Below are 121,896 nucleotides of genomic sequence, written 5' to 3' on the forward strand. Positions count from 1 at the left end.
CCGATGTCTTCTAACACAGCTTATACTCACCAGCCACTTCATTAGGTTCAAATATTTTTCAATGCAAGTATCTAATAAGCCAATCACATTTCAGAAACTCTGTCTGTTATAAGTAGATACAGTATTATGCACAGACATAAATGTTGACTCAAATCGGCAAAGTGCTGCTTTAAACATATATGTTAAAGCTTAATGTGTGTAATATATTAGAATGCCATCCATTGCTCCAGTTTCTTCGTGCCCATGTGTGACCTTTTCTTGGGTGTAGTGGTGGGTGAGCTGATATACCAGCTAATAATTGAATACCATCTACAAAGAGAAGTGCAAGTGGAGCAGAGGGAAGAGAAAGAAAGTTCAAAGTTTCTAATAGCACAACCAATAAAGATGCCCGTGTGAATTTCGTTCTATAGTTATGTCGCTGTGGAAATTTTGCTCTGCCCTTGGCCTTTTATGTATCACCATAACTAACCCCATTTTTTTGTTGTTGTTAAAATCTAAGCCTTTGATCAGTGTTCATGACAGCATTTACCCCAGTGTCATCTTGTCACATATAGAAATCGTTTCTTGCAAAATTATAGCCATTGTTTTTCTTATTCATTTGACTGCACTTAGGTCTTTCATTTCTACTTGAAGCACAGAACTATTTCCTTCATGCTGTGTGTGACAAAACAAATGTATCAGCTCACTGGAAAAAAATAAAAAGCAAAAGCAAAAGGCAGTCTGACATGAAGCAATACTTGAAAAGTCCCTTGTTTATTTCCATCTAAGGTGGAAGAAACCTTCAAATCAAGCGTTAATACACACCCTTTTTTGCTGCAGTTTCTTTTCCCTGGAACTCTGTCACTTTTGTAGGGTTGCTGAGCTAGATGTAGCTTTTTTCCTTTACACACACAAATACACACACATAAGCACACTTACAGCATTGTAAAATTTATTATTTGTGTACATTGCGAAACTGTCACTACTTGCCTACACATGTTAGCAACTCGATACAAGTTGTTACCTAATTAATAAAAGATGTGTAAATAATTACAGAACACAAAGATTTGGTTTGATCCTGGAAGGAGACACAAATCCCTATGGGCTTGTATCAGGAATGGCATCAAGAGTTTAAAAATCTGGATGCCCTGAGCTCCCTGCTGTATGATCCCTTGTGTGAATAAGGGAAGCAGCAGAAAGTTCCTTTAAAAGACTATGTGGTAATATTAACTGTGGTATTCTGCTTTGACTCTTCCAGTATCCATGAGCATTCCTTTACTAAGTCTGCATGGGATTATGCTTCTATAGGTTCACTGATAGGTAGAACGTTTTGCAATTAGTAACCTAGAGATTAAATACAGGACAGGAACAATAAGACCAGCCATTTGTGCCCAATTAAATGACGCCTTATCAGTGTGACATGGAGTCCCAATAAAATTTGGCTTGTGGCTCAACTTGTATTTTGTCAGGGGTATATTGTTCCAGATTCCAGGGTAGGCTGAACAGTTACTAGCTATTGTACTAACTGAATTTAATACAAAAAAGTATAACTATATTAATACAATTAATACAAATACAATAATTATTTCAGAGCTTTGCATATGTTGTTGGTATTCATGAAATAGACATGCCATCTAAATTTACAATAAGTCTGAAACAAAGATGCTTTACCAAGTATCTGGAATTAAGAAACAGACATCATCCATCCATCTATTTATTTTCTTAAATGTGTATCCAGCCAGGGTAAAGCCTATTCCAGGTGACAGTGGGCAAGAGGCAGTAAAACTCTTGACCCATCTATCACAGGGCTAACACAGAGTACAGATATGATGGATAATCCAGGATTTGTGGGTTGGTGTTTGACTAAGGAGAAAGCATATACCCCAGTTGCAACAGAAGCATACAAAATCAAATGCTGATTACTGAAAAAGTTAGAGCATAGTTCACGTCAATGAGAAAGAAGCACAAAGAAAATATAGAAGATCAATGGTGCACTCATGAGAAGTATAGACATTGGCTACAGTAAACAGTTGTTAGCACTCCAGCAAGGTTCGTTGTATGTTATGACTTCTGTCTTCTCCATGGTAGGGGCTAAACTGAAGGACCAACAACAAAAGCAGAAACATAAAGAAGAGTGGTTCACAGCTGCCACCCTGGTGAAAGCACATAGCTACATCATGAAAGTATTGATCTGCAAAGCTTCGCTAGTACCTATGGACCACCATCAAACCATAGCATGCATTAACCATTCATGCTCAAACCCAGGGTTCAACAACTAAGACAATGCAGGGGTATAAAAATCCAGAAGACGGATGATGATTCATCTTATTAGAGTCTTTCTGATGTTAATAATAATCATATTAACATTATGATAATATATAACATTAATGTTCTTAAAACCTGGATTCAAAATAAGTGACATTTACCCTTTTCTCATCACACAGTGACCACATTATATAAAAACTCTAGAATCAATTGGGAATGCAAGTTCTCATTCACAGATTTTTTAAAATGCAGCTGTATTTTGTTTAAACTATTATTTTTAGATCTAAGAATGACTAACATCCAGACCTCTGTCATGTCGTTGCTGGGTACAGTCAAGGCTTTAATTAAATGAAACATTTTCTCCACTCTTAAGGAACATGAACACCCAGAGATTATTTTTCACTTTCAGTTTACACTCTTAGGCACAATAGCAAACCCTTTCGGTCCATATGCCAACATGTTACAAAATGGTTTGTATTTGTAAATTGTACACAGGTATCTCATTTAATAAAGTGTAGTGTGTTAAAGAGAGTGTCTGTTTTTTTTTTTTTTGTTGTAATTAGAAGCATAAACCTCATGCTACAGCTACAATATGGCATAATTCAGTAGTCATTTTTTAGGGTGTAAAGCATGTTTGTTTGTGGGTTTGATATATTTTTGCTTGATTTTAACATATCAAAAAGATCAGGCCAAATAATACTATTACTATGACAAGGCCAGATACGATCAGGATTTTACAGTTAAACTCAGTAATGTCCTGCCACAGTGCAGTAAAGCCAATACGTGTTCCTTTTAAGTAACAATAACGTGCACATATAGCCACATGGCACAACAGTTGTGACTTCATTATCACTGAAAGAAATAAATAAGCGCCCTGTGTTCTTCTTCTAACACGTCAGCTGTTACACACAGATTTCAGGTTTACAGACTGTTTGAAGTAACAGAACTCTGAATCCCATGGTCCATCAGATATATCAGTACTTTTTTGTTATTAAGATGCCAATTATTTGCACAGAAAAATTAAGTTTTAGTACTCTTGTACAGTGGAAGAGGATATTACAAAGATTTACTTTTTGGCAGGCTATACAAGCTCTCTTCCTCAATGGTGCATTTTAAAGGTTGGTACGTCCTCTTTTTTCTCCTCTTATAACTTTACTAGTCTGTCTCCAATAAGACAGAGAGGATTTTCTATCCAGTAAACGATGACTGTGAGTATCATGATGGACTGTTACCAGTCAGTCACACTACAGAAAACAGCTATTAAAGATCGCAGCAAAGTGATTTTGTCATGATCCTGGGCCATGTTGGCCCAGCATTCTTGGTTCTCGTGTATTTTTGTATTTCTTTATTTAGGCCATGGTTCCTGGGTTGCTCTGTTAAGTTGTTTCTTATTTGATTTCCCCTTGTGACTTTTACCCCCTGTGTGCCCCTCTGTGTATCTGTGAGCCCTCGTCTCCCCTCCTTGTGTTTTATTCCATGTTTTCCCCAGTCCGTTATGTCTGTGCTCTCTCTCCTCCTGTCTGAACCTCTGTACTTCCTGTTTTACTTTGACAGTCTCCCGTCAGTGTTGCGTTTTCTCCTGCCTTGTCTTGTTATGATTATCAGTGTCACCTGCGTTCTCCCTCATGACTGTGTGCTCCTCCGTGTTTCCTAGTAAGTCCGTTCCTTAGTACTTCCCAGTTTAGTTTCATGTTATTTTGTATCGCTGTTATCTTTTGTCATCTGTTGTCAGCAATAAAGCTGTATTTTGAGTTCAGTCCTGTTTTCCCGTGAGTTTTGCGTTTGGGTCCTTCTCCTGCCTGCCACACAGCCGGTCCATGACAGTTTTTCTACTTTCTTTTTTGAGAAATATCTCTGTCCACATGAAAAAACAATAAAACAAGGTCAAAGCTGTCAAAAGCAGGGCAAAGTATTAGGTAACGTTATAATTTTAACCATATAGAAAAAATGGCCTAACAGAAGCACACATACAGCTTAGAAACAGCTACACTTATCATAATACCCGTGTATAAAAGAACAAGGCCTGTGTGGCCTTTTTTTTTTTTTCTAACCGTCAGCCTGTGATTGATTATGGTGATATGCTGTATATGTACACCACCTCCTCAGTTTTATGGTGTCTTGATTCATAGAGATGTACCATGCATCCCTGTGTTTTATTACAAATGCAAAGCCTCTGACTCTCTGACTCACCATTGCATTCTTTATGACTTTGTGGGCTCGCCACGACTGACCACTTCCAGAACAGCACTGGTATATAATTCTTTATAAAGTGATAGCAGGTAAACTTCCAATTCACTTTAGTAACCTTTTCTGTTCCAGTACTAATGGTTACCAGATATGATCCTCTTGCCTTTTGATGTGTCTCGTGTTCTAACAGATCTGGGGAAAACTAGTTTTTATTACTATCCACTTTAAATATGTAAATTAAAACATGCTTTTATTTATTGCTGAAGTGAGCAGCACAGTAAAGTAGATGTTGTTGCTGTTTTTAAGAGATATCTTGAATTTGTATGGGTGCTACCTTGGTCAGGTCTCCCTTCTAAGAGAAATTTGATCTCAATGAGGCTTCCCGAATTCTTCTTCTTCTTGGTCCTTTTAGGGTTGCCACAGCAGATCGTCTGTCTCCATCTCACCCTATCCCTAGCATCCTTTTCTGTCACATCAAATCTCTGCATTGTGTCATGATATGCGTGAATAGTTGTTGTTTAAGGTGCAGTTCATGTGGAAGTCACAAGAGGGTGGTGTTGTGCGCATAATAAAAAGTGATGGAAAACCCTAAAAGACGGTGTCATGTCTGCTCCCTGAAGCGATATCATAACATGGTGTCAGAAGTGAACTAATAAGGCTATACAAGAGTGTCGCACACATGGAAGGGCTTAAGCCGCCAGCTGGACTTGATTTGCTGCAGGGGAACCTCTCGGAAAATTGGAGACGGTTTCGGCAAAGGTTTGAGCTGTATCTCGCGGCTACAGGAGGTGCTAGCAAGCCACCCAAGGTACAGTCTTCACGCTTTCTTCACGTTGCTGGAGAGGAGGCAGTTGAAGTGTACAATATCTTCACGTTTGCGGAAAATGGTGATGAGCATAAGCTGACGAAAATAATGGAGAAATTTGAGGAATACTGTAAACCAAAGAAGAACATAACCTATGAAAGATACAAGTTTTTCACGTGTGTGCAAGTGGATATGCCAATTAGCCAGCACATCACGGAGCTAAAGCTAAGGGCCAAGTCATGTGTCTGTCCCTCATCAGAGATCGAGTAGTGTGTGGAATTACATTGGATGCAATGAGAGAAAGGCTGTTAAGAGAAGATGATATTACGCTCGAAAAAGTAATTCAGCTTTGCATTGCAGCTGAAAGCACTAAAGCTCAAATCAAGCAAATGCATGAGGAGGATCCCAATGTTCAAGTCTCTGCACATGAAAGTAAACACGTAGATGCAGTGAAGCATAAGCAGACATGCAAAAAAGACCGACAAAGTAAGATGAAACCGAACGACAAAGACCAAGCAAGCATGTTTAATTGCAAACGATGTGGGACTAAGCATGCATCACGCCAATGCCCTGCTTATGGCAAACAGTTCAAGAACTGCGGGAAAATGAATCACTTCGCCAAAATGTGTAGATCAAGAAAAGTGCATACTGTCGCCGATGAAGCCACGGATCAGCAGGCAAGTCTGTTCATTGGGGCTGTAAATGTAAAAACACAGACACAGGCAGATGAATGGACTGTAGAAATAAAAGTGAACCACAAACCTGTCAAATTCAAACTTGATACTGGTGCACAAGCCAATGTGGTTACCCTACCTACAGTCTACTACGAAGAATAGGAAATAAGCAAATACTTGAACCCACAAATGTCAGGTTGTCAACATACACCGGAGACAAAATAGTAGTTAAAGGAAAGTGCACATGGGGAGTGAAATACAAAAAGAAAAGTTTTGTTTTGGAGGTCACTGTCGTAAAATCAGAAACCAAGCCAATTCTGGAAATTCAAACGTGAAGAAATGGGATTCATCAAGAGAGCGATGGCATTGAATAAAAGTGATGAAATGGACATCTTCAAAGAATTTGCTGATGTGTTTGAGGGCATAGGTTGCCTGGAGGGAGAACACACCATTCAAATTAATGATAGCGTGGCACCAAAAGTTCATCCACCGAGAAAAATCCCTGTCACTTTGATAGAAAAACTCAAAGTAGAACTAGACAGAATGGAAAAAATGGAGGTGATTGCAAAAATTGAAGAGCCTACCCAGTGGGTGAATCCAATTGTCATTGTGGAAAAGGCTACTGGACGACTGAGAGTCTGCCTAGATCCACGTGATCTCAATACAGCAGTCATGAGAGAGCACTACCAGTTGCCAACAGTTGAAGAGATAACGAGCCGACTGTCAAAGGCCAGATACTTCACTGTGCTGGACGCAAGCTCAGGATTTTGGCAACTTAAATTGGTTGAAGCCAGCTCTCATCTCTGAACATTCAACACACCTTTTGGTCGTTACAGATTCCTTCGCCTGCCTTGCAGGCCAAGGCAGGCGAAATGCAAGGTAGGCCTGGAGAAAATTAAATACTTTGGCCACATCTTCTCAGGAGATGGTTTGAAGCCAGATCAGAGCAAGATAGAAGCGGTAAAGAAAATGCCTACACCAGAGTGCAAAAAAGATGTGGAGCGATTTCTGGGTATGGTGACATACCTAGCAAAGTTCATTCCAAACATGTCACAACACACAGAGCCATTACGTGGCCTTACCAGAGATTATGTTGCATGGCAGTGGGAAGATGAGCATCAGCACGCGTTCAACAAATTGAAAACAATTCTTACTGAAGCTCCTGTGCTCAGATACTATGATGTACAGCTTCCAGTAACACTATCTGTCGATGCTTCTAACAGTGGACTCGGTGCTGTCTTACTACAAGAGGGAAGCCAGTTGCTTATGCATCACGCTCATTAACAGAGACTGAACAGCGTTATGCACAAATAGAAAAAGAAATGTTGGCAATTGTGTTTGGTGCAGAGCATTTCCATCAGTATGTATATGGAAGAGAAGTGAACGTGGAGTCAGATCACAAACCACTAGAAGTGATAATGAAAAAGCCATTGAGCAGTGCTCCAGCAAGAATACAGAGACTCCTAGTGAGACTGCAAAAATATCAGGTACAAGTACAGTACAAGCCAGGAACTGAAATGTACATCGTGGACACATTATCCAGAGCATATCTGCCAGTGACCAGCTCATCTGATAATGACATAGAAGACCAGGTGCACATGGTGATTTCCAACTTACCTGTGACAAGTGCAAAACTAGAAGAATTCAAAAAGGAAACAAGGAATGATATGACACTGACCAAACTTACAGAGACAGTTCTGGATGGATGGCCAGAAGCAAGAAACCAAGCTGCAACAGAAATCCAAGCGTATTGGAATTACAGGAAACAAATTTCAGTAGTGGATGGAGTTCTGTTCAAAGGAGAGCAGCTTATCGTTCCTGCAGCACCGAGAGCAGAAATGAAGCGCATTCACGGGGGTCACTTGGGTATTGAAAGCTGCAGACGCAGAGCGAGAGAAGTACTCTTTTGGCCTGGAATGTCACAGAGTATCACTGAGATGGTGACCTGCTGTGATGTGTGCAGTACTCACCAGAAATGACAGACCAAAGAGCCACTACATCCACATAGTGTTCCAGAAAGACCCTGGCAGAAGATAGGTGTGGACCTATTCACCTTTGACCAGCAGGAATACCTCCTCTTAGTGGATTACTATTCCAAGTTCATTGAGGTTGAATGGCTGAAGTCAGACACAAGAAGTGCAACAGTCATCACTCATCTTAAGTCACAATTTGCCAGACACGGAATTCCTGAAACAGTGATTTCAGAAACGGACCACAGTTCAGCTCCCGTGAATTCCAAGACTTTGCAAAAGAGTGGAAGTTTTGTCACAACACAACAAGCCCCCACCATGCACAGTCAAACATGATGGCAGAGAGAGGAGTACAAACAGTGAAACTCTTGTTAAAAAAGGCAAAAGCTGAGAGGAAAGACCCTTATCTGTCGTTAATGAATCCGAGTACACCATTGGAGGACATTGGAGCGTCACCAGCCCAGCTGCTAATGGGTCGACGCATAAGGACAAGACTTCCAACAACATCGCAAAGATTGAAACCCCAAATGGTCACTAAGACAGTGCAGCAGTTGTTGGAAACAAGACAACAGAAACAAAAAGAATACTTTAACCAAGGAACCAGAGTACTTCAGCAACTGCAGGTTGATGACACTGTCAGAATGTGGCAACAGGGTGTATGGAATCCAGCCCAGGTGACAGGTTTATCTGAACATCCAAGATCTTATGTCGTTCAGATGCCTAATGGACAGACGTATAGGAGGAACAGAAGGTTTCTAAGGCGGTCAAGAGACAATGAAAACGTGACACAGCAAAACACTGCTTGTTTTTTTATTGTCCCTGTGTGATAAAACACAGGGACAATGTGAGATGGACATGCAAAGTAAAAATGTCACTCCCACTGAGTTTCCAGGTTCCCCACCCAAAACAGTGAGTGGACGTATTGTTTCCAACCCCAGAAGGCTTATAGAGAAATAAAATGAACATTATGTTTGAACCTAAGAAAGAAAAAAAAACATGGGGAAGAAAATTGTGTTCACCAGAGATGGGCAGTAACGCGTTACTGTAATCCGATTACTTTTTTCAAGTAACAAGTAAAGTAAGGGATTACTATTGCAAAAAAGGTAATTAGATTACTGTTACTTTCCCGTAAGCACGCTGCGTTACTGCGTTACTAAAACCGTGATTTTTTTTGTGTCTCATGACAATGATGTAAGCGAGTGCGACGTTCGTGGCAACAGCTGTGTGCAGATCAACAATGGATAATATAACGAGTGCGGCAGAGAGTATGACCGTGCAGCGTTTAAAGCGTGGAAGTACTGACCTTACTTTGAGTTTGATTCCGTAAAAAGTGACAAAAACATTAGCGTCCACTGTTCACTGCGTGGGAAGAAAATTTCTTTTTACAGCGAAAAAACCCCTAAACTTCCGAGCAAGCACCGACAGTACGATGCCACGGTAACGTGAAACTCCAGGATCCTTCCACTGACCGCTACGACACACCTGCACCAGGGCAAACCTCCGCCTGCCCCACTCCTGGTATACAGGTGAAAATAGAGCAACAGGACCGCTGAGTCTTTGATTTTATTTATTTTCTGCTGTGTTTTACGTGCATCTATTTGAAAGAGTGAGTGTAAACACAAAAAACTATTTTATTTTATATGCTGGAATATGCAGAAAATAGGTTTAAATGTTAAACAAATTTCTTCCAGTCAGAGAATGTTGCATATAATTTAATGTTTGCTTCATGCGTAAAGTTAAAAGATTAAAACTAATAAAACAAGTTTCAAAAAGAGACTTTTTCATTTGATTACATTTTATATGATGGATTATGCAGAAAAAATAGAATTGGGCTATTGCTTTATTACCTATTCAGGTTGTAAATCATTTTTTAAAAAAGTAACTAAGTAACTCATTACTTTTGAAAATAAGTAATCAGTAAAGTAACGGGATTACTTTTTGGGGGAAGTAATCAGTAATTAGTTACTGATTACTTTTTTCAAGTAACTTGACCAACACTGGTGTTCACAAGAGAGAAATGTGAGTATGCCAAGAAGCATTTTTTTTTCTTTCTTTCCTTTTTTTCCCACTGGTCACGGGCCTTGGGTCGTGTTGTGAGTTACTTTGTTGTTTACACCTGTTGTTAACAAAAAAAAAAAAGGGGGGGGGGGGGGGGGGGTCATGATGTGCCTGAAGTTGTTGTTTAAAGTGTAGTTCATGTGGAAGCCACAGGAGGGTGGTGTTGTGCGCATAATAAAAAGTGATGGAAAAACCTAAAAGACGGTGTCATGTCTGCTCCCTGAAGCGATATCATAACACATTGCTTCCTTCACTACATCCATGAATCTTCTTTGTGGTTTTCTTCTGTTCCTCCTGCCTGGCAACTACATATTCAACATGCCTTGTCCAATAAATCTATCCCTATCCCTCCTCTACATATATTGTTTGTCTGCTTGCCTATTGATTCCTCTTATCAGTTCTCTTTGCACTTCCGCTACAATCAGCTAATTTCAGTTTGTGTGCTGGAGGAGAAAAATAGTGGCGCAGTCTGCAGCATGGGTATGTACATTACTTTAATTTTTTTATTGCACAAAAGGACAAGAGTGCGATGGTAAAATGCTAATTGCATGCACAATGGAAACAACAAAAACTAACACAACTTCAGCACTTCTGTCTGTAGCCGCCATTTCTACCTGTTCATGTGTCTCCAGTAGAATCACTGTGAAAATTGCTCTGAAGCCTCTTTGCACTGGTTTTCATCTTTGCTTTGTGCTCTCCGCTTTGTGTCCATGTCTAAATCCTAAGAGAAGGATCATATGTGTGTCCTCTTTATAATAGGAATTTGTATTGGTGTGTAGGACTGTATCCTATAGGTTTATATTATTAGCTGGTAATTATGAGACAATGTGTTTCAGGTCATTTTATGAAGAAATGTGAAAGTAATGTAAAGAGTAGCAGGCCTACAATAAATTACTTTCTCCTGGGAGTAATTGAGTAACATATTGCACTACTTTAGGAAAGTGCTCTGTGTAATATGTGTAATACATAAAATATTTTGAGTAATGACCCCAACACTGATCACAACAAAGAGGGGAAATAACTCCAACATGGCCAAACATTTGACCATGGTACTGATAAGGGGAACTGGTGAGGAATCGAATAGTGATGGGAATTCCGGCTCTTTCTAAAAAGAGTCGGCTCTTTCGGCTCCCAACTGGCTCTTCAGGTTGTTTTGTTGCTTTAATTTATTATTAACAACAATATAATATTATGCACAAAGGGAATTACTAATGTTAAAAAAAACGTGGTTTTATTTATATATGTTTATATATAAATATATACGGTGGCCCCTAGAGACAAAGCACGTACAAATTCCAAAGCACGTACAAACTCCAAAACATATTTCTAGCGTTAACTGAACTTCCAAAACAGAGCTACCTAGATCACTTAAATTACACAATTGAAAGCATATGTGTATTGTTTGTGTATTTATACACAAGCACTCATATATATTCAAATAATATTAAAAAATGTTCATTTACCTGTTACTACCACACACCAAATCCGGTCGTTGGTACTTCCTGGCTTGTGTAGCCACTAGGTAACAAAAGCTCAACACTGCCCCTAGCATCCTTGGAGCACTTCCGTTGTGTTTTGTACGTGTTTTGGAGTTTGTAGGCGCTTCGGAGTTTGTATGTGCTTCGGGGTTTGTACGTTGTTACGACCCGGCTCGAGGCCGCAACATAAAAAAGGAGACAAATACCTGAGTGAGTGTGAGAAGAGGTTTTATCTTAAAATGGCATGGCAGGTTGGCTAAAACGGCTGGTGCCACCAAGGCAAAGACAAGTGAGCTCCCCGGGAAGCTTGCCTCAGGTATGCTTTTATCCACACCTGACTAGGTGTGGCCAATTAGCACCAGCTGAAAACATTGAGGAGATTAGGGGATGCAGAGGGACGTAACACCTCCTCCCTCAAAAGGGTTCCTCTAGGACCCCTAAACAAATTAAAAGCCCCTCTGAAGCCTTGATCCCTCAAAAATAAGCCCTCAAAAAGCATACACTTGAGTACTTTAATACCAGGTCTCCTAACACAACTAAATACTGACATTTCGTTAGTTAGCATCTTTAAGCATGGATGCCCCGTCATGAGGATCTGAAGTTGCCACACTGAACACACAAAGTAACATGTGACCAACACAAAGGAGTACAACAGTCACAAACCCAAAATGATTACCTGACCTGCTACAACACAAAACCAAAAGTAGCAGCAAATAATCCCAACTAAGTGATCTGTTGTCTCCACCACACAAAGTCACATACAAGTGGCCCTATACCACAACAAGTTACTTTAATCCAAAAAGTTCAGTAAAGCAAGCACACTAGTGACCAACCACAAATGGAGAGCTATGGCCACACAATGATCACGTCAAGGGCGGCTCAGCACCCCTCAGTGTTATTGCCATCACCTGGCCAACAACACTCACAAGTGATCCAACAAACTAGCCATATTCCCCACAACACTAAAGGTCACAGCACAAAACACTCACCTCACAAGGATCTTATTAGCATCCATCAACACTGACATATGCACACACAGTGTACACACTATGCCAACTTAAAAACAACCTACCCGCCTCAGCTACAAGACCATGTCTTAACCTCCTGCCAAGTTTGGTGCCACTGATTCACTTTGAGCAACTCCCAGCCTAAAACGCTAAAAAAAAAAAAAAAACCAATAAAACTTTACCTGTCTAGTCTTCAGTGGTGTACCGGGCTCGAGGCACCTTTAAACGCAAACTCAAGGGTAGGCAGCAGACCAGGGGTACAGTCTCCCACCAAACCCTGAAGCGTACCCCCACCCAGGATAACCACCAAACACAAAAAACTAAAACAACAAAGCAAAACAACAAACAAGTGCTTCGATGGAAGGGCAGCACAGCCACCCAGCTGAAACACACTTACTAAAGGGAGTCTGCCCAATTACAGTGAACACCATCACTCACCCACTTAAAAGCAATACAAAAAACTGATATTCAGTCTCCACTAAAATGTCCAAACAATCCCGGACGAGCCCCCACTTATGTTACGACCCGGCTCGAGGCCGGTACACCACTGAAGACTAGACAGGTAAAGTTTTATTGGTTTTTTTTTTTTTTTTGACCAGAGCCACTTCAAAACTCTGACCAGCTGTACCTTACCGATATTTGTGACAGACACATACTTGGTAACTGCAGCTTTCTCAGATCTTCACAACAACCCCAAACGTCAGGAAAAAATGCTGAATAAAAATTACTGCTAAATTACACCCAAATGAGTAAAAGTACAGTCACAAATGTAACCTAAGGGATCAAAGTACTGTAGCAGTGCTGTAAATGTCCATGAAATACAGTGGAGTGAAATACTGAACAGTTTAAAAAACAACAAAAAACCAATAAAACTTTACCTGTCTAGTCTTCAGTGGTGTACCGGGCTCGAGGCACCTTTAAACGCAAACTCAAGGGTAGGCAGCAGACCAGGGGTACAGTCTCCCACCAAACCCTGAAGCGTACCCCCACCCAGGATAACCACCAAACACAAAAAACTAAAACAACAAAGCAAAACAACAAACAAGTGCTTCGATGGAAGGGCAGCACAGCCACCCAGCTGAAACACACTTACTAAAGGGAGTCTGCCCAATTACAGTGAACACCATCACTCACCCACTTAAAAGCAATACAAAAAACTGATATTCAGTCTCCACTAAAATGTCCAAACAATCCCGGATGAGCCCCCACTTATGTTACGACCCGGCTCGAGGCCGCAACATAAAAAAGGAGACAAATACCTGAGTGAGTGTGAGAAGAGGTTTTATCTTAAAATGGCATGGCAGGTTGGCTAAAACGGCTGGTGCCACCAAGGCAAAGACAAGTGAGCTCCCCGGGAAGCTTGCCTCAGGTATGCTTTTATCCACACCTGACTAGGTGTGGCCAATTAGCACCAGCTGAAAACATTGAGGAGATTAGGGGATGCAGAGGGACGTAACAACGTGCTTCGGAGTTTGTACGTGTTTTGGAGTTCGTACGTGTTTTGGAGTTTGTACGTGCTCTGTCTCTAGGGGCCACCGTAAATATACTTCTATTTATTCACTCCACATAAAATGTAATAAATAAATCATATAATACAAAAACCAAATATTCACATTTCAACTTTTAACTATTTAAACTTTCAGCTTTTTCCTTTTAAACTAATTTAAAGTGAAACAACACAAAACACTGCAAACCACAACACAATTAAATATACATTGAAATATGAAAACAAAAAGAAGATGCACATTCTCTGTCATATGGGCCTGCATGAATAAACTTTCTGAATCCTTTATCATCCCCCACTGAAAATAGTTGTGGATTCTCTCTCTTTCCCTCCGGCTCTGTTCCTGTGCTCCTGCGAGTGTAACTACCGCCCTTCCCCCATCTGCTCAGCGCAAGCACAAGGCTCGCGTGCGGAGTGAAGCGGAAAAAAAGTGCGAGAGAGAGGGTGAGAGAACGAAAAAAAAAAACAAAACACTTCTCCCAATAAGGATCCGGCTCACGTCGTTCACTTCAAAGAGTCGGCTCTAAGAGCCGTTTCGTTCATGACCGACACATCACTAGAATCGAATCAATAAGTGATATTGATAATGGAATTCACTAAATGCTTATCAACTCCCATCCCTACTCATTCGCCTTTAGTACCGCTGCTCCTTGTAGTCTGTCTTGCTTCTACTGACTGCCATTCCTCTTTTCTCCAGACCACACCTCCACCTCTTCAGGCTGTCTTCCAACTTCTCCCACCAATCACTGCAGAATTTTCTGGTTAACTAAAGGTAGTAATAATAACAAGGCGATTTAATCTAACTGATTTAGATTTGACAGCTTTGCTCCAAAGGCTTTCCTTATCCTGTTTTAGAGGCACCATCAAAAAGGGCACTGCAGAAAGCAGTAAAACACCTCTCCTGACTGCCTGCACCTCTCCCTCAGAGACACTAAGAAACCTGTACGGAAAAAAACATCAACAACAAAATGTTTAATTAAGGAAATGTCTTTAAAATGAACTCTATTTTTTCAGGTAAAACTTAGGGTAACAGGGTAACTTTAAATCTGATATTAATCTGATCGCAGACTACACAGAGTAGTTTAGCTAAACCTCTTGTCTGCTTTGGAACAACAGCACTTCCTTCTTCCACACCTATTTGCCTCTCTTGATCTCCAGCATCTTGATGTCCCTGTTCACTGTTGCTTCATTCTCTTCTGCAACCACCCAAAACTTCCCTGCTCTTTGTTGTCCTAATTTAAGATTTGCTCCATCTGGCCCCTAGCTAGAATGACATCATCATAACAGATGGTTTAAAAATGAGTTATGATGGTCAGCACCTTTTCATGTGTGTTTAGTCATCTGTTTCTCATGGATGCGACTGTATCATTACCCCAATTAGGCAAGCCCTTAGAGACAGATTACCAAAAATAGAAAAAGACTGATATCTGTTCAAATGAAAAGCTTTAAGAATTACTTTATTGGTGTGGTTGGTGGAAAGAACATTCCCATGAGATTCACTAACACACAGATAGTGGCATTGTTATATAAACCTTGTAATGTCTCAGGTGGTTACCATTGTGAGAATTTTTAGTTTGAAAGAACGCCAAGGACAATAAAGGTTAGAGCTATTTATTCAAAATAATACTCCTACAGCTGTTTCACAGATATGTGTATACACACATGCACATGCTCAGGTTAAGTTGTTGAACCAGTGATGTCTATCAGCACTCAATTACCATTGCTGAAAAAAAAAAAGCATATTCTGCATGAAAATATCAGTAATGACATTTTTGAAGCCCGGAGAAGAATATCAATGCATCAGATCTTACAAAGGCTTAAACTTCAGAGACGGGTGTTTGACATTTGGACTCCCACTTTGGCATGACCTTTGCAGCAGTTCACCAAACATATCTAGTGTCAATCTAACCGTTTGCCTCTGAAATTTGAATTCACATTCCTGCTGACTAGCGTGAATGGAAGAAAAGCAGCAGAGCAGACAGCAGTGTTTTATAAAGGATGTGACAGCAGAACAAACGCAAGGCTCATCAGTGTAAAAAGTGCAACTGTAGATATAGTAAGGTCTGATGTTATGAAATGGTACTCCAGAGGAAAATTGAATTTTTCCTTAACATTGGTGTCTGTCATGTGTTGATAATGAGGAAGAAACTACAGGCAGAAATGAAAGAAAAAAAAAATGTTAATTATGATATATAAGATCAGAAAAAGATAGATCCATCCATCTATTGGTGTATCTTAGATCTATCTATCTATGAGATCAGTAAAAGTAAGAACAAAATGTAACAACACTCTCCATGGCCACAACAACACAATACTAATAAAATGTTAAATATAACAAGCCCATAGAAAGCAGGTAGGACTTTTTTCCTGTAAGATTAAATGTATTAAATATTATATGCTATATTCCGCTGGTTACTTAATGTTGAATGACTGTTGTAGTGCAGGAAAAGTAACATGAAATGTTGAGCCACAGCTCCACTGTGTGGTGAAGTAATAAACCTCCTGCAGTTTTAACTATGTCTTGACAAGTCTCCTAAGGAGTAAGCAAAACCTCTGAGAGAGAAAAAGGTTGAGGTGGATAACAAGCTTCACTTTGCACTTCAGCTAAACTAAACTGTTTGTTAAAGAGGATCAGAAGAAAAGAGCATTTAGCCTGATGTTCACATCACTTTCAAATCAACTGCTATCCAAACAAACATCTTTCTTACAGAGCTATTTACCTTCAGATAAAATCATATTGCATTCTTGGGGAACAGGTTCGTTTGGGGTTATTCCAGCAGCCAAATGCGTTGGTGGATGCTCAGACAGGTTAAACACCCGTCTTCAAAAAATCTTACACAATGCCTCATTGTCTTCATATCACCATTCAATATGACTTTTAGTTGGCATATGTCACCTCAGCTGCCTGTGCAATGTGATAGTTCTGTTGCATCGTCAGAGGCTATTAGTAAACATGTTTTCATTCCTTAAGTGTACAACAAGTTCTTCAAATGGAATATTACTGCGCCAAAACCACTACATGGACTGAGTAACTATGTGTTGCGTGCGCCTGATTATAATCCTCTGTTTTATTGTCACACTCAATCATAACTCAGAAAATTCCATTTGTCACACCTCTTTCGGCCCAGAGTGGCAGTAAACAACAGCATGAACTTCTCGTTTTTTTTATTTCAATTTTAATGATCCATTTTAATATGTCAGATCTTCTTAAATCTAACTCATTTGAATAACTCATTTTGACAATAGGGACATGTGTTTTTAAGTCCTTTGCTGCACACCAACATTCCAGCTGTACTGTGCATAGTCGTTTTACGGTATTCCAGTTATCCGCAGGTCTTGCCAATATTCTGAAAATGCACCAGGAAGTAAGTCTCTCAGTAAATCAAAAATTTAAGCACATAGTTAAAAAGTCGTTAGAAAATTAATACCTTTCATAACTTTCTACTAAGTAACACCAAAATGAAAACAAAAACCTAAAGTGGTTTCATGTTACAACTGCTTCAATTTCCATGAGATTATACACAGATAAAAACAAGATTTGCACTCAGTGAGTTCAACTAGTTCAACTTCTCCCCTCACCCACAGCCAGTCACAGTTGATAGCTGCCCCTCAGTGAGCCTGGTTATGCCACATGTTTCTTCCACTTAAAAGGGAGATTTCTCTCTAACTGTTCCCAAGTTTTTGCTTATAGGGTGTCATCTGAATGTTGGCATTTTCTCTCTATTTTTGTAGGGCCTTCACCTTACAATATCAAGTGCCCTGAGGTGACTGCTGTTGAGATTTGGCAACATGTAAATACAGTTGAATTAATTTGAATTGAGATACCCACAACAGCAACACAAATCAAGTCCCAAAATGTTCATTCTGTTCATCTGGACGTAGCGTTTTCAGGAAACACTACGTCCAGATGAACAGAATCAACATTTTGGGATTTACTTACCTGGACGATTGAGCATGCATCAAGAAATTTAAAAATCATGCAGAAAATGCACAAGCCCAATTCTGAAAAAGCTGAAATGACATGTAAAATCTAAATAAAAAAAAACACAAAACAGATTGCAATGACTTGCAAATCTCTGGAGCCCATATTCTATTCACAAGAGAATACAGAAAAAACATATAAAATGTTTAAACTGAAAATGTTTTAATTTGATCACAGCAATACATTTCAAAAATGTTTTCCACTCTGTAGCATTCCCCCTTCTTTAGACAACAGTTCATAAACATCTGGTAACTGAGGAGGAAGTTGCTGGACTTTTGGCAGAGGAAAGTTGCCCCAGTCTCCCCATCCATTCCAATGTATAGAACTCTGGGTGTGCTTTGTCATATTATTTTCCTTGAGATTTGCCAAACTTGGTGAAAGGTCTAGAGCAGGGGTCGGCAACCCTAGGCACGCGTGCCACGGCTGGCACGCAAAGGGTTAACTGATGGCACGACCATAGCTGGACTGGCCATCGGGCATACCGGGCATTTGCTCAGTGGGCCGATGGTGATTTTCCGTTTTTATGGGCCGATGATTTTTTATTTTTTTTGTAACGGTATAAATAATGAAAGGTGGTGGATTGGCCAGATGCTGGCCGGTGTGTAAAAATAACTCAGTTGTTTGGTGGTGGCTATGGCGGAGCTTCCACAGATTCAGTAACATTAGCAAGTGGTGGAGGCCAGCAGGTGGATGAGGGAAAGGGGAGGCAAGAGGAGAGACCCGAGGCGGGGCCGGGGTCCGAGTGTCAGGTGAACTGAACTTCAGGTAAGAAGTTATGACCTGCAGTCTATCTGGGTCAGATATAAACCAAGTTTAGGTGTAGTTTATTTTCGTTGTGCTGAGTTTTTACAGTCAATTACAATTACTCATACTGCGTGCTAGCTAGCATGACGGAGTTTCTATACAGCTGGGTGGGTGCTATGATGTTACTGATAGTGAACTTTATTTTATTCATAAGGTTAGTTAGTAGAGTTGCCAACCGTCCCGTAAAAAGACGGAATCGTCCCGTATCCAGAGAAAATATTACGCGTTTCGTGTTGAGCTGAAAAGGAACGCAGTTTGTCCCGGACTTCAGCTAGAATGGAAAAAAAAGACACAAAGCTGGATTTATTCTGTCGTTACGCTGCACAGCTATTTCTTCTTCTATCATTCTCTCTCCCTCCCTCTCCTGTTGCTACTTCAATCATGAAACTGATCAATGATCAGCTGATTGGCTTTTCTCTCTTGTTTTTTTATCGCCCACTTTGCGCCAGAAAGAGGAAACCACCGGAGGTCGCGCTAAACAACAGCAGCACATTTCAGCTTGAACAGCTGTTGTTAGAATTTATTTAATATTAATTTCTAGTATCAGCTGATGTTTGCTGGAGCCACAACTGTAAAAGCTGCTGGTCATGATATCGGTTTGGATATGTGGTGAGAGGGAAACATGAAGATGAAACCAGGAGATGTCCTTACTGAATCATCAGAGCTGAACAGGTGATGGAGAAACAGGTTTACCTTTTAGGTGACATGAACGAGTTGAAGGGAAGTTATGAACTGTTTCTGAGAGACAAATAACACCAGGATCCTTTTCAAAGTAGCTGACAGCTGGTAACTGTGCAGGGGGGGATCTAGCAAAGTTTTGCCAGGGGCCAGGTAGGGCATTAACAGGGAAAGGGGGGCACAAAGAAATACTTTTCTTTCTTATTCTCATTTAAAATGTCTCACTTTTATTAAATAATTATCTGAAGCTTACAACCAAAGTTTTTATCTGACGTAAAATGTATAGAAATCATACACATACCAACAAGACAGTGCACATCACTGTCACAACAGCGTTTGTTTTCATTCAAAGGCTTTATGGCTTTTCCTACAATACCTGGTGGGCAGGTCTCTAGTCAAAATGCCCGGGCCGATTTTTTGTCCCAGTCCAGCCCTGGGCACGACCCGCAGTGAATTAATCTGAGAAGGTGCATTAAAAAATAAATGGCCGCGCCAGCGGTGCACATCGCAAATTAGCTCGCATAGACACATTAGTTGTGCTGTTTCTTAATGACGGTATCTTAGCTAACAACCCCAACTATCAGATTCAACTTGTAATTGGCTAAAAATAACTTAGCCTACTGGTGAGAGGGACGTTGTTAGCTTTCCACATTCCGACACTTCAAAAGCTTCAGGAGCTTTTCGCTCAGCACAGCATCAGCACCACGGAAATACACAGATACATCCGTAGACTCGAGACAGAATTCACAATGCGTTTTTGGGACTTTTAGGTGTATGCTTTCAAACCAGAAAGCTTTAATGAGCAGCTGGATTTGTCTCGCATTAACTGGCTGAGTTAATGCCAGTTAATGCAACATCGAAGCAGCTGGAATCCACAGCTGTGCGTGTTCATGGAGCTTGCATTTTCACCTGCTGGACATCACTACCTGACAAGTTTAACTGTCTTCAAAACATTGCAGAGGCCTTATTGACAGTATTTGGCTTTACATATCTGTGTGAGCAGATTTTCTCTCACATGAAGAGTGTCCTCAGGTAGCCGTCTGAATGCTGGACACTCGGAGACCTGTGTCTCTGAGTGGGAGACCAGAGATCAGATTAACATGTGTATTAACAAACATGCCATATTGGCCCAGTTTATTTTTCTTATCATTGTTGTGAGGAGACCATAAATAGCATTTGCATTTTCTGTTGTACAGTTCATTTGCTGTTATGGAGTTCTTGTTATGGATAAAAAGTGTCTTTTTATTTTTTTTGTTTCAAAATAGCTGATAACTATTTGCTGATAGCTGCCAACATCTGCGAACAAATATAATTCTATAAAGTTGTTCTATATAGTGTGTAACTGTTAATATAGAGCATTATTAAATTTATTGCTAATGCAATCATATGGCACACTGACTTCTGAGGAAATTTTAGATGACACTCATCATCAGAAAGGTTGCCTACCCCTGGTCTAGAGAGTATGCGGGCCAGTTGAGCAACCTCACAACAAATAAGCTGTGATGTTGTAATACACATTTCAGTTGTGCTTGTACTTCCCCACATGCACCTGTACACATTTAAAAATGACAGCTATGCACTGTGATAAGTGTCATCTTTATTACAGGTCAAAAGGTTCAGGACACAATGAAAAACTGATAAGAGCAGGTTAAGAGGACGAAAATGACGCAGTCATGACACAGCAATATTTGAACATTGCTTGCACTAATGTAGGCATCACCTTAAAGCATCATTGTTTATTTGAGAACTTTTGTTTGGGAAAAAAAAAAGATTCTCAGTAGAGGTGCAATTAGGTCAACAGGTTATCATTCCATTGGACACTGGGAAACTTTAGCTTTAGCAATCATCACACTGCTCAGGGGTATCGTATGAAGCAAGTTCTGCTTCAGCCAGAGACATTGTCAGAGGAACAGGTAATTAAGATATGGAAAGTACATAAAGACTGCATCAGCAAGATCTAATATCCCAAGTTACTACATTGTTTTGTTTCTTAGTTCATTCTTGAATCTGCGGTTCATTTCAATTGCATTAGAGCTCTGAAGCTTTAAACTGGAAGATCTAAGGGGTATATTATGAAGCATGATGATGAATGGATTAGTGAGAAATGCTGAGCTTTAAGTCAGATGTTTCCATTTTGCGAAGGGGCTCCCTTTTTACTCGGCTGAATCCAGTTCAATTCAGTTTTGCTTATGCTAAACCAATTCAGAATAGTCAAACTACAGGTCCCTCAATATTAGAGAGAAAACCCCAACAATCTATGAGGAAGCACTTGGTGTCAGTGGGAAGGAAAAACTTCCTGTTAACAGGAAGAAACCTCCAGCAGAACTAGGCTCAGGGAGAGGCAGCCATCTGGAACTGGTCGGAGGGAATGAGGGGAAAGAAAAAAAGAAAAACAGGAGCATAGGGAGACTGGGCAAAAAAAAGGAGATACAATTTAGAGATACAATGAGAGTGGATCATGGAAAGTTCTCCAGCAGCCTAGTCCTATTGCAGCATAACTAAGAGACAATTTAGGGTCACATGACCCAGCCCTAACTGCAAGCTTTATCACAAAGCAAGTTTTAAGCCTATAATCTTAAAAGTAGAGAGGGTGACTGCCTTCCGACTCAAAAGTAGTTTAACCGGAAATGGGCCAGATAGCTGAAAGCTCTCTTCCCTTTGTGCCAAGAGAAATTCCACAAGTAAGGCTGAACTGCGAAGCACTTTACCAGGATGATGCGGTCCTATGTGCTCTCAAAAATGTGATGGGGCATGATTATCCAAGATCTTGCATGGGAGGATAAGGAAGTTCAATTCAATCCTAAATTTGTCAGCAAGCCAAGAAGCTGATATGTGAGAATTACAGCCTCTCTTTCTAGTCCAGGGGTGGGCAATCTCAGTCCATGAGGGCCGGTGTCCCTGCAGGTTTTAGATGTGTCCTCGAACCAACACAGCTGATTTAAATGGCTAAATTGGCTCCTCAACATGTCCTGAAGTTCTCCAGAGGCCTGGTAACGAACTAATCATGTGATTCAAGTGTGTTGACCCAAGGTGAGATCTAAAACCTGCAGGGACACCGGCCCTCGTGGACTGAGATTGCCCACCCCTGTTCTAGTCTCAATACTCCTAGTGTTGTGTTTTGGATCAGGTAACTATTAGGGCATCCTGACAATATGACTAGGGATGGGTATTGATAAGATTTCCACGATTCCGATTCCATTTTCGATTCTGTTTAACGATTCGATTCTTTATCGATTCTCTTATCGATTCTTATTTTTAAAAAAGGAGAACACTAAGGTCGATTAGCTTAGAACTTTGTTTTATATCTTTTCTTTGAACAAGATAGAAATTTAGGAGTAACATGGCCTTACAAACTTAACAGTGAGATCTTAAGAGATCCACAGCCTACGGCTCTTCGATGGGGTGTCACAGGGTCCCCAGGAAAAAAAATTGTAAATGTAAAATAATAAAATAAATATTCTTCTGTAGCAATAACAAAGTATAACATAAATTATTCTTTAGCAATTACACAAGAATATCCAGTAATGTCCCTGCCTACAATTAAACACATTCACTTACCGAAAATTGGGGGCATCTGCTGTGGCAAATGGGTGCAAGCCTTTTAGCACAAACTTAGTCACTGCTCGGTGACATTCGTCTATCCTGGCCTGAAAGGAGACGCTACCGGTAGACTGCAGCGAGAACTGCCAGCCAGACTCTGTCTGTCGCTCTCATCATGGTCACCTAAATGCAGCGCACAGTAATGGTAGGTTTTGTAATAAGGCAGATCGCGCTAACATAATATGCACTGTTAGTTGATTATTTACCTGCCGCATTAACGGGAGAGGACGTGCAAACGTTACCACTGCTGCTGGGTTGAGATTCACGAGACTAGAGCGGAATTAAAAACACGACATTCATTTAAGGTCATCGCGTGTTTTGTGAGCAGATGCTTTTGCATATTCGTAGTGTTTCCTCCCTTAAATGAAATATCTACTTTGCAAGTATTGCAAGTTGCCCTGTTGTCATCCGTTCTCGTAAAGTATAACCAAACTTTTGAGCGTTTGAGCCGCCACGTTTCCTGCCAGGTAAATGACGCTCCGCAACATGGTGACGTCATTCGGGGCGACTGGAATCGATAAGGGAATCGTTTGCAAAAATGGCAAACAATTCCAAGGAACTGAAACAGTGGGAACTGGTTCTCAACAAGAACCGGGTTTCGATACCCATCCCTAAATATGACATTGCAAAAATCCACCCTAGAAGTAGTGATTGCACTTACTGCTCACCAAAACTATTCAAATAAACTATTCCTCTGTAAATAATTCAAACCACTCTTTTGGGAAAATAAAAGGAATATTGTAAATGAGTATAGAATCAGCTACAGCAGCTGGTTCAAGTAAAGACTATTTAGGTGATGGTTTAATTACAGAAACCTTAAAAGCCTCTTAACAAAGATAAAGTGATGATCATATTTAAAATCAATAGTTTAAAGGAAATAATTACTTTAACTTAGCCCATAGAGATCAAAATGAGAAAAGTCCAAATAAATATAGCATGCCTTATGATTGCTCTGTGTGATGGCAAACTCCAATGGTTACATTTTTTTATAACTACATTTGTTATGTCATTACTACTTTGAACTAAGGAGATACGAGTTTCAACAGAGCTGTGGTTCTTTGTCAGCTTGGTTGCGTTGCTGAAAGCAAGCCTAGGGTTATTCGTGTCCTTTTCTGTCTTTCATATTTGTGGAATGCTATTCACCTCCAGCCAATGTGCTCTTTGCTTTAAGGTATATTATATTAGTGGTTCAAACTTGTCAGATAAGTTGCTCTCTTTTTCAGAGGAGCCCGTTGTTCCTCTATGTTGTCATACGCAGTGAGCGCGCTGCACTATATGCTATATACTGGACCCTAACCAGATGTGATTACAACAGGTAGTGCCCTCATTTACATTTTAGGAGAAGCCTCATTAATCTAACAGTTAAATCAACGCACCTTTAAGGCTACGTCCACACATACACGGGTATTTTTGAAAACTGAGATTTTCCATTTTCATTTTAAAAAATAATCCCGTCCACACGTAAACGCAGAAATGAAGGAAAACGCTGCTAGGAACATGCCAAAGCAACAGGTGGCGATATATTCCTAACCGTGTAGAAATGTTGGCCAATCAGAAGTCTAGAAGCCTCGGGCGGAAATAGTAAACAAAGATGGGGCATAGAAGCAGAACCGAGTCCTATGTGTGGAGGGACAGTAACTGTGTGTGTATATGTAAGCATTTAAACACTGCAGAGAGTAAAATTAACAGTAACAGTATTGTAGAAATTCATTTCACCGAAACAATAACGTGGCGCACAGTGTGACGTCAAAAAAGGCGCACACCTTTGACGCTGCGTTTTCTCCGTTTTCCTCGTCCACACGTAAATGCAAAAACTGAGTTTTCGAAAATCTCCACCCTGGCAGGCGTTTTTAGAAATCTCCGTTTTCAGTGATTGAAGACGCCGTTTACGTGTGGACGAAAGGTGCAAACGCATAGAAAAATCTGCGTTTTCAAAAATACCCGGGTACGTGTGGACGTAGCCTAAGGCTATTGTTTTCAACACCTACATGAATGTTAAAGTTACTATAATTATTTTATCTGAATTGAGCACAAAATCATATAACCAGTCTAAGAAAAACATCATCATAACAAAATTAAAACAGTTTTTGTCTTTTTCCGAATAGGTTGCAAAAGGCTGCCAAAGTCTTCGGGTGACTATTAACTTAGACTAATCTAGAAAGACTGCTGCCACTTCTCCTCATCAGCCTGTGCTTTGAGGGCTTTCACAGTTAGTTGAACCCCTTTGACATAAACTAACTATTTAGGTTTCTGTAACCCAAAGTACTAAATCAATATGTGAATTAATTACAAAACCACTTACTAACATAGACGTAGAAACTAACAGACGTAGAAGCCTATGTAGAAGATCTCTGTGGTAACTTATGATGAACAAATAATGAGATGTGGAGCAGGTTTTGTTCAGAGTTTGAGTAAAAATCTATTAGAAATTCTTACAGTATACATACAAGATCTGGGCTATCAACACCTATGCCCTGCCCATGATCAGGTACCCTGATGGGATAATAAGCTGGCCAAAGGAGGAGATGGAAGCCACTGACATTAAGACAATGAAGCTCCTGACCATCCATGGAGGGTTTCACTCCAAATCCAGCACCCTGGGGCTGTACGCTAAGCGGAAGGAAGGAGGCCGGGGACTGGTGAGTGTTAGTACCACAGTCCAGAATGAGACAACAAACATCAACAAATATGTCAGGAAGATGGCCCCAACATGTGTTCAGTGAATACTTCACACAGCAGAAACCCAAGAAAGAGGAGGAAGAGGACGAACCATCATGGAAGAACAAGCCCCTGCACAGTATGTACCACCAGCAGATAAGAGGAGGTGGCTGATATCCAGAAATCCTACCAGTGGCTGGACAAAGCTGGACTGAATGACAGCACAGAGGCACTAATCATGGCAGCACAGGAACAAGCCCTGAGCAGAAGATCCATAGAGGCTGGGGTCTATCACACCAGGCAAGACCCCAGCTGCAGGGTGTGTAAAGATGCCCCTGAGACAATCCAGCACATAACAGCAGGGTGCAAGATGTTAGCAGGCAGAGCATACATGGAACGTCTTAACCAAGTGGCCGTCATAGTATACAGGAACATCTCTACCGAGTATGGCCTGGAAGTCTCGAGGTCAAAGATCGAGCTAAGATCCTGTAGGACTTCCAGATACAGACGGACAGAATGGTGGTGGCTAACCAACCGGACATAGTAGTGGTAGACAAGCAGAAGAAGACGGTCGTAGCGATAAACCATACCATAACCATAACCATACCGACTGAGAGCAACATCAGAAAGAAGGAACATGAGAAGCTGGAGAAGTACCAAGGGCTCAGAGAAGAGCTCGAGAAGATGTGTAGGGTTAAGGTAACAGTGGTCCCAGTGGTAATCAGAGCACTAGGTGCAGTGATTCCCAAGCTAGGCAAGTGGCTCCAGCAGATCCCAGGAAAGTGCACCACGCAGCAAAAACAAATATTTTAACTCAAGTTAGTCTGATTATTTTATTTGTTCTTGTGTTCTAAGCGATCGATTCATTCAGAATTCAAGGCAGCACTTTACCTCGGCTTCAAGATCCTTTTGCACCAGCATGTGATAATTTCAGAGTTGCAAGAGTTGTTTTTCTTGCAATACAATGACTCATCACTGGTTGACGCAGTCATTTCCCCTGAAAAAAATCCCCAAGCATTCCTTCTGCACTAGCCAGATCTGGATGAGATCAAGACCAGAGGCAATAAGATTGAATTGTTGTACTATGTAAAAGGTGATAGAGACACGTTCTTCACTGATGGAGTTTCATAAAGAAAACAAAAGAAAGAATGCGTGCTATGCTTACAGAAGGTAAATAGGTTGTCACAAAGACAACTGAAAGGAAAATCTATGATATGTCAGATTACATGGAAGCTACTTTAAGAAAACATGAACAGAGGTGTTTTATGCTGGCTTGCCTTTTTAATGTTCCTCAAGCACAAAGTTTAAAATCACAACTTGACTGAATTAAGATTCTGCAACTGTGGAGCGCATTTCGATAGCAATGGCATAGATTTTGTGTGTAAAATAGCAAAAAGCATAAAAGGTACCTGCACAAGGCCACCTGGCCTTTTAATTAAAAAAAAATAAAGCTATAGAGGTGAATAATTACCTGATTTCTTCTTTTCTTTTGGTGACAAATAAACTTTTCTGAAACACTGACTAGAGAACAAATTGTTTACAAACACATCTGCATCTGCAAACTTTGCTTAATCGGTCATCGAGTGTGTGGTAAGTGAAGCAGAAATACTCCACCCTAGCACAAATCTAAAATCTTCCTTATGTCAGTTTTGAACATCTCTGCAGTCCTCTGATTGTGCAATAAGAAACCTTATAAGGTTCAGTTCCCACAGAGGGAACAAACTCAGGTTCGACCTGCTTGTAAGTGGAGCCTCAATTTGTTCGTTTTGCTGGTTTCTGTTTTTCAGTCTGCGTTAACTGAAGAGTAACTCAGCTTTTTTCTGTAGTTTCTTATTACACAACCAAGGTAACTGGTAACTAGATCAATTATGTATCCTGTACTGCAAAGTAAATTCAGTATATTCAGGAAACCTATGGTTAGCTGGCTTCCCTTACCATGACTAATCAGAAAAAAAGTGCATGTAAACAAGCTAATAGAATCGCTTTTTTCACGCTAACAAAAATATCAAGAGATTAACCACGTAAAACAGGTCAGTAAGACTGGAAAAGCACCGCTTAGGTATAGTGCGCAAAATCTCAGTAGACTGGAGATTGCAGAGTGCATTACAATGTGGGCCTTAGCAAGGCCCCAGTACCCACATAGCAGACAGGTCTGGCCCGGATCTGGTGTCAAGCCGGCACTGCTGGCTGACTTCTGGCATAGTAAGTGGTATGTCATCCAGATATAAGCCAGGCCTGGCCTAGATGGCACTGTTTATGTGATGGCATGCCACATCTGGCCCAGGCTCATAGAAAACAAGTCTTCCCCTGTTCTGGCATCAAGCTGGCACTGCTGACTGACCGGTGTCATGGCAGGGTGTATGTCAAACAGATGTGGGCCAGGTCTGGCAATGATGGCACTATTTATGTTCCTATTTTCCTATTTTAGTTAGAAGACCCAAATGCCATGTTGCAATACTATACTGCTATTAGGGTTGCCAACCGTCCCTTAAAAAACGGAGTCGTCCCGTATTTAGAAACAAAAGTACAAGTCCCGTATTGAGCTAATAAGGGACGCACTTTGTCCCGTAAGACAGTGAGAATCAAAAGTCTGTAACTTTTAATGGAATTAACGCTTTGTTTGAAAACATAATTCCCAGCCCCTCTCCTGCTTTGTGACCAATGAGCTGACAGCACACTTATGACAATTCGAGTATGACAATTCAGATTACCGCTTATCTCATTGGTCGAGGAAAGGTCGCTTAAGGAGAAAATACCGGAAGACAACAGATGACCACAACAAGAAGCATGGCCAACAGGGAAACAAACGCCGACACTGCGGTGCAAGTTTCGGACGACAGTACACCTAAAGCTGGGCATACACTGTGCGATTTTTTCAGTCACGTTATTCAGCTCCTGCTCAAACTGCACGATTGACTCGCAGGGGTTATAAGTTCGTAGGTCACGATGCAGGTTCTCACACTATACCGCCCGATGCTCTGATGAGACCTGAGTGCTCACACTGTGCCTCCATAAAATGAAGGTTATAACAGAAAATCTGTCGCTCACTCTCCCTCTCTGTCTTTCACTCCCACAGACACGCACACCACCACCATCAACTTTGCTAAATTGCTTATGAAAAACATTGATCAGGCAGCTGTGATTGAGCAGCAATGTAAATCCAACTATTTTCACGGTTGTTGTGGTCGTGATAATTTTGTGAGGCCACATCAAAAAGGCTCGGATGAGCTTTCCAAAGTTCTACAAGTTGTGCCTCCATTGCTTGTGTTCAGATCACACGCTGCACAGCCGTGCTGCTCCGTCTTTTTCACCGACGTTTACGGGTTTGCGCGTGAGCAGTGTGAGCGGCTGCGGTGACACCCTCACGAGCGATTGATGATCGGGAGCTGGTCGAGGTGTTAATCGCTTCTCGTTACCCCACGTATACTACACGATGCAGGCCAAAATCGGTCGCATGACTCAAAAATCGGCTCAAAATGGGCCAAAAATCGCACAGTGTAAGCCCAGCATTAGACCAGCAATGTTTGTTCCCCTCAGAGAAAGAAAAAAAGGTTGCAAAAGTACAGGGAGGAATGGGAAAAGGAAAACACCTGGCTGGAAAAGTGCACGATAACACCTATAAAGCGCACTGCACTGTTTTTTTAAACCCTCTGGTTAAGGTTAATATGGGCACGTGCAGTGAATATCAGCGCTATGTGTCCAGAAGTGTGATAATATAATTTATTTTGTGTAATAAACAACTGCAAGGATAGATGATTACAACAAATAGATGACTAATACATAAAAGTAATACATAGATGAATAATAATGATGAGTTATGATGCGTAATCATGGGAACAAGCGGGTTTACAAACGGCAGCAGCTGATTAGCATTAGAAAAGCTGAAATAATACCTCAACTGAAGCCAATTGTACTAAATGCACTATATGTGCACTGTTACAAGAATGTTTTTCGTTCTATTGTTTTCTATTAATTTATATAATTTTAAGTTAAGCAGGACAGAGTTCTTTTAAAGAAAGATTTACTTATATTCTCAAAGGTTAAGCATGACAGGCTTCTGTTTAAGAAAGAGACCTGTTTTATTGTGTTAATGTTGTCATTTTGAGCTAAAAATAAATGGCTAAATGATCATTTGTTTCCCATATGGTCATATCACAAAGAATATGCATCTACTTAAATCAAATTCAAGTCAAATGGTTAAAAAAATAATTTCACACACAAAAAAAAGAGCTACAAAATTCACCACACTGGGAAGGGTGAAGACAACTGGGTTGCCCGGCCCTGGCCACGAGGTGTCCCTTATTTATTTTTCTGGGAGTTGGCAACCCTAACTGCTATGGTGGCCAACGTTTTAAATGCAGGTTTGACAGGTTTGTGAGTGTACACTTTATCCAAAACCTAGTGAGGGTTTACTCATGTTTACCACCGGGTAGCTGTAGGTCAGGAGGTAGAGCAGGTCACGTACTGATCGGAAGGTTAGCGGTTCAATTCCTGGCTCCTCCAGTCTGCTTGTCAAGAGTATGAATGTAGTTAGGAAGCACTCAGTTTAGAGCAGGGGTGTCGGAATCCAGGCCTCGAGGGCCGGTGTCCCTGCAGGTTTTAGATGTGTCCTTGAACCAACACAGCTGATTTAAATGTCTAAATTACCTCTTCAACATGTCTTGCAGTTCTCCAGAGGCCTGGTAATGAACTAATCATTTGATTCAGGTGTGTTGACACAGGGTGGGATCCAAAAGCTGCAGGACACCGGCCCTCGAGGCCTGGAGTTTGACACCCCTGGTTTAGAGAAAGTAAGTGATTGGGTAAATGTTGTATTGAGTAATCTGGGAGAGTAGGAAAGTGCTATATAAGAATCAGTCCATTCACTGTCTGAACAGAATTCTGTCATGCAGTGTTGGGTAAGTTACTTTATAAAAAGTAATTAATTAGTATTACTAATTACTTAGTCAATATTGTATTTAAAATACTTATCTAATTACTGTGTCAGAAAAGTAACTTAAGTACTACATAAGTATTTAACTAAATACTTCTTAAAATCCATATAAACCTTGAGTGGACAAACAATAGAAATTAAACTCTTTAAATAATAAATACACTTTTTTAAAGATGGACACTCTACAGTACGCAGCGGTAGCATCTGTTCCACAATGTAGCCTGCCAGGGCTGGACTGGGACAAAAAAATCGGCCCGGGCATTTTGACTAGAGACCGGCCCACCAGGTATTATAGGAAAAACCATAAAGCCTTTGAATGAAAACAAACGCTGTTGTCACAGTGATGTACACTGTCTTGTTGGTATAAATGTATCAATCTAATAAACTTAAACCTACACCATCCTCCCTATTCTGGTATTCTAAACAGTACCCGAAAGTAGACTGCTTGGTCGAGTTAACCTCCTGAACTATCTACAACACATGGTGAAAACCTGAAATTAAGACAGAGAAGACTAGAGGTGAGACATGATCATTACTGATTACTGATGACAGATTTAGATATATTTTTATAAACCATTCATTTACCACATCAATAAACAGCATGGCAGGGCAAAATATTTTTTCTAACATGGCAACCTTTAAAAAGTGAAAGGAGACAGAAAGACAGATGAGAAAGAAAAACTTAATTGACTTTTTGATGGCATTTCACACACAGTACTGGTACAGTATCTAGAAAATGTGGGAAAATGCTGGCATCATATACAGTACTTAGCTACTTCTGAAGAAATTATGATGGGACCCTAAAAAAAATACTATGTACAATAATGGATTTCTATACATTTTACATCAGATGAAAACGTTTGTTGTAAGATTCAGAGCATAAACAAACAAGAGAGAAAAGCCGATCAGCTGATCACTGATCAGTTTCATGATTGAAGTAGAAACAGGAGAGGGAGGGGGAGAGAATGAGAGGAGAAGAGGCAGCTGTGCAGCAAAGACACAGAATAACTCCAGCTTTGTGTCTTTTTCATTGTAGCTGAAATACGGGACAAACTGTGTTCCTTTTCACCTCAATACCAAACGCGCAATATTTTCTCTGTACACCAGACGATTCCGTTTTTTACAGGAAACTCTAATAACTAACCTTATAAATAAGATAAAACAAGTTTAACATCAATAATATCATATCATCCGCCCAGCAGTATAGAAACAAGTTATTGTAACTGACTGTAAAAAGTCAGCATAACGAAAATAAACTACACCTAAACTTGGTTTATATCTGACCCAGATAGACTGCAGGTCATAACTTCTTACCTGAAGTTCAGTTCACCGCCTCGGGTCTCTGCTTCTCCTGCCTTTCCGTCATCCACCTGCCAGCGTGTTGCATCTGCTGGCCTCCACCACTTGCTAATGTTGCTGAATCAGTGGAAGCTCCGCAATAGCCACCACCAAACAACTGAGTTATTTTTTACACATCTCCCTTCATCTGGCCAATCAACCACCTTTCAGTGTTGATTTTCAGTGGAAAAAAAGAAGAAGAAAAAAAAAACCATCGGCCCATAAAAACGAAAAATCACCGGCAAATGCCCGGTATGCCCGATGGCCAGTCCAGCTATGTAGCCTGCAGTCATTTTTTAAGCTCACCTTCAGACGCTTTCTGTGCTGCTGAAGTAAAATCAAGTTTTGCTGCTTAGCAGGAGTTGCCGCGGTGTTATCCATGGATGATGAACAACAATCAGTCAGAAGTGTTCGTCTATGCTCTCGTGTCAGGCGCTTCAGTAGATTACTCGCGCTATTAACAGCAGCCGATAGTTTTTTCTCCCCAGGACATAGCTTACATATTGCTGTAATGTTCTTGTCTGCTTGTTTCAGAAAAGTGAAGAGACGGGAATATGCCCATGTCATAAAACAGCCACTCGCTTCAGCCGAGTCCGACATCTTCCGGTGTAGAATACGACTATGCAGCAAACTGGCGCGAAATGACGTGCAGCTGCACTACAGTGATGTTAAAGCGGCAGAGTTTACTTTTACGTTTAGAAGATAAATTAATGAAATTAAATAATGATATTCAGCGAGTTTAATTATTTTACAATGTAACGCAAGTACATTGTAAGTAACTGTAATTAAAATACCTAAAAATGAACAGTAATTAGCTACTCTACTTTTTCAGTGGAAAAGTATTTTAATTACAGTAACGCGTTACTTAGTAACGCGTTACACCCAACACTGCTGTCATGTTACTTTTGCACTATTATGTTCCAGCCCCTTTTTTTATTACATGGCTTGATTGAGGTACACACTAGGCCAGTGGTTCTTAACCTTGTTGGAGACACCGAACCCCACCAGTTTCATATGCGCATTCACCGAACCCCTCTTTAGTGAAATTTTTTTTTTTCAAATTCAAGACATAGATATGTTTTTTTACTGGTGCACAAAATGATCCGTGCATGAACATCACCTTGTTCAAAGAACAAAACCAACACAATGCATGAACTTACAAGAAATTACATACCTGCAAATCAGTGTGACTTCTGCTGTTGCCTTTGAGAGACCAGTTCAGATATGCGTGGCTTCACCTTGGCAAGTGCCACTCTCATGTCATTTTCACAGAAAAGTCTGTTCCTTTTCTTCGTTTTTATGTCCAGCATCGTCGAAAAGGATTGCTCGCAAAGATATGTTGTAACAAATGGTATAAAAAAATCCAGGGCTTTCTTAGCTGAAATGCGCTGAAAATGCGGTGCCTCAGAGCACTATTTCGCACATAGTTCACACATTCCACCACAGTTTTTAATACTTCTGCCATTGTTGGAGGAAAGTTTTTTGTTGCCAATGCATGCCTGTGCAAAATACAATGAGTCACAATGATGTGTGGTGCATCGGCTTTTACTAGCGCACCAAAGCCAGAGTTTCTTCCTAGCATGACTGGAGCTCCGTCCGTACAAACTGCAGAAACCATGTCCCATGAAAGATTGCTGTCTCTGAAGACGTCATCCACAAGCTTCTTCACATCGGCTGCCTTAGTTGTTGTTGTAAGAGGCTTACAAAATAAAAAATCTTCTTTTATCATGTCATCCTTCACATAGTCCACAAAAACAGTAAGCTGGCTTAGATTAGCAACGTCTGTGCTCTCATCGAGCTGAAGGCTGAATTTTGCCGGGCTTGAAATCAGATCAGCGACTACTTGAGCCAAGATGTCTTTACTCATGTCTTCTATTCTGTCGCTGACGGTGTCATTTGAAAGAGGAATTTGGGATAATTTACCTTCGGCCGCTGTTCCGAGAATCAGATTTGCCATCTTTAACGCAGCTGGTTTCACGAGTGTTTCACCAATGGTGTGTGGCTTGCCCTGCTTTGCGATCAGGTAAGCAACTTCGTACGATGCTGTGAGGATCGGTTTGTTAACGGCTACAAATCCAAGAGCAGGCAGAGTGGGCCTTTCATCGAATCTGGCTCTCTTCACCTTGAACTCAGCAAGTGTTGTGTTCTTGTATTCCCCGTCTCCATGCAGCTTCAAGAAGTGTTCCTTTAGTTTTGCCGGTGCGAGACTACAGTTGCTCAACTTGGCGTTGCAAATCATGCAGATAGGACGCTCACTCCCATCACGTTCCGTGATACATGTGAATCCATACTGTACATATTCGTCCGACCACTTTCTTCTTTTGCCCGACATAGTTAGTATGGATTAAAATGTTAAAATAAATCACACGAAGTACTACCACTACATTCCCCGCAGCCCTGATTGGCCAAGCAGTGTAGCATGACAGTCTGCAGCCAGTGATGGCCAGAAGGGGGCGTGTCATCACAAATTTACACGATAATTCGGGTGTGTCTGGACCTCTGTGACCTCTGCGGTGGAGGCTCTGCCGAACCCCTGAGACCGGCTCACCGAACCCCTAGGGTTCGATCGAACCCAGGTTAAGAACCACTGCACTAGGCTGACATCTGGGGCCAGAGCTGAAACTGTTCTGGGCCAGCACAGGGCCAGCAGTGTGTCTGCAACTGGCCTTGTGCTGGCCTATGTGTGGGCCACCCCTGGCAAACCAGATCTGGGCCACCAAAGGGCCGTCATTCTTTGCGGTATGTGGGCCATGTGTAAGCACATTGTGTGGACCAGATCTGGGCCATACCAATTTTGCTATGTGGGTGTGGTTACTGATGCCTCACAGCAAGAAGACCCTGGGTTCAAATCTATGATATCACTGGGGCATTTCTGTGTGGAGTTTGCATGCTCTCCCCATGGTGCTTGCTCCCACACTCCAAAGATGTGCAGTTACTGGGGTTGGTGGTTCTAAACTGGCCATAATCAATGCATATTTTTTCTGTTAAATAACCTAATAAAATGGCTTAGTGTACCTTTAAAGTTTTGATGTGGGAAAACAAGAGGGAAAGCCGGGAAAAATGTAAGCGTATAAATTAACATAGGTCTCAGTAGTACTATTTCAAAACAAGAGAATGTTTAGATACGATAAACAGGCTGGGGAGAGGAAGGATGACCTGTCAGCTTATGTGTCATTTGTGAACTTTAAATTAAAGGTAACTTGTAAGCTTTACTGCATATGTGGCCAGTCTCTACTCACATACATAAAACATGATTAGGCAAAATGGCAACATCCATATTGGCCTCTGTTTTCAAGACAGCAAGGCAACATGGTGGCTTTCACAAACTGGTGCCCACTCCTGTGTATTTTGAATGTATTGTAAGTTAATGAGATCGTATTACTTTGTTGGCAAATGTAATTGTGTAGAATTCTTTTTCTTCTATCAAATAACCTTAAAAATACACAAATCAGTGCATATTTTTTCTCAAAAAACAACTCACTGTACATTTAAAATTTTGTCTGTGGGAAACCAGGAAGGAAAACTTGAAAAAATGCCAAGCGTATTACTTAAGAAAGGTCTCATTACTACTATTTCGAAACATTTGAAACAATCTTTAGATACAATAAGCAAGCTGTCAAAAACACATCTGAGAAAGGAAGTGATAACCTGTCTGCTTGTGTGTAATCACGTAAGCTTAGGTTATTTTGAATAGATATGAGGTGTGCCATGAAATTTTGGCCTCCTCTTTAGTGTGAACACACTTCTCAGTGTGACAGCTCTATTTTTAAGACACAGGAGAATTTTAACCTAAATCTTTTACACTACGTGAGCAAGTGAAGAACAAATAAAACTAGATATTAAACATCTACTTGCAAATGGCTTAGTCTACATGCAAACTTGAAATAAGGTCAACCAAGCTGTAAGGTACTCTGTTTTTAGGATCATATGTTAACAGACCAATAAAACTGCCTGTAGCCAACATGGGAGAAAAGCATAGAATAACAGATACAATGAGGTCTGAGGGATCTTGCAAGAATGGTGACATTAGAGAACTGATTGGTTAGTAGGCAGCTGGTTTGTATGTGATAACCTTTCATCGTGAGAATGATCTGCTCCAATGCAGGTTACTTCTGCAGCATAAGGTGCCATACAATGTATCCCGGTAAGACAATAATCACCTTCACAACACTGTAAAGGGAGGGTTAACTATGACGTTAGCTTGCTAAGCTGGAATTCTTGCTTCATACTACAGGCCTCTAGAGTCACCCTGTGAATTCAGGTGTAACTTCATTATTAACCAATGTAGTGTGAAAGGTGCATAAGTTTCATATGAGGCATGTTGTCACAGTCATTTACGTTGCAGTTTAACACTGCTAAACGTGTAAAAAAGCATTGTCTATTGACCAAACACTTCTCTTGGACAATAGCTTTGCCAATACTAGATGATCCCATTGAGCTCCATGACAGATCATTAGAGGGTTTTTAGTTTGTAGAGACTGTCTAAAGCTTTTGGCTTTCCCTAAAGACCATCACGAGAGAAACAGATTCTCAGAGCAGGACAATTTTATTCTTTGCTCAATCTTAACCATTTCATTATAGCAAAATAATTCTTAAAACCCTAAATTTCACTATTACACATTTTCCCCCCTAAATTAGTTTATTTTCTTATTCCCAAAATAGTATAACATTATCGGGGTTGGTGCCGTAAAAAATGAGGCCAAAACACCCAGAAAGTTGATTCTATTCATCTACTCAGCGTTTTCAGTGGGAGAAACGTTTCATCATTCATCCGAGTGACTTCTTCAGTCTCAAGCACCACTGAATGACAATGGGCCATGAGGTCAGTTTCATGATCATTAATATGCAAATTATCATGACCACTGATCAATGACCATGAGTACCAAAGCTGGTAGTTTAATAGTATTCCCATCTACTTCTGTCCTGCAAGAAGTTATTAACTTAAACCAGTAGTTCTCAAAGTGGGTGGCGCGGCCCACTGGTGGGGCACAGTTCTGACAGGTGGGGCGTAAGTTACCTGGCAGAAAGGTCATGCATAACTAATGTTTAAAATCGGAATTTGGTGGAGACTTTTATGGTGGAAAAAAGAAATTTGTGGCAGTTACGTTAATAATATGCGCATCCGCTGAAAAGCTGCAGCTTCGTGTGTAAGTCGACAGCCGTAATAAAGAAGAGTACTTAAAAGTGCGAACATGTTGTCGGGTCTGTCATGCATCGTTTACAGTGGCGCAGAAACCTAGGATTGGGGCACTAAAGACCCGGCCACATGTTCGCACTTTTCAGTACACTTCTTTATTGCAGCTGTCGACTTACACACACAGCTGCAGCTTTTTGGCTACAGCCTAAACACATCAGCAGCAGCAACAACAGGACCTAGTTCATTCGATTTTAAGCCGGCGAGGCATGATTGGGGATGCCGCTCACTTGTGTCCGCCTTCCCCACAGCCGCACTGAAGACCATCCTCCGCCACCGCTCTGCAGTCAAAAACAGGCTCACTGCAACCACTAAGAGTGAATAGTATTAAACTCACACTAAATTAAATTTTTTTTTTAAATCTCTGTTTACAAGTTTCTGGATTTCTTTTTTTTTATAAGACTAAAACTGACTTTATTTTTCCATGTCTGGCAATGTTCACATTCTGACATAAACAGTGTGTGTACTTTTTTCCAGAATTGGCTGCAGCAACTGTAGCAGTTTTAAATTGCTGATATTTATTGGCTCTTCTTGTGGAGAAATGCATGCTTAGATCTGTTCATTTTAATTTGTTATGTGTCGCCAACAATGCCTATTACTGGTGTGGTAGCATGTAGATTAGTGGTTATAGTTTTGTTTCATTATGCAAATGAGCTTTTCATGAGGTTGGGGAAACCTGCAGTGAGAAGAGTCTGAAAAAGTCACTTGGATGAGTGAAATGTGAAATGTTTCTTGCACTGAAAACACTACATCCGAGATGAAGAGAATCAGCTTTCCTTGCCTGGATGATTTAGCATGCATGATGAGACTAAAACAGTTTTACACATCATAAGGAAACATTTAAGCAACACTTTCATTTAATAGTATCTGATCTATTTCTATTCTAACAGGAGAACCTATTAACTTACACAGTGCACGTTCTTTTTTCTAGAATTGGCTATAGCAACTGTAGTACTTTTATATTGCTAATTTATTGGCTATTGTGGAGAAATGCATGCCTGGACCTGTACATGTTTGCAATTGGTCATGTGTCGCCAACAACTCCTATTACATACGTGTGCACACCTCCAACTTTATTAGAGCAAACCTAAATTTCAGTTGAGTTACCAGCTAACCAACATCTTACTCACTGTTGTGTCAGTATGCAGATTTGCAATCAGTTGAGGCAGGTGTGGCAGATTTGAGGCCTGAGACACTGGTTGCTTTCTTTCATTTGTATTTTCAAAGTATTGCAGGAGATGAGCCAACGGCAAAAATATGGAGGCTAAATATTCTAAGAGAAAGTGATCCTTTATTACCTGAAAAAAGTCCAACAAGGTAAATACGTAGAAATCCAACAGTTTGATGGTCCTGGACGCAACAGGAAGTTTAAAAAAAAAGAAAGAATAACTCATGCTAAACAAAACAGAAACAGATAGTAGGAGAAAGATAAGACATAAAGACTATAATAATAATGTCAATTACAATTATTTATACCAATAACAATAATATCACATGAAATCAAACTCAATGTGTACTAGAAAGACAAGTCTAAGACCTGCTAAATGAAAACTTGATGCACTGTATACAGTAACTGGGTTTAATGTAAAGAGAAGATGTAGTTTTCAGTAAACATATTCTTCTCTGCTAAAGTTGCTGGAGTCTTGTGCATGAAAAATAAGAATTACTATTTTTAAAACTTATTTTTGTTATTTTTTTGTTGTGTTCTCAGTTATTTTGCTTTGTTAAAATTTCTGCTTGACAAAAAAAATGAAATGAGTCATTGAGTATTTGCTGAGTAGGGATCATCTTATCCTCTTAAATATGTGCTTTACAAATTCGCACCCTTTCAGAAGGAGTTGTATTTTAGCTCTATATTGTGAAACCCCGAAAGGAGTAAAAATGTCAGGATTCATTTAAGTCTGTTCCCATGACCAGCCTACACATTATTCAATCTCTTGCAGGTTATTGTAATAAGATTACATTTTTTGGTAACACACCAATGCCACCCATATGGAAAAGAAATAGAAAAAACTTATAAAAGACTTGCATAAGACGTGGCCTACTTCATATAGTGAATCATATAAGGCTTATATGATTTACTCATGAAAGTTTTATTAGAGACACAGCTAAGCAATTTAGCATAATTTTAAAAACGTTTACGTTTCTTTGGTACTGAACAGCAGAAATGAGGCTTTCTTGTCAGAAGTCATTTTTTGAAAAAAAAAAACCAGTGCTATGCACAACAGTAGACTAGTGTGTAATAAGCAAGAGAATAATGCAGAAAACAGAGATTTGAGATGGGAAACTATTCTTGAAGTACACTGAGAGAGAGAAAGCTGTGCATGTGATTTTATTGTGGTGCAAGCAAAACAGAAAAATGTAAGAGGAAATTACTGACGATGTTTATCAAATGTGAAGCCTAGTTTTCATCTTTTTTTGCTGCTGGTTCAGTGAATTTTGGTCAGAGAGTGACAAAACTGCAGCATCAGAATCTGTGAGATGCTTTCAACACCGACGAACGTGCACGTACCATATACGTCCACACTTTGTGTTCACATCTTTGCGCAGAATCCATTTACCTGCTTTCATTTGCTGTTTTAGCTGTTTGGTGGTTGTTGAATTTTTTTATTTTATTTTTTTTTTTGGAGCTTTGACCTGAGATTCTGGCGTTTCTGGCAAAATACCTTTATATTTTAAAATCGATTCAGGATTCAACAAATTGATATCCCATTATTCAAGCTTAAATCAGAAAACCAAATTTTTAAACCCACCCCTAGTTCTGAGGAGTAGAAATTAAGCCAGTACTTTTATTTTTACTGCAAGAAAGGACAAGCGCTTGTTGGTGAAATGCAAACTCCACCCAGCACAGAAATAGTTACATTATGCTGCCAACACATTGTCTCTTTACCAATGTGTTAGCCAATGTGTTTGCCATTGGCTCAGAGCACATGCTAACACAAAGCTAGTGAAGAAATCAGAATGATGGTAAAGCCAGTGCATGCAGACCCCAGCCCAGCAAAGGCAGTGATGGGGAGTCAGGCTTGCAGCTATTTAGCTTTCATTTCTATCCTTATATGTTTCTACAACAGTTGAATCACTATGGCGATTCCATTAAAGTCTCTTTGGGCTGGTTTCATCGTTGCATTGTGTTGTTGGCTTTGTGTTCATACTTAAAAACTAAAAGAAAGATCATCTATTATCATTAGGATAGGGATTTGTGTTGGTATATAGACTGTAAGGTTTACATCGTTAATTGGCAGTAACATAGTAGGGTTTGTCCTCTGTGTATTTGTCCACATTTTTTACCAAGAAGACAGATTTGTTTGAAAGAGGGATAGGAGGCCATCTATGTCCACTGTGAACAGAGGTAGTGGTTTATGACATCAGTTATCAGCCACTTACAATGCAGTGTTGAAATTCTTTCGCAGGCACTTCATCCCCTGCTCACACCTTGCCTCACCTGAATTGGTCAGTGGGGTTGGGCAATGTCTCAGAGGTTTCATTCTGAAACGCCCAGCGATGGTGATGACCATCTGTTACACCCCTTTTTTTCACATTTTGACTTACATGAAATATTTAGTAACATATTGAACTGCTTTGAAAACACGTGTATGTATTACACGTAACAAGTAATGTGTAATACATACACATACAATAATTGTTATGTGTAACAGCCCCAGGTGGTAACCGACATTGGTTACCAGTTGTTAATTATAAACAGAACCCTTTTACGTTTTTTGACTATTACGTCTGTGACTATTCTGTCAATAGTTTAAAAAGCTTTGAATGAATTCTGATAAAACTTTGTAAGGGTGTAGACAGGGCTCATGTTAACAACCTTTTAAAATATGGCTTACATCCATGTGGGTCTTCAAGGTGAACTCAATGGTTTATTGTGCAACAACTAACAAAAAGCCTTATAACTTTGATTTTGAAACTATGATTCTTACAAATGTGTGTGTCTTGTCTACATATAAAAAGCACTGCATTTTAAAAATGATGTCACATCTGACGTCTGACCTCTCCTTTAACATCAATAGATTGATCTGAAGATGTAAGTGATAACAATGATATATAGAGCTATTTAAAACCATGTTTCTTGTTTGTATTGACAACATATGGGCATTTAGAGAATGATATATGGGGATTCTAAATATTACATTATAGTTTGCATCCAAATGCCATGCCACATCTAACCTGTGATCGTACTTTTACATCTGTCTTTCTTTTAAGTTGACCCAAAATGCTTTGTATCTACAACAAGAGTGTCAAGAGAAAGAGAACGAGCTGGTGAGAAGTTAGAAATATACCAATCAAAATATAGTGCTATATAATAACCTCAAGTTATTCATGTCCAGTTTTTACTCCTTCATAATGATGTAATCAAAGTAAACATCTGTCATGCTACCATCACCTGTTTTTTATTGCACTACAAACATCTTAAAATGCATTTACAAATAACAATTAAAACAAAGCAAATATATACAAAATACAATTCTATTCTATTATAAGTAAATATTAAGGTGTGAAGTACTTTGGCAGGAGCTTTGCACTGTTTGAGTGCTTCTTTTTATTATTATTATTGAGGAAAGAAGACAAAAACCCTAAAGTTGAGCCTTTAAAGTGTAAAGACACATCCAACCTTTATATACAAAATATAAAGTGAAATAAATCCTCATGCACATGAAATGCAGAGAGAAATGGATATTGGCCAACACCTTGAGATCTCGCTTAACTGCATTTACAGTTGAACGATTGTTCTGTGGAATCATTCTTTTAGATCTGCCAGATAATCATCTTTGGAGTATCTCCAACTGACCTTCTTTTTCTTTTACCTATCTTGACATGCCCTGGCAAAAAAAAACAAAAAAAAAAACAGATTAATTTACAGGTTGTGTTTTTAAGGGAAGCCACTGTTAATTAAATTAACGGTGTAATCATATCTACTGTTCTTGCTGGAACAAGACAATATGAATATGTCCTCAGAATCATGCAGCTGAAGCAATATCTCTTGAAAAAATGCCAGTTGTTGGCTTTAAAGATAAAGATCATCTTTTTTTCTTGAATTCTTGTCCAATTTGTCTTTTTATAAACAAGTTCTAATAGCTGTTAGACACCAAGGACCTTACACAACGGAGGAGATGTGAGACATCTAATATTTAAGGCTCTTTCAAGATAGAGTTGGACATTAATTGCTTGAAACTGAAATAAAAAGTAGCGGACAAAATAAACCACAGAAATTTATGTACACAAAAGGTTTATTAATCTCTTTGGGATGGGCATAATAAGGCTGCTGCAATTATAGCAAGGATTATGGCCCAGACTGGATTCACAGCAGCACCACCTACATGACTAAAAAGAAAAGCAAACCTTGCTATGTCATCACCATCTTGAAATACCTCCAGGCCCTCATTTACAAAGTTATTTTGAATGTGTTAGAATGTTAACTTTAATTTCAGTGGTCACTGAGGCATAAAAACAGCATGTATGGAGTCTATACATTTCAAATATTGTGGCGGGGCGTGGTTTACGGTGCTGCTGCAGGGGAGATGGACGCACCTGCACGGGTTCTGCAATCTCACCTCGCTGGCATAAAAGGCTGTGCTGTCTGTCTGTGGGTTGTTGTTGGTGATGTATGTGGCTGAGCTGGATAGCTGCAGCCGCGAATTGTATGTAAAGCAAGCGAGTGCAAAATAAAGATGCTGAAAAGCATGCAAACATTGTCAGGTCTGCTGTAGTATTATTACAAATATATATATATATATATATATATATATATATATATATATATATATATATATATATATATATATATATATATATATATATATATATATATATATATATATAGATAGATAAAGGACCTCAGATGTACACGAACTCCTACATACATGCATACACCTGCAATTTGCCTGTTTTGTGTTTCTGGAATGAGTACACTGTTGACAAATCCCTAGTCTGTGAAGCACAATTTCAACAAATAATATTCTGAAGAGGAACTCAAGAGGATTAAAACTTTCACCCATATTCCTTCTTCCAGTATTGCATCGTTATTTCATTTATGCTTTGTGAAAGTGCAGTGTTTTGATAAGGGCAGTTACCACACCCCAACACTGAACAACGCACAAAGACTGGGAGGCGTCATTGCAGACAGATGATATAATGCTGCATTCCTCTGCGCAAATTCTGAGAAGACATTCGTTATACCTTGTGGTATTCATGCTACATATTTGATTTTAAAGCTCCACCCTTGAGTCCAATGGTCAATATCCATTTTTTACATTCACCTACATTCACCTACATCTTTAGTTTCTTTAGGACTTTTTTTTAATCATTTGGTAAGTTTCAATACTTGTCACCTGTCAGCTTTGAACTGAGAATGAAAGAATTGTCCCTGAATTGAAACAAATGCACTCCTGAGCTCATCGTTTTCTATTCCAAATAAGATTCATAAAAAAAAAAACCTCTCGTAAATCCTTACTACTTTGAAAATATTTATGTTAAGCATATTCTGAATCATATCCAACACCTGCTATTGATCAATTTATCATGTTCATACTTACTTTAATACTCCCACAGAGTAAATAGAAGCCCGAGGGAATTTCTTTTTTTTTTTGGTCAACTCAACCGGTTTAGACTACTTTGCCAAATTTCACAACACCAAATATAAAATGATGTGTTGAAATAGTATTTGGAAACCCTCCAGAAGTCTCTGCTGTTCACTTATGTAGGGATACTGAAAGAAAATTAAAGGGACACTTTTTAATTTCAGGACAGCATTGAGTCTGTTCAACTTCTGGAACACTGATCTGGCCAGTTAAGTAATAGAGGGGGTTGTTAATCTGTTTCAGTTGCTTTGGTGTTAATAAAATTCACAACATGTGCGCTAGAGGGGCAACAATGAGACAGTTCCCAAAAGCTGGAATGGTTTTACAGATGGAGGTCACTGAAGTTTTTTTCCTCTTCATCTTTTCGGACTGTTTATTCAGTAGTTTTGCATTTGGCTAGGGTCAGTGTCACTACTAGTAGCATGAAGCGATGCCTGGACCCTACAGAGGTTGCACAGGTAGTCCAACTCCTCCAAAATGCCACATCAATATGTGGTATTACAGGGTTTGTAAGAGAGCAGGACAAGGACTGTAGAGGGTACTTAACCCATCTGCTCCTTTGTGCAAGAGGGTACAGGATGAGCTCTGTCAGAGCTAAAAAAAAAAAAAAGATCTGATGAGCAGAACAGTGGGTTGAATCTCTCTGACAAAACAATCAAAAACAGTCTTCATGAGGGTGGCCTGAGAGCCCACTTCTTCTGCTGGACCCTGTGCTCACTGCCGGGCGCCATGAAGTCTAACTGGCACTTACCACAGAATACCAGAATTGGCAGGTTCACCACTGGTGCCCTGTGCTTTTCACAGATGAGAGCAGGTTCTCCCTGAGCACATGTGACAGACCTGAAAGGGTCTGGTGAAGTCATGGAGAACGTTATGCTGTCTGTAACATTGTTCAGGATGACCGGGTTGGTGGTGTGATCTGTGATTGTCTAGAGATTGTCTGGCTTTGCAAGCATTTTTTATTTGGAGATTATGTCTCTATTATCCCAAAGAGATTATTATCTCTTTCGGATGGGCATGATGAGGATGCTGCAATCAGAGGCATATCCACGGAGCGACGCACAGAGCTGATTTCAAGTTGAAATCCTTGAAGCCATTGTCAGTCTTTTTGCTGGGGCAGTGGGTGCTGGTTTCCTCCTGGTGCAGGACAATGAGGATGAGGGAATTTACACCACTAATGAGCCCCCACACTCATCTGGCCTATATCCAACACATCTGGGACACTATGTTTCGGTCCATCTGACGCCGCCACGTTGCACCTCAGATTGTCCAGGACCTCAGTGATGTCTTGGACAGACCTGGGAGGAGATCCCATGGGACACCATCATCATCTCATTAGGAGCATGCACAAACACTATCAGACATGCATACAAGGCACGTGGGGGCTAGAAAAACTACTGAGTACTATTTTGAGTTGCTGCAGTGATATTTTTGCAAACGGACACTCCTGCTGCATCATTTTTTTTATAACCCCCCCCCCCACACACACACACACACACACCACCACCACCACCGTTTTTTGTCTTTGTTTTTTTTTTTTACTTTAAATTATTAATTTAGTTTCTTTAAATTTTTTGAGCAGCGTGTTATTGTTCAGGGACCTTTTTATAATTTCCAATAATTTCCACTGGTTTCCTCATTATTCTACCAATATGTGAGGCATTTGACAGGAGTACACGGTTTTCGGGCGCATGCTGAAGAGCAAGTTGAACTGGTTTGACGATAGAAATCTCAGCACAAAGACGTTAGAGTAAACACCCTCACTGCTAGTTTCTCACATTGTCACACAGACACTGGAGATAAGTTCATGACTGACACGACAACAGACTAGCAGCAGCGATCTTTGTTTGTTTCAAATCATCTGGAGAGAGTACAAACCACTATATTCGAATAGTAGTAGACAGCTTTTTCTCTGGTCTAATCGGGCAATGAAATAATCTTACCTATCCTTGTTCTCTCAATGAAAACACAGGTGAGTAACAGTATTTCTGATAGAATCCTAAAAATAGTCACCCTATAACTGCATTTACTTATGATCATTAAAAAATTGTTTTAAAAAGTATTCATCATTTAGTATTTCTCAGTCTCTAGTCACCTTTGTTGTAGAGCTGTTGTGTAGTTGTCAGTGCTCATTTTTGTTTAATCATGGAGAGAAAACAAGCAGTGCGACGATATAGTAGGAATTAGGGAATGGAAGAGAGCACTGGCAACCCTTTAGGTCGTATATCAATGGGACAAAAATAGCAAATCTGAGGGGACGAGTTTTATTTTACTGAGTTAAGTGCAAACATAATTAACCTCTGATATATAATCAGAAATCAGAATGTATTTGGGGATCATTAGTCATGAGGATGAGGCATTGTCACTCAGGAACCTCACATAGAGGTGTTTATCATATTTCACACAAATAACACACAAGTAACAAAAGTTCACAGCATAAAATATTTTCTCCTGTTAACTGCATTTCCAGATACAAGTGAACATGGCACACAATGAATTCAAAGAGGAGCGAACCAAAGAACTGGTGGAGGAGATCACAGAGGAACAATTTCTCAAAGATCTCTACCTTTTTATGAAGAAGAGAGATACACCAATAGAAAGGATCCCACATCTTGGCTTCAAACAAAGTAAATATTATCTATTACAGCACATTTGGATTCACAGCTTAAGAATGTGTTAATTCACTGTTGTTTAATGTGAGAAAAAAATGATGTATAAAAACTTTAGAAAGTATGTTATATTCTCATTAGAAATATTTTTAATATTTCAAAAATGAAATGTGTCTGTACAACATGTTTTGATAGAGAACCTACCAATAAATCAGTAGTAGCGACAAGAGTAAAGGAAACATCTGCAAAACTATGCTTGATTTGAAATTTGCTTCTCTTTGCTAATGTGTGTAGATCTAACTTTGGGTTAATCAAGATATAAATATTTGTTAAATTATTCATCAGGTCATTGAGCAAAGATGAATTATTACAATTATCGAATCCAGGTTCTTTAAAATTCATCCATCATGAATGCCTTTTCTTTAAATGCTATGAAGATGCCATGAAGAACATGTTCTTCTTGCTGCAGTTTCTTCATTCTGTTTCATGCTGTAAAAAACAAGTGTTAAAGCAAACCACTGTTATCAGCTTCAGCTCTGAGAAACTGTGATATTTTGTTCTCAGTTATTAAATTTTTTGTGAAAGTAATTTTTTTAAGGGTTTCTAGTGAAATTAATATTCCTAAATTTGCAACTTTGTCAATTTTACTTTAACATGTATGTCTCTCCTTTTTTTCAGTTGATTTATTTGTCATGTTCAAAACTGTCAATGACTTGGGTGGCTACCACCAGGTAATAATCTAATAATCTCGTTATTATGACAATAATTATGATGATCATGATGGCTATTATTATTATCATTAATAATAATAATAATAATAATAATAATGATGTCATTGTAATAGTAAGTTAGTATAAGATTATAGTATAGTAGTATTATATTAAAGGTATTTTCAGTTAAGCTTGCAGTAAAAATAATATTGCTAAGATGTTAAAACTCACAGTCACACTTTTGTATTACTCTAGGTGACTGCTCAGCAATTGTGGAAACAGGTTTACAATACACTTGGTGGAAACCCTCGAAGTACAAGCGCAGCCACCTGCACCCGCAGACACTATGAGAAGTAAGTTCAAATTATGCCCGTCCGTCCATCTGGCTGTGAATGGGTGTTATATTGTCTTTATCTGATCCTTTTTTTTGTTATTTGTGTAGGCTGCTGCTGCCCTATGAATGCCACGTGAAAGGCATTTCCATCAGGTCCATGCTGCCTCATCATCAGCCAAAGCCATTCCACTTTGTTGCCGGCTACAGTAAAGAAGAAGATGACGGTGTCCAGAGACCAGCGAAACGCAGGCTGGTATCCGTACCAGTGTATCAGGTTGGTATTGTTTTTTACTGACATACACACAAAAAAACTATAACAAAATTGATTAATTGCTTTGCATTGATTAAAATTATAGAAATATTATTTATTATATTAAGTGAAAAATTATTCCATATTGAACAATTTACTCTTGTGGCTACTTAGAAAACCTTTCACTGATAGTTAAATATTTTATCTTTAAAACAAAATAAATAAATCATTAGATTGAAGGAAATTCATGGTTTGTTTTTGTTTTGTTTTTTTGAAGAATGGGTTGCATAGGAAGTTAAGGACCTCATGGATTGTACTGAAAATATGTAACAGGTGCCAAAGCCTTGTTAAAGTGAAGGCATAAAGAAAATAATGAACAACTATCAGGCTAACAGCAACACTATGTAATTTTTATCAAGCAGGAATGAGAGTGGAATTACTTTCTTATGTAGCTCCATAACTACTCTTCAAACACCTGATGAACCGTTGTGTTTCTCCAGCAGAACCCTCATAACCTCCAGACAGACCAACACGGAAATCTCTTCCCTCTGTCTGTCCACTACCCTCCCTACTATCAGCCAAGCCCCACAGTTCTGCCTCCCTACATCCCTATGCCCCCCTCAATATTGGCCACACAACACCCCCCTGCTCCCAAGCCCCAATTCCCTTACAGTCAACCTTGTGTAAACTCAACAGAGAGGGTGAAGGAACCATTAGAGCACCTGCGTTACCTGGCTGAGCGGTACAAGACCTCATCCGGACTGGCTGAGCCCCTGAACCTCAGCGTTAAATCATCAGCCCGGGACATCAGCAACAACCCTGTTTCATCATTTGCTCCACCTTCAGCCAGCAAGAACCCAAAGTTTTTGAACAAACCATCCACACTATACGCCCATCATCATACTGGGGCCCTGACAAATGAAGGCTCTGAGACACAAGATGGCGAGTCAAGTGATGGAGTTGCACCCTCTCCTTATACCATGAAAGCACAGGAGGAACAAGTTATTGATGTCGATGTTACAGCACCCTCAAGCAGCCCCGTATATGACTCTGCTCTGCCACTGGGAACAGAGGCTGCTGCAGTGGCACAAAAACCCTGTTTTCCAAACACAGACCTTGCAGTCACGCCAAAAGAAGAGACAAAAGTTATTCCAGAAGTGATGGGGCTCAATCTTAGCCAAATACTGTCCAGTCTCCCTCAAAAGAAGGATGGCAAAATGGAAATTGAGTTACCCCTGTCAGTGTTTCACAAATTGCTCAAGATGTGCAAGTCCTCAGCAATGATGCATGAAAGTAAGGTTCCTCAGCCTACTCAGGAAGGACACCCTGCAGAAAGAAATTGGCCCAACGCAAACACTTTCCCTACAAACCTGACATTTCACACGAATCCCCAACGCCAGAGTTCTGCTGAAGATCTAACATTCAGAAATGTGCCAAACCTCAGTCACAACAATAAAAGCCAAAACCAATTCATGAGCTACAAGCCTTTGCCTTCAGGCGCCATTTTAAAAAATACAGTAAGCCAGGATGTCTTGTCAGTTGATCAGCAGGATATTAATAAGTCATACAACTCCAAGTCACCCAATTTCTGGGGTGCCCATAAGAGAGAGACCCAGTCATCCCCCATTGAAGTGGAAAGCAGCCCTAGTCCCCCCAGGACTCAGCAAGACTTTGCTTATAAATTCTACGCAGACGTCCAGGGAGGGAAGCAGCAGACGGAGACGGAGCCCTCAGCTATGCTCATGGTCAATTCCAGCTCTGCTCCTCTCTTTCAGCTCACCACTGAAGAAGTCATGAAGCTGAAAAAAATCATCTCAAGCTCATTGTAGAGACCAGTTAAGACAATACCACAAACACACCAACACCATGTTAAAGCTGGCTCATGCTCATGTGCATATTGTATCATATTACAGCTCTATATTTTGCATATACATCGGGTTCATTTCCAATCAATTTGTATCAGCTGAACACAAAAAAGGAATACAAGCATTCATTCAAATCTGCTTGATTTAAAGATAATCTGCGCTATTTTTGTGTGTTTTGCACTGAAATATTGATTGCATTTAACACTTCAGTCTCATTGTTGTGCAATCTTGTTTAAAGCACATGAAGTAGATTTTTCCTATTTGTTAATAGTGTTTGTTTGTTTTTTACACCAGTTATATTGTGAAATGAATCTGTTGAAACAATAAATTCTTTTTGTAAACCTTTCCCATCTGGAGACAGTTTTATTTTTGAAAGATGTGTAAGCCATAACTGCAATGCTCTACACATTTACATGTAGTGAACACTATTTTATCCTTCCATTTTGTGAATCATTTCTCTTAATCCTCTTTTTTCACTTGTTTTTAAAGCATGACGCTATATCTGAACTTTCCTATTCAAATGTTAGATTTACTTGTTCCTTTTTTCAACATTTTCGTAGTTGCAGTAGAATAACAGGCGTTTTCGCTTTAGTGAAAAGAAGATACGTCAGTCGTCCTTTAGTGAGCATTGTTTTTATTTGTCATGCCTGAATGTTACATAAGCAGCTTACTATCTATTTTTATTTTTATTTATGTAATTACTACTCTTTGATTGAAAACATGTGGAATTTTAAGGTGTGACAGCCACATTGAAAAAGAAGCAACACTCCCACTGCAGTGAACTTAGACGTTAATTTATTACGTGCAAATTGCTAATTAACATCACAAAAGTGCCACGAAATCTATTATGATTCTTTTTTTTATAGTGCTTTAAACCATTAACAGTGGGAACAATACTGAGTAGATCAAAGTTGATCCTTCTGTTTCCTAGGTTTGTTTTGTTTTGTTTTTTTCTTTTTATTTCCCCTAAATGCATTTTTGACATTTCAAAAAGCTTGAAAAAAACAAAACAAAAACAACAACAACAAACCAACGGTGCCTGAGAGACATGTGACATGTTCAGACAGGAATTTTACTGTCACTACACAGCATTGCTTAAGCCAGGCCTTTGTGTGGGTAAGCAAAGTTTTAAAATAATCATATACTATATATACTATCATATACTTTCCATTTATCCATTTTCTTCCAATTATCCAGGGTCAGAGACTAGCCCAGCTGTTATAGGGCAAGAGGCAGAGTACACCCTGGACAGGTTGATCAAAAATAGCTTTTTTCTTACATAAAATCTGTTGACAGGAGTACTAGCCCAGGAAACCCTCGGGCCAAACGTAATTTAGTGCTTCCGTGTTACACATATTCTATTTAAAGAGTGGAACGCAGTGTGCTTTACATCCTTAAACGTGCACACTGGCATCAAGGACAAACTACTACAAACCTAAGTTATCTGAAAAGTTCACTTTCAGATTCATAATTTATAAGGAAATTTGTATTAATTCAAATAAAGCACACAGTGTATTTTTAGCTTTACATTTACAAATTGTTTAAAAGTCCTTTATGATAACATACAGACCTCAACAAATTTATTAGACCACCATCCAGTGTAAGGTTCATGTCACAATTGCCATTAATAAACATTACCAAAATAATGTCTTATCTCTAATTGTTATCCACCAGTATGCTCAAGCTCTTTAATCAAAATTATATTTTTGAATAATGAAATGTAATTGTTGTTGTCATCCATGAATTTTCAAGTTTCTTTTTTCACAAAACAAGGCGAAAACAAAATACTAAAACACAATACTTAACATAAGATAAGATTTTAGCTATTCCTGATCATGACGTGAGGCCTCGAAGGATTCTGTGCATCCTTGGTATCTCCAGGTACCAGATTAGATTAGCGTTAATCGCTTATTGCATTCTCACACGTCCTCTTTAGCAGTAAGGCACACCCAGTGACAAACTTCTGAGAAACCCTTCTCTGATTCCTACCTGCTTTCTCCATGAATAGTAATAACCTTTTTCTCGTTCCACAGGATGTTGACTGGAAGTGTAGAGTTTTATATGCTTCCAAGAGGTGTGGCCAAAACCAGCATAACATCAATGAAAATATTTGTAGACAATGCAAGGTGTGCTCTTGATTTACAGTAAAAAGATTTTCTTCCTAGAATATTTGTCTTATGACTCAGTAGAAATTTGCCAGACTACTTCTGTTATTTTCTATAATAGCACGATGTGCAACCAAAATTTAAAGCATGTGTCCCTGTGTAACAATAAAACCAGGCAAAAATATAAATGCACGTTGCTGCACGTGACACTCAAATTAGCAAGACGTGATTTTATCCCAGTGGGTGACTAATAAATGGATGTTTTCATGTTTAGCATAGTAACTAAAGGTAAGGGGCCAAGGTAAATGGAATCAAAATTAGAGCTCAAACGGAATCTCATTATATCACCTCAACTCCAAAGATTGCTAGCTATTGTTGTTGGATAAACAGTTTGGATTCATTCAGGAGTAGCATGAAAAAGTAAGCACAGTTGAGTAATTCAAGTGACCTTCCAAATCATGAAAGACCACCAATTATCATGTCCTTCTCCAACTCCTTGACAGGGCAAGGTGACCAGAAATGGGGTGCTGAGGAGTGTGTTTTGCTCTTTCTCAGTGTCCTTGGCAGGGTGATCAATAACTGTAAAAAATGGGACAACACAAAAAAAAGAATCAATCAAAGAATCAAAGAAAACAAAACAGTGGCTTAAAATGTTATCAAATAAACCTCATCTCTGTTGGGAAATATAGATGTCCAGATAATACATTGACATGGAAAATCATCCACCCTCTCCCTCACCCATTAATATTCCCATTATGTACCAAAGCATCACACCCTCTTGGCAGCTGAAGTGATTTCAACAAATGGGCCTCGAAACCACAACTCCAACTGCAAGTTTCTTATCTGATGATCTCTTGGTATGAGGATATGGTTGCTTCACTTACAAGAATAAGCGCACGTTATTTGCTAGATTACTGTCACAAGGATGTCAGTTTGTCTAATGTTTTCCACGTAAGTCCAAGTGGGGGTTTTTTGGGTTTTTTTTGGGTTTTTGTTTGTTTGTCTGTTCCTCCGCCAAGACAGTGACATTTTTGGTATAGTTTGCGTTCATGTCATTCTGTTTGTAAGAACGTTAGCTTGAAAAGATTTGAACGAATTCTGATCAAACTGATCAAACTTTAAAGGGGTGCAGAGTGGGGTCCGGTTAACAAGCCATTAAAATTTCTATTACATCCACCGAGTTCTTTAAGGCTAACTTGTTGTGTATTGTCAACGAAATGCCCAATTTAACACACAAATCACTAAAGTTGAATATTTGTATTATTCTGATCGTGATGCAGTACAGTGCTCTAAAGTTGTACATTTTGATGAAAAATGACAATAACTTTTCATATTAAAAAGAAAATATTGCCATGGGGTACTTTTTGAGTATAGCTGAAAAATGTTGAATTTTATGTACATTGCAGTAACAGGTTATAACCGCTTAAAAACGTAGCAATTTGAGTATATCTGCAGTGTTCCTGAATATCTATTTTTCTGGAAAACAAAAATAAACTTGTGTTCAAATGTTTCTCATTTAATATGTATGACAAAAATCCAAATGAATTCTTTTAAACAATGACATGAATGTTGCATATGTACGATACGCCACAAAACAAATAAAAAAATAATAATAATTCTGCTCAAGTATATTAAAATGGGTTTCAGTGGTCCAAATAAAAAAAACTGCCTGCACTTTGCACATGTTTAAACTGCAAACTTCTTAAAGTATCTTTGAAAGAACAAAGAAGACATGTCTACCTTATACGTATATTACCTAACTGATAAAACTGTTGTATTATTTTTTTAGATGTGAGATTATTTCATATTCTCTCTGCCAAGCATCTTTCTCTTAATGCAAAGTTGGAAATCTGTCAGGTAGTTTTATATATAAAACTATTCTCTATCCCACAGCTATGCAAAGTATTTTTATGCATGCAGTGTAACAGTCTAATTCATTAGTGGAATTCTGTTAAAAGAAACACTGTTGAACCACAAACACAAAGTATCTGAAAACAAAGCCAGCGCTGTGAAAGCCTGTCTAGTCGTCTTCTCTGGTTGTTACCTCACATATATCAATTATCAAACTGTAAAACCTGTTCTCTGAGACAATTCTGACTGATCTCTGGCCTAGCTCTGTACACAAATCACCACACTCCTGAACACAGTATGCTGCTTTTGACAAGGTCTATTATGTGCATACTTGAACTTGTAACTTTTGTTTACTAAGAAGTTAAATTACCAGCTAGTGTTTGAAAAACACTGTCCAGATTACAAAAGAGAATGCTTGTATGACTTTAAGAAGTATTTATCTTGCTTAAGCGTGACCTGCATTTCTGTGTTAATTCCTGTCCCTGCTGACCTCGATGAGCGCATGAAAGACACAATTGTGACCTTCTGTATGCCACTGAATTTTTGCACGCTTTGTCTATGTGCATGTTTCCTGTAAGCTTCAGTACAGTATGAAAATCACACCTTTCATTTTAATTATTCTTACAGTAATATATTATTCCCAACTCGAAGAGTTCAAGAAATCCAAGACATTTGCCAATCTTCCCAGGAGCAGACATCCCAGCAAATTCACCACAAGGTCAGACTGTGCAATGCTCAGAACACAAGAGCTACATCTCAGGCTCTGCAGGCCTCAGTTATCATGTTAAATGTTTAAGTTAATGACAGTAGAGTGGGACAAAGACATGTTTGGAAACTTTCTTCTCGTACATTGCATTTAACCAAAGCGCAGTACAGCTGGAACAATGTCCTTTAGAAAGATGACAGAGAAAGACACAATTGTGACCTGCTATACACAACTTTGTGCATGCTTTTTATATGACAGAGAATAAACTTGACACTCAAATAGGTTTAATGTGCAACTTCTGACTGTAAGGTTCCGCTTACAGTCACAAGTTACACTATGAAAAACAAACAGTATTAAAAGCTAACCTTTCACAGTAATTATTCTTACAACTCAAAGAGTTTAAGACATTCAAGACAGCTCTACATTATACGGGCCAGATGTCAGGCATGTTAGGTATATTGTAGCCACATCTGGCCCACACAATATACCTAAGTCCTGGGCCTTGCCTACGGAAAACTTGCCAGGGTCATAACGAATATTAATTGCAAAGTGTAATGTTTCATTACTTGTAGTTACAAGGTAAGCTTTGCTGGAATGTCATAATACAACAAGTGATTATGCGTGTGGTGGTGAGCATTAGGAGTGGATTTACTATTTAATATGACTAAAGAGAAAGCAAATCCTGCTGGCAAATACATGCAGGTGTATTTGGCAGGCTTTTAAAAAAAACTGCACGCACAGAGGTGTAGAAAACCTACCTTTCCTTGTAGTATGTAGAGAGCAAAGAGCGGATATCAGTAGATAAATCTGGAACCTCAGTTTGCTTTCTGGGCGAGGAGGGTGTTGCTGAAAATATTGAGGAAAGAAAAAGAAAGAATAGAAGGAACAAAGGAAACAATCATTCGAAATTTTTCAGTTGTAAAACTCCAGATTGATTATCTTAACTCAATTTCTTACTGGAGACATTTCAAACTGAAGTAGTCAACTAGAAGGAACTAAAAGATTCTTTTCCTGAACAGCATTTTCTTTTTCCTTTTAGAGATATTTTCTTTCTGTGTGACTTACTTTAGTGATAGGGACGTAGTTTCGAAGAGAACATTTTGTTATTTAAAGACACCCGCATTTAAGGTTCTTCATTTATAACATGTTGTCATTTGGTCTGACTGACATGTTTGTCAGCAGGTATCTGAGATAATGCAGCTATTCATGTCAACAGTATCTGGTCTGTTCTTTTGTGTCATTGTTCCGTGGTATTATTTGTCTTTTAGATCCTGCCATTTACTCAAACTCGTTTGTCAAGGTGTTACTCCAGCTTTTTACAAATGAAGAATGTCTGAATTCCTGTTATGAAGAGACAGACAAAAAAACTGTTCCCTGGTGCGTACTCTACAGCACATCTCCCTTCTGATTAAGGAAAATAGTGTTTCCCTGATAATTCGACATGATCTGTAAATCGCTTAAAAAATTACTGGGTTTACACAGGTTGTGTAGTCTCATCTGTCATTATACCCTTTTAAATGGATCACACTTCTTCTATTTCAGGCAGCCATGTGATCCACCTAATTATGTGTCTGTATATAAAAGATAGAAGTAATCTCACAGTCTGTAAAATGAAGTCAAAGTCTCTTAAACGTGCATGCTTTCTAATTACCAGCACAGGGCGACTCCTCTGGTTGCAAAAAAGAGATGAATGCATAGATTTCTATGTGTAAATGATTCTCTTCTTACTTGATTTAAATCCATTAACACCTTTTATAGTCACAGTCTTATTCAATATAGTATGATCATTTTGTAAATCCCAAAAGGTTGATTCTGTTCATCTGGGGAAAGTGTTTTCAGTGGGAGAAACGTTTTGTCACTCATCCAAGTGACCAACCTTATAAAGAGTACATTGCACAATGGCTGAAACTAGCACCGCCGAATGAACAATGGGCTGGGAGGTCAGTTCCTTGATGCAAATTCTCATGACCATTGATTAAAGTCTATTGATCACAGACCATTGATCAATGGCCATGAGTACCATTCACAGAGACATCGCTACTAGGGGTGGGTTTCAATAATCTATTTATCCATTAAAATCGATTTTAGCTTTAATAAAGCGATATTGATTCATTAAAATCCTGAATCGATTTTTAAATATACATGTATTTTGCCAGAAACGGCAGAATCTCAGGTTAAAGCTCACAAAACTATTTCAAACACCACCAAACAGCTAAAACAGCAAACCAGAACAGGTAAACGGATTCTGCAAAAAGAGGTAGACTCAAAGCGCGGTCCCGCCGACGCATCAGAACCAGTGAGATGTCAGCTTTCTCACCCGACAGGCCGTCAAGTTAAATGGACGTGGACATGCCGTCGGGTCTGAAAGCCGACAGCTCACTCATTTTGTTGCGTCAGCGGTCCGCACTTTGTCTGTTTTTTTGTGCTAGATTCTGAAGCTGCAGGTTTTGTCTCTATCCAACCAAAATTGACTGAACCAGCAGCAAAAGAAGATCCTAAGCTTCACATTTCGCTTCACATAAACATCGTCATGAATTCCCTCTTGTTTTTGCTGTTTTGCTTCCACCACAATAAAATCACACTTCCTGCACAGCTCTCTCTCTAATCTAATTTTCTGCATTATTCGCTTGCTTATTACCAGTGATGGGAATAACGGCGTTACTTTTTTCAGTGACGAGTAATCCAACTAATTACTATTCCTATCGTTACAACGCCGTTACCGTTACTAACAAGGAAATGTGGTGCGGTCGCGTTACTATTTTTCAACAAACAGACGGTTGAAGCTGTGTTCAGCTTACTGCATCTTATATCAGTTGTACGGAAGTAGCTGTAAGTAATCTGGGCGCTACAGCTGCGCGTTGGCACGGACGGCAATCACTTTCTGGCAGACGATCACTTTTTGGCACAACACCTGGAGCTAAGGGGGCAAAACAATCGCATGAATGCTGCTGTTTGACCGAGGAAGAATAAAGTAGTCGTGGTAAGCCAATCACATGACCACTTCAAGATGACAAAGCAACAAGGTGATATATACCAGTTTTTAAATTGTGTTGATAGGCGACGTAAAACCAGAGTCATGATAAACAATATATATGCAGTGTTTTTTCCTCAATAGTTTCATCAGGTTTACTGTCTAAGGACAGCGCTAGCAAGCACTCTCTGCTTATGAGCAAAAAATAAAAAAGCAAAACAAAAATCAGCCCTTTCGTGTTGGTGGAAAAATGCACCATGTCGACCAATCAAAAAATGATATGGCAACATGACATTTGGTTGTTTAGGAAGAGGAGGAAGTTTTAGGAGTGATGTCGAGAGATAGAGAAAGACAGCAGAAAAAGAGAGAGAGCGAGTTTTGAGATGTGAGAGATTTGTGACGTTTAGCGTGTTTGGAGTGTGTAGTTAATGTGTTGTCTTGTGTAGTTAGTGTGTAGTGAAGTGGATAGTTTTGTGTTGTGTGTCAGAACTATGAGGCGACTGCTGTCTCCAGGTAAAAAACAGGAGTGATACACCTCCTGCTATCAGACCTGCAGGTATCAGGCTGTGATGTTCTCCTTTATAGTGGACAGCAATGTTCCCTCTAAGCTACGCGCGTGCGCAATTGCGCACTGCTGGCACAGTCTCTGCGCACAGAAAATCTGCGTTGCGCACAAAAAAAAAAAATCTAACCTGAATTGAAATTAAAATGAATACTTTAACAATTCTGTTTTGCAGTGTTAGTCAGTAAGTGACTGGCTCCTCCCGTTTGGGATTAGAACGATGCCACCTTATCCCATAGTCCAGCCAATAATACGATTCACATTCGTATATACGCAGCTAATCAACGTTGTTGACAGGCCACGTAAAACCAGAGTTATGATAAAAATATATGCAATGCTTGGTTTTCTTCCTGAATACTATCGTTGTTTATATTTACTGCGGGAAGAAACGCTAAAAACTGAGTTTTACAAGGGAAACGCTCCAAAGCACTCTCCGCCTGTGAGCAAAAACAAAACCAAAAAAACCCCACCCTTTCCTATTCGTCCAAAAAAGTACCATGTCGACCAATCAAAAAATGATATGGCAACATGGCACTTAGTTGTTTAGGAAAGGGGGAAGTTTTAGGAGTGACGGCGGTGTTTTGAGATGTGAGAGATTTGCAACGTTTAGCGCAAATCTTGTGTAGTTAGTGTGTAGTGTAGTCAATAGTTTTGTTGTGTGTGTCAGAGCAATGAGGCGACTGCTGAGTGTTACAGCTCTTACAGGAGTGATACATCTGCTGTTGTCAGGCCTGCAGGTATCAGGCTGTTGTTCTCCTTTATCTCATAGTGGACAGAAATTATTTTTTGGAGTGGCACAAATAATTTGTGTGGCATCTTATTGAATGCAGAACAGCTGATTGTTCTGTAAATAGTTTGAAATGGTTATAAAAAAGGGGTAAAAGGTAAATGGCTGCAAATAACTTTGTTGTTTGCAAAACTTGTGCATAGGATTTTAAAACTGACAATTTATATTTTCATTTAAAGTTATGAAATATGATTCAATAAAGATGTTTGTGGTTGTTACAGCAAAAAATATAACTTTTTCTACTCGGATTTTATGTTTTTTGTCTGATTTTAGATCAGTTGTGTTAATACAGTATGTCAAAATGAAAACATAACTGTAAATTCAGACACGCGAGGTTGTGCTGAAAAGAATGATACCAAAGAAGACAAAGTAAATAGTTTTTAAATGGTATATGGCCTGTATTTGTATTAGAGATGGACCGATCTGATATTACGTATCGGTATCGGTCCGATACTGACCTAAATTACTGGATCGGATATCGGCGAGAAATAAAAAATGTAATCCGATCCATTAAATATCAAAAAAGCACCTCACAAAACTTGCAACACGGTGTAACTCGGCTTATAACCGTAGCACGTCGGAGCAGTATGCATCAAGTGATAGAGCGGCTGTGTGTATTTGTAGCCTCGCTACCAAACCAGCATTTCATCTCCGAGGAAGTTATCCCAGAGAGAAGTAAAGCAAGTGTGTAAGTTCATCTCTGAATGTTTGTAAAGCGTTCCCATGTTAAGCTTAACAACCGATATATGGAGCAACTGCCTCTCCCTCTCCTGCTGCTACTTCAATCGTGAAACTGCTTAATGATCAGCTGATCGGCTTTTCTGTCGAGTCCGTCTCTCTTCTTTGTTTTTGGCCCACTTTGCACCAGAAAGAGGAAACCAGCAGCTGAACAACAGCAGCACGTTTAAGCTTGATAAGCTGTTGTTAGAATTTATTTAATATTACTTTCTACACCAGGATCCTTTTCTACGTAGCTGACGGCTGGTAACTGTGCAGGGGCGGATCTAGCAAAGTTTAGCCAGGGGGGCCGATAGGGCATTAACAGGGAAAAGGGGGCACAAAGACATACTTTTCTTTCTTATTCTCATTTAAAATATCTAGCTTTTAATAATAATATTCTGAATAATTATCTGAATCTTACACCCAAATTTTAATCTGATGTAAAATGTATAGAAGTCCATTACTGTATATACTAACTGTTAAGTCTAATATAAGATAAGATAAGATAAGATAAGATGACCTTTATTAGTCCCACACGTGGGAAATTTGTTTTGTCACAGCAGGAAGTGGACAGTGCAAAAGTTATGAAGGACAATTAGAATAAAATAAAATAAGAATAAATACAGTACACAACTGTACAGAATAGAATAAAAATAGAATACTATATACAGTAGAATAAAATAGAATAAAATATACAATAGGATAAAAATAGAATACAAATGCTATATACAACAGAGTGAAAAATACAACGGTGCCAGAAAGATTATTGCACATTTGTGTTATTGCACATTTGTGGATGTGTGTGTATGATCAGTTAAAGTCTTTGTTGTGGAGTCTGACAGCAGTGGGGAGGAAAGACCTGCGAAATCTCTCCGTCCCACACCGTGGGTGCCGCAGTCTCCCACTGAAGGAGCTGCTCAGTGCTGTCACAGTCTCATGCATGGGGTGGGAGATGTTGTCCAGCAGGGATGACAGCTTAGCCACCATTCTCCTGTCACTCACAACCTCCACTGGGTCCAGAGGGCATCCTAGAACAGAGCTGGCCCTTCGGATCAGCCTGTTCAGTCTCTTCCTGTCCCCAGCAGAGATGCTGCCACCCCAGCAGACCACACCATAAAAGATGGCTGAGGCCACCACAGAGTCATAGAAGGTGTTCAGGAGTGGGCCCTCCACTCCAAACGACCTGAGTCTCCGCAGCAGGTACAGCCTGCTCTGCCCTTTCCTGTAGAGGGCGTCTGAGTTATGAGTCCAGTCCAGTTTGTTGTTCAGATGAACACCAAGGTACCTGTAGCTGTCCACAGTCTCAATGTCCATACCTTGGATGTTCAGTGGTTGCAGTGGAGGATGTTTGTGCCTGTGGAAGTCTACCACCAGCTCCTTGGTTTTACTGGCATTGATCTGGAGGTAGTTCAGCTGGCACCAGTCCACAAAGTCCTGAGTCAGTCCTCTGTACTCCTTGTCGTCCCCATCAGTGACGAGGCCGACTATAGCAGAGTCATCAGAGAACTTCTGCAGGAAGCACTGGGTGGAGTTGTGGGAGAAGTCTGCAGTGTAGATGGTGAAGAGGAACGGAGCCAGAACCGTTCCCTGTGGGGCCCCCGTACTGCAGACGACCCTGTCCGACACACAGCCCTGAGTCCTCACATACTGTGGTCGGTCGGTGAGGTAGTCCAAAATCCAGGTAGTGAGGTGATGGTCCACTCCAGAGTTCTCCAGCTTGTCCTTCAGAACCGAGGGAAGAATAGTGTTGAAGGCACTGGAGAAATCAAAGAACATGATTCTCACAGTACTCCCAGCGGTCTCCAGGTGAGCGAGGGAGCGATGTAGGAGGTGAATGACGGCATCATCCGCTCCAATGCCAGGCTGGTAGGCAAACTGAAGTGGGTCCAGTGATGAGCTCACAAGGCGCCGAAGCTGAGCCAGGACCAGCCGCTCCAGGGTCTTCATCAGGTGGGATGTCAGAGCCACCGGCCTGTAGCTGTTGAGGTCCTTGGGGCGTGAAGTCTTTGGCACTGGTACAACACAGGAGGTTTTCCAGAGCTGTGGGACTCTTCCCAGCCTCAGGCTCAGGTTGAAGAGGTGCTCCATCACACCACACAGTTGGTCCGCGCAGGACCTGACGACCCTCGAGCTGATGCCATCTGGACCCGCTGCCTTCTTGCCATTAATCCTCCTCAGTTCCCTCCTAACCTGGGTGGTTGAGAGAGACAGTCTGGAGCCTTGTGTTGATTGTGTATTGGATGCTGTTGTTGGGGGTGGGGAGGAGTGAGCAGGGTGAATAGAGGAGGTGTGAAGTGTCTGAGGTGTCAGAGGTGGAACAGCAGCAGTGGGGGTGGTTGAGTCTGCAGCCGATGTTGGAGACTGCCTCATGGCTGAATCAAATCTGTTGAAGAAATGATTCAGTTCATTTGCCCACCTCACATCCCTCCCAGGCAGAGAGTTCTGATGTTTGTGGCCCGAGATGGTTCTGAGGCCTCTCCAGACTTCACCAACGTTATTTTGCTTAAGCTGGTTCTCCATCTTCTGCCTGTAGCTATCCTTCCCATTCCTTATCAGTCCCCTCAACTCTCTCTGCACCCTTTTCAACTCCTCTTTGTCTTTGGATTTGAAGGCCCTCCTCTTCTGCTTGAGGACAGCTTTAATTTCCGGGGTAATCCAAGGTTTGTTGTTGGAGAAACACCGTACGGTCCTGGTAGGTACGGTGTTATCCACACAGAAATTAATATAGTCCGTAATGCATGTAGTAAGGCTGTCGATGTCCTCTCCGTGGTCGTCACAGATCACCTCCCACACAGTCGACTCAAAACAATCCTTAAGAGCCTCCTCGCTCTCCTGCGACCATCTCTGTACTGTGCGGGTGGCTGGTGGCTCCCTGCGCACTAAGGGCTCATACACAAGGACAAGGTGCACCAGGTTGTGATCAGATCTGCCCAGGGGAGGGAGAGGTGATGAACTGTATGCCTCTTCAGCATTGGCATACAGTAAGTCCAGTGTTTTATTGTCTCTGGTTGGGCAGGTCACATACTGGGTGAAGGTGGGCAGTGTGGAGTCCAGTGAGGCATGATTAAAGTCCCCTGATATTATGAGGAGGGCTCTCGGAGATTGTGTTTGCAGTCTGCTGACCACTGAGTGGAGAGTGTCACAGGCTGCATCCGCGTTGGCCGAGGGGGGGACATACGCTGTTATCGCGATAACATGCGAGAATTCCCGGGGCAGGTAGTACGGACGCATGCTAACGGCTAACAGCTCAATGTCTCTGCTGCAGAGTTGTTCTTTTACAGTGATGTGCCCAGGGTTACACCATCTGTCATTCACAAACACTGCCAGTCCCCCTCCTTTCCTCTTACCGCTGTCTAGTAAGCCTAGTATACCCTAGTAAGCTAGTACTTTTTCCTTTGGGAAGGTATCATCTGTGCAGTCTGTAATTCTGTTGAAGAAAGATGTTGAATCTATTTAATTATTCTTGAAAAATAATTTATTTCTGTGCATTTTTTTTCACCCTGCATCAAATCAAAGTTGATTACATTGATTAAGCATCATGAGGTGGAGGGTGGGGGGTGGTTCCCTATTTTCTTTTGCTGGGAGTTTGCAACCCTATTAGTTAGGTTGCTTAACATTTCTGCTAAGTACTCTTTAAAATACCAGAATAGGAAGGATGGAGTAGGTTTAAGTAATTTTTTACATACAGGTATAACAGAATAGCTTTAGTGTTGTTGTTTATTTAAACTTGAGTATGAACTTATACAAAATGCAGCAAGATATTAAAAAAAAACAGTTTTATTGATTAAAAAACACACTGTATCGGATTCATATCGGTATCGGCAGATATCCAAATTTATGATATCGGTATCGGACATAAAAAAGTGGTATCGTGCCATCTCTAATTTGTATAGCGCTTTACTTAGTCCCTAAGGACCCCAAAGTGCTTTACACTACATTCAGTCATTCACACATTCACACACTGATGATGGCAAGCTACATTGTAGCCACAGCTGCCCTGGGGCGCACTTAGAGGTGAAATGTAGAGGGAAAATCAAAAGTAGTCAAAAATGGACAATTATAACCTGGACCCCAGAGGGTTAAACATTTTTTTTTAAAGTAACGCAATAGTTACTTTACAAGTAATTAATTACTTTTAGAATCTAGTAACTCAGTTACTAACTCAGTTACTTTTTGAAGAAGTAACTAGTAACTATAATAAATTACTTTTTCAAAGTAACTTGCCCAACACTGCTTATTACCCACCAGTCTACTGTTGTGTACAGCGCTGTTGGCTGCTGGTTTTTTAAATGACTTCGGACAAGAAAGCCTAATTTCTGCTGTTCAATACCAAAGAAATGTAAACTTTTTAAAATTATGACAAATCTATGGAGCCCCGCAAGGGAGCCCCGCAAGGGACTCCATAGATTGCGTGGTACCCGATCGGTACCACGCATGCGCAAATCTTACGTCACTTCCTCTCTTTGCCACCATTGCATCAGTTAGAGAAAGGAACTTTTAATGCTTCACCATACCAAGACATTTGGACAACTTCATGCTCCCAACTTTGTTGGAGCAGTTTGGGGATGGCCCCTTCTTGTTCCAGCATGACTGCGCACCAGTGCACAAAGCAAGGTTATAGCTGGAAAGGGGTGGACTGATATTATATTAAACCCTGTGGATTAAGAATCATATTCATATGCGTGTAACGACAGACAAGTGAATACTTTTGACAATATAGTGTAGGTGTTATATGCCAGTGGCATTTGGCTTGGGCTGAGCTACTAAGCTTATTTGTTTTGCATCACTCTTATGCAACATCATTGTTTTTTAACCTCAAACAACCCTCTGAATATGCTCTTCACAAATAGTAGCAAACCAAAGTCAGAAGTAGATCAGATTGGAGTGGATCCTCAACTCTAGCTAGTTGCAACAAAAATATCAACGCTAGCGATATTAGAGACAAATATTTCACTTGCAAGTTAGTACCAAACCAAACATTGTAAGGAACAGTGCATACTTAATTCATACGTCAGGGTGTAGAAATGTAAGTCTAAATGCTTATGGAGCTCAGCATCTAAGGATGTGCAACCAGGTAACACCAGATCATGCTACTGCTAAATTCCTCTTATGCCATGTGGTCAAACAAATTCAGTAAATATAGCTTCAATCTGTTTTTGATATTTGCAGATTAAGTCAAAGTGAAATAGTCTGTTTTAAAGTCAATTTAAAGTAAACATTTAATGATAAAAATTAAAGCTGTCAGATGTAGAAATTAAAGTCAATTACTTTTTTGTTGTTGTTGTTTAACCAGGAAGTGAAACACTTGAAAATGAGACTGTCCTTGGTCAAGTCAGGCAAACCAAATGACTGGTAAGATAGTTTAAGGTTTTAGTTGAACACCATCTCTGGGGCTGCGGCATAAGCTGGCATCACTCAGTCATTGCTCATGTTACTCTACCTATTTCATGGTATAGAGATCCCTGCTTCGTCATTACTGATTTCCTGGAGCTCGGCATTTGTATCTTCATGAGGTTGTCACAGCACTGTTTCCAATGGCCTGCAAAAATAATAATACAAGTATTCTAATTATGAAGCAGATGAATAGAAAAAAAATTCAATCCAAAATTGACATCAGCAATTATCTTGTCAAATTGTTTTGAAATTAGCTGGCAAGCATGTTTGTTATTGCCCTGAGTGGGTGTTTAAAAGCATATCAGTAGTATAATTGTTTGCATTGGCTAAAAAGCAATATTTCAGTATTGACCAATATTAAACCAGATTTACACTGTACAGTAATTTCAGTATTCCTGAGCAATGAAAGACATTCCCATCTGATGACACGGTCTTGATTTACCTGCTGGACAAGAGGCAGCACAGACTGAAACCACTAAAAAAAACAAAAACTCTCAAAACTGCAAGGCATCATGAATCAAGCTTATCTAGACAAAGAGACTTTTTTTTTCATGACGGTGTTGTACCGAGACTTGGCTTGTGTGCACACTGTCTGTATGCAATTAGAATTAAATACGCTTATTTTCCCTATTTAACATGTTATTCATTATGTTCATGATTGTTTAACATAACATAAGAGATCTAATATGTAATTTAATCACAATTACATATTAGATGTGCTCTGTTGTTGCATCTTTTTTGCACGTTGCAGCCTACATGACGGTTCTCTGAATACTTTCTTTCAGAACTCAATCAAATTTATAAATAAATCCACACTGACAGATCACTGACAAACAAGAACTCCCTTGTTCACATCAACAAGTGACCAAATGTCACATTCTCCTACTCACAATATCATTGCAGCAACATGTTCTGCAGTTGCCTTATTAAAAGAAGATTACAATGAAGATTAACAGTAATAGCCCTGAGGTATGCAGAATCTATTTTTATTTAGAGACACACCTTTTTTAATGATCATGATTTCTACATGCATGACCTTTCCAAAGAAAGACAGACAGGACTCTCCCTGTGTATGTGGGATTAGTCAAATAAATGTGCTGATGACCCTCCCTGCTTGGTTAATCTGTGAACAAGGCCACATGGACACCTCTAGAAAGAACCCGGGTGACTCCAGGCCTCGTCATTTAATCCAATTAATCCCTAGACACATCTCATGGAAAATCACCTGATCGCGTGTGGAGTTCAATGTGACACCTCTGTTTTGGCTTCTAATTATATATGCAGAACAATTTAGTTGTCTTTTAACCTCCTAGGACCTGGCGTCCACATATGTGGACATCACATTTTGGGTTATTTAGACCAAAATACTCACTTTTGCTCTATAAGGGCCTGATATCCACTTACGAGGACATTATACTGCTACTGTTCTATCGAAATATTAAACGAATATCCTCATATGTGGCTCTCATTTTTCTTAGAAACAAAAATTAGGTAAAAAAAAAAAAAAAGAAAAGAAAAATCTGGTAATTCTTTGTTTTTACATTCATCAGGTCCCAATCAGCCCAAATATCAAAGAGAAATTAAAAATGCATGCCGTGGAAGAGTTCAGGTCTTAGGAGGTTGAGGTTAAGTTTAAGTATAGGTTATTGAGTGTACACTGATGGCAGTCTAAAATGAAACAATACAACAAAGTATGTGAACTGTTGACTACTTCCTCTGTCTACTGGTGTGTGAAGAGTCACATACCAAACTGTGTCTATAAACTCGGCTAACGCACTCACTTTGCACGTGAACAAAATCCTTTCAGTTTGACACCAGGAAGAGAGACAAGATAAATAGGAGGGTTATGTCAAGAAGGGCATTTGGTGTAAAATCTATCCCGATTCACTGTGGGGACCCGTTGGGAAATACCAGCGTAATGCGTTAAACATCTCACGCTGTAAAATATTACAAATACACGTCAGCTGGTCTGTTGACTTTCTATAATGTCACCTGCAGCATTGTGGATACAGGTGGAACGATATAATTGATGCAGTAGATAACCCTTACATTCGTCCCCGTGTATAGATAAATATGTTATTGCATTTTTTCCATTTTCTCCAGATAAGAAACAAACTGAAACACCTTATCAGATTTCAGTTCAACATAAGAGAGATTTTTTCTCCGTAACACAAAGTACAAAAAATGTCACGCAAATTTATCTGATTCTATGAAGAGCATTAATAAATGCAGGTAGGCAGCAGGTATCAGCATGTTATATAGAATAATGCTATATACAGTCAGGTCCATAAATATTGGGACACTGACACAATTCTAACATTTTTGGCTCTATACACCACCACAATGGATTTCAAATGAAACAAACAAGATGTGCTTTAACTGCAGACTGCCAGCTTTTATTTGAGGGTATTTACATCCAATTCAGGTGAAAGGTGTAGGAATTACAACAGTTTGCAAATGTGCCTCCCACTTGTTAAGGGACCAAAAGTAATGGGACAGAATATGAACCATAAATCAAACTTTCACTTTTTAATACTTGGTTGCAAATCCTTTGCAGTCAATTACAGCCTGAAGTCTGAAACACATAGGCATCACCAGACACTGGGTTTCATCCCTGGTGATGCTCTGCCAGGCCTCTACTGCAACCGTCTTCAGTTCCTTGTTCTTGAGGCATTTTCCCTTCAGTTTTGTCTTCAGCAAGTGAAATGGATGCTCAATCAGATTCAGGTCAGGTGATTGACTTGGCCATTGCGAAACAGTCCACTTCTTTCCCTTCAAAAACTTTGGTTGCTTTTGCAGTATGCTTTGAGTCATTGTCCATCTGCACTGTGAAGCGCCGTCCAATGAGTTCTGAAGCATTTGGCTGAATATGAGCAGATAATATTGCCCGAAACACTTCAGAATTCATCGTGCTGCTTTTGTCAGCAGTCACATCATCGATAAATACAAGAGAACCAGTTCCACTGGCAGCCATACATGCCTACGCCATGACACTTCCACCACCATGCTTCACTGATGAGGTGGTATGCTTAGGATCATGAGCAGTTCCTTTTGTTCTCCATACTCTTGTCTTCCCATCAATGTTCCCTCTAATTTTTCATGTGTCTGAGCGAACACACAAACTCCCTGAGCACTGTGGACCACTGTGAGCAACATTAGACGTGTGCACTGTGGTCACGCCAGCATCGAATCCATCCAAGTTACATGGTTTATTAAAATAGTCAAATTACAGCATTTACATTTATGTTAGACTACTTTTAATTAACTGCTTTAGCCCACTTACAATGAAAATTAAAAAAAATCTTGTTCATGACCTGTGTAGTATGTTAACACTATTGGAAGTAAAAAATATATATATATATTTATATTTTTAATAAAGCTCTGACTTGTATTATGAGTATGAGTCTGTGGTCTGGGAGAGAGTCATGTAACTCTCTGTCTGCAAAATACAGTATATAAAGACCAATGTTGGGCAATTTAATTATATAGTTACTTCTTCAAAAAAGTAACTGAGTTATGCAAACAAAGTTTTTTGCAGCTGTTCGACATGGTACATTTTTCGACCAATAGGAAAGGCTGGGGGTTTTTTGGTTTTGTTTTTGCTCACAGGCGGAGAGTGCTTTGGAGCGTTTTCCTTATAAAACGCAGTTTTTAGCGTTTCTTCCCACAGTAAATATAAACAACGATAGTATTCAGGAAGAAAACCAAACATTGCATATATTTTTATCATAACTCTGGTTTTACGTGGCCTATCAACACAATTTAAAAACTGGTATAAAGTCCACACTTTTTCCGTCAATTGTTCCATCTGTCCTGCTCACATCTCCAATGGTTGTACACGTTGTCATTAACGTGGCTTCACTCCACATCAGCCACGCCGCTTTGCTAGCTAAAACACCGGTGTCAGCACATAAGGACGCTGTCATAACCTGTCAACGACGTTGATTAGCTGCGTATATACAAATGTGAATCGCGCGATTGGCTGGACTATGGGATAAGGTGGCATCGTTCTAATCCCATACGGGAGCAGCCAGTCACTTACTGACTAACACGGCAAAACAGAATTGTTAAAGTTTTCATTTTAATTTCAATTCAGGTTAGATTTTTTTTTGTGCGCAACGCAGATTTTCTGTGCGCAGAGACCGCGCCAGCAGTGCGCAATTGCGCACGCGCGCAGCTTAGAGGGAACATTGCTGTCCATCACAAGTTGATCTTGGTCTCATCTGTCCAGGATGTTGTTCCAGAACTGCGAAGGCTTTTTTAGATGTCGTTTGGCAAACTCTAATCTGGCCTTCCTGTTTTGGGGCTCACCAATGGTTTACATCGTGTGGTGAACCTTCCGTATTCACACTGGTGGAGTCTTCTCTTGATTGTTGACTTTGACACACATACACCTACCTCCTGGAGAGTGTTCTTGATCTGGCCAACTGTTGTGAAGTGTGTTTTCTTCACCAGGGAAAAGATTCTTCGGTCATCCACCACAGTTGTTTCCGGGTCTTTTGGTGTTGCTGAGCTCACCGGTGCGTTCCTTCTTTTTGAGAATGTTCCAAACAGTTGTTTTGGCCATGCCTAATGTTTTTGCTATCTCTCTGATGGGTTTGTTTTGTTTTTTCAGCCTAACCATGGCTTGCTTCACTGATAGTGACAGCTCTTTGGATCTCATCTTGACAGTTGACAGCAACATATTCCAAATGCAAATAGCACACTTGAAATGAACTCTGGACCTTTTATCTGCTCACTGTATGAGGGAATAACACACACCTGGCCAAGGAACAGCTGAGAAGCCAATTGTCCCATTTCTGTTGGTCCCTAACAAGTGGGAGGCACATATGCAAACTGTTGTAATTCCTACACTGTTCACCTGATTTGGATGTAAATACCCTCAAATAAAAGCTGGCAGTCTGCAGTTAAGGCACATCTTGTTCGTTTCATTTGAAATCCATTGTGGTTTTGTATAGAGCCAAAAATCTTAGAATTGTGTCGATGTCCCAATATTTATGGACCTGACTGTAAACCTGATATGTAGCCTCCATCCATTCATAAGAATGGAGACTGAGTTTGATTCAATTTCACTTTGTTTGTCTAGCTCTATTGTATTAAAACACAGGTGTGACTGCAACTATGCTAATCTGTATTTTTTTTGTCAGTCATGCAAAGAAATATCTAGAGGTGGCATACTGTATGTGTTGCATATTTACAGTATGAATCTGCACCCACTGATACAGCAAACCTTGTAATGTGTTAGTTAACCACCAGCTTACTCTCAACTAACTCTTCTGTGAGCTCTCATTTCTATACAGAAGACCAGGTGCAGTTTTTTTATTTTAAAGAAATCATAGTGGTCATAAATACAGGAAGAATTTTAGAAAGGGCCAAGTCAGGGAACTGGTTTAGATCACTGGATTGAGAAGGTGCACGATACACTGTAAGGCAAATGCAGAGGCCTGGCTTTGCCTTGAAGCAGCCATTTAGTCTTTCTCCCAGCTTTCCTGTCTTCTCACCATTGTCCTATCAAAATAAAAGCTATAAAGCACCGCCCAAAAATAAGAATGAAGTTAGAATGAAGCTAATTATGAGTCGGTACTTGATTTCCACGCTGCTACTTTCTGATTTGATTTTCTTTCTGTGCTCCTGGAACCTTATCAAAAACAAGATTGTGCATCTTAGAGTAATACTTCTACGTTTTGGCACAGGCCTGCTAGGAACTAGGTATGAAAACCAACAACATTCTCAGTAATCAGGGCTCAACACGATACTGCAAGCAACTATCAACTATCTTATGTATGCAGACTAAAAACAAAAAGTGGGGAAAACAACTACCGTGGCTCCGCCCAAAGACAATAAAAGTAAATGAAATCATATCGTCACTTTTTCCGAACATCCAATTGAAACCAGACGTTTTTACAGCCGAGATACACGTGAATGCTAATAAACTGATTGTGATATGAGGTTATTTCACCTACCGGTTGCACCTTCTTTGTTTAATGAAGATATAAATGCTGTCTTTTTGTTTTTAATCTCCTTATGTTTCGAAAAAGCATCATAAAAATTCCAGAGTTGCAACAGAACAACAAATCGTGTGATCAGTTTCGGATGTCTATGGGCTTGTGAACTGTGCTGCACGTGTGCTTTTTGGTGCACGCACATCTACAAAACGTTTCATTAAAATCATCCTGCAAGTTTGATATCGTATTTTGGGGGATTATGCAAGCTTGGCAGAAGTGTGAACTTTCTTTGTTCAAAGAGTGTTCACACTTGTTGGTTTAGTTTTGTGCACACCCTGTTCTTGTATAAACGTACTCATAATTTCGTTGAAGTAAAAACTGGACAGACCAAACTTCCCTGTAACGTCTCCCTTGCAAATCCAGCCTCATTCTGTGTAAAGATAGTGTAAGAAGTTCTGCTAGTAGGTCATGCCAGGGATTTGATTGTCAGTGCTTGTAATGCTCAAAGAATTAAAAAAAAAAAACAAGCAAAAAAAACAAAGCGTTCATTCAGGCCTCACTCATGCTATAGATGTGCTGACAAAGGGCCTCCCTCCAGCGCTGTGTGTCCTCAAGCGTGTATGTGGTAAGCACGTAAGTTATGTCCTCCCCTTGACATTGTGTATTGATGTATATATTCTGGCAATTGGCAGGATCTCTGTCAACGGTAACGGTATAGACAACGGTATCCTGGGAGGAAAAACAAAAAATAAGTTTTGATTTTATTATGAAAAAGTACAACACGAGAGCTTTCCTGGAGGTATGCAAAAAGATGAGACACTGCAGGTAGCCTCAACGCTACAGCTGATCTACTGAAATACCTTTTGTATTACCTAAATGGCTTCATCACAGGCAATAAACTGCTCATCACTGCATTGCATGCTGCATTAAAAAAGCTGAATGGTCATTGTTAGCTAATAGAGAGAAATTCCGTGGTATGTTTCCATGATGCTCACCTGAAAAAGCTGCCAACAAACAGCTGCTCTGCGCACACCCACAACATGAAGTCACCATTTAACTGTATCACATGTTAACATTGAGCTGCTCAAAAACAAGGCTCCCTGAAAATCTCACACTTAAAGAGAAAATCTATACTCAAGTGTTTGCAGTTCTGATTTTCTTAAGTTGAACTTTCTCTGTCTTGTGGTGAGTCTATCCTTGCAACAGTGGTAATTCTGATACACCAACGTCTTTTTAAAAAGAGCTTGTAATCTCAGTGTTGTTCCCTGCCTAAACAGAAAAAGTTACATTTAAAAATGTGTCTGTCTGTGATTATTGTTGGCTTTAAAAGGGTAGAAATAAGAGGGGATTCAAGGAGATGCTATCTTTTTTATCTCTAGCTTTGAACATACATGACTGATTTTAATTAGAGCTATCTATATAATAAAAAAAAAACCTGTTTTGAACTGCGCAAAATATTTCAGTCTCCTCACCCTTACAACACTTTTCCTCTCCACTAAATAATTCATCAGTGCACTCTAGTGGCCTTGGTGTGTAATTATAATCAACACTGGCAAAATGCTAAATGAATCACTGTCTTTATTCATCAGACTTTGCTTGTTTAGAACCAACCTTTCTGATTGGAATCTCAAGCAAGGGATTGTCCTCAGACTCCAGGTCGTCTTGACTTTGATAACAGAGAAGGGCTTGCCTCTTGAGGACACCATAGACAGTTTCAGAATAATTACAGTCCTCTTCTGAGCTGAGCTGAGCAAGAGCAGTGAGAAAAGTCATAATGTGAACAAGAATGATAAATGACTGAAAGAATAACAATATTGAACAATTAAAAAAAAGTTCTGTCACCTTGATTTTGATTTGGCCACTTATCACTGGCTGAATCATGCACAGAGGCTGAGCAACTAAGCAACAACACATACTTCCATACAAAGGCAACCAGAATGGATTATCCTCTGGCAAAACATTAAAAAGGATTAGGAATTTTAAAAAGATTCATAATTTATGTATATTTAGATTTTAAGGAGGAGAGAGGAGATTAGAGGAGAGGAAATGACAGGACAGGAGACTCACCTGTCGCTGAAAGTGATAAATCGTGCGTTTTGAAACCTTCCCGGACATGTTCAGTTCTCAGGGTTGTGTGAGCCAACAGGTTGTACTTAGGTCCCCTTGAGAAAGAAAGAACTTTGCATAATCATTCTTGTTTTTTGTTGCTTTTTTTCCAAGCGACACCATAAAATGTTTCCTTGTAGTGTCATGCTCACAGTGTCAACAGGTCAGGTGATAATGCTGGTGGCACGCTTCCGGATCTTACATCTCCTCCACTGGAAATGGATCCGCAAACAGCTGCAGACTCGAATGCAGCACGGATCTTTTTCCCAGAGGAGCATCCCAAAGAGCCCCCCAGACGGCTCACTCTCCAGGATCCTATGGCCCCAGGGGAGAATTCATCGACCACGCAACTGCTGTACAGCTCAACACGAAGCTGAAACCCTGCGCTTACCTCGTTGCTGCTCACACAGAGAAAATGCATTTACTTTTTTTCAACAAAAGCTTGCGAATGCCTTTTTAAAGAGAATGAGAAAGCAGAAACTTAGCTTTCAAACTGAAATAAAAAACAGTTGACTCACAATATTATAGTGTCTTCAAAACAGATGTCAGTTAATGTCCTGTCTACCATCACCAGGTCAGTGTCGTGGATCTCTGTGCCGCACTGGATCAGGCAGAACACGGCACAGCGATGTAGTTCTGAAAGTAAGAACTTTAGGTAAATTAAAGTTTAAACACTTGTTATATATTGGGAATGAAGAATCTTTTGTTTGTGTGTTTAGCCAGTACATAGGGATTTAATGCACATAGTGTAAACCAAAAAATGCACCAGATGCTATCACATGCTCTTTTTTTTTTAACATTTTGACTTACCTCCTTTGTTTTTGAAGTACTCTGAGTCTTTCCACATGAGGGGGATTCGCAGGTCTAGAGAGTGCACATCATGATGTTAGAAATGTAAAAGGCTAGTTGAAGTACTTTTAGAAATCTTTTAAAACACACCTGAAAGTGCTACTTTTCCTGTACATGGCACCAGATCGTCAGATGGCCTGCAGTAAATTACGTAGTATGTCAATCAACCACTCAGAATAAGGTTAGGTTTGGGGTTGGGGTCCATTTAAACAGCTTAGCTGAACTCTAATTGCTAGCTAGAGGCATGGATTTTTGCACAAACATGATTTGTTTCTATTATATGATACAAGTGTATATTTACATCATCCTCAGTATATAGTTCAATTGTCTGACCTGCATCCCACACTTTGTAGGATTTGTACTTTCCTCATCCTCTGTAGTTGGCTGAGCAAGGCCAGAATGCGGGCATTGCAGGTTAGGAGGCTCTTGGAGGCCTCCAGGGCCTGCTCTCTTTGGGAACATGCTGCCAGTAGCTTGCAAGCTCCTTCACGCATGCGTACCTCCCTCTCAATGTGCTGAAGCACTGCAGTATCCTGCCACAGATTTGTGTAAAAGAAAAGACAATGATATCAGAATTCAAAGGGCCAAATCATTGCATTTTTATTTACACTATCTACATCTTACATCATTTGAGAACTACAATCTTATGTACATTGTCGAAGCTTTTGTGCTATTGTCAGCCCAGTAACTTTAATGTCGCTGGCTTTAATTACCAGCTGTTACATAAGAGCTCAGAAGATGTTGGAGCATCACTTTAATCCTTGGATATAGTTCAGGCATCAGATACCAAAGGATAAACTGAGTGTGCCAAGGTTCTTGTTAAAGGTTTGTGTTAACAAGGATGTTTTTGAGAAGTATAAATATAGTAGTGTGTTTCAAGCACAAAGTCCATGTGCAGCGGATTGAATTCCTTCAAGGAATTCTTTATGCACAATCCACTTAGAAGCATATTTCCTAATGAGCTTTTCTCTGTTTGAGAGTACTGGTTGTTTATTACTCGACAATGTGGGCATTACAATATAAAGATCTAAAGTGTGCGTGAGTAGACACACATCAGGTAGCATGACTATCAACAGTAAATTTCCAATCATTATGTACTTATTGCTGTTAACTATCAGACCTGTTTGACAAAGAACTCTTATTCACACTCCTCTGAAGTGATTAACAAGTCATCATTTGAGGTGAAGTACAGCTTTAGTGATCAGAGGACTGTTGCATAATTCGGTCATGTTTTCTGAGCCTAAGCCTTGTTGGTATGTGTAATTCACTATGAACAGAGCTCAAATAATTAAACAAACTCTAGTTTTACAGTTGTTTTTCTCCCAAATCTAGAAATATGTTTTAGTAAATTAATTTTTCTTTCACATATAGTACTGTGCAAATGTGTGCATGGAAAATGGGAAATAGGTTAAGCAATTAATTGAAACTTGCAAACATTAATTGAAAGATATTATAAAGGCAAAATCATAGTTTGTGTAATTCTATTGGGCTTGAAAGCCAATATTCGGTATGACCACTTTTATCCTTGATCACAGCCTCAGTTCTCTTAGACAAGCGTTCTTGTAATGTCTTTAAGTAGTCTTCAGGAATAGCTCTCCAGGCTTCTTGAAGAACAATCAAAGCTTTTCTTTGGATGTGGGCTGCCTTTTGTTCTGTTCTGTATCAAGATGATCCCACACTGCTTCAAGGATCTTGAAGTCTGGGTTCAGGGGAGGCCAATCCATGACTGACAGCATATCATTATTTGTTTTTGTCCAGTTATGCTTTCACTGCATTAGTAATGTGTTTGCAATCCGACATGCTGATAAATGAGGCAATTTTATGGATGGCTGCAGAAACTCACTGTTGTACATCTGTCCTGACTTCATCCATAAGTATTTGAACTAAAAATGTTAATAAAAATGTCAATGTCACAGGCCAGTTTTTGCATTGTTTGGCATAGCTACGGCTTTTTTTCCTGTATTCTCTTCCTTAAGAATTGCTGATTCTTATTCTTTATTTCTGATGAAGCTTCAGTGAACAGTAGATGGCTCATCTGAAGGGCCAGATGCATGTCTCAGGTCCTGTGTCAAGTCTTTGCTTTATTTGGCGCGATCGTGGCTCAAGAGTTGGGAGTTCGCCTTGTAATTGGAAGGTTGCCGGTTCGAGCCCTGGCTTAGACAGTCTTGGTCATTGTGTCCTTGGGCAAGACACTTCACCGTTGCCTACTGGTGGTGGTCAGAGGGCCCGGTGGCGCCAGTGTTTGGCAGCCTCGCCTCTGTCAGTGTGCCCCAGGGCAGCTGTGACTGCAATGTAGCTTGTCATCACCAGTGTCTGAATGGGTGGATGACTGAACGTGTAAAGCGCTATACAAATACAGGCCATTTACCATTTTATTCCCCCTTTCTTAATGAATGCTGTTTTCTGCTGTAGATAGTTTTTAGGCCTGCAACATCTTCTTTTATGCTCAGCTGGTCCAGTTTCCTCAATTTTTTTGAGGTCACACTGCACACCATGCTAGCTAAATAGTTTTGGCATTCTGATGTGTTTTTGCAACAAGGTGCTAAAAATACCATTTAAAATTGTTTTGGTTTTTTCTTTGATAAGCTGTCTGTTATGCATGGACATCATCCCTTGTTCATGCTTAGATGAATCATAGATAAGTTAAGTTACTTAACTAACAGCACTTTTCTGAAAAAGGTCGGGTACAAGGACTGGACAAATGGAGTTAAAAAAAAAAAAAAAGGCAGCCAATGTTCTCCAACAGCCTGGAGAACTATTGCTCAAGACCACTTTAAAAAAATGTAAACAAAGTATGGCTCATAGAAAGAAAAATATTTAAATAAAAAAAGACTTCTGCTCATTACTGAATAGATTTCTACTGTCCTCAAGGAAGTGATGGAGATGAAGATATTTACAGATCTATGAAGTTAACAATTAAGGTTACATTTTACACCTAGATTTTTAGATATCATCAAAAGTAATGTAATCACTATTTACATGAATCTAAAAGTCAGTCAATATTAAAATAATATGCTTTTACTAACCTGCGCATTATTATTCATCTTCCTTGTGTGCAGGACGTAAGAGGACTGTTCCACCCACCGCTGAGTCAGGAAGTACACTGAGCGAACTGGATAATCTCACAGCTGAGTGAAACAGCGTTAAGAGTGGACCTGCAGACAGAGCAGTCAGTTGCTCAACAGAGAGATCAAAACAGTCTTAAGCCTGCCTACAAGAGGTTGCAGCATGAGGGATTAGTCTCAAACGTTTTAGTCTTTTAGCCATCAGCTCCAGCATAAGTACCACGAACACCTAAATATAGAGCAATTCAAACACGGGCAAATCATAAAATGTAAGATAACTATTTTTGTTCAGAACAATGATACCGTTAGGGAACAACAATAAACAAGGGAACATTGTAAATATGCATCCAGTATCCAAAACTACATGACATATTTGCCAACCTGTTATAGATTATCATGAAATTAACGGCGACAGTCAAAATAAACCAGGGCTTGTCAATTAAACACATTTTCATGCTCATTTTTGGCTACCTTTGTGGCAAACTAGGAAGAATTACTGCATAGCAATGAGGTGATCCTGAAGTAGTGTGCAGGGCTTCACTTTTATTAAAATTTACAAAGAACTGGTAAGTAATGGTGAAGCGGTACTTCAGTAATGAGAACTAATCAGCAGCACATGTTGGGGTAACATATAATACATGATTAGCAGTTTTAATGCCACAAATTATGAATACTTGGGTTTAGCAACTTGTCATTATCTAGTACAAGGTGCCTGGATCAGCAGTTGTAAGGGAAGTGATGCTCAACATATTAGCTTACAGTTAGGTCCTAACTCATTCTTAAGCATCTTTATTATTATTATTTGCTTTTTTGTTTCATCATTAGGCTGTAAACCCATTTTCAACCGCAAACTAGCATGCATGTACATTAAGACAAGACAAATCTAGGTGTAATACCTTTTATTCAGATCTTACAGAATTACATCTTTCACTTTCAGTGAGCCAATGTAACCCTTAGGGTAGAAAACACAATGTGTTTTTATGAAACAAGAAGTCAAACGGTGCATAACTGTGTGGTACAGTCAGTAACTACTATTTCAACACTATATATAAACATATTAACATACGGCAGAAACTCTTTGATAGTTTGATTATTATGTTTTGAATGGGTTCCTTTTTTTTTTTTAAACAGAATTTCTGTCTTTATTTTCCACATATGTTACATTTCTAAAGTACACAGAAGAGACATTAAAAAAGGCTATACACTGAAATGTACAACTGTACATGGTCTTAATCTACCGAACTGTGTTTTTCTTCCTGAGGTCAAAGTTATCTGAAAATTAATCAAGAATGGACAAAAAAATATTTTTAAAAAAGTTGCTACCATGTACATTATTTACAAATTCACAGCTGCATCAAAAAGAAGAAAAAAATAGGTAAGACATCTGAGGTTTGAAGTATTTTTTATGAAAAATTCAGCAAAAGCTGCCACCACTTCAGTCAAACTATGAGTCACAAATGTTTTGTTATCCATTTGTACAGTGCTTTAATATTTAAACTAACGGAGGTTTAAAATGTTATTTCAACAAACTGATACTCTAGTAAATGTTTGCAAATGTGAAACTGTATTTATCAGTATGGTGAATAAAGAATTAAAACTAAAAGCAAAAAAAAAACAAAAAACAAAACAACAAACTTTCAGTTATAAATTATTATTTACAGAAATAAAAATTTGAAAAGCCAACAAATTCCACTTCTTAATCCAACTTCTTAGGTGGCTTTTACCCCTCATCCACTTCTGTGAAAATGTTGGTTAAGAAGTACTGAGACACACTGGTGGGCTCCTCTTCAAGAGCACAGCTGTCCACACAGTCATCCTGCTAAGAAGGAACAAAACAAAGAGCACATCTCCATGTGAGCATGTATGAATTACACTGAATGAAAAACAGCTTCAATCCACCTGTACATTTCCTACCTCTGTGCACTGTGAAGTGCTAGGATCTGGGCTCCTGGGATTTTGATCACAGGTCTCTCTGATGTTCACTGCTGTTTGTGTTAGCAGTGTAATCGATGCTGGACGGGTTTCCTTTAGTGGCTGTGTCAAACTTTGTGTGGAAGGGACATCATGTGATGTGGAGGCTACAGGCTCTGGCAAAGATTGTTGTCCTTCAGTCAATGGCGTTTTAAGCTTAGATCGCTTGGAAACTGGTTTGCTAGGTGGAAGATTTTGTGGAGGGCTGGTTTTCTTTGTTACAGAAAGCGAGGAAAGAGAGCCTTTGGGTTTTCTGTTAGATATTAGAAAAAAATTAAACATTTCTCAATAATTGATAGAAGCCAATGTGAAAGCAGAGCAAATTTTTCAAAATGAAACCGTTCTTCACCCACCTCAGACACCTCTGTGAAGTTTGAGCTTCTAAGCTGCTGTTAGTGCCTTTTCCATCTGTCACAATCTCCTCATCATGGCTGCAACTTCCCCTTTGTGCTTCCGTGACAGCATCACTGGCTTTTGGCTCCTGGGTGGTGTTTGTTTGGGTAGGCGCTGACTCCGCTGCTTTCACTGACTTGGTCTTGCTGGTTTGTTTTCTCCTCGCTGCATTGGGTTTAACCTGCAGTTTGGCTGGTTGAAAGATTCATACAGGGTGAAAAAGCAACATTTAATGTTCACACATTTAAAAAATGTTCACACATTTTTTAAAGTGCATTTGGTGAGTATGTATTTATCCTCTGCATACCTCTTCTTCCGATACTTGTTTGTCTCTGCTTGTTAAGTGCTGCTTCAGGCTCATTATTGTCCACTGCATCTGGAAACTTTGGTGGATTGTCTGTAGTATGTTCTGCTCAATTAAAGCACAAAATTAAAGTTACACAGCATGAATCAGCATGACAATCAGTGGCTTGAAAGTGACAGAATAATGCAGTCACTCTACCCTGTGGATCCACTGTTTTCTGGATGTTATGATCCTGATGGATGAAAAAAAAAAAAAAACAGCGTGTGAAAAAGACTTTCTGACATTCTGATCGCCAACAGTTCTTTACAACTTTACTTACGATCAGTGTAGATGGGTCCAGCACAGTCTCTTCCACACTGATGAGGCCTGTCACACTCTTTATCTCTTTGAACATGGGCATGGGGACATTAGACAGAGACCCCTCTCCTGCCGCTGCCACGCTCTCTCCAGAAACACCACTAAAGGATGAAGTACGGTACAGAATTAGACACCAAACTAAACAGACTACATGCTTGCTCACACAGCTAGTTGATTAAAAGCAGACACAAACCTTGGTTGAGGTATTGATGACTCTGTTACAGAAAGACAAGAGGGGCTCTCAGTTGCACTGTTCACCACCTCCCCTGATGAGGACAGCGGGATCTCAGTCAGAGAGAGGATGAAAAATGGTTCGTCAGGATCTGAAGGCACCTTCTCTGGCAGCACTGAAATTTTAAAAAAGAAAAAGAAAAAACAAATCAAGAATAACATTATGTAAAGTTTACACAAAATTTAAGTGATATGACTGGAACATAATATATGATTGACTTACTCTCTTGAAATATTGGAAAACTTTGGATGTCGTTTGTACTTAATGTTGATGTATTCTAGGATTAGCAGAATTGGAGAAACATTTAAGGAAACTCAAAAGAGGCTTTTTCACTATAAAACTACTGACTACCGGAGAATACCTCTAACTACCCCTGTTAGGATTGGATATATAATATTAACTTATATTAATTAGCAAGTCTTGACACAACATTAACAGATTTGATTGCAAAGCTTGCAAAAGGATTAAAGACCAGACAAAACAGAGTCATTATTGATCTTACCTGGGTAGAAGACACTTGGTTCACAGGAACCAGAGGGACTTCAGAATTACTTAAAGGGTGGTCATGTTCACTTTGTTGTTCATTAACTTGTGCCAAACATCCAAGAGGAGAGCTGGGATCATTTGGATGGGGATCCTTACTGTCTAAGGTGCCCAGGTCTTTCTCTGAGTCTACAGGTTGAGATGTTACTGAACAGACTTCTACATTTATTGAACAAAGACCTGATGTTAGGTTTTTCTCTGGCAATTTCACAGATTTCTGTGCATCATTATTGTCCCCAGGGTCTTGTGCTGGTGCTATATTTGAGATTGTATCAACATGTTCTGCAGATTTACTGATATCAGCTGGCTGTAGTTTTGTCTGTGTAATTCTAGAGGATGATCCCAAATTAGGTTTCGGTTTGACCTTGGGAAACCGCCGCAATCTTTGTGGGATATTTTGTTCCAAGCTCACTGAGCTTGACATTGGTCCACATACAGCATCTGTCTTTTCCTTCTCTGTTGAAGATATTTTCTCTCGGCATTTTTTAGAAGAGCCAGATTCCAGTGATGGTTCAGAAACTGAATAAGCATCAGGACTTTTAAATTCATTTGATTTTTCTGGAGAGGTGGGACTGCAAGATGGCTGGGCTTCTGCATCTTTCATTCTGTAGTCACTTGATTCAGACACACAAGTCTGGCTACAGGATTTTTCCACAACCTGCTTGTGTATAACAGGGTCTTTTGTGGATTGCGAGTTTGACTGCATAGTTCTTGGTGTTTGTGGCAGGTTTGGTTTGGGTTTGATTTTTTGCAATCGACGACTCCTCAACTGAGAAGCAGATTCAGCTTCACTCTTTTCTTGATTAAGCGGTGACTCTTGAAGAGGTGCAACAAGAACAGCCTGGTGGACGCTGCCCTCTTGGAGTGAGGCTGATTCTGCATCACCTGCTTCCCCAGCCTGTGAGACTGTGACTGCTGAGTCAGGTGCCACCACATTTTTACAACTACTCACAGATGTGGTAATACAAGGCATATTTTTTTCTGGATCAGATGCTGACTTTGTCTCACCGCTGACCTGATCCCTGCTGGGTTCAAATTGTGATGCAGAGAGGTTCACGTTTTCTGAGGAACTCTGATCTGAAGTTGCTGCACCCAAGTCTAGTCTAACATTTGTTAAAGTAGACTCCTCATTTGTTGATAGCTCCTCCGAGAGTGTAGATGTAGAAACTATATTTATTGATGGTTTTAAAACTGAAGCAGGGTCAGTGTTTTCACTCAGTTTTTCAGAGGACAGGGTGCATGCTGGTTGTGGTTCCACCTTTGCTGTTGTTTTTTCAGGTGATCTCATGTTTGAAGTTGGGCTTAAGTCCTTCTCTAAAGCCGGTTTTACAGTTTGAGGTTTACACCTTGAAATTCTCAAGGACTGTGCTAAATTTGGTTTAGGTTTGACCTTTTGCGTTCGACTCCTTCTAGATGGTGAAGTAGTTGTGTCTTTGTTCACTTCTTTTTGCCTGACAGGTAAATCTTCTGGATGTGAAACACATGAAGGAGGTTTCTCGGCGCTCTCTTGACCTGGTTCTGATTCTGTGCATGGCTCATGTTCAACTTTTGAGATCGCCAAGTCTGATGTTGCTGAATTATTGAAAACACTCTTGGCTGTTTCAACACAGGACTGAACTTTTTCCTCTGTGGGCTCAGATGACGGCTTTGTGTCATTAGTGACTTGATTCCCTTTGAGATCAAACTCAGATTCCAAGTTCTGGTATTGTGAGGGACCGCAATCCGTTATTACTGCACCTAAGTCCGGTCTACCATCTGTGGTTGTTGGTAAAAGAGCATCTACACTTTCTACATGTTTTTCAGGAGAAGCGGAGCATGATGATCGTGGTTGTTCATCCTCTGTGGTTAAGCATCTTGACTGTTTGCGAGATTTGGGGTCTTGCGTTGGGATGGGGTCTCTCTCTTCAGGCTGCTTTGTGGTTTGGGGTTTAGATCTTGCAGTTCTTGATGTCTGTAGCAGATTTGGCTTGGGTTTGAATTTTGGTAATCGAGTCTTTCTCAACTGAAATGTAGATGCTTCACTCTGAACTTCACCCTCTTTTTGAATTACTGGTAGCTCTTCCGCAGATGTGGTAAACACAGGAGGCTGGTCACTACCTTCTTGGACTGGGGCTGAATCTACATTAGCCTCTTGTCCAACTTGCGACACTGTAACTGCCGAGTGAGTTGTCACCACCTTATCACAACTACTCTTAGTAGTTTCAACATGGGATGTCATTTTTTCAAGAGTGAACTCAGAAGTTGACCCCGTGTCACTGCTAGGTTGCTTGCCATGTTCAAACTGGGATTCAGAGTTCTGGTTTTCCTGGGTACTCTGTTGTGATTCAGCATCTGGCTTTTTCTCCTTATTCGTGGACAGTTCATCTGGGGGTGTAGGAGCAGAGCCTAAGTTCAATAACGGTTTTACTGAATCAAGGTCTGGGCTTTGAACCTGCTCTTCAGACGTGGTGCATGACGGTTCTGCTTTTCTGTGGAATGTAGAGTCTGAAATTGAGCCTCTCTCTTCAACCTGTATTGTGATTTGAGGTTTAGACCTTACAGTCCTTGAGGTCTGTGACAGGTTTGGTTTAGGTTTGACTTTTTGCAATCGACTCCTTCTAGATTGGCAAGTATTTGAGACTTCACTTTCTCCTTTTTCAGTGACAGATAATTCTCCTGCGTGTGTTTCACCCATAGGTTTATCACTGCTCTCCTTGGCTGGGGACACAATTGAACATAACTCCTCTTCAACCTCTGTGATGAGTGAGTCAGAGTTTGGCGGATCCTTAAAACCAGTCTCAAAAGGTTCAACATGGGAAGTAAGTTTTTCATCTGTGGGCTCAGATAATGACTTTGTCTCTCTCGTGGCCTGATCCCTATGTGGTTCAAATGTAGATTCAGAAAAGCTGTGGCTCTGGAACTGGATTTCTGCAACTGATTCAACCCCAACAATATCTGGTTGACTCTCAGATGGATTTGCTGTTAGTTTAACTTCAGTAGAGGAAATGTCAGCTTTTAGCAATGCTGGAGAACAATCTTTAATGTTAGCAGACTCTGTGTGGCTTTCTTCAGCTGTCCTTGCTGCAGATATATCTGGTTGGGATTTGGATTGTACAGTCCTGGAGACTCGGCCAAGGTTAGGTTTAGGTTTTATTTTGGAAAAGTGACCTCTTTTGGTTTGTAGAGTATTTTTGTTTGAACTCTCTGGATGTGGCTCATCACTGGTTTTAACTGCCATTTCATCACTGACTGTTTTGCTAACTTGTTGTTCCACAGTGGCCACAGTCTCCGATGTCTGTGTGACTTCCTGATCAAATGTAGACACGGAAGGAGTGGCACTTTCCTCCTGTATAGCAGCATCGGAAACAAGCTCTTTTTCTAGGTGGGTGGTTTCATTCACATCAGCTGATGCCGTCCCTGCAGTTAAACATAATGGCACATTTTACATTGACTATTGCTCAGTCTAACAACAAATGAAACTGTCCATTATAAGGACTCTTTTCTGTCTTTCTAACCTGTTACATGATCTTGTATGTCTATTTGATTCTGTTCCGACTGAGAGACGTGAGTCAGGTTTCCGATGGTCAGCAGGGTTTGAGCAGCCTCGTTGTAGCTCTGATCTTCAGATACTGAAATAAAAAGACAAACAAAAAATATGAACTTTAAATCTAAAACTATATATAAAATTCATAAGCAAATAATCATAAAACATCTTCAACATACCTTCTGCATGTTCTGAAGAAATAAATTCTATAACATCCTGCAAAGCAAACACAAATATCATAAATAGCACCAAAAGCTCTCCTTTCTATTCACAAAAGCTGTTTTACAAAAACATGAAGTACAGTACACTGCTTCATTTACAATTTTTTTCTACATCTGTACATCTACAGTTGACTGTATAGCAAATAAAGATGACATTTTAGGCACCTTTCTAATCTTATTGATCACTGAACTGGTTCACTACAAACCACATTGTTATTTATGCATGTTATAATTTTCATCGATCAGGCATAACATTATAACCACAGGCCTAATATTGTGTTAATCCTGCTTTTGCTGCTAAAACAGCCCTGGTCTGTCGAGGCATGGACTCCAATAGAACCCCTCTAGGTGTACTGTGGTATCTGGCACCAAGATATTAGCAACTTTTAAGTCCTATAAGTTGCAAGGTGGGGCTGTCCATGGATCAGACTTGTTTGTCCAGTACATTCCACACCTGCTCAATTGGACTGCAGTCTGGGGAATCTGGGAGTCAGTCAACACCTCAAACTCCTTGTTGTGCTCCTTGAACCATTCCTGAACCATTTTAGTTTTGTGGCGGGGCGCATTATCATTCCAAATGAGGCCAAATGAGGGTGGTCTGAAACAGTGCTCAGGTAGGTGGTGCATGACAAAGTGACATCCATATGGTTGGCAGGACGCAAGGTTTCCCAGCAGAGTATTGCTCAAAACATCACACTGCCACTGGCGGCTTGCTTTCTCCCCATAGCACATCCTGGTGTTCCCTAAGTAAGAGGCGCAAATGCACCCAGCCACGTGACATTAAAAAAAATGTGATTAATTAGACCAGGCCACCTTCTTCTATCAGTGCTCCATGGTCCAGTTCTGATGCTCAAGTGGCACTTTCGGTGAAGGATAGGGGTCAGTATGTGAACCCTGGCTTGTCTGTGGTATGCACCTCCATACACTGTGATGCACTGTTTATTATGACACCTTTCAATCAGAACCAGCATTAACTTGTTGATATGATATACTCTAGCTCATCTGTTGGATCGGACCACACAGGCCGGCCTTGGTCATGGGTGGCCAAGGCTCACTGATGCACGTTCCCCACATGCATCAGTGAGCCTATCAAGACCCTATCGCTGGTTCACCACTCTTCCTTCATTGACAGATACTGCAGACCGAGAACATCCCAAGAGTCGTCTAACAATCACACTTTAGGCCTTGTCAAACTCAAATCCTTTTACATTTTGCTCTCAATTTATTTTTAACTTTGAGGACAAAATGTTCACTTACTGCTTAACATAACCCACCCAGTGACAGGTGCAATGATGATGAGATAATGAATGTTATTTACTTCACCCGTCTGTGGCCATAATGTTTTGCCTGATTGCTGTATAAGTAATTCAACTACATACTGAATACATGCATTCAAAACAAAAATGGAAAGACACTGCAGAAAAAAATAAAAATAAAAGGTTGAACTTATTCGGTGTTGATCCTTTAATAATAAATAAAATTGTGTTTTCAAAATTAGTGCTCTGGAATGATAATCATTAACCCCAGATCTGTTATTAGGGGTTAATGATTTAATTAACTTGGTACTACTTCTTAAGCATAGGTCACTTACAATCAACAGGTCCAACTGATGTTCACATGGTTCAGCTGACCCTGTCTCATGTTGTGCCTGCTCACAAGCAGAATCGGGGCAAAGTGCATCTTGGGAAATGCCCAAAACATCAGGCATAGTGGCCAAGATATCAAGCTACAGGTGGCATAAGAGGAGTCAGAGGAAAATTGGAATGTAAAACCATGCGCAAATAAAAAGTAAAGCAAAACATAAAAATGTTTGTCATGGGAATTATTTCAAAATAAAAAGAATGATTGGTGTTTTAGTGAGGCATGTGATGGAGAAAGTGTTTATCATACCTCAGCAATTGTCTCATCCACTTCTTTAATCTCAGGACGAGGAGTGTGCAGGCCGGCAGGCACAAACACAGGTGCACTGCTGTCTTTACTGGGGCTACCTGCGAGTTCCACCTCCTCCACTTCTTCATCCTGCCATTGATGACTGTCCTCATCACTAAATTCTGTCTGAGAAGCCGTGAGAGTGACAAGTTGACACTTTTTGGATTTTGGTGCCAAATCATGCTGTGGTAGGATTCTCTTCTTGGCTGCCTGTTTGGATTTTGGTTTAGCAGCAGAGGCAGTGGACCCAGCTGCTGAGGCTGGTGTAGTTTCAGATGCAGAAGAGTGTACTTCGTCTTTGGCTGGATAAGTCAAGGGCTTGATGGGTTTAGGCACTCTACCACATCTACAAAACAAAATGAAACACTAATGAAAACACTTTATTCATAATGAATATTGTTCTTAAATCTTCAGCCCACCAGACAATGTAAGATGACAAACAACCCTGTATTTACCAGTATTGGTAATTACAAAAAACATTTTTATATGTTTCTGTAATGGTGAATCCATCAGTATGTGTAAACTCTTTAATCAAAGTCATATTTTTATTTTTAATGCCAAGGAATAATTTCTATTGTAATCCGCCAATACAATGCTGAGAAAAACAGTAAAGCACATTATGATGTTTTGATTAACATGTCAAATTACAGCTATTTACTTGCTTCGTGAACAGAAACAATTGTTTCATTGAATGTTATCCTTGATTAATTGCTGATTTCTCAGAGAAGTCTAGTGCGCCGGATGAAATCTGGGAATACAAACATGAATTCAGTTTGAAATCCTTTACTCCTGGACAAATATGCTGAACAAATATTTAATTTTTAGTTTAAAAACCAAGGTGGTCTAACAAATTTGTTAAGCGCTGGATACAGTTGGATACAGTGTCAGAATGAGAGTTTTTCAGTAAATTAAATTCATGTACCTGGTAGGTCTTGGAGGTTTAACGATGGCATCCTCCTCCTCCCCTTCTGAGGAAATATCATCACCGACTGGCTCCCTGCTGGCTTGGCTTAAAGATGATGCATCTTTATTTACCTACAGTAAGTTTCAGTAAAGCAAAGCCAGTATTCATAAAAAGGTTTCAAGGCTTATAAACAGAAAATGAAATAACCTTATTACAAGTTCAACCACTTACACTCTCATCTTCTTCATCCAATGAAGTACTTTTAGCTGTTGTACAAGGTGAAGGCTTTTTACTCCATTTGCGGCCTAAAGGCAGTAGTGGTTTTGATGCTCTGCCTCGTGAGAGTTTAGCTGGCTTGATTGCAGTGTCCTTAGCTGTATTTGCATTTTGAGTTTTCTCTGACCTAAACATTTGAAAGAGACTGATTTTAATCGCAGAGATATGTACAAAAAAATAATATTTACAGCAATATGATTTTAGTGTCATTACGTGTCTGAGTCTTTGTGGTTGTCAGGAAGCTCTGCCTCAGGATCTTCATGTACGCCGTCCTCACCTGAGAATTTAAAAGCAAAATAAAAATGGCGTGGCACTTTAACAAAAGCCAAGAAAACATGAGGAAACGAGTGGGGATTTTGAGGAAAAAAAAGTTATTATCCTTAATTTTCAGGAAATATAGTTTAAAAAAAAAACAGACAAAAAGGTAGTTAACACGAAAACACCACATACCTACATGTTTTGTAACAACAAAACCACTCACAGTCCCCGTACCTTGCTCAGTGCTCACTCGTTTGGTTCTCTTGTCATTTGGTTCCTCATCCAGAGCAATTTGTCTGTTTTTTCTTTTGCCTCTTTTTGTCTTAGCGTCAGAAACAGGAATTTCTCCATCATTACAGAGATCCTCATTCTCTTTCTCCCCTTCCTCTTCCTCCTCTTCCAACCCCAGGACCTCTTTTCCATCCTCATCCTCCTCATCTTCCTCCTCCACATCACTCAGTTTCCTTCCCGATTTTTTGGCTGTAGAAGGAATAAGAGCACATAGACTTTTGAATTGAGAAAAGCTAAAGGAGAATTCCCAAATATTCACATACAACCTACAATGATCACATGAGAAAAGAAATCATGTTGACGTATCTTACCTTTTGTCTTTCTCTTGCCCTTTTGGGACGATTTCTTCTCAGCCAGTGATCTCAGTTTCTTCTTACTTTTCTGATATTCCAAAATCTTCTCTAACAGCTTAGAGAAGTACTCTATGTCCAGTTTGCGCCTCTCTCCTAAAAAACAATCATCAGCCAACTTAAATTAAATTTAAGAATGTACACACAGAACGTTAATCATTCGGTTATTTTGATTCCAAAACGTTTGGCAACTGTGTAAAATGTCAGGAAAAAAATACAATACTGTGAACACTTTGGATTCTATAATTAACTAAACAAAAACACAGAACTTTGTGCGCGCGTGTATTTCCCACTATGCTGCATAATCTCCTCTCTCTCTAGTTGTTACTAATTAATATTATATTACTTTAATGCTTCTCCAGGTTCTTTTTTTGAATTTTGATATATTGTCTTTTTACCATTTTCAATTAAATATAACCTTTAAATGACATACGTAAATAATTACATTTGAAGATTATTCAAACTTTACACAGCATAGAGCTACATAGTTAACCTAACAAAACCACTTACTAAATACTTACTGATAGCTTTGTCAATCCTCCAAGCATTCTCTCGTTCTTCTTTCTTGAATTTGTTCTGAAAGATCAAATTCAAAATTGCAGTTCTGTGTATTTAGTTCAACTTTAAACTCTTTCTTCTTATCATGCATATTTGTATTTATCGCTGACCTTTATCTCTGATCGAGCTCTGTGTGGAAACAGTTGACAAATCATAGAAAAATCTGTCCCCACCATGCTAAGTGCCAGGAAGAACATGTCTGTCTCTGATGAAAACAAATTTAAGAAGAAAAATCACAAAAAAGGCATCAAAACAAAATAATAAAAACACTTAATATGTTACCATATATGTGGCTTATCTTACCTGATAAGCCACTGCATTATAACCATTCACATGTGAAGTGCACAGCATCGACTGTGTGGTTATAATGTTATAATTTTCTGCATTCAATTAGACACATGCCACACTCTTAACTTATACTGCAGACTGTATATAAAAGATGGCTTCAGGACCTGAAAAGATGAGTCAGTGCAGACGAGCCTTTACCTGCAATATTTCTAATAGCAAGTAAATTAAAATGTTTTTACTGCTGCTCTCTTGTTCTTTGTTTTATGGTCCCCATTGGTCAGAAAGGAGGATACAACAAGCTATAGTTTAGTGCAGGCAAACTTGTAATTGACCAGTCATTACCATATAAACGTGGCGTGTCTCGGATTAACTTTAATCACCAAATTATATACAGTATCTATGTTGCAACAGTTCCTGATAGCAATAGCCTCCTCAGAAGAACAATGCTGCCTGCAACACAACAAAAACTGCTCAAGCAGGAGTCAAGGAAAATAACAAAGAACACAAGGAACTAATCCAACCTAAGAACTCCTGAGATCCCAATCTGATAAAGTATCAGTGGGATGGGGAAACAAGACCCATCACACAACCCACGGATTTGCTTCCAATGTCTCGTGCTTTTGCTCTGCAAGGCCAGTGCTGCTTTGCATAAGGTTACTTTAATATTGTGGCTGTCTCACCTTCGCTGGTCCAGCGTTTTGCATGGTTCGGTTTCCTGAAACTTGAGTAAGTTGTAGTGGATCCTCGTTCAAAGATGGGGTCTCGATTCTCTGCTGGGTTTGGCCCTTTGGCTCGCTGGACTTCCACAGTTAAGCTGAGAGATAAGATGAAAGGGTTTTAAAAAGCCTATAAATTGTTCAAACGTTCTACAATATCATAATAGGAAAGCAATTCGTTTATATGGACGGGGTAAAATAATAAAAATAATAATAATTATAATAATGCATACTTTATTAATCCCCTGTAGGGCGATTACTCTCTGCATTTAACCCATTGACTCAGTGGGCAGCCACCAATCCATCACAACGGTACTTTGCTCAGGGGTACCTCAGAGTAGCAGTTCAGTGGATTCGAACCCTCGACCTTCCAATCATGGGGCGACCACTTTACCTAATGAGCTATCCCTGCCCGGGGATACAGATCAAATGGTCTACAAATCTCTACTAACCTCTCTTCATCAATAATCAGTGAGCCATCTTCTGCAACTTTGACTTGAGGAACCATAAGTGCTTCTTCCTGCTCTTCCTCTGCCTCCTCTGCTTCTTCCTCTGTGTTGCCCATGGTATTAGGGAGGATTTCAGGTTCCTGTGCCTGCTCTGGAGACCTTCAAACATTAAAAAACAAGAAGAACGAAAATAAAGAAAAATCAATTTATTACAAGCAACTGGTATACAAACTTTCTACACATTATGAAACGTGCAGCAAGCCACAGCTTTTGAAAGACAAACTGTTTAAAATGCACTGCTGCCTCCACATTTAAGTGCGCCAAAAAGTTCAAACACTTAAACCAAGTTCTCTGTTGTATCAGATGTGCAGTCACTTTGCAGTGATTCAAACAGACTGTGAATTAACACGTTAAAAGAATAATGTTTGGCTTGGGACAAACTCAATTCTAGTGTTCAACTTTGTTTTGTTTGTTTTTTTCATAATACTTTTTGTGATGAAAAACTGTGTTTATGACTCTTTCTTTGAGGAACAACAGATGATCAGCAATTGCACACAGTGAGAACATGATTCATGTGTGTCCTTCTGCAGCATTAAAAAAAACATAACTTTTTAAACTTAAATATTATAAGAAAATGTGACAAAAAAGCATGTCAAACATTGAAGTAGTTTCCATTTGAATTACAGGCTTAACGTAGAAAAACCATAAAATAAAAAAAACATGATTTAAAGAATATGACAGGACAAACATACGTTTCTCTTCCTGGTGAAGGTGGGAGCACAGTCTCATTCTCTTCAGTCAATTCTTCTACACCAGATCTGGAAGAATTTCAAAATTCAGTTTTCTCAAGTAAAATCAGTGTTCATCAATATAAAACATCATAAGTGAAATATATGGTACATGGACTGGACTGTTCTACAGGAGTGCACTTTATGCAACATATCTCATTCACCCATTTACACACACATTCATAAAAGCACATTTTTGCATCTAAGTGCTTTCTACCTAACATTAACACCGATGAACACATCGGAAGCAACTTGTAGTACAGTATCTTGCCAAGGATACTTTGGCGTGCACAACGGAGCAGTCGAGCATCAAACCACCAACCTTCTGATTAGTAGACAACCTGCTCTGCCTCCTGAACAATGGCCTCCCCCACACTTTAACATCACATAATTACATGAGTTTCACAACTTACAACATTGCAAGATACTCACGTCATGGGGTTAGACGTTGGAAGATAATGGATAAGGTCCCGCATGGTCATTTTGGCAGGATCTAAATTAAATACCTTCGGAACGGCCTTAGCTTTCTTAAGTTTCTGCAGAATCAAATGACATCACACCTTTCAGTTAACAAATCATGATAAAGCTAACAGTTTATATCTGATTAATACATTATTTAACTCAGACAGCTGAGAAAAGATGGTTAATGCTTAGTTAATGACAAGGACTCACTTTTTCTTTGCGTCTCTCCTCTCTGAGCAAATCTCTGAGCTTCTGAGCCTTCACAAGCCTTTGTACGTCTGATGGGTCATTTAGAAGTCTACTCAGGGAGAGTGCTGATGGTGTCAGTGAAGGAACAGTCTTTGATGATACAAGTGTTTTGGCTTTCTCTAAAAGTTCAGTAGATTCTTTGTCTGGTATGGAGGGTCTATCTGGTGGTCTGGGAGGAGCTTCCATAACTTGTCTGTCTGAAATGTTCTCTGACTGTTTGCTACTGTCTGCTGGAAGATGGGTTTGTTCTACTGATTGTACAGCTGGGGAAACAGCTGAAGGTTCTGAAGCGTCCAAAGAAATGGAGGTGGGTTTAGGTTGAATTTTAGGCAGCTTGCTGTCTTCTGAAGGCCTGCGTCGCCTTGGAGACTGGAGTCCCTTCGGAGTTGCTGTTGTTCCCGTTTGACTGGATGCTTTTGCCTTGTCAAGGCCCGCACCAGAGCAATCAACAGATGTTTGAGAGACTGCTTTGACGGGAGACTTTGGTGTCCGAGAGAGAGCGGAGGGGCGGCCAGGGGCCACTTTAGGCTTAACAGAAAATCGTTTCCTTCTTTGGACAGCCGCTGAAGAGCTGGTACCATCCACATTTTGCTCACTGCCATCCCTAAACCGTAGTAAGAAAAGTTATTGTTGTCAAACATAACAAATAGTCTTAAGGCTTCTAAAATAATTCAAAGACACTTTACTTTAAACTCACCCTGAAGCTGCAGCTTTTTCTGACAGGGTAATGTCGGACTTATCCGTCAGAGCACTAGCATTGTTGCTGTCCCCGACCTCTCTCGGGGCCTCACTGGCCTCCTGATTTGCTGGAGTTGCTTCCGGAGGTGTTGATGCTGATCGCCCTGCTGTACTTACATTGGGACGCACACTAAATCTTGACCGACGGAACATTTTGACCTGAAAGCAAAGCTGCATCAGTACTGAACAAATGGCCTGACATCAATCTGCAAATGAAATACTGCTAAACTCCATCTAACGCCCTAATACGCCATCAAAATTTATGCAGGTATTGTAAAGCTGCTCTGGAAATCAACCAAGGAAAGATGCCCTTACAGAACAGCAGTCACAGGTGGGGATTTTTTTCTGCACCAAATCTCGTCTTTACATAAAGCTTTTCAGGAAATTATTTACTGAATAGAAATGAACACATAAACATCTCTCCATGGATGGAGTTCGACACTAATATGCACTTGCTTCGTCTCAGTGTTGACAAACTCTACTGCAGCTTAGGCATATTCCGCCTACAAAACAATAAACTTCGCCTGCACAAAAAGTATTTAAATGATCTCTTCTTTTACTGAAAAATGCAAAACTCAGCTACTTTGTTGACAAGGCTGGTGACGTTGACAGTCGAGAGGCCGTTAAGTTTGATGACAAACGCTTTAAAATCACTCGGAAACACCGCCAGACGTGGAATATGCCAACAAACACAATTTAAACCAGTGAAAATTACGCAAAATGCAATCTTAATGGTGGAGAAAGACTGGGAAAGTGCACAAGCTGGACTCAAACTCGGGTAAAAACTGTTTTAAGCGTGACGCTCTGCATGCGTTGGGTCGCCCTTTTCATGAAGTTTTGAAGCTAAGACCGCTTCACTGATATTTTTATCACGTCCACATCTTTTACTTTACTTGTAATAACGTACCTGGCTAAGAATATGTCGTTTTGTGGAAGAAATAAGCCTTCATTTACCGACGAGGAGTGGTAAGTAGCGGACCCAATGCACACGCTAATCCGCCATGTTTTAGTGACGTAATAGTTTCCTGAGTGAAGGGGGTTATGGGAAATGTAGTTGGGTTCAAAAGAGTTGGATGAGGTAAGACCGCAGTCTCTGTAAGCAATCCTGTCTAAGCTTTACTGTCTAAGCTTTATAATAATAATAATAGTAATAACAACAACAACAACAAAGAAAGAATAACAAAGCTTTAGTGTAAAGTATAAAATATGTCAGTATAAAATGTAAGTGTAAGAAAATATGTGATTTTAAATTGTGCCTTTCCTCCACCATGTTTTATCTCCTGAAAATAACCCATTTCTTTTCATTTCTTTGAGAAACAAACTAATATACATATTTAAGTAGCATGGAAATATTTGATTTTTTATGGTGGTTTATCAGGTTATGTTTACATGTAAATTTAGTCTTTAAAAAAAAGAAACCAAGATTCCAGAGTACTAACTATTATATAACTATAACTATTAACTGATTTATTGCTACCCATTACTATAAACTAATTGAACCAATAGGATAATAACTGGTCAGCCCCATGACTGACTCTAAATCTGTGTAGGATTTATCTGTTTGGTTTTGGTAAACAGGACCTCATACACAGTGCCCAGCAATTTCTATCAAAAGAATTAATCCTTATATCAAAAATATATTGATTCTCATTCAGTTTCCTCTAATTAATCTGATTTAGCTCACTGTTTTCAGAAAGATCTTCTTTTGGTGACTCCGATTATGACAGATTATCCACCTTACCCTAGCATCCTCTTCTGCCACACTAGCCTTCTGCGTGTCCTCCTTCACTGCATTCACCAATCTTCTCTTTGTTCCTCCTCTTTTCCTCCTGACTGCTAGCTCCATATTCAACATCTTTTGTTATTCCTCCTCTGCACATGTCCAAACCACTTCAATCTTGTCTCTTAAACAGCTCAACCTAAGCTGTCCCTCTGATGTTCTCCTTTCTAATGCTGTCCACTCATGTCACTCCCAGTGAAAATCTTTAGATCTTCAGCTCTGTCGCCTCAGCTCTGTGTCCTGTCTTTTTTTTTAAGTACCACTGTGTCCAAACCATACATCATGGGTCTCACCACCATCTTGTAAACCTTTCTCTTCTGCTCTCTGTCCTTCTGTCACAAATCACCACTCAGTTCCACCCACACCACCCTGACTGCACTCTCTTCTTCAACCCTTTTGAGCAAGGCTCATTGCTTTGCATGCTTGACCCTAAGTATTTAAACTCATCTACCTTCACTACCTCCCCTCCTTGGAGCTTCACCTTCTGACTTTAATTTAACCTTCCTGGGTGGAGGTATAGAATGAAAGTGGTAAGAAAATAGAAGGAGTGACATAATTAGGAAGGGAGAGCTTCAGAGATTCAGGTAAAGCAATGGCTACTTTGACCATGAGTCATTGCTTAGTGCTAATAGCTAAAGTGTAGCTTTAGCTTTAGCCACGTGGACCAAAAATATCAGGGGCAATTTTTTTTGTCCCAGTCCAGCCCTGCCTCCATCTCTCCCTTCCACCTGCTCTCAATATAGAGCACCATGTTGTCTGCGAACATTATAGTCCACAGAAACTCCTGCCTGAACTCATCTGTCAGCCTGTCCATCACCGCTGCAAACAAGAAGGGGCTGAGAGTGGATCCCTAATTTAATCCCCCCAACTTTGAATGCATCTGTCACTCCAGCTGTACACCTCACCTCTGTCTTGCTGTCCTCATACATCTCCTGCACCAACTTCCCTTCACTTCCTTATGCAGAAGTGAAACACCACAGTGCTTTCTCTAGACCTACAAAGACACAGTGCAACATCTTCTGACCTTCACTATCAACACTCTGAAAGCTGTAATTCTCTTTCTCGGCATGATGGCATACCACTGCTTGCTGATCGTCAACTCTCTTTTTAACAATTCTTTTCCATAGCTTTATTTTATGACCTATTAACGCTACCTTCTGTTGTTGCTACAGCTCTGCACATCACACTTTTTCAAAAGTTAAAACTTGTACCAGTACACTTCCTCTCACTCTTCAGGATTGTGTAAAACAATTTATTCAATGAGTCCACAGTTCTCTCAAATAGGCATCTCCATACCTCCACAGGTAGGTCATCTGGACCACCTGCCTTTCAAATCTTCATCCACTTCATAGCTGCCCTCATGTCCTCCCCACTAATCTTCTGTACTTCCTGTCTTCCTCCCATTTTCTTTGTTTATCTGTGCCTCAAAGTTCAATTTAATTCAATTTTATTTATATAGCGCCAAATCACAGCAAAAGTCGCCTCAAGGCGCTTTAAAAGTACTCTTCTAAATCTTCTCTCGTTACTGGTTAGTACATTTCCATTGCTATCCTTAATCCCCCTAACCCGCTGCAAATCCTCTCCAACTCAATCTCTCTGCCTAGCCAGTCAATTCCTTTCACTCCTTTGTAAGTGTCTAACCTTACATACAAGTTATTATGAATATTTCTACTCCTTTCTTTGCTGTACACCTAGTACAGGAGTACCTAGTCCGAATACCCCTGTCTACTTTCTTCATTTACCTGACTCCCTTTTTCTTTGTCAACCTCTACTTTTGAATACTTTCCTGTACTTCCTCACTCCACCACTAAGTTTTCTTGTTCTCTTTCCAGAGAATACATCAAACACCTTCTTGGCAGTTTCCTTTACGCCTACTCCATTTTTCTTCCCATCTACCATGGTAGAACAGTTTGAATCCACCTCTAATACTCCTGGCTTTGCCTTCCATCTTGGTGCTTCCTAACACACCCTCTCTTATCTTCTGGCCAACAGTAGCACAGTTTCCACTAACACACAGCTAGCTAACAGTACCAGATTGAGTCACTGTTAACCCAGGCCATTACTGATCTAGTATGAAAATCTCCTTCCTGATGTTTGCTTTGGCAATGACTTCATGCTGGATTCCCTAGCTGATGCAGCCCTCACCAATTATCTGGGCTTGGGACTGGGACACTGGCACTAAGAGTACACTGGCTTGTGGCCCCCTTGTGGCTGGGAGAGAAGCAAAAACCTGAGCTTACACTGTTATTTTGGTTAGATGACCCACATCATTCTGTCCCTCATCGGGTTTGCTGGTTTTTGAGATACCAATTTGTGCTGTTGTGCTGAAATTCTCTTCATCCCTCACTTTTCCCAGCTGACACAAGACCAAGTGATAGGTAGAAAAATCAATAGATGGAACTTAATGGCAAGAATTCACAGGGTAACTGAATGCACCTTAAGCAGACCTTTGACTTGCGACAGGATCAGTGGATTCCGGATCTAAGATGCAAAAAAACTGCACAGCTCTGCCTGATAAATGTAGATGTTCCCCTCTTAATACATGAAATATGCCTTGCAAAACAGGAAATACCAGCAAGTGGCAGAAATGTATCAAAGTTACCTATAGATGTAATTTCAGTTCGTTAAAAAGGATGTTTTAAAAACCATTATCAGAACCAAAGGAAAAAAATAAATACATTTGTCAAATACCTTGAAACTTGATGAATGATTCATTTTATTTCCTTAACAAAGACAGCATCAGCAATGAACCACTTTGGACATCCTCTCTCACACAGCACATCTCTTTCTTCAGCAGATTTTGACATAACATTTACTTTGTAGATCAGTGGTCTTCAAAAATGAGGGAACTACTGATTGGAAAGGGGAGGAAATCCCCCCAGAAAACAAAACACCATCAGAGGTGGAGATCTAATAGAAGGGTGGGTCTGGGACAATAGTTCATTTCCGGATTGTCGTGCACCGAGCAGCTTCTCCCAAACATCATGATGGTAGTGGAAATCTTCATTTGTTCCATTTACTCCACCTATGAGGACAAATGAGAAAAACTGTGACAAATGTCTTCACTCTAAATGAAATCAGAGGAGCATCATAAAAACACGAACATGCACTTACTTATGGACAAAGTTGTGGTCAAGCAAAAGGATTTCCAAAAGGATCCTCAAAGGCAGCTGTTGAACCAGAGCTCTGACCGACAGATGTATTCTGTTAAAAAATTGAGGGGGGTAAAAAAAAAAAAAAAAAAAATCAAGTATAACAATATCCTTGTTATCAAAAGGATCATTGGGATTAGGATAATAAAGTAAAAGGTGGTCATAAATAAAACTCTGTACCATAGCTACAGGTGGCACTCCAAATGGACTGGAGTCAGGGGCTCCAAATGCTTTGTCAAACATGTCCTGACCAACTTCTGATCCCTGGGGTGGTGCTGAACTGTTTTGGATGGGAGCAGAGGAGAAGGCAACATCCAAGAGGCCAGGAACTGGAGCAGCAGCTGGTTTAGAGGCATCTAAATTTGCATATTACAAACACAGGACACAGTTACCAACAGGTCACAGTCATCAGATTATGACATAAGCCATTTCAGCTAGTTTAGCATTACCAATTGACGGCATCTTATTGATTTCAAAGTCATCGTGATCTGCAGCGTCCTGCACGAGGCCCACTTTAGTGGAGAAGTATTGATCAAATGCCCCCGGTTGTTTGCCGCTCGAAGCTGGATCTGACCCGGCTGCAAGCTCTCCTTTCCTGGCTGGGATGGCAGGAGGCTTGGCGAGCTGGAAGTCCTTGAACATGTCTTTCCCAGTCTTCTTCTCTTTCTCTCCGAGGGGATCCAAAGCTGTGAAGGCACTGTTCTCTACTTTTGGAGGGCCCTGTTTAGCAGGTGCTCTTGGAGGGGGGCGTGACGGACCCTGTGGATCACCCATACCTGGGAATGCATTAGGCTGGAAAGGATTGGTAGAGGCAGCTTGACCCCAAGGAAGGTGGGGTGGAGAGAGAGGAGCGCCAGCAAACTGTGGCGGCATCTGCTGACCCCAACCTGTTGGTGGTATGGGTAGACCACCATAGGCAGATGGCTGTGGGAAGGCGGGCCTGGGGCCTGGAACTGTCCCTCCTGGCATGGGGAACATGTTGGGTGCAGCACTGGAGGCTCCCCACATGGTTACAGCAGGGACACTTGTGGTAGCTGGTGGACCCAACTGGAGATTCCCTAAATATATCAAAAAGAAGAAGAAGAAGAAAAAAAAAAAAAAAGGTTACAGGCACAAAAAAGCAAAATACAAAAACACAAAACAAAGATGTGTGTGAAATACAAAGTCCCCGTCTTGTGTATTACCCAGAGCAGCTATGGCAGAGGGAGCAGAGTTTGCCGGTGTACTGTTGAAGAGGTCTGGAGCAGATGACCCCTCAGACTGACTGGAAGCAGCGAACAGTTCTGCTCCAAACAGATCACTTGATGTAGACTAGTCACAAAACAAACAATAAAATGAATAATGCAACACATTTTCTTAGCAAGTCACAACTATGTGGCAGTTAAGATTTAACAAATGCTTAAGAGAAACTAATAATTAACTATAGTTAAGCATACGATTGCATGCTTTGCCACTTACCCCTGCTCTTTTCACTGAAGCGTGAACATTAGGAAAATAGATTATGAGCAGTTGATTGTTAGTCATTCATTCAAGCCAGTTTGAGAAGCATGTGAACACCAGTGCATGCATAAAGAAAAGAAGTTATCCAAACAACAAGACCATGACCAAAGTTCCAAAATTAAAGTCCCTAACCCAGTGCATTCTCAGTGCCTTATCCTGTCGAACACCAATGCATAACCTAAAAGCTCAAGAAGGGAGATGTTAGCTCCAAACGTGTAGTAAACCTTTTTTTTTTTTTTTTTTTTTTTTTTTTTTAAATTAAAATGCATAACACATGCAAGCCTACTACCATTGGCGTAGCCGTGTTATTTCACCTTTGCGCTCCTTCGACCTCGTCCGGACTTAGAGTTGTGCGGAGGCGGGCTTATGAGAACTGAATCCTTGCTATGAGTCACTGGCAGCTCTGGGCGATGGGTCATTTCATTAGAGACAGGGGAAGTTTTCAAAGAGTCAAAAAATGGATTTTTGTTTGAGAGAACTTGTCCAGATTCATTTCCATCCATCATGGTAGTCGTGTTTCCCTGAGTTATTTTTCCCCCCAGCGGCCACTGTCCGTTACTGAGCGCGAGGATCATGGTTTCCCTGGATAACCCATTTATTTGCTGACTGAGATGTTCAGAGTCTCCATTTAAACCACCATTAATAATTGTCTTACTAGTGCTGCCAACAGTGCCGTTTAGGTGATAGGTGGTGGTGTTGGCGGGGATCTGTGCATTATCAGCTGCCAATAGAGCGGGCGATTTAGAAAGGGGGTCATCTCTGAAAGGGTCACTGTCTGGGGTTGGGAAATAGCCAAAAGTTGAGGAAAATGAATTCTCTGTCTGGGGATATGCCCTATAGTCAGGGGCACAGGAAGTTACAAAGGAATTTCCCTTTATGCAATTTTGATTGCTGTCAACATCAGCAGAAAAGTCCAGTAAGAGAATATCATTAGAGTCCTGGTTAACACGAGAGGGGACAGTGAGAGAAAGAGAAAAGGATAAATCATTTCTGCAGAACGGAGGTAATGATGTGTTAACAAGATGAACAATGAATCACATGGTGTGAAAAAGGAATGCCCGTTTAAAACTGCTACTTGCAGATTATGAAGAGTCACTGTCAATTTAATGCTGACAACTTGAAGGTCTAGGGTCCACTTCTAGCTCGCTTACTGTAATCCTACTTGCTCTGAACAACAAATTGGACTACAAGTCAAAGCCGGTGCTTGTTACTTACCCATAAATTCAGGTTAATGAGACATTTCAGCAGCACCGACGTATAAGATTTGCCACAACTCTAAGTCTCTAACAGATTCTACTTGTAGCAGTTTTAAAGTTAACAACAACGAGACTAGTAAAACACAAAGCAGAAACTCAATTCCTAAAAGACTCTTCATAGATTCTTAAAATTAATAGAATCTGATGAATTCACAAGTCTTTTCAGAATAGAGTTCACAGAGGGCATTGAGATTTTACTATAGCGTCATTTTTCTTACAAATATGTTAATTACATAAGATAGTGATAATAATTAGCAGGTACACAATTGTGTAAATATAGTAATAATACACTTCACCAATTACAATTCCCATATTAAAAGAAATATTTACCATCATGGTGTGACACTTACATTTGGAGCCTGAATGTCTGGAGGGGTTGACATATCTCCAAAAAGGTCATGCTGCTCAACTGGCTGGATGTCAAAATGAAACAGAAACATGCCATTTAAGTAAAGAAAAAAGCACTCCAACATTTCATTCATTGTTAAGATGGACACATCATTACAATAACTCTTACTTGAGCTGATTTTACGTCATTGCCCATAGATAGCAAGGCATTTCCATTCTAGTGATAGAAAGTAAAAATGTACAAAAAAAAAAAAAAAAAAAAGTCAGTAAGTGCTTTAAGAAAAAAAAAAAAAAAAAAAAAAAAAAAAAAGAACTTTTCATTGCTTACCTCAACTACATCACTGCCATTTTCAACCTGTAAACAGAGGCATACTGTTAATGAACAGACTTTCCATTGAAATGACGCATTCATCACTAAAATGAAAAATGGCTGAGGATGTGATTCACTGAAAGAACACAAAGAGGCAGTGTTGACTTTCAGGAGGTACATACAGTGTGTACCCTGTCAGCACTCCCAGAGGATCTCATGAAAGTGTTTTTCTTTCACAAAGAAAATGCTGCCATTGACTTGGAGAAAATTTTTCCAGTCTGAAGTTAAATGCTTCTGCTTCCATTACCTTCTGTGTTCCCTCGGCCTCTTTCTTCCTCAGGTTGAAGATGACTTGGAATAGATCCTTCAAATCGATTACCAGTGGCTCTGCCTGTATGGAAACAAACACCAAAAGTCTTTGGAAATTGGAGTCAGTTTTGTCTTTGGTGCATGTGGCCGTACCACTTAAAGCAGTTATCAAAAGAAGGTAGGCTCAAATGTTAAGATCTCCAGCTTCTCAGTACAAGAAAAAACAAAAAACAAAAACAGAAACGTTTACAACCACATACAAAAAAAAGTTACTTAAGTAAACCTTTTACCTTCATGACAACCATAAAGGGGTGAACTGCTGTTTTATGACATCAAGTTATGCATCATTAGACACATGGCTGATTGACAGTTACATCCCAACTAGGTAGCTAGCTGTTAAGCTTTCCCCTGAGCAAATTTGAGTCATCAACTTGACCTCTCAACCACGCTTTAAGGTTGTCTAAAACAACATGACGTGTATACTGACCAAAATTTATGCTTTAGTTTACGTAAGTAAAATCCTACTATTTTATTTGCTTGCTAGCATTAGCTAGCAAGCAAATTGCTTGCTAGCATTAGCTAGCAAGCAAATATGTTTGGATGAATAAGCACTCTACGGTTCATACAAACATGGCTGTTTGTATGGACATCCAGTAATGTCCCTGTCCTACAATCATAAAAAACAAAACAAAGTGTATGTTAATTTGCAGAAAATGTACTATTTTTTTTTTCTATGGTGGATCCGCTTTAAAAAGCAAAAACAATTCTTTAGTTAGAATTGGAAAAACGGGAACTTTCCTGTCATTTAATTGTTCATCTAGTACCTAATTAATTTGGCTTGGTATGAATGGCTGTGTGTGCGATCATTATCTGTAAGGAGAAAAAACAAAAACGTAAAACTTATGAAAAACAAAATCTATGCTCAACTTCACATTTTCCAACTTATCCAATGGACCAGATTGATACGCTTTGTCTATGGCAGTTCTGTGTGTTACCTGTTGTGCAGTCTTTATGGCAAAGAACTGATGCTGTCCTTCAGCTCCACACACATATCCAAAAGCCCTGTTATCCGTTACATCTCTGGCAATGAAGGAGATCTTATTCACCACATGCTCGTGTTCGATCACCTGAGAAATGTGGACAAGGATTTTCGGTTTTGCTTGCTTGTTTTTTTTTTAAAGCACTGCAAATAAATTCTGTGAAGTCCAGATTATATTGCAACAGTAATCAGAACTCACGCCCGATTTCTCATCAATGATCTTGATGCCCGACATGGAAATGTTTACCCAGATCCTCTGTTTGTGCTTGCCTTGCGACCGAGCAGCTGCTGCCATACCCTGGAGAGAAAAAAAATAAAATAAATAAATACTACTCTACTGAAGGCAAATGATACCCACCAAACAGATGTATATACACCAAAGCTCTACTTAACAGCTTTAAGAAACAGTTTTGATATTTTCTTCATGAAAATCAGCGATAGAAGAAAAGTGTTTCTGATCCCATGTTGTACCTTAAGTTTCATCATGGAATCTTGGCACATCTTGTCTCCACGAGCCTCTGGAACATCGTCAATGCCGATCAGTTTGGCCTTGTACCTGACACCATCCCCTTGAAACCTGCCCAGCAGGTATTCATCTGTCTTCTCTGTTACTGGATTAAAAAGACAAAGAAAGAAAGTAGTAAAATTATAATCTCTGCCACATCTCAATAGTTGATGAAAGCAGTATCAGCACCATTTTCTCCTCCACTCACCTTTCTTTTTCTCTTTCCTGAATGGGACTTTGGATGCCTGTGTTATAGGAGAGTTGGGAGGGGTGTTGGAGGTTGAGGCTGTAGAGGTGAGGCTGGGATCGGCAGAAGATGCGTGCGCTCGGTCTACCTCTGCAGACATGGTGTGGTGTCACTCTGTGGACAAGTGGGCAATCAGAGGTAAAGCAGCTCCGTATTCAGGGGCAATGAGGTCGTCCAAGCATATGACTTAACACCCACACATGCTTCTCTTGGCGTTGCTCTGAGGCAGAAAAAGTGAAGTTGGACACCAAGTGCGTGTTGAGAAAGGGAAAGAAAGAAGATGATAAGTTAAAGCACACTACAGTCTTTTCTGGTAAACCCGTTTGTTTTGGGGGGGAAAAAAAAAAAAAAAAAGGTGGTGGGGGGGGACTGTTCTACAGTTTGCCACTGAAACAATTTTTTCCACATCATAAGCAATTATTGTATTTAACAACACACAGTGAACATTTACAACGAGAGGGACACAGAGGGGAAGCATAAAACACATGACCAATAAAATAGGCACCTCATAAGAAGACATGAGACACTTTAACACTGCTTTAAAAGCATGCTGTGTCAGTTGATTGGCTCAATAAAGAAGTAAACTGTCCTAAAGCTTAAGAATCTCCTGCTTAAAGAGACATCTTGGCATATCTATCATAATACCAGTCAAATCTGAGTTAGCAGTATCATGCTGGTAAACTGCTTTAGAGAATGTTAACATATAGAAAACATGTCTTTTTTTTTTTTTTTTTTTAAAGAAAGAAACAAAAGGTTTTTCTTCCATGCTACATGAAATCAATTCATTCCTTTGCATGGCATTGTCACAAGTGCGTGCATTTCCTACAAGAGGCACAAACAACATCACAAAGGATTATAGATGAAGCCACAGCATCACCTTACTCTCATCATGTTAGATGTATCAAGCTGTTGTTACTTGGAACACATCCATTATCACTTAGACACATTATGAGTTAAAAAGATATGCAACTCATGCATGTTCTGACAAAAAACAAAAAGAAAAGAGAAAGAACCCCCCCCTCAAAAACAACAACAAAAGATTCCTGCTCTATACGTGTAGAACGTACATACCTTTAGGTCCAGCTCCAGAGGCTACACTGGCTAGAATATCAGGGTAAAAAGCCTGTGAGTACCGTAGGACAGTCCAAAGGTTGAAAACGAGCAAAGGTTGAGCAATTAACCTGAAGTTAATCTTACGCTAGAAAAGCAAAAGATCTCGTGATGTTGAGCTAAGCAAGAATTTACGGAAATTGGAGCCTTTAACAAGAGTTTACCTACACAGTTCTGACTTTCAAGGAAAAGTTACACTTGACCTTCTGATACTCCAGAATAACAAGGAATAAACCATCTGCAAGACAAGCGAAAACAGAGCTGCACCGTGAGATCACGCAAAAAACGTAAAGAACAATATCTACTCTAAAAATAACTGCCTAGGCTCAAACCAGTTAACCAGACAACTGTCCAAAAGCCATAAAGGAAGTGAGAGGTAGTCAGGATAAGAAAAGAGAACTTATCTAGCTTTGTGGCAGCTTTTACTCTTTTTTTGCCTAACACCTGACCACTGACCTGACAGACAGAAAATAAAAATTCTGTAAATTATCATTTTATTTCCCCTCAAAATTATATTTAAAAAAATCAAGTTAATTTTGATACCATGAGGGATGTCCCACAAGTGCTACTGCACAACTGTAAAACAATAAAAACCAGAACAAAACTCTTCATCTGCCTGTACCAGTTTTGGAGGCAGAGAAACAAGCGCAGTAAACCCTTGTTTGCTTGGTTCACCATGCTGTCATGCAAGTTACCGCAAATCACACTGACAGACATGCTGTTTGGGCTGCACTGCTTGGAAGCATAGAACGAGCCAACCCTTAACACTTGCTGCACAACACATTAAGCCTTCACGAGCATGACACATGATTGCACTTGTGCAGTACCAAAAGTGGTGTCATAGTCCCAGTACCTGGCAAGTTAGTCTTATAAAAAGGGTAAAATGTCAGCAGTTGATTGAAGATTTAAGTTAAAGGATTACATTTTAACAGCTCTCTCGGGCAGCCACAAAAACTGGCAGATAAGTGCGGGGGGGGGGGGGGGGGGGGGGAATGTGTAGCATCCAGCCGTGTCACAACACAAACACTCGGCCTCAGACAGCAAGCATAAATTTATGTTTGTCAGCAGAATCGGAGCACTGCAAAAGGCAGAAATGTCACAATCCTGGCCCCGTCAGGAAACGTAAACTGCTGCACATCTGGAGGAAATCAGGGAATGACTCAGTCTGCAAGTGTATGAGATGGTGAAATACCACAGGCCCACTGTGAACACACGGCACTGAACACAGAACACTTTCATACTAAAGGATTCTGCACTCAAACACAGGAGTGATAGAAGGTACAGAATTGTGAATGCTTAATGAAAATTATGTGAAATATCTCAAGATTCAAATACAATTGTCCAAGTCAGGGTTAAAGCTGAAAGAAATTGAGTTCACAAAGAAACCTAGGGAGAGTGTTGGACTCCCAATAGAGACGAAAAAAAGAATCTCAAAGTAGGCAGCAGAGCGGGGAAAAATCATTATGACGAAGTTTTCTTCCAAATTTGGAACATTTAAAGTAAGACAGTTCAGCCTTTGACTAAAACTGAACTTTGGCTTTGCCTGCCTTTAGCTTTTATTAAGCTTATAAAACATTCCAGGCTAACATTCCTGTAAATACCCGCAGCTTTTTAAACGACTACCTGTAGGATAGTCTTCTTGCGGATTCTTAATTCATGCAGGGATGTGAAAACAAAGTTAAACACCACACTTACCTACCTGTGTTTGGAAACGCGCAGTAATACGCCTTCTGGGAAAGAGAGCGGGTTTTTCTCTGCCGTGATGCTTCCGCGATTCGGCTGCGAAATGAGTTGAATCAAACACAGCTTGGCAAAAACGAGCGAGAGTGTGATGTTTTCCGCCGACTGCCCTGGACAGAACGGAGAGACTGCTGCAAACTCCTCGTTTAACCCTTGACTGACTGACAGGGCTAACTCGCTGCAGATTTCAATTGGTAGGGGGGCGGGCTCTTTACATGCAGGCCAACAAAATATCGCCATCGGCTATAGTAAGTGGGCCATAAAAATGAAGTGCCTGATGTACAGTATGTATGTATGCGTGCGCGTATTTATATCAAATTTGCTTATGGATTTTTTGTTTTCTTTGAAAAAAAACCCCAACACAAACTTTTAAATAATTAAAAAAAGATGCCAGAAAGAGGCAATTAATATAGTATTTATTTATTTATTTATTTATTCAGTCATTCATTTCAACTTAATGCTACACCTATAGTCTACATGCATGTCACAGTTAGCAGTGGTGCAGGAATTAGTCAGATTCTAAACAAATAATGTGTAAAGTAAAAATACGTTGGCCTAAGATTGAGCAGGAACAACTTGAATATCTTGCTTGAGGCATAAAACTGATATTTTTTATGTGTTTTTCTGTACATTTGTATTTGGTTAAGGTTGAGCTATTTTCTAAGTGAAACTGCTGTTAAAACATGGTGGAAGAAGCCTGTGGGCTACAGCCGCCATTCATTAGTGAATTTCTTGCATTACCCCTCCCATAGCCACTGACGTCACTGTTTTCATGCATGGACCATCTATTTTTGGTAGAAATATGTGGGACCTATTCTAGATTTGGGACTGGCACTGGTGGATTGTGCTAATACCAGCTATTATACAATGTTTTGAGAAGCTGGTCCAGCAATACACTGTGCATTTGGAAAGTATTCACAATGCTTCACTTGTTCTACATTTTGTCAGGTTACAATATTATTCCAGAATGCATGAAAAAAAATGTTTACCTCAAAATTCTAAACACGGCACCCCATAATGAGAAAGTGAAAAAGTTTTTGCAGATTTATTAAAAAAAAAAAAAAATAGAGTTCAGGCGAATCCTGTTTCAACTGTTCAGATGTTTCTACAACTTGATTGGAGTCCACCTGTGGTAAATTCAGTTGATTGGACATAATTTGGAAAGGTGCACCTTTCTATATCAGGTCTGACAGTGCATGTCAGAGCACAACCCAAGTCATGAAGTACAAGGAATTGTGTGTAGACCTCTGAGACAGGGTTGTATCAAGGCACAGATCTGGGAAAGGGTACAGGAACATTTCAGTAGCCTTTCCCACTGTGCTCACTGGGACCTTAATTGAAGATCCCAGTGAGTACAATGGCCTCCATCATTTGTAAATGGGAGAAGATTTGGTGAAGACTCAATGGTTGCGCTGACAGAGCTCCAGTGTTGCTCTCTGGAAAGAGGAGAACCTTCCAGAAGGATAACCATTTCTCCACCACTCCACCAATCAGGCCTGTATGGTAGAGTGACCAGACAGAAGCCACTTCTCAGTACAAGGGACATGACAGCCCAAAGGACTCTCAGACCATGAGAAACAAAATTCTCTGGTCTGATGAAACATAGATTGAACTCTTTGCCCCGAATGCCGACTGAAACCAGGCACTGCTTAGCACCTGGCCAGTACCATTCCTGCAGGAAAGCATGGGGGTGGCAGCATCATGCTGTGGGGATGTTTTTTGGCAGCAGAAACTCAGAGACTAGTCAGGGTTGAGGGAAAGGTAAATGGAGCAATGTATAGAGAATTGCTAATAACCTGCTCCAGAGCACTCTACACCTTGGATTGGGGCTTCACCTTCCCACAGTACAACGACAATAAGCACACAGGCAAGATAACAAAGAGTGGTTTTGGGACCGCTCTGTGAATGTCCATGATTGGCCCAGCCAGAGCCCAGAATTAAACCTGATTGAACAGCCCTGGAGAGATCCAAAACTGGCTGTGCTTGAGGCTAATTGCTCCCAAACCTTTTTTCACTTTGTCATTTTGGGGGTTTTGTGTGTAGAATTGAGGTGAAAAATGAATTAAAGTCATTCTGGAATAAGGCTGTAAAATGACAAAATGTAGAACAAGTGATTTGCTGTGGATATTTTCCATATGCAATGTACCCTATACCCTGTACCCATATTTGATTAATATCAGTTTGAGATAACAGATCTTCATAGGACACCATCACAGCCATTCACATTGCAGTGTGCCATCTTGAATGCCAGGGGTGCTATGTAAAGTGCGCTTTGTAGGCTTCAGGGAGAATGTTTACTAAATTAGCAGTTTTAGGGTTTTTGCTGATCAACTGATTCTTAATTCAAGAATATTCATGTTGTGTGCTCATCCTGAGCTCCACTCAGGCTGCCTTTTGAGCCTCCTACTTTGCAAACTCTATAGATCTGACTGCACCTCTAAAAGTGCTATCATCACGGTCGTAGATGGTACATTGATGATGGGGCTCTTCTCAAAGAAAGGTGAGACAGAATTTCAGAGGCTGGCTAGTTGGTGCTTAAAGAATAATCCAGATCTGACACCTCTAAGCCCAAAGAACTCCTCACAGACTATAGGAGGGCAATATCACCAGTGTTTGTTACCATTCAGTGGATCAACAATGCCATCATGGTAGTCAGGAATGCTCAGCAGCAACTCTGTCCTCTGAGAATTCTTTGAAAGACCCAATAAACTAAAAAAAAACCCACAGGTTTTCTTCTGCTGACGGTTGCATCTCTGCATAGTTAACCAGCTGCACCTCAGGAGAAACAGGAGAGTTCTCAGAGGGTCATTTACGCTGTCAAAAATGTTTCAAATGCCCACTTCCCCTCTTGAGACATCTACAGCCCCCACTGCCTCAACAGACTCATCCAACTCAGTATAACAACTCTTTGAACTGATGCCATCTGTATCTAAACAGAGGATGTATCGGAACAGGAACAAACACAATCCAAAACAGATTTTATCATTGTGCTTAACTCTGCTTATCCTCAAAATATGAAGTAGTGACTGTGACTACAACAATAAACTCATTTGTATAGTAAACATATTGAGCCCACTTTAAACTATGTGGAATATACCTGATATATAGTTATAGGTATAATATTTTATATATATTACTATATATATATATTACTGTTTACTATTACCTATACATGGGTTCATTTGTGTATGTACAGTTAGATCCATAAACATTTGGACAGACAACGTTTTTCTGTACATTACCACAATGAATTTTAAATGAAACAACTCAGATGCAGTTTAAGTGCAGACTTTCAGCTTTAATTCAGTGGGTTGGACAAAAAGATTGCATGAAAATGTGAGTAACTAAAGCATTTTTAACACAATCCCTTCATTTCAGATGCTCAAAACTAATTAGACAAATTAAATAACTGAAAATAAAATGTTCATTTCAGATAATTGGTTGAAAAGCCTTTACTGACAATGACAGCCTGAAGTCTTGAACTCATGAACATCACCAGATGCTGGGTTTCCTCTTTAATACTCTGCCAGGCATTTACTGCAGCAGCTTTCAGTTGCTGTTTGTTTGTGGGCCCTTATCTGTCCGAGGTTTAGTCTTTAACGAGTGAAGTGCATGCTCAGTTGGGTTAAGATCAGGTGACTGACTTGGCCATTCAAGAATATTCCTGTCTCTAAATGTTCAGAAGACTAAAGAGATGGTTGGTAACTTCAGGAAGAGCTCAGTGGCCCACACCCCACTGCACATCAATGGGTCAACAGTGTGAAGTTCCTGGGTGTGCACATATCAGATGACCTCTCCTGGAACCTGAACACCACCACATTCATGAAGAAAGCCCAACAACGACTTCACTTTCTTAGGAAACTGAAGTGACCAGTCTCCCTCCTCCCATCCTCACATTATTTTACTAGGGAACCATTGAGAGCGTCCTCTGCTGCTACATCACTATCTGGTACGGGGACTGCACTTTTGCTGAAAAGAAGCCTCTGCAGCAGATAGTGAGGACAGCAGAGAGGATCATTGGAGGCACTCTCCCAACTCTACGACAAACACATCATCCGACGTGCAAACAGCATAGTGAAGGACACTTTCCACCCCTCACATTGGAAGGTGAGGGGTGGCAGACGGCTTTTCATCTGGCAGACGGTTTCGCAGCATCAAAACCGTAACGGCCAGACACTGCAACAGCTTCTTCCCCCAAGCAGTCAGAGCCCTCAACTCACTACCACCAAAGGACTGACAAACACTTTTACAAAGACCTTACAATACTCACCAAAAGACTCAAAAACAACACAAACTTCAACAAATGCACTACAAACTCGACCTGGGAGCAATATGCTTATTTTGCATACTCAGTCACATAGTTACTGAACACATCTACATTATACAATATTTGCACATTTTGCATCTTGCACATGTCTTTGTCCGGTCTTATCTACAATATCCTGACCATAACTTGAACCTGGTATACAATAACTACTGCACAATCATCTCATTTTACTGTAATTGCACATGACCACTTCGTATTGTCTCTGTCCTCTCTTCGTTTATTGTACATAGATATAGTTAGTAGTAGTACATTTTTTATTGCTTAATTTTACCCAAATTTGACGAGTTAATATTTATTTGTAATTTCTAGTTTTATATCTCTTGGAGATATGTTTTTTTATATTCTTATAAATGGCCCATGGGGGGCTTGGGGTGAAACGGCATTTCGGCATGCTGTATACTGTGTATATTGTTGTACCGACAATAAAGACCTTGAATCTTGAATCTTGAATTGAATCAAGAATATTCCACTTCTTTGTTTTTATGAACTCCTGGGTTGCTTTGGCTTTATGTTTTGGTTTATTGTCACTCTGTATTATGAAAACTGTCAATATAATGAAAAGGAAAGGTATTACAGCCTAGATTTAAAATGATGTAATGAAATGCGTGGTATTTTTCCAAGAAAACAACTTACCCAGTTACAAAAATTAACCCTGCCTCACAGTTGGTACAAGTAGTCGGACAGTTGCCGTTACACTTCACCTAGCAGATATGAGCTGAGCATTTACTGTATGAAGTTTAAACAAACTATTTATTAGCCTGCTAGAGATGTCTGTTGAAAAGGGATTTGTCAATGTTGTGTTTACAACTTTACAACGTGGTTAAAAGGTGAAAAAGTCAATTTCACTTTTAATTTAAAAATTATTCTTATTTTTCAAATTGGAGTCATTTGAAAAGACTAAAGTGTGTGCAGGGCAAAATTAGCATTTGCTCCACTCAGTGATTGGTCTTTATACTGTTGGTTGAGTCATGCTGACTAAATAACACTAAAAAAAAAACCAAGGTGAGTTGACTGAATATTTTCTAGTTCTCTCAGACAGTGAATTATGTTGAATGTTCTTGAATTTTGTAATTAAATCTCTTTCTGAGTAGTGTGCATCACAGCATCACAGCTTATTTAAAGCTGTACTTTCATCATTAGTATTTTTTCCCCCCAAACATGTGACATGAAACAGAGCAGATTTCTTATTGCTAAGCTACATCAACCATTGATCTCCGCCACTGTGGGTCTACAGTACATACTGACTGTTGAATTAAAAAATTAATAATAATACAGGATATAAGAGCTGCATACACTATATGTAGGCTGATCATCGTATTATTAAATGGAGGAATGAGAAGGAACTGGGGAACGTCAGCCAGAGTGGCAAAGCTCAACTGTCGCTAACGCAGCAAAATTTCTAAAAGTGCAGGCCTAACATTTTCTCTGCTATGCACTAATCTCACCACAATTACAGTAAGCTGAAGGTTGAAAATGGGTCACAAACTTCCTTTGTCTGTTTTGCTTTTGATGCCATATGGTGATTTAGCCATGTAATAACCGTTTTTACATTTGCTGCTTTTAAGTGGCAGGTGTGGCGTTCCCAGGAGGAAAATATTCAAGTAACATAGAAAGTGTGTTTGTTTCATGTTTGCAGAGGCATCAATAGATGTTTGTTTGGGATAATTAAAAGATGGAGTGTATGTATAAGCAGAGATGGGTACAATTACACAGACCAAGGACTCCAATTTATTCAGCAGAAGCAAGCTGTTGGGAAAGGAAAGCAAGTATGTGTAATTATTACAGAACTAATAAATGCCCGCTTTGACATCTGCAGTGACATGAGTAGTGATGTCAATGTGGTTCTCAATTGAGAAATGGTTAGTTTCACTTCTGCAAATGTGTTTTATTTTCTTCATTTCATTTCATGTTATTTATTTATTTATTTTTTAATTAATGTGAACCTGATAATGAAATAGAAATTATAGGAAGTGATGGCAGTATAAACAGCAGGTTAATGCTGGTACCATGCTGCAGAACTGCAAATATTAGCCAACTGAAACCCCCTGTTTTTTTAATCGGTTGAAGAAACCGCCACATATTTTCTGATTTCACATTTTTTCCAGTGCTAAAGATACTGCTTTTCTTTTGCTTGATATGATCGTTGACACATTTGGGTTTTGCAAAAAACAAAACAAGACAGTTTTCACATTTTCCTTTCAGTTTTATCCAGTGAAAATGATTGACTCATTAAAAAGTAAATAAAATAGTTTTGCAATGATAACAATTTTTAGTTTCTATTTATCCCCCAATTGCATTCATTGTAAATGTAAAATAAAAAGGAGACACAATCTTGGTATACCTCAGCAGATTCACCAAATTCTGCATGAGGGCTTCAAACCTGATCCGTATACGGTGCAGATATCTCAAAAAGTGCAAGCGCGATGTGTTGTTGATGTTAACAGACGTACAGTATAGTGTGTTTTGTGGGTTTAGAGCTGAGAAATGAGAGAGAAAAGGACAGAGGAAGGATGTCTTTCCTGACTCTGTATCCTGTGTTCTGCTGACGGAGGCTGGTTTTTAGGAGATGAGCCCCACGGAAGCCAGATTACTGTCTCGCTGAGAGTCTGTTTTCCCCTTTGGTCACCAACCGCTGGAATGGTCTTTTTCTGAACCTCTTATTAAACACTTTGATGTTATCAGATATTTGCCTTTATTTGCAGATCATCTGGAAAGAATATGCATGTGACAACATGCTGTATTTAGACGGATGTTGGTAGTGTCTATTATTATGTATGGTTAGTTGTTTTGTGTTTTTTCTTCCATGCACATCAGTACAAGAATCATGTTTTCCTGCCATGACGTGTCTTTCCAATTCAGAACCACTGTCCAGTGACTTATGATAAAAGATATGGTTCCTTGTTCTTCTAAATGTGATTCATTGTCAGTTGAGGTCAGCGGCACACCCAGTGCTACTAGCACTTGCACACAGAAGTACATGTTTGATGCTACTGTCTGTACTTAAAAACTGCATTTTTTTAAGAAACTCATTGCAGAAAAAGAAAAAAACGAGTACAGATGGCAAAAGTCAGCACTGGCACATTAGAGCCTTTATTTCACGATAGAATGCTGACAGAGAAAGTCTAATGGGAAGTGTCCTTCCCTTAGTTTATGACAGGAAGGCCACAATCCAAACATCAAGCATTTTAGGGCGTGAATCCTGGAACTGCCTGCCACCACAGCCAGAACCAAAGATAGCCACTTATCTCCAAGCCATAATTGAGGTAGATTTTTTTTTGTCTATGTCCCTCTTTGTTCTTTAACCCTCAAGTGTCTTTAGCAGCTAGTTCTTAAAGAACAACACACAGCAGTGGGGCAAATGGCAGTGCAGGAAGCACCATCATGGTATTCTGATAAATACGATGACAGCATTCTACTGGTAGTAGAGCGACTGTGTAGTATGCTGTTCCACAAGTGTTTCCACACAGTTTCAACTCCCCCTCAAAAAACAGGAAGTCTTTCTAGTCAGGAGAAACATTTGCCAAGCACCTTAACTACCCTCTGGTTTCCTGGGAAAGCAGGGAGGAAACTGTCGAACCTCATAAAAGTGGTGACTTCAGCACATATTTGTGCCTCTCCATTAGGCCACGACCACACAGCCCCTAGAATACCCCAGCTTTGTTTGCAGATACAGGGAAAGAACCAGCACAGGGCAGCCCCCAAATAGACTCTGGAGATGTCAGGGAAAGGACTGAGTATATTTGTTTAAGTCAGCAGAAAAGTACCTGTGAGCATGTAGAATATTCTGGAATTAAAGATCAGTGTTACTCCCTCAGAGCAACAAAAGCAAAAACTTGTCAGCCCTTCACCTCCCAGCACTTTACAAACGTTCTCTCTGCTCTGTTAGTAATAATTGCCCTGATCATGACTAATCGACTTTTCAAACTTTTATTGCAGTTTAATTATTGCTTAGCCTACATTTAAAGACTACTTTCAGCATTCTTCACTGAGAACTAATCTATTTTGCCTTAAAAAAAATTATCCACTTAAAGAACAAAGTTCTGCAGACTCAGCAAAAGTCTCCCCGATCACATGACAGATTGGGTGCAACAGTTCAAACCTCACTGTGCATTGTGCAAGACTTTTTTATTTATTTTTAAAGGTATATTTAACAAAGAAAATAGATACTCGAAAACTACTTGAATTCATGTGTATGCATTACACATTGCTTTCCGAACTCTGCAACTGCAGAGTAAACAATGTTCCTTCCACCTAAACCCAAAAACAGTGACTGAGTGAAACAAGAGGACAAAACTAACACTGCCGTTATCTGTTCAGCGTTGCCATCTTGTGGACAAAGAGCTCTACTTCAGCACACCAACTATACTAAATTCGACCTTTTTTCAGCAGTGGGACTGAATGAAACTTCATTTTCATATTTAGTGTTGTCATTCCATTTCCCAATCTTAGACGATGACCTAAATGTACAGTGGATGCATCATGCCAATGTATTACAACAGTCAAGAACTGAGTCTTTAAATATTTGTTCTGCTTTGCTGCTGACTTGTTTGCGTAGTTGTGTAATCCTGGAAACACAAACATGAACAAATGGTCTTAAAAAAATGTCTCAAAAGAAGAAATCTGAAAATAAACAGAAAAAAGAATAAATATAATTTCTAAATGTGTGTCTCTGCTTTAAACCCAGTGCTTAGGATCATTTGCACCTTCCCATAGTTTTAAAAAACATTTTTATATTTAGATTTTTATATTTTTGTTGTATATTAGGCTAAAGATGAAATACGTGATTCTTAATAAATCCATATATTTTCAATTAGATCAAATTGTGATTAAATTGTTTGTTAAAAATATCCAAAGATCCATTGAGTGTAGCCCTTGTTCGTCCAAATACATTTAATAGGGTGTCCAATTTGCACTTTTATCATTTCATGTATATTTTTCATTTGTTATATTTTGGTGGCATTTAGCAGGAAATTGTAATACTTAGAAACACAATCTTTCTCTGTTATTGTAGCAAATCATGGTTTTCTTTACCAACACACTAGCTTATAACTAATCAAACAAATGAATGTAATGTAAAAAATAACCGCTTTCTATAGATTATGAAAGAAGAGGATTTATTACTTACTTTTATAGTAGTTATTGTGTTTTTGTGGGTGCTTTGCTCGTATTGTGAAGAATAAAAATTTAGGCTGTGTGAGTAAGATGTTTATATGCAGACAAACACTGTAAACTCTGCTTTGGGAGTTTCCGAGCACTGAATTGATTTTTGCTGCACCTGAAATCCAAATTATTGACTGTGACAACAACAAAAACACAGTCCTCTTGCAGCTGGATAATCATTAACAAGGTGGTAGCTTAAAGGACTAAATGGGGACAGGCACGGTATCATTTGTGCTGTCAAAGGTTCATGATGAGGCTTGAAATCGCTCTCCAGTTGGCCCTCGCTGGCCTCTGTCTAGCTCTGGCACTTCTTGGGGAAGGCATGTATGTATATTTCCTGCTTCACTTACACAACATTAAGGATGTTTGTTTAATCATTTACTATTATTATTTAGAGAGTTTATTGGTCTAATGTGTGTATTTTAGGGCTAATCCTGATCTGCCAGCTGTGGACTGTGCATGGAGTCGTTGGTCAGGGTGGAGTTCTTGTGATCCCTGCACAAAAACCAGAGTGAGTCAATTAGGATTTTGGTCAGTGTCAGAGACTGTGAACTTTATTGCCCAAGCTAGAATGCTTTTAACTTTTTAAGTCTATAATAATAAATAATCAGCCTAAACAGGGTGAAGTAGGGGTCTACTACCTATGCACAGTGCGGCTCATAACAGCCAATCTTCTTTTGCGGTGCTGCTCTCTGTCTTTATCTTTAATATGACACTATGTATTATTCTCAGAGGCGTTCTCGAAGTGTAGAAGCATTTGGCCAGTTTGGAGGTAGAGCCTGCCAGGAATCGATAGGAGACAGGGAGTTCTGTGTAACTGATGGTCAATGCGAGCTACCGCCTCCCCGTGCATGCTCAGACTCAGAGTTCCAGTGCGAGTCAGGTACCACAGTATTAGTACCTCTGTCTTTATCGCTTTCTTTTTGGGGAGCAGTATCATGCAATTCTCTGTCTCTGCACAGGATCTTGCATTAAAAAGAGATTAATGTGCAACGGAGACTATGACTGTGAAGATGGATCAGATGAAGACTGTGAGACAGAGCGTAAACCCTGTGGCTCGGCAGTCCTTGACAGCAATGAGCAAGGCAGGACAGCAGGATATGGGTAAGTTATTAAAGAGCTCAATCAGTGGGAAATAAAGAGTCAGTATAAATTGACATGACAGTAAAATTAATACTTGGTAGAAAGAGTAAATCATTTACATTGGGGTGACACATAAACATCTATTGGTAATAATGTTTACAGAAAACCAGCTTCCTAGCAGAGTTGGTGTTTTAAATGTGAGCTGCTTTAAGGCAAAAAAATTCACAGATTTTTTTTTCCTAATATTTTAAACAATAGCTGGTCTGGTGTGAAATATTTTTTTTTACCAAAAGACAGATAAACACCTTAATTTCACTAATAGGTGTCATAAATGAGGCAGGAAACAAACCTACAAACAGATATCGGCTTATAAAAATGCAGAATCTTCATGCAAGGGATAGACTTTTGGGTACTGGGAGCTTGCTGTGCGTACTTAATTTGAGGCCACTAACCAACCATGCTTGGCCAGGCTTTAACTTTATCCTATTAAACAGACAATTTATCTTTTTATGGCTTTTTATGTTTAACTGAAATCATAAAGAATGACCAGCTCACATAAGAGGAAATCTTTGTCTGGATGGAAGTACTGGCTATTTTACCCAGAGTCTAAGCCATTTAACCTGGATCTTCCAACTTTAACGTCCTGTTTAATGGATAGATAGAGTGCACGAGTGGTATCAGTCTTTTCACCTGACTCTCACAAAGAAGGAGAATGAGGATGCCTTCTATAATATTAAAACTCTTGAACTGGGATAACACTGTAAGAGTCTTAAAGTGGCCTCTATGTTCATCCACCAGAATCAACATCTTGGGTACAGATCCTCGAATGAACCCATTCAACAATGATTACTTCAATGGGAGATGTGATCGAGTGAGGAATCCAAACACTGGGACGTTTGACAGGCTGCCCTGGAACGTCGGCGTGCTCAACTATCAGGTTAACCATGGCAACAACAAAAATTCCAGTATTATAAACTGATCGTGAACACATGTAAAGGATTTTGTTTTGCCACCCAATACTGATATATGTATTCTGTTGTTTCAGACGTTAGTGGAGGAAACAGCTTCGAAAGAACTCTTCGAAGACACTCACAGCCTTCTGCGTGAAATCCTCACTGAGATGAGTGTCAACATTGATGCTGGTCTTTCTTTCAAATTCACCCCAACTGAGGTGTCTTTGTCCAATACCTCTCTAAATTTTAAACTAGAGAATCAGTATGAAAAGAAAACAATGATTAAAACGGTCACCGAAAACACCAAAATTAAGGTAAATATCCTCTAAGTATTTCACAGAATCTAATGTGCAACCCAGAACAATCAATATTCTATGGACAAGCTGCATCTCTATTTTTTTCGACCCCACAAACTTAGAACAACACCTTTATGCGGGTGAAGGGCAAAGTACAACTGAGCACCTACAGGATGCGCTCCCGTGAGCTCAAAGTAGCAGATGAATTCCTGGTGCATGTCAAATCTTTACCTTTGCAATACGAGAAGGGAATTTATTTTGCCTTCCTGGAGGACTATGGAACCCATTACACAAAAAATGGGAAAACCGGCGGTGAATACGAATTGATCTATGTCCTCGACCATGACACCATTAAGCAAAGAAGTATGTCTATTTGAAATAATTCTTTTCTGCTATGAAGCTTCTTCAGCCTTATGGTATGTTGATTAAATACAAGTGATAAGCACTAATTATCTATACTTTATTGTTCTTGCAGATATGACGCAGAGAGAAGTTCAAGAGTGCGTCACATTAGGCATTGAAGGAGGCCTCAGTTCCATAAATACGACGGACAGTATAAGCGGACACTATAAGCCTAAAAATTGTGATAATAAATCAGAAAAGGACGAAGGTTTGCATTCCCTGTTTTTCCAGGTTAAATGAACAAAGCTAGCGTGCTTGATGATTCTGACTAAATTCCCAACCACTTTCCACAGTTTAAGTGTATTTTGGTGTTTTACTTCAACTAGTCCGGAAAAAAGAAAAAGAAGAAAGGAATGCTGTATGCATGAAACTTAACTGTACTAAAACAGTAAAGTTCAAATCCAAAGTTAAAGTCTAAAACTGAATTTGGAGCGAGTCACTGCACTGATTATGAAAAGTCACTAAAGTTTCCTTTTCTGTTGCCACACAGGTAAGGCTGAAGGAAAAGCTATGGTGGATGAGGTGATGACATCAGTCAAGGGAGGTACCCTACTAAGTGCTGTTAGTATGAGGGCTAAACTAAATAAGGACGGAGTGATGGACATTGCAACATATCAGGAATGGGCCCGGACCATCACAGATGCCCCTGCATTGCTCCACAGTGAGGTACGAATAAAGGTCACAGCAAGGCGAGAGCAAGTTAAACTGAAATACACATACTGTATAAATGTATGTGTTTATGCGGGAGTTACGTTCTAAAAATAACCTGTAATAAGTGAAATCCGCGAAGTTGCCAACTTTATTTTTTACAATTGTTATAGACGTTTTAAGGCTGTAAAACCCCTCACTACAGACTTTATACACTTTTCTCAGAAAGGCATGAACATTTTCACATTTTCCTCTCTTGTTTAAACTCTCTCAAAGTTCAAACCTTTATAGAAAAATAAGTCCAGTATTATAGAATCAAACCAAAGGCACCCGCGGTACAGCACTTCAGAGTCACACTGCTAGTGATCGAAGATTTATGTAAATTTGACAAGCTGAACGCATTCTGCACTGTACAGGAGACACGGCACGAGATTTACTGACAATCGTCTACAGCCAATCAGAACACAATGCGCTGTTTTCTGTGCAAAATTGCACACAAAACAGCAAGGCGCCAAAGGTGAACCGCGTTATAGCGAGGGACCACTGTAATGCCTACATTCTGGGTATTTTACCAGAAAGGATACACAAATTATACAAATGCTTAAAGGTAGGCCTAGTAGAAAAAGGGGGTAACAATTCAGGTTTTTACATGAAACAACAATAAATATGCAGTAAGTATATAGTATAAGGTAAAATAAAAGAATAATGGACTAATAAAATTCATCATGCACACCAACATAATGAATATTAAATCAATTTCATTAAAAGCTCCTTTGGCCGTAGTATACAGTGTTACCAAAATCTCTTAAGGGATTGCTATTGCAGAAATTTGATCTAATGACTGTAATAAAACCAGACTTTTATATTATCTAGGGCTATCATCAGTGTCTTCACTAAACTGGTGACATTACCTAACTCAATGAATTAGCACAGCATTTATACAGGTAGCTTCTACTACACATATGCCATTTACTTTTCTTCTGGTGCAATCACATGGTTTAAATGTTCTCAACTGTGAATTGCTGTGAAACTTTATACATAAATGTCATCCTTAAAATGAACTGCCATACTCCCTACTCTACACTTTCCCTTTAGGGAATCTTATGTAGACAACAATGTAGTGAGCTCATAGAATTGTTCAATGCCACTGAACAGTTGCAATGTGATAGATGAGTGTTTACTAAAAAACTTAACACAGACATGTGTTTTGTTACACCTCTGACCTAATGGATTACTGACTACCTGACAGGCACACTGCAGTATGTGTGACTGAGCAGTGCTCAGTGTGAGTTGATTATATGTACTACAGAATCTCCACAGAGGACTGTACTGTCTCTATTTCTGTTCACCTTGTACACCTCAGACTCAAAATACAACTGCGGGGTCATGCCACCTACAGAAATACCCTGACAGTTCTCCAGTGGTTGGATATTATTAGCAGCTGGTGAGAGGAATAGTGCAGTGGGTGATTGTGCAGAGTGGTCTGGGAGGAATCGTCTTCTTCTGAATGTAAATAAGGCGAGAGAAATGGTAATTGACTTCAGATGCATCAGCAGCTACATCCTCCATGTCTATTCTGTTAGAGGATCAGAATCAGAATACCTTATTAATCCCTAAGGAAATTATGTGTTGATGTGGAGAAGGAGAACAAGTACCACGGTGTCCACATCATCAATAGGTTCAGATGGAAGACCAAGAAAGGGATGAAGAAGCTATTTTTTTTAAACTGAGATCCTTGAGTGTGTGCAGCCTTAATTGGAGCTTTTCTATCAGTCATAGTTTTGACTTTGCAAAGGCAAAGGCTCAAAGTTTAAAGGCTACTTTGTGTTCACCACTCACTGCTAAATATTAGCATGCTAAAACAACAAATTACAATAAATATGAAATGAAAAAGTGTTAATATATTCTAACAAAACTCATTCTAATATATGTTCTAATATATTCTAACATATTGCATATATTTTGTTGTTTATGGCAGCCAGAGCCCATCCACATGTTAATTCCACTGGAAATCCCAGGCGCTAACTCCAGGATATCAAACTTGAAGCGGGCTATAGCAGAGTATGTGGCAGAATATAACGTATGCAAGTGCAGGCCCTGTCAAAATGGAGGCACTCTTGCTCTGCTGGATGGAAAGTGTATCTGTCTGTGCTCGCAATTGTTTGAAGGTGCCGCTTGCCAGACTTACAAGCATGATAGAAACAGTGTTCAAGGTAAGACTAAACAGTTGATTTCTCAGTGCAACCCAACTTCCACAGAAGTTGAGATGCTAAGTAAATGCTAAATAAAAGCAGATTTTGATGATTTGCAAATTTCATAAACCCATATTTTAGGCACAGACTGTAGATAAGATTTAAAAAAAAAACTGAGGCAGAAACTGGAACACAATATTGGATGCCTCAGCTCTTTAGACAATCAGGCGGTACTGAAACATAGTTTTCTGCACCATCCACAAATGCAGATTAAAGCTCTTTTGTGCACAATAGATGCCATATGTGAATATGATCCGGAAACACTGCGGTCTTCTTTTGGCCAAAGATTACTTAAAATGGACTGAGACAAATCGGAAAAGTGTTCTGTGATCAGATTAATTGATATTTGAAATTCCTTATGGAAAACATGGATGCCACATCACCCTGTCCCAACTTTTTTGAGATTTGAGATTCAAAACAAGTTAATATTTTTCCATGAAATAGCAAAATTTCAGTTTAAACATTTTATATGTTTTCTATGTTCTATTGTAAATAAAATATGGGTATATGAGATCTGCAAATAACTGGATTCTGATTTATTTACATTTTACACAGTGTCCCAGCTTTCTTTTTGGAATTGGAATCGTAAATCCCATCATTCTAACAAGGCCTCGTTCATGTTGCTTTAAGTAATTTTCCCTGCATTTGTTAATCTGAAAAATGTGTGCCAGGTACAAGACCGGCTGTTGTTCATGAAGGTAACTGGTCTTGCTGGTCTGCCTGGTCCAACTGCAGTGGAGGGAAACGCACCAGGACACGTGGCTGTAACACAGATGGTGTCCCTGGAGCTGCGTGCAGAGGAGACAGGAACAGCGAAGAGTACTGCTAATAGCAAAAGAACTAATTTAGAGAGTTTCTTTCTCATTCTCTCTGATACATATGTGGCACAAACAAAATCTTAAGGCATATTTTTGACATGTCGAGGTGTAAAAAACATGTTATCGGGATCTAAATTAAACATTTAGGTTCAAATGGTCTTTGTCTTTCTCTCTAACAGTGTGCATCTTTCAGCTTTGCTTCACTCAGATAGTGTTGGCTGAATTATATTAATGGGCTAATAGCTCATCTTTAAAGGCATGTGGCCACATTCCATCTGGCTGTACCATGCAAATAACAACCAGATGAGTAGAAGGCAACTGGGTGGAA

General features: G+C 39.7%; 5 protein-coding genes across 12 annotated transcripts; 2 read left to right on the forward strand and 3 right to left on the reverse strand.

The window, feature by feature from the left end:
* Positions 1–42,962: 42,962 nt before the first annotated feature.
* On the reverse strand, positions 42,963–76,636 carry LOC134630645 (rhotekin-like). Of its 3 annotated transcripts, XM_063478115.1 has the most exons (13): positions 76,495–76,634; positions 73,802–74,001; positions 73,559–73,605; positions 73,430–73,483; positions 73,138–73,255; positions 72,772–73,017; positions 72,581–72,675; positions 72,356–72,462; positions 72,125–72,259; positions 71,074–71,242; positions 64,615–64,713; positions 54,893–54,980; positions 50,251–52,156 (listed from the first exon to the last, which is right to left on the reverse strand). In XM_063478115.1, the coding sequence occupies exons 1-13, from the start codon at positions 76,510–76,512 to the stop codon at positions 52,150–52,152; spliced, it is 1,383 nt and encodes a 460-aa protein (XP_063334185.1). In that variant the 5' UTR covers positions 76,513–76,634; the 3' UTR covers positions 50,251–52,149. The 3 variants fall into 3 exon arrangements, with proteins under 3 accessions (XP_063334187.1, XP_063334185.1, XP_063334186.1); XM_063478117.1 differs by lacking the exons at positions 50,251–52,156; positions 54,893–54,980 and adding an exon at positions 42,963–45,002 and having other exon boundaries at positions 76,495–76,636; XM_063478116.1 differs by lacking the exons at positions 50,251–52,156; positions 54,893–54,980 and adding an exon at positions 62,440–62,601 and having other exon boundaries at positions 76,495–76,636.
* arid6 (AT-rich interaction domain 6) lies at positions 45,764–50,014 on the forward strand. Its single transcript, XM_063478118.1, has 5 exons — positions 45,764–46,331; positions 46,992–47,044; positions 47,279–47,376; positions 47,466–47,622; positions 48,108–50,014. Exons 1-5 carry the CDS (start codon positions 46,187–46,189, stop codon positions 49,434–49,436), a joined length of 1,782 nt encoding a protein of 593 aa, XP_063334188.1. The 5' UTR covers positions 45,764–46,186; the 3' UTR covers positions 49,437–50,014.
* A 799-nt stretch (positions 76,637–77,435) lies between the features above and the next one.
* Positions 77,436–93,329, reverse strand: zgc:162472 (uncharacterized protein LOC553495 homolog). Its single transcript, XM_063478119.1, has 27 exons — positions 93,288–93,329; positions 92,293–92,492; positions 91,557–92,199; positions 91,317–91,420; positions 90,849–90,914; positions 90,100–90,255; positions 89,612–89,745; positions 88,754–88,848; positions 88,607–88,661; positions 88,047–88,181; positions 87,679–87,924; positions 87,400–87,463; positions 87,142–87,313; positions 86,929–87,041; positions 85,968–86,352; positions 85,669–85,803; positions 84,036–84,072; positions 83,828–83,941; positions 80,293–83,729; positions 80,013–80,067; positions 79,752–79,905; positions 79,521–79,659; positions 79,400–79,433; positions 79,205–79,306; positions 78,858–79,089; positions 78,448–78,757; positions 77,436–78,352 (listed from the first exon to the last, which is right to left on the reverse strand). The coding sequence occupies exons 2-27, from the start codon at positions 92,484–92,486 to the stop codon at positions 78,254–78,256; spliced, it is 7,410 nt and encodes a 2,469-aa protein (XP_063334189.1). The 5' UTR covers positions 92,487–92,492; positions 93,288–93,329; the 3' UTR covers positions 77,436–78,253.
* A 3,483-nt stretch (positions 93,330–96,812) lies between these two features.
* On the reverse strand, positions 96,813–105,771 carry dab2 (DAB adaptor protein 2). Of its 6 annotated transcripts, none has more exons than XM_063478124.1 (15): positions 105,589–105,771; positions 102,741–102,893; positions 102,499–102,638; positions 102,227–102,325; positions 101,984–102,115; positions 100,987–101,070; positions 100,698–100,724; positions 100,539–100,586; positions 100,372–100,434; positions 99,080–99,703; positions 98,450–98,576; positions 97,715–98,323; positions 97,446–97,621; positions 97,228–97,317; positions 96,813–97,138 (listed from the first exon to the last, which is right to left on the reverse strand). In XM_063478124.1, exons 2-14 carry the CDS (start codon positions 102,877–102,879, stop codon positions 97,246–97,248), a joined length of 2,340 nt encoding a protein of 779 aa, XP_063334194.1. In that variant the 5' UTR covers positions 102,880–102,893; positions 105,589–105,771; the 3' UTR covers positions 96,813–97,138; positions 97,228–97,245. The 6 variants fall into 6 exon arrangements, with proteins under 6 accessions (XP_063334194.1, XP_063334190.1, XP_063334195.1 ...); XM_063478120.1 differs by having other exon boundaries at positions 102,741–102,999; XM_063478125.1 differs by having other exon boundaries at positions 105,585–105,771.
* A 9,595-nt stretch (positions 105,772–115,366) lies between these two features.
* Positions 115,367–121,579, forward strand: c9 (complement component 9). The gene is made up of 11 exons (XM_063480579.1): positions 115,367–115,440; positions 115,543–115,627; positions 115,849–115,999; positions 116,079–116,220; positions 116,998–117,136; positions 117,245–117,466; positions 117,571–117,811; positions 117,924–118,058; positions 118,341–118,516; positions 120,477–120,711; positions 121,422–121,579. The coding sequence occupies exons 1-11, from the start codon at positions 115,367–115,369 to the stop codon at positions 121,577–121,579; spliced, it is 1,758 nt and encodes a 585-aa protein (XP_063336649.1).
* Positions 121,580–121,896: the final 317 nt, after the last annotated feature.

Source organism: Pelmatolapia mariae, linkage group LG7 (genome assembly GCF_036321145.2).
Source record: "Pelmatolapia mariae isolate MD_Pm_ZW linkage group LG7, Pm_UMD_F_2, whole genome shotgun sequence".
NCBI lineage: Eukaryota > Metazoa > Chordata > Actinopteri > Cichliformes > Cichlidae > Pelmatolapia > Pelmatolapia mariae.

Excerpts from the sequence above, each read along its gene's own strand:
- dab2 (XM_063478124.1), bottom strand. The coding sequence starts at position 102,879 with ATGTCTGCAGAGGTAGACCGAGCGCACGCATCTTCTGCCGATCCCAGC. Across the intron at positions 102,116-102,226 it reads TCATTGATGAGAAATCGGGC|GTGATCGAACACGAGCATGT; the intron begins GTGAGTTCTGAT and ends CACATTTCTCAG. Across the intron at positions 101,071-101,983 it reads CCATAAAGACTGCACAACAG|GCAGAGCCACTGGTAATCGA; the intron begins GTAACACACAGA and ends GTTTCCATACAG.
- c9 (XM_063480579.1), top strand. The coding sequence starts at position 115,367 with ATGAGGCTTGAAATCGCTCTCCAGTTGGCCCTCGCTGGCCTCTGTCTA. Across the intron at positions 116,000-116,078 it reads AGAGTTCCAGTGCGAGTCAG|GATCTTGCATTAAAAAGAGA; the intron begins GTACCACAGTAT and ends GTCTCTGCACAG. Across the intron at positions 117,137-117,244 it reads TCGGCGTGCTCAACTATCAG|ACGTTAGTGGAGGAAACAGC; the intron begins GTTAACCATGGC and ends CTGTTGTTTCAG.
- arid6 (XM_063478118.1), top strand. The coding sequence starts at position 46,187 with ATGGCACACAATGAATTCAAAGAGGAGCGAACCAAAGAACTGGTGGAG. Across the intron at positions 47,045-47,278 it reads ACTTGGGTGGCTACCACCAG|GTGACTGCTCAGCAATTGTG; the intron begins GTAATAATCTAA and ends GTATTACTCTAG. Across the intron at positions 47,623-48,107 it reads GCAGGCTGGTATCCGTACCA|CAGAACCCTCATAACCTCCA; the intron begins GTGTATCAGGTT and ends GTGTTTCTCCAG.
- LOC134630645 (XM_063478115.1), bottom strand. Across the intron at positions 73,484-73,558 it reads AGGAAAAGTAGCACTTTCAG|ACCTGCGAATCCCCCTCATG; the intron begins GTGTGTTTTAAA and ends TGCACTCTCTAG. Across the intron at positions 73,256-73,429 it reads GTACTTCAAAAACAAAGGAG|AACTACATCGCTGTGCCGTG; the intron begins GTAAGTCAAAAT and ends TCTTACTTTCAG.
- zgc:162472 (XM_063478119.1), bottom strand. The coding sequence starts at position 92,486 with ATGTTCCGTCGGTCAAGATTTAGTGTGCGTCCCAATGTAAGTACAGCA. Across the intron at positions 89,746-90,099 it reads CTGATTATTGATGAAGAGAG|CTTAACTGTGGAAGTCCAGC; the intron begins GTTAGTAGAGAT and ends CTTATCTCTCAG. Across the intron at positions 87,925-88,046 it reads GGGCAAGAGAAAGACAAAAG|CCAAAAAATCGGGAAGGAAA; the intron begins GTAAGATACGTC and ends TTCCTTCTACAG.